General features: G+C 35.0%; 1 protein-coding gene across 1 annotated transcript; it reads right to left on the bottom strand.

The window, feature by feature from the left end:
* Positions 1-4,575: 4,575 nt before the first annotated feature.
* Positions 4,576-6,750, bottom strand: Slitrk1 (SLIT and NTRK like family member 1). Its single transcript, XM_048340799.1, has one exon. The coding sequence runs from the start codon at positions 6,684-6,686 to the stop codon at positions 4,602-4,604; it is 2,085 nt and encodes a 694-aa protein (XP_048196756.1). The 5' UTR covers positions 6,687-6,750; the 3' UTR covers positions 4,576-4,601.
* Between the last annotated feature and the right edge of the window lie 137,429 nt (positions 6,751-144,179).

The following is a 144,179-nucleotide window of genomic DNA, read 5'->3' as shown; positions in this document are numbered from 1 at the left end:
GATAGTTATTAACATGGCAGTGACATTGTATTAGGCATTAAATGCAATCTAGAGATTGATATATATGAGGATTCCCCCCAGGCTATGTTCAAATTCTGCCTCAATTTACAGAAAAGACTTGAGCACCAGTATATGTTGATATCTGTAATGATTTTGGATCTTACCTCCTATGACATCATGGAACTGCTGTATTTTTCAAGTGACAATTTTATCTTTAATGTTGACAAAAGAATAATTTGGTATACTACATTCAAAATTATTTAGACTATTAAATAGTTTTCCAGTAAGCACTGTGGTAATTTCAGGTATAAAATAGATTTTAAGAGTACAATAGTGTAAAATATACTGAAAAACTAAATGGAAGAAGAGTAATTATTTAGACAATAAGTCTAAGCTAATAATCTGTAATTGCCAGTCAGTTGAGGTGAGATGGTTATATTTGGCATTAACAATTGAAAGAAATTTTAAGATGACTTCTTCAGTGGTCCATTCATTTGAAAATTGCTGCGATTATACTATTAATTTGCCATTATATGCAGTCTTCTTAGTTTTCTGTAATCTTATCAAATTGAAAGAAATCACAACAGAGTCAAACCAGTTTATGTTTCCAGACTACTCTGTAAAGCAGCTTCTATGAGATCATTTAACAATATGTCTTCAAGTTTCCACATTAAACACAAATTCCTTTATGCCTTGTTTTTTCACTTTTGGAAAAACATCATGGTAATATTATAAATGAAATAAAATGCCTGGAAGTTATATATGAATTATTTAATTTAGTCCTCTTCCTTTAAATTCATAACTATTTTTAGAATAAATAACATAGATTTAAATTTTAATTATGCCTTTACCTTATCTCTGTTGAAATTATGCATAGATTATCTAATTAGCACTGGTCACACAGCTATTTTACTGAAAGTAATATAATTAAACAAGATATTTGGTTTTTTTTCCCTCTCATTTCCATTGGCCACACCAAAATTTCTACATCCTTTTAATGAATTAATATATATATATATTTTTTTTTTACTGAGAACAAGCTATGTCACTAGGGCTCATGACAACTACAGTTACAGGGCATTTAATGTCATACCAAAACAAAAATAAGATGCTGAAAGACACATACTGAGAACAAGTACCCATATATTATGTGTCCTAGGCACTCAGAGATATATTATTCTAATGACTATAGCAAGTTGCTTTTTTGAGATGACATAGTGGACCATTAGTCATAGTTCTGTAGAAAGAATCTAGGTTGATTATATACAGTAGAATTTTAGAGCTCTATGTTTTTAAATGCTTTATTTAAAGTTAATATGTGATTGTCTATATAAAATGAGGTTTTTGAAGTGTGAAGGAAACTTATTCAATGCCACTTTATTATTTATGATGTATATCTGAGTCATTACACCAGCCTCAATGTTTCCATGTAAGCAATGGAAATAGCATTATTTTACTAAGCTACCCTGCATTTGTCAAAGTATGACATTATTATATAAACCATTTAGCATAAACCTGGCACATATTACATACTCAGGAATTATTGGCGGTGGTATTTAAAAAAAGTAATGTTACCTACTTTAACCTTTGCTTCTACATGATAATTTCCTTTTAGTTGAATGAAGTAACATTGTTGCTTTGGACAAATTCCTACGTCATTCTACTTTTCCAACCTTAACTATTTTGAATGTTTTACAAATTACCATTTATCTCATTTACCTCATTTATCTTCATTAAGTGCCACATTCCAACAGAGACTCTTTAATATGCCACACCCCCACCCCCTTTTAAGGTTATGATGCATTGATACCTCTTCACCTCTGCAATTTTTCCAACACAAATTTGGAAGTTGATGGCTTACCAAAGATCCGCTCACTCTTTCCATGAAAAGAGGCAGAGCTAGAGAAGCTGGGCTCCAGTGGCTCACACCCGCAATCCCTGTATTCCCAGCTACTCAGGAGGCTGAGATTTGAGAATGGCAGTTCCGAAGCCGACCAAGGCAGGATAGTCCATGAGACTCTTATCTCCCATTAACCACCAGAAAAACCGGAAGTGGTAATGTGGCTGTGGCTCAAAGTGGTAGAACTCTAGTCTTGAGTAACAAAGCTCAAGCCAGGCCATGAGTTTAAGCCCCAGGAATGACCAAAAAGAAAACAAAAACAAGAGCTTTCATAGACATATTGGACTGCAACTAGGAGGACGTTTTAGCTTATGAAATGTAATCCATAAACAAAAGAATCAAGTGTTGGGTGTGTGTGGGTATGAGGAATGACGTTAGGAATAGTCATGGTTCATAATAAATAATTATTTTTAAAGCGTTAAAATAAATAATATATACCCCAGAATAGCGCTGTTCTGAGTAATTATTTCCTTTAGGTATAGGGGATGGGAAATTTAGTTACAGGGAGTGTTTATTGGCTGATTCACAATCGTGTGTGTGTGTTTGTGAAATAGAGATTTTATGTGTGTTTCTGTGTGTGTGTGAAGGAGAGAGTTTCTGTGTGTTTGTTCATGTTTGTGTGTGTGTGTGTGTGTTATGCAGTCTTTTGACATATTCTTAAAGGTGGAATACAAACCCTCATCAATATGTGAGGTCTTCTAACTGCTGATAAAACGGACTTAAAATCCCAGAGGAATATGAGTTGAGGCCCAAATTACACTGAGTTATAAATTTCAACTAGCTCAATGCTTTTCTTCTTTTAATTATTGGGCCAGTACCAGAAATCCAGATGATGAGAGAGAAGCACTTCTTTAGGATAATGATTGATTTCCATAAAGATGAGTACTTCAACAAATTTCAATATGCAGTTGCTGGGGCGGGGAGGGTGAGTGGGCACTAATTAGTTTTGCTGTTTTCAGCAGATGTTGGATTCAAAATGCCAGCACTATCTCAAATTCTGGTCATTAGGCCTGTCTTTCAAGGAGGAGTGCTGACCAATGAAATCTCCACTCTGCTTAATGAGACCGATCAAGGCAGAGTCAATTAAATCAAATCTCTCCTAACATCTTTAATACATCTGCAGTGTGGGCAGCACCAACCAAAGCAGTAGTGAAGGATTTCCAGTATTACTAAAGGACTCACTGCCGCATTAGGAAAGGGAGGAAGGGGAAGAGTGTGTTGGTGGGAGATCTTACTTTATGCATAGGCAAAGGCCAGGAAGGTCTCAGCAAGGGGGAGAGCTGGGAGAAGAGGAGCTAGAGAAGGGCAAAGGGCTAAGGAGATTACTAAAACACTCTTAATAGAGCCCAACTAGGGTTCATTCCCCCCCCCAATCAGCCCCCTCCCCCCATTCTTCCACCAGAAATCCAATTTACCAGTTGCAAATATGAAGCTGGAAAAATGTAAGGACCCAGATTTGAAAACATTTTCACTTTAATACTGAAAAAATATGCCATTATAAAATCCTTGAATAGAATTAGTAAGTTTCACGTGCTTTCTCGGTTCTTTGTTCCTACTTTATAAGTAAGATTTATACCAGCACAGAATTGCTACCATAAGATCGCAGCCTAAGCACTAGAGTGACATTAATTGGTCATGCTTAACTGCCTCAAAATCTTTTTTTTTTCTTAAATAATTACACTGATACTATAATAGAAATCATGGGTACTTATTTTACATTCAGATGGAAGGCATTATTGGATATGTATAGAAAAATATTCCCCTTCAAAAAAAATAAAAGAAAATAAACATCACCATCAAAATAAAAGAGCCCCCAAACAACCCCTAAAAACTTTCCTCAACAAAATACATTGTTAACTCATAAAATGGACAGATGACTCTAGCCATGCAAATGTCTTAAATAAAACCTTTACATTTTCTTTTCTTTTTTTTTTGATTTTTCACAGTAAACATACGTTCTGAACTGCCTACCAATCACAAATAATGGCGAAATGGCACTTTCTGATTATACTGTATTTTGTATAGAAAGTTTGATACGATGGGACTTATCAGGTAAGAGGGTAGGTGCTGTGACGCCATCTCCAGTTGCGAAGGGAGGATCCGGAGTGTCCCTGGAGCGTGAGTGGATTTCATGCGAGCCATGCAGCACTTGTTTTTTTTTGTGTGTTTTTGTTTCTGATTTGTCAGAAGTCAGAGTTATTTATGTACAATACATTCATGCCTTCGTGCAACTGCCCAACCCTGCGAAGTCAACAGGGAGCCATCGGAGGGGCTGTCCACAGGGGAAAAATAGCGATCTCTCTCTAAGATGTGAATATATGGATATAAGTATAGGACTACAGCAGTCACCCCATAGGTCCTTATGCGGGGGGGCGGGGGGGGGCGGCACCCCATTCTTCTTGCAGCGCCCAGCAGCTGGGCTTTCATTCAAAAAGGAGCTCAGCGCGAAAAGAGCAAGCTAGTTGCATTCTCCCAGCTCTCCACAGTCGTCATTATTTCTATTTATTTATGTATTTGTCTGGACAAAGGAGCGATAGGGTCAGGCCGCTCAGCTGAGTGAGTTCCCAGTTATTCACTTATGCTCATCCCAGCTTGGGGCACGCTAGATTTGGGTCAGTGCTCTACTCCCTCCTGGGGTGCTGGCAGCGGCGGAGGAGGGGAGATCTCTTTTCTTGCTCCCCTCCCAGGTGGGGCAGGGGATTTAGTCTGAGAGTGAATGCGAACCACAGTCATACACTCTGTGACCTCCATCGGCATTGTAAGGCCCGTTGTGCCAGTAGGAAGAGTCACACACGGTCTGGAGGGAATTGATTTCGGACGCTGAGGAGTTGGCGTCCCTTCTCTTGGACCGCTTCCGGTTCCTCAGGATAAACACGAGCATGCCCACCACGGTGAAGGCGGAGGTGACAAACACCAGCAGCAGTCCCGGGACCAACACGGAGATGGACACCCTGCTGGTGTCTAGGTAGGAGTTGGAATGCGTCCCGGTCTCCGCCAACCCAGTGCTGTTTTTGCTGTGCGAAGTTAACGTGGGCGAGATCCTGGCGTACAGCTGGGGGCAGATCTCGTCATTGGAAAGGAGCATGAAATCCTTTCTGAAGAAGTTCACGGGCGTCTCACACTTGAGGTCGCTCATCAGCACTTCGGAGCCCAGGCGTTCTGCCCATTGTTTGAAAGGCACAATGGTGCAGGAGCACTCCCAGGGGTTTCCGTGCAGGTCGATCTGGATGATGGAGGTTAACTGGTCCAGCACCCCGGCCACCGGGAGGTACATGAAGTAATTATTGTGCAGGCTGAGCTTGGAAAGCGAGACCCCCGCGAACACATCCACCGGGAGGGACCTCAGCAAGTTGTTGTTGAGAATGAGGATCCTCAGTTTGGGCATGGCGTGGAAAGTGCCCGGGAGGATGAGCTGGATCGCGTTGTATTCCACGTTCAAATATTCGAGATTCTGCAGTCCAGCGAATTTCTCCCGGGACAGCGTGTCTAGGTAGTTACTATCCATGTAGAGCCATCTGAGATCCAGAAGACTCTTGAAAGTGTTGTTCTCCACGCTGGCGATATTGTTGTTGCCCAGATCCAACAGAATGAGGTTCTTGTAATCCACAAAGTGGGATTTGCGAATGCTGTGGATCTTATTATCGCGCAGGAAGAGCTCCTGCACGTTGGAGAGTTTAGGCTTCAAATCAGCCAAACTGCTCACGTTCCGGTTGTTGCAGTTCATCTTTAAGCCCGCCCCCGGGATGTGGTCGCAGCTGCAGCCCCCAGGACAGGGCAAGGCATTCACTGGGGGTTTGTTTCTGGCGCTACCGGTGGCGATCGGGGCAGTGGGCTTGATCTGCCAGTTGCCAGGAATCTTTGTACCTCCATTTGGAGCAGCCCCCGGGGTGGCGTGGTCCTCGGGTCCATTTGTCTTGAACGGAGTTGGCAGGGGGCCAGGAGCGAAGGTCTCTTCTTGGGCAGGGGGCGCCGGCAAACTAGAATCCACTCGGTTTTTCAAAGGACACAAGTCCTGCTCAGTAGTTTCATTGAGGTCTTTCCCCTGCAGTCTGGTGGGGGCTTCGCAGACCACTCGGCCGATCAGGGCGTTTTTGGGAATGTTCTCCAGCCATTCTTTCAGGGACAGCAGATCACAGGTGCAGTCCCAGGGGTTATCCTCCAGCAGGATCTCCGCGATGCCAGGGATTTGCTCCAAGACCTCCTCATAGGGCAGCGTTTTCAGCCGGTTTCCCCGGAGGTCGAGGTGGGTGATGGGCACGTATTGGAACACATTGGCAGGCAGGGTACTGATGAGGTTGTCATTTAAAATGAGTACCTCCAGCTTGTTCAAGTCCTGGAAAGCCCCCGGGTCTATATCCCTTAATAAATTAAAATCCGCCTGGAGGTATTCCAGATCGTCCAGCCCCAAAAAAGTCTGCTTTCGAAAAGACTTGATCTTGTTATTATTGATATGCAGCCTTTTCACCAGCTGCAGCCCCAGGAAAGCCCCCGGCACGATTTCATGCAAGCCATTGTTTTCCATATGCAAACTAACCGCATTATAAAAGTTAGCGAACTCATTGGGGAAAAGTCGAGTGAGGGAATTGCCGTGCAGAAATAAATGGTAAAACTGGGAGGTCGGGGCGGTGAAACGCTGCAGACTTGTAAAGCCTTTCTTTTCACAGTCTACATGTAGGTCCCCTTCTATCTCATTGCAAGAACAGATCTTCTCTTTGCAAACGTCCCCTGTCACGTTTCCAGCGGCAAAACAAAGAGACGTCTCCAGCAACAAAATCCAAAGCAGCATTTTTAAAGCGAGCAATTCATCCCCGATCGCATCACAGAGTAACGGCAACCATCCTGCTCGCCACAGACACGATTCAAGTTCATTTAGTGCTCCAACGTCCGATCTCAGGGAAGAAGAAAAGGGGTTGGGGGGGTGGGGTGGATTCTTTCCTCCCTAACCCCCCCTCACTGCAATAGCCCAGAGGCCAGTCAATAATTATATTAACAAACTACCCAGGCACGTAGTGCAAAGCAAGCAAAAAAAAAAAAAAAAAAAAGTAGGAAACACACAACAACCCCAAAGCCTTACACCCCTCAGCCCTTAAAAATGTATCTACAGAAGTGAAATAGAGACATAGAAAATTAGCAACAAAAAATACAGCCTTACGGAATCGCGTCTACTGGTCCTCACTAACCAGAAAGGGAACAATGCTAGTCATTAGAAGCGAGCGTACATTAGAGAAAGGAGCAGGTTTGCAGCCTAGTACAGGCGCACTGCCTTGGGCATGGCTGTGCGTCGGACTGACCTTGCCTCTGATACAAAGCGGGGGGTTTCCTCGGCTTCTGGCTTCTGCTGTGGCGCTGGCTGGAGAGGAGTTCCTGCTAGGGTTGCGGGTGGCCCCGAAGTCCACCCGGAGGTGCTGCTGTCCAGTCCCCCCGGTGCTGAAATCACGCCTGACCAAAGGACTCACGCTGCCCAACCAATGGCGCTGGAAATTTTCCGCAACCGCTGCGTTTTGTGATGGTCCATCCTTCTCCTTTGCCTCCGCTTTGGTCCTCTCTTTGGCCTTTTTTTTTTTTTTTCCTCTTTTATTCTATTTCCTGTCTTTCTTTCTGGAAATTCTGTGCTGGAGCTCTAGCTTACTAGCTCTTCTTTTCTTGTTCTCCTTCTCTTTCTTCTGCTCTTTCGGAATTACGTGCGGGGGGGTGGGGGGGAAGAGGGGAACGAGTTGTCTGAGGGAGGAAGAGAGCGCGAGAATGGGGAGAGGGGAGGGAGAGAGGAGGAGGGAGGGGGAGAAGAGAGTTGCTAAGAAGCCCGGCTCGTTCCAGCCTGGTGCACTCGGAAAGATCTGACACCCTCTGCTGATCTGCAGTAGCAAAAATCCATCTGGTGAGGGAATGCAGGGGGGGTGGGGAGGTGGGGGGATCAGTCCTGGTACAGGGCAAGCGTTAAAAATGTGGGCATTAAAAGCTGTCAATCTGCATAGACGCTTATGTGAAATGGATTATTTAATTCTTTCTGTGTGCTGGAAACTTTACCCTTTCCTTTCCTTACCGACCTCTCGCCCCCCCACCTCCCTGCACCTCCCCATCCCAGCTCTAACATTCAGAAAAGCAGTGCTTTTAAAACATTTATTTCCCAATGGCTTGAATAAAATTAGTGTCAGGGTGTCAAGCGAACAGCAATTTGAGGTAATTATACTGCACGCCATTTTCATTGGTGCTTTAAATGCATCTCCCTTCTCTGCGGTAAGGCTGTTTTATGCCATTTGATGTGTTGGAAACCTTTTAAAAAATGGGGGAGGGAGGAATGTAGAAAGTGGCTGTTCAGAACATATGTATTACATAAGATCCTAGTCGGCCATGGGATATTTGTTGCAAGGTGTATAATTTAGGCATATATAGATAGATAGATATCTTTTTTTTTTACAAACTTGTTATAGAATTTTAGTCAATTTTGTCAGTAGAGAGTTCAGTTACTCTCCTAATATTTCCTGAACGTTATTTAAGTCTGCAGGCTAAAAACACCATACATGCTTACATCTTGGAGACCTAAAAGCTTTCTCTGATATCTGGAAAAGAAGGGAGGGGGGCAGTGAAAATCCCAATCTCTAAATGTGTGTCTGGTGTGCACACACACACACACACACACATCTCACTCACAAAGTTTCCACAGATAGGGAGACTTAAACATGCAGACAAGTAAATAACCAGTTGCATTTTGAGAGAAGAGAAGAGCAGTCTCCCTTTTCTGAAGCCTGGAGTGGAGGTTATCTGCAAGGAGCAGGCAGCAACTCTTAGCTCAGGTCACTGACACAAGTGGGGCACAAAATTCAGTTTTCTCCCAGGGAGAGGGTGTCCAGTTTCTTCCATGAGTGGAGATTATTTAGCCCAAGTTCTACAGGCTGCTGTGATGAAAGTGAGACACTGTTTCTTCTATATGATTATTTTGCTCACTCTAATCAGAGTGGAGACCTTGTCTTTCAAAAAAAGTGAGATTTTTTGGCATTATTTTGTGGTTTGGAATTTTCAGTCAATTAAAAGAATGGGGTGACTGCGTTTGGTGCTTTCTTCAGAGGTAGCTGAAATGTTGTGCTTACCACACTTCCCTTTTGATTATGTCTTAGGCAAGTCAGACAGCTGCTATCAGCCTGCTAACAATTTGCATAAAAAAACACAAATATTTAAGCATGTGTACATTTGCAGATCATGGGGGCAGGGGACTGCAAGAAGAACTTGGGGAGGGAACATTCTCAAGGCTAGTGTGGAGGAGTTAAAAATACCTTTTCTTTTCTTCTCTTTCTTTCTTTCTGTCTGTCTTTCCTTATTTCCTTCTTTTTTCTTTTTTTCCTTCCTTCCTTCCTTCCTTCCTTCCTTCCTTCCTTCCTTCCTTCCTTCCTTTCTTTCATTCTTTCTTTCTTAATTTCAGTGTGTCTGTCAGTCTTACCTTTGAGTCTGAAATCTAATATTTAATAGGTGGGAAAAATTAACCCATGAAGTGTTCATATACAGAAATGTGATGCAATCCTCTGTTGAAAGTCAATACAGAGGGGTTACAGATGTTTATCTTAGAGGTGTGTGTGTGAATGCACATGTGTGTGCATGTGAACATGCCAATGTATGTATCTGTGCATGTGTACATGAAAGTTATGGAGAGTATATTTTTGTCTGTAAGTGGGTATATGTGTATGAACCAGATCTTTTCCAAACATTCCATTATGAACCAATCCTGTGATTGTTTCTTACTTAATTTGACCCATTACCACATATAGAGAAAAGGAAAATAATTTAAACAATTTGAAGCCCTTTTACTAAAGGAAAACTGTGCATTTGGAAACTGTCCAGAGTGGGAGATACAATGAGAGACATTTCTGTTTCTTTGTAAATAAGAGGAATTAAGGCCTAATATCTTGGTTCTAGAATCTGCCCTGAGTAAGAGACACAGACCCACCTCTCTCTGTGAAAACACTGAAAAAGAGAGAAATGTTGACTATTTAAAATGAATAATATAGATGATAGCTAAGATAAACACTTGTAGCCTTAACTGTATATTTAGTTTTTTCTAATTTTCTAGATAGTATCTTTATGTGAAGAGATCATCTCTTATTAACACACACACACACACACACACACACACACACACACTGATTTAAATAAAGAGGTAATCTGCAATTCTTATTCAGATTTCCACCTCTTTTTTTTTTTTTTTGCCAGTCTTGGGCCTTGGACTCAGGGCCCAAGCACTGTCCCTGGCTTGTTTTGGCTCAAGGCTAGCTAGCACTCTGCCAACTTGAGCCACAGTGCCACTTCTGGCTGTTTTCTGTATACATGGTGCTGGGGAATCGAACCCAGGACTTCATATATGGGAGGCAAGCACTCTAGCCAGTAGGCCATATCCCCAGCCCCCACCTCTCTTACTCATTACAACAAACTCCCTATCTCTTTCCCTCTTTCCATACCTTTCTTCCCCTCTGTGACCCCCTCTTTCATTCTCACACACAAACACACAGACACACTGAAACACACCTTGATGATATTTTTTTCTCCTGAATACTTCTTATTATTTCTTCTTCAGTTTAGTTTCCTTGTGCTCTGAAGAAAGAAATGGGATACTGCCCAGATGAACAGCTAAACGTGAGTAGAAAAATACAAAGATTATCTCACCTGTACCAAGATATCCAACTCAAAATTCCAGGCAAATCAAACATACACATACAGTTTTGTTGCAAGAGCACCTACTATAATGAGCTGCTCAGTTCAGAAATTAATTAGATTTGTGATAAGAATATCATTGCCAAATAAAACCTGGTAAAAATATGATGTAAAATATAACCATTGGTATCTTATTTTGGATTCAAAAATAGATGAGTAGAATGCTAGATATGATGTAAACGTTTCTAATCCCATTGGGGAACCTCAAAGAGTGGCTATTCTGTGCTCATGTGAACTTCTTAGATTCCTCCCATAACAAGGGATCTCAGGACCCCTGATAAAGGACTGTGGATGTCATGAAGTGAACTGAGACTATTCGTTCAGGCCTGTAGTTTCCAGGCTATGACTGGAAATTATCTATAGCATCATGTAGTATTTCTTCTCAAATATGTTTCCCTGTCAAAAGAGAAAAGGTAGATGCAACACACAATTCTTTAGATTAAAGTGGTGTGTGTGTGAGTGTGTGTGTATGTAAATTTCGTACACTATTTTCTCCAAATAAAACTTCTAGATATTTTCCACACAACATTTTATTTTCAAAATGGAGACATAGAACTTAAGCATTTAGCAACCAATCTAATACCTTTCTATTACACAAAGACAAAATCATATATCAGAATTCACCCCTGTTTATTGTTTCTCATCTACAGTCATTTATATCCTATATGTAACAGCAAGTTGGGGGGGGGGAGTGTATTTTGAATGGGGCATTTGTATCTCATTTTAGAGGCATGGAAGCTAAGGTTGAGAACATTGTATAACTTATCAAGGTTAAGTAGTGTCAGTTGACCTTGCTAAAGGGAACAAACTAATAGGTGGTTAGTTAAAATTTTACTGTTTTTTTTATGTTGTTTTTTAAACAATACTATTTACTAATTTATTTCAGTTCTCTGGAGCATTTCCCTTATCAGCAAATTGATGCATTGCAGTTTGTGATTTTTGTAACTCCTTTCAATCTCCCTTCTCTTTCTATGTGTGTGTGTGTGTGTGTGAGAGAGAGAGAGAGAGATAGTGTGTGTCTGTCTCTTTCAATCGCTCTTTTTCTGTTTGTCTCTCTTTCTGTCCTTCTTTATCTGCTTGTATTTCTCTCATCTGTCTGTCTGTGTGTCTATCTATCTCTCTGTCTTGCTCTGTCTGTCTCTCTCTCTCTCTCTCTCTCTCTCTCAAAACTCAGTATCCACACCTGCAATTCCAGCAGTCAGGAGGCTGAGGCTGGAGTATCCATTGCTGACGCCTCCCTTATGCCCCTTGACTATCAAGGAGAGGAATTCAGTCTCATCGTGTCTGATTTATTTAACAAAAGAAAAATCATTCACAATGTTGGGCTCATTGAAAAGCGCATTGGTCAAAATATGATTTTGTTTTGTATCTGAACAGTCTAATTCTCAAACAAAACAAAGTGGAAGAACAATACAAACAAACAAAAAATACTTTCAAAAAGCATTTTAGGAAAGACCCACTACCTCTGTGATCCTTAGACTTTTCAGGTTTGTCTCCGACTGTTTATTATCATTGGATATTCTGTAGGATTTGAAATAAAATACAATAACCATTATAGAAGAGAATTTGTAGGTCTGAGTTGATTCTTTACAATTTTCCTATGTTTCAGTAGACAAAATCAATCATTGGAATTTTTCCTTCTTGTGAAAACAATTTTCAACTAACAGAGAGAGATAAATCAGTTATACCTCTAAACAATAGGCAGAGAGTGTACAATTTCTTTTCATGCTTTTCTTCCTGTCTTTTTGAATATTGTGAATATTACTGTAGAAAATGGGGGTCAGATAATGATTGTATTATATAACTTCTGAAGGCAAAGCAAATAAGTAATCTTATTTTTTCTTATAGGTAGCAATTCTAACTTAAAAATTGGCTAATTTTACTTGTTACAAATGTAAGAATGTCAGAAGCACACATACAAATTATTTTAGATTTTTAGTTTTTGTGGCTCAAAACATCATTTCTTAACTTTATATCATTTAAAATTTTAAATGATGCTAGGACATAAGTTTGGCTGTAAAAGAGTTACTATCCATCTCATAACGTTTTATTAAGCTAGAAAATCAAATAAATAATTACGTTGGGCTTATTAAAAAGACTATGGCTCACAACATGATTTTCTGTATTTGGACCTCTAAATGAACCTTTTTTTTTTTATGAAAATAAGTCCATCAGTCTTGAATCCTAGCTACTCAGGAGGCTGATATCTGAAGATTCTGGTTCAAAGCCAGTTAGAGCAGTTTGTGACACTCTTATCTCCAATAAACTACCTGCACCCACTCCCTCCCCCGCAAAAAAAGACAAAATTGGAGCTGTGGCTTAAATGGTAGAGCATACACCTAGAGTAAACAACTCAGGTTTAGTCCCCAGATCCTCCCTGTGTTCAAACCTCAGGACCAGCAGAAGAGGAAGAGGAGGAGGAGGAGACTGGGGGAGAAGGGAGGGGGAGGGAGAGGAAGAAAAGGAGAGGGAGGAAGGGGAGGAAGGGGAAGAGGAGAGGAAGGAAGAGGAGGAGGTGGAGGAGGAGGAGGAGGAAAAGAAAAGTCAAGCTTGCTTTCCAGAAGTGTTACTCTCTGATGCATACTACACTACATTTATGTAGATAAGAATAATATTTATTTTCACAACAATTGATAATTATATTAAGTAATAATTAAGCAATGTTTTCAGTATTCTAAATACACACTTGTTGAGTATTCCACTGTGTGTATATGATTTTCTGTGTGTTTGTGTGTTTATATGTGTGTTTGACACTGGCGATCTAACTCAAGACTTACTTATGAGTAACATCATCTTCTTCAACATCACCATCCTAATCAAATGATCTCCTACTGAACAACATTGCTGACTTTTACTCTTTTCATTACAGGGCTATGCTTTTGATTCCAGTGAAGTATGTATTAAATTTTTTTAAGAAGAAAATATCGGGGCTGGGGATATAGCCTAGTGGCAAGAGTGCCTGCCTCGGATACACAAGGCCCTAGGTTCGATTCCCCAGCACCACATATACAGAAAACTGCCAGAAGCGGCGCTGTGGCTCAAGTGGCAGAGTTCTAGCCTTGAGCAGGAAGAAGCCAGGGACAGTGCTCAGGCCCTGAGTCCAAGGCCCAGGACTGGCCAAAAAAAAAAAAAAAAAAAAAAAAAAAAGAAAATATCGTTTCTCTTGTAGGTCTTAGAAATACTGAAAGTAACAAAGAAAGTCCTTTCAGATCAAAGTTTTGAAGGTATGTGTATGCATAGTAATACTCTCACACTTAACACGCTTGTGAAAATATATATAAATACTAGCTGTTCTATTAGGGTAGAAGCTGAATCTCTTCATTTTACATCAAAAAATTCATTGGGTTAATTTTATTTTGGGTAGTTACTACAATTTTTAATATCACAAATAATGAAACAAAAACAACTGTTTATAAATTATTGTGAAAATCATTATGCATGGTCTCACATTTTCTTAGAATTGTCAGGCAAAATAAATTTTAGCTTTTATATAAATTACAAAAACTATTGACCATTTTTATTTATAGTTTATAAGAAGTACAAAAGAAATGAAAATATGATTCAAGTAATAGAGCAATAATCTTGAGCAAAAAAACCCCTGAAAGACAGAACTCACACATTGTGTTCAAGACCCAGTACTAGCACACACATACACACACACACACACACACACACACACACACAAATGAATGTTAGTACACCTTGGGACTTGAGATGTAGTCTAATGGTAGGAGGCTTTGCTTATCACATAAATAGGCCCTGGGTTCAATTCACAACACTAGAACAAAATTTTTTAAAAAAAGACATATTTTTTAACTTTCCTAAATTCTTGACTATCCTACTTAACTTGACTTCAAATTTATTCCTATTGATTAACATGCTTGCCATGAAGCTACTGCGGACACATATTAAACTATGCATATTTTGTTCAATTTCTGGTTACTTTTCTTTTTCAGTTTGTGCCTGTACCAGAGCTTGAATTCTGGGCTTCTCACTCTTACACTCATTCAGCTCCCAGTTATCACTCGACCATTTGAACCTAACCTCCAGTGGGGCTCTTTGAATTTTTATATTAGATGAAACATATTTTAATTGAATTTCATTGTCAAAGTGATGTGCAGAGAGGTAACATTTACACATGTGAGGTAATGATTATATTTCTTTTCAAACTTGTTACCTCCTTCCTCATTTTTCCTCCACCTTCCTTCCTTCCAAATTCCCCCACCCCCAAGTTGTACAGTTATTTTACCACATATTGTCTTGTAAGTAGAAGGAATGTTTTCATTTAACCTCATTCAAAACATTTCCCACAGTCATTAAAGAATATCAATCCATTTTACCTTAATGTGTTCAGAAGAATAAGTTCAGAATTTTGCATTCAAAATTTAATGGCATATATTAAATTGCACATAATTCCATATAAGCATGTAATGTACATTGATTATATATATGCCTTCTTACTCTTCCTAACCTTTGTTCCTTTCTCTACATGTTCTTTTTTGGGGTTTTTTTTTTTTTTTTTGCTTTTGTAGAGATAAAATTATATTTAAAAACTACGGAGTTTTTTCTTTTCTTTTTTTTTCTGATTTATTGTCAAAGTGATGTACAGAGAGGTTAAAGTTCCATATGTTAGGCCATGGGTGCATTTCTTGTACTGTTTGTTACCTCCTCCCTCATTCCTCCCTCCCCCGTCCGTCCCTCTACATGTTTTTTTACATAGCCAGAATGGTTAGTTTTCCTTTGCATGTAACATTTTTGAATGCAGGATCAAATCTTTTATATGGGAGTGTCTCTCACCTGCAGAATAATGAGCACAAATTATGTTGATGCCTCTCCCTACTGTTTTATATCACTATCATAAGAGTAGGAATCCATTGACATCTTAAATGTTATTTGTAATGTAGCATATATATGTAATGTAAGATCTATTTTTATCAAATATCATTGTTTTCTATCTAGATTGAATTGAAAATTCTGTTGTAAAAATTATCACACATGAGTAATAGACTGGAGCAATAATGATACTATGATCTTCAGTGACATATGCAGAAACAATGATTGATTTATACTTTATTATAAGGTACTCTCACTTGAATTCTAATACTTCTCAATGACATAACTTCTAAGGCTTGTTTGGAGGTAGCCTGCTTATAAACTATGATAAAAACTAACTATGGAGGCTATAAGCCTTTTCCTACATCAGAGAATGTCCAAGGTTCATCTAATTTTGTCCAATTGAACTTGGTAGCCTGTGTTTTGAAATTAGAGCTAATGAGCTCAGGAGAGAGGAATAGAAGCATGAGTGGTAACAGCAACTGGTACAACATATGGTTCTGGGACAGCAGGGACAAGGTATATATGTCCTGAATTATGGACAGAGTAATCCCATCTGGTTTTATTGTTGTATAGAGTGTAGTCAGCACTGTTGCCATTACATGATTCCCGCAACATTGATATTAGGACCACTTTTTCTTGCCATATGTCAAGTCTTGCTCTTTATTCATGCCATAGTTTTTGTTATATCTAATAAATCTAATTGTGTAAAATGTGAATAGAACAATTGGGTATTCTTACTTTGCCAAGAAAGTGATGGCTTATGCTGGGTTCTGTAGAAGTAGATGTTAATAGCAAAAAATCGCACTGTCCAATGTTTTCAAATTCATAGAAGAAATTAAATTGTCACTATAGCAAAGAAGACTTCTCTTTGTATCCTGAAAATGAACATGACATGAAGAGGGAAATAACAAGAACATTGTTAGTAGACTCAAAGAGTAGGTAAAAATTCTGAATTTTGACCTCACATATCTGATCATGCTTATTTCTATCACACATTAAGTTTATACATGATTCATTTATCTCCTGAGGTATTCAACTAAAACAGTTCTTATTCCAGTGTGGGTATTACTTCATTAGCATTTTTTTAAAAAAACTGAAGATCCTTGTGTTTACTTTTAAAGTGTCTATATGAAATATAGACAAAAAGAGCAGAAGTTTTCAAAAATAAAATGAAATAAATTCCTATATTAGCAGCTCTAGAATCTAAGAAATACAAATAAATAAATGGGACACAATGATCAGATTTGTGTACATATTCAACTAAGGATTATTTTTACATAAAGTTGTAAAATAAGAGCCCATGGTGGCAGAATTGAGTGCAACCATCACAATATTCAGTGACTTCTTGGTTTCACCACACATACCTCATATTCCTAACATCTTCATTGAGAATGTATTTTCTATCTTCCTCATCAAAATGTTAAATTACCCAAGTAACTGCTACACTGGAAATGTCCTAAAGCAACTGTTAGAGTAGACTTAATTTTTAGTAATATAACATTTAGTAGTTAATTGTACATGCATCTTTCCCACCAGACATTTTGTCTTGTAAGTTGAACTCACAATGGTGTGGTTCAATGTTTTTGTTGAAATAAATACATACACAATAAATTCATAACGATAAATGTACATAATAAATAAACACACAATAAACCAAACATAACAAAGACATTACAACATATAGCATATTATTTTTATAATTTTGTTCATATTTATAATTATTTATGTCTTCTAAATTCATCTTACAATTGGAGAACCGATGTTTCTTCTAAATTCACCTTACAATTGGAGAACTGATGTTTCTTCTAAATTAACCTTACAATTGGAGAACGGTTATTATTTTATGACTTGCTAGTTCAGCAAATTGGGTAAGCATTGACTTTTGCTGGACAAATTAATAAATAAATGAGTGGAATAATATTTTATTAGTTAAAAAAATTTTTTTTTCACTTTTGACCTGATAGCCTTTTTGGTTATGTTTTTTTCTTAGCCCAGCCACCGATTAAACATTCTGAATAGAGATATCATCTGCGTGTTCATGTACTAAGGCAGTTTGGAGTACAAAAAACTTCATAATATATAAGATTGTGCTATTCTCAACACATCTTCCCTCCTATGAGTAATATTAACCTCTGAAAAATCCATGGCTTATTTTCCACCTGATTAATTGTAAATTTTGTAAATCTTGCTATTCCTGAAGGAAATTTTGGTGAAATACATGCTACTCACTCAAAGTGTCAAAAGAATTAGGAAATAACATATGACACTGTCTCAAAGGTGGTTTGGAAAGTGAAAATCGGATGTGGTATTTCAATGGGATGCTTCAAAGGGAAATCAATCAAATGCAAAATCTTGTTCCTATAAATTATAGTTCAGCTAAGAAGATTTGAGCATCTGCAAATGTGTCAATCAAAACTGTCAAAATTGTTCTCCTACTCTATGTTGAAGGAGACATCCTTTGCTTTTTCTTTTCTCATTAGGTGTATTATAAGTAACACAGCTTTCCTATTTCTGACAAAGGGAGTGCCATGCCACAATACCCCTGCCCCTCTTTACAGCTCATGTTAACAAACAGCTTCAATAAAGTCTCCTTACAAGAAGGTGAAGTACTACTGCCTAAATGTCAGATGCTATAAAAGTTTGCTAGCTCCGAGTGAAAGACCCCAGCAACAGAAAGTTATAAGACAGCTTAATTAAATCACTTTCAAGAAACCAATCAACATTCTAATTTAATATATATTTGTTTATGTTTATCATTAACGAGATAATTTTGTATGCATCCATCTGATCTCCAGTCACAATAACACTTAATTCAGGCGCTGGTCGTTCACACCTACAAACCTAGCTACTGAAGAAGCTGAGATCTGAGGATTACGGTTTCAAGTCAGCCCAGGCAGAAAATCAAGATTCTTATCCCCAATAAATCTACTTCGAAAAAGTCAGAGGAACTTTTGCGAAGATTATCCTAGACTGTTCCTGGCACTGTGTGGTTCCATGGCATGTGAGTCAGAGTTGGGTGCCATCTGTAACTGAGGGTCTCTAGAGACCGCCCTGCCCCCCAGCGCACCCTGCCCCAGACACAAGATTATCCTAAGGAAAATGAATTGGACTGAGGTTAAGGAAACAAGTAGTTTATCATTGTCATTGTTATTTTCAACATACCATGTGAAATCATGCCTTTTTGTCTTTCTCCCCCATATTTTTATCCCTGCTATCACTGTAACTGACTTTGGTACCATGAATATTGTTTATATGTGTATTGGAACAAGGGAAGGGAAAGGGAATATCAAAATGAAGAAACAAAGAATAAAAGACAAACCAATGCAACAGCAATGCTTACTAAACTGTATGCTGTAAACCAACTGTACAACTCGTGGAGGCAGAGGCGGAGAGAAATGGGGAGAGGAGGCTGGGGAAAATGAGGGAGGAAGTAAGAATAAGATAAGTTGGATAAGAAATGTATACATTGCCTTACTAATGAAACTGTAGCCCCTGTGTACATCACTTTGACAATAAGGAATAAATCTATTTTAATAAATAAATAAATCTTCTTCATGAAAAAAAAAAAAAGCCAGAGGAAGGCGCTGTGCCTCAAGTGATAGAAAACTAGCCTTGAGCAAATAAAAGCTCAGGGACAGAGCCCATCCCAGGAATTCAAGCCCCAGGATTAACAAAACAACAACAACAACAACAAAAACACCGACTTAGAAATCTGAATTGGAATAGACAATCCAGCATTTTAAAGAAAATTCATTCTTTTAGAAATATCAAAATTATATCTTTAAATTAATATGTTACAGTGAAGAGTTGTTTTCACCTAATATAGGAATTATCTTGCATGAACAACATTATGCTTCTGAACAGAAAAATACATAGATAAATTTAAGCCTACTTTTAATTTGTTTAATTATAGTTCCTCTAAGTTTACTGAAAATAATTTAACTAAAATAGAAATATTGATTCAATGTCAATAAACAGGAATACATAAAATGAGACAAAATTTACACAAAAGACTCATTCAAAATATTTCCTAAGAGGCTGGGGATATAGCCTAGTGGCAAGAGTGCTCGCCTCCTATACGTGAGGCCCTGGGTTCAGTTCCCCAGCACCACATATCCAGAAAATGGCCAGAAGTGGCGCTGTGACTCAAGAGGTAGAGTGCTAGTCTTGAGTAAAAAGAAGCCAGGGACAGGGCTCAGGCCCTGAGTCCAAGCCCCAGGACTGGCCAAAAAAAAAATTTCCTAATATAAAATAAATCATGTCATTGAAATCAGAAATCATTTGCTACATTTAATGCAAATAATGTTTTTTTATAAATTATTAGAATCAACAAATTAACAGAAAAGTGTGATATATTAAACAATTCCAATCAACTTTCATAAAAATTATAGAACTAAAAGAATAAATAAAATTCGTCATAATTCTATTCATAATCAATAATTTGTGTGTAAAAGTTATTTGACTTGGAATATGTAATTATCTGTTAGACTTTGTCCAAATAATTAGTATGCATATAAAACTTTGCATTCTAATTTCCCAGAAATATATAAACTTGAGATTGTTAGACATTTTAGTGTAAACACTGGCAGATTGTATATCACTTTACATTTCTTCTGGAGGCATCTCTTATTTTTGTTCTGAAATATACACTAAGAATTTTAATTAATGCTCATGTTTTCAATGTCTATTTTTAGTATGGATTTTAGAAGGAGCCTATAATGAATACACATAATTAATTTAATATTGACTATTGATATAGGAGGAACACATTTAGGCAAGAACCCACTCACTATTCATTGTGCCTACAGGGTTCCCCTTGTGTACACTCCTGTATTAAACTCATGTTTACTGTGGACAGAGGAGCAGGAATAATTTCCAGAAGTTGCTTTAACAGTTGGTATCACTCACAAATAATTATTTATAATGAATTTTTTCCAATACATGTCAAATATCATAGATACAATGAAGGTTTCAAATTTCTTGTGCTGCCTTCATATTTGTTAACTTTGTAGGTTCAAAGATCTAGCTGGGTTTTCTAGCTCTTTCTAGAAAATACCTCCATTTACAACAGAGGGCTTTCCATCCTTTATCCTCTTTAAAGTAGATCAGCTACACCGTATATTATCCTCAAGCTAATATTTTTACTTTCTTAAAACACCAGGAAATAATTCAAATAAGTGAACCCCATCACTATATACTGCAGCTTGGTAGAATTGAGTGATTAATTAATAGAACGTTGGTTTGAAAGAAAGAATTTGAGTTATCATAATAGATACAATGAAATAACAAATATCAGAGAGGTTCAGTTACATCTAGAGAAGAAATGAAAATGAAAAATGTCATTAGGACTCAACTGGCAAATTATAAGATCCTCCAAACCCACTTCCTTACACTTTTACCCTTGGGCATTACAGCATTGGGAACAAACAACCCCTTTTCTTGTTTATAGGGCATTCTTATGTAAGGGAATTTCTGCATTTGCAAAACTGCTCGAGAGGTCAAGTTTCTAGAATCACTATGATGCATCTGTTTCTGTATTCTGTAGGTAAGGATAGCACAATCGAGAATCTGTGCTTATAAGTTATTAATCATCACAATTCATGCCCTAGCCTTTAATCAGATATGTTTTACCTTTTAAAATAGTGTATCTTCATTTATAAGTATGCTGGGTTTAGAATATGATGACTGCACATCGGTAGGTTGGCAAATCTGGATGGAGGTACTGTATTGAGAATCACTTTATAATAGTTGGACTTTTTCAATATTTGGATTTTCTTTGGAAACTACTTCCCCCCCAAATAATTGAATTTAAATATATGTATGATGTTGCATAATACACTGATATATATCAGTATTGTTTATTACATAACTACTGAGAGAAAATAGAGAAATGGGTTTAAAAGCTGTTTTATAGTATTTTTTGTGTGAGGTAATACTACTATGTGGAGACCGGCAAAATATTGAGGCCAAAAAACAAAAATGTCAGGCCTTATCCAGGTTTAATTGTTAATTGTGGAATAACATAAATGGACTCCATATGCTTCACAAACTCATTTCATGTGATAATTTATATAGTGGTACATTTTTACATACCAGTTCTTTTAACATAAAAGATTAAAGAATTTAAAATGCAAAGAACTATACAAGTACTAAATTTCAACTATTTCATATGTAGAATAAATTTAAACTCACATGCAAATGCCTTCAAAACCAGCTCATGACCAAAAACATGTTCTGCCTTTTACATACAGGAGACAGTGATTTTATATAGACTTCTATTATTTCTATGATTCCTGAAATCCCTGTGTGTATATTTTAAGTATGCAGTAATGCAAAGGCATGCTCTATGATCCTAGCTATTGATGAGGCTGAGATTTGAGATTTGAGCCAAATCAGCAGGAAAAGCTGTGAGACATATCTTCAATTAAACACCAAAAAGGCTGGAAGTAGGGCCATGGCTAAAGTGGTAGAGTGCTAGCCTTGAACTAAAAGCTCAGGGACAGTGCCCAAGCCCTGAATTCAAGCTCCAGGATCAGTATTCATGGTATAAAACATACACTTTGTAAAAGATGATCTATGAAACTTGTGGCAGGAATGGGAGGGAGTAACTTGGGAAGACAGTAAAAGTGGTGATACTGTCAAAGGAATACTATACTCATGATCTGATTTACATTTATTGTAATGCCTCTATACAACTTCTTAATTAAAACAATGCAAGCATATTTAAAAAAGAACTACATGTATTCTGAAAGTATTGTGTTGATACTCATCTACAGTATGCTCACAGTAATATTTTTTTCACTTATTCACGCAAGTAAAAATAACAGCAACTTCCAATTTGTTTAAATAAGCTAACATCAATTTTAAAACTTTTCTTCATTTCTTTGGAAGATGGAACTGATTTGTAATTTTTGAGCTTCAACCTTTAGAAATATTTGTTTTAATTCAAAGTCATTGTACTATTTGTATATTCATAAAATTCTGTTGTGAAAACACGACAGATGTCGTGGGAAGATACATGCTGTATCTAAATGATAGGCAGTGGATATGTTGTTTTTGGATAGGTTGTCTTCACTATACATGCATCTCATGAAATAAGAAAACCAACTAAAAGTTTATGGACCTCAACTCAGTATTCTGGAGCCATTTCTATTTTAGAGTCATTGCTTGAACTCCAATATGTAGTTTAAAACTACATTGCTTCATGACTTCATCTTGACAGTGCTTGCCCTTTTCTACTATTACTTATTCTTTCCTGCTGAGTTGCTTTTGAATTAAATTGTACAACTTAAAAAAAATTCATTGCCAAACACAGTGAATTCCTAAACAACCTTTGAGTCAATAAAATAGTATGTCTCCAAGATTTCTAATTAATCACTATATAGTGTTTTCCTTTACCAGCACATGAGACAGTATTAAGTAAATATTTGCTAAAGCGATGCAGCATCTGCTCAATAAATGTTCCTGATTCAGGTACTAACAGATTTACAGTCTAGCCACGATATGAATTCTGTTTATCTTTGGAGAACTGAAAATTGTAAAACTTTTCAATTATTTTATTGACTGTTTCAAATTAATTATCGGAACATGCTACTGTGTTCATCTATTGACTTCACTACATTTTAAAAATTATTCAATCTTTCTGGAACTCAAAATCATAAAAAAGAATGTATGTTTTATGTGAACAATTGAACTATTGTCATAGTTAAAATTTCTATAGATTTTCCTGTATTTCAAGTACTAATATATGTTAATTTGTTGATAAAAATTATTGAATAAATTTGAAAATACACCTGCTGTAATTTAGAGAGAAGTGATGAAATAATTATTGCAATGAAGAAAACTCTAGTTATTTGAATGGGGGATTTCTTTGGAATTAAAGTGCTGTCCTTCATGTTTACTTAGAAGTGTATGAAGCAATTGAGCCCTTATGATCCTTTCCTAAGAATACCCTCCATTGATCTAACTGTGTGAATGTTTTGAGTCCTGTTTAATTTCTCATGCCAAAGTGTGATTTTTTTTTGTCTTTTACTTTCCCTTGGGTTTACTTGTAGATATATAGGTACATTCTAATTACTACAAATGAGGGAAAACATGCAACCTATGTTTCTTTGCGTCTGGTTTACTTCACTTAAATAATTATATTGGATAAACAGATTTTTATTTCACTTTTTAAAAATTTTTCTTCTTTTGTCACTTTTTTCGTTGTCTGTATGTTTTGTCTTTTTTTTTTTTTTTTTGGCAGGGGGCAGGTAATGGGGCTTGAACTCTGGGCCTGGGCACTCTCCTTGAGCTATCCAACTCAAGGCTATTACTCCACCACTTGAGCCACATCACCATTTCCAGGATTCTGGTAGTTATTTGGAGATAAGAGTCTCATGGTCTTTCCCTTTAGGCTGGCTTGGATCCCTGATCCTCAGATTTCAGCCTCCTGAGTAGTTAGGATTACAGGTGTGAGCCACAGCACCTGACTTGTATATTTTGTTTGTATGTAAGTATATCTGATCTGAGGACTGGAAGAGGAAGTAGAGAAATGGTGGTCAAATCGTGAAGTAATACATCAGTGATACCCACTAGATGCTATGTTGAAAATAAACTATGCAATTTGTTGGGGTGGAGTGTCAGGTGGAATAAATCTGGGAGAAAATGAGAGAAGAGGTGACATTGTTAAAAAAAATATAATCATTACCTGACTTATATCACATTACAATATTTTTTAAAACTCTCAAAAATGAAGCAAATGTACTTCCTGAATTAAAAGTATAAGCAAGTATTCAACATAACAAAAAAGACTAATCAAGCAAAGTATCTTTGAATATAAAAAAGAAATTATATGCACTTAATTTTGCAGTTTTATTCATAAATTAAATATGGTAAACCTCAGCATCTCCATGGATTAGCAGATAAACAAAATGAAATTTATCTTTAAAGAAATTATATTTAGTTTTAAAAAATAAAGATAATCTATCATTTCTGAAAATATAAATAAATTTGAAGGACATTTTGTAATGTCTTAAATAGTTCAAGTACAAGAAGCCATGATCTCAGATGTTGACTTCAGGTAGCTTATAGCATGGTAGTCCAGACTTGATAAGGGTTTGGTGGGTTGATAATGGAAAGATACTAGCAGAAGAAATAAGTTATTGAGATATGTTGCACAACGTAGTGGATGTTTCTTAGTAGAAACACATTGTGTTTTATAAACCTATAAAAGTAACTTTGAGATATTCTCAATACAAAAAAAAATGTGTAGGATGATAGAAATGTTAAATTTCCTTCAATTAATCTTGCCACAACATGCAAATATGGCAATATACCACTTCATGCCCCATAAATATAGATGATTGTCACTTGTCAATTAAAAAAAAAATTAAAACTTAAAACAATTCAAGCTGAGTCTTTTGCTGCCCTCACCAGGACACTCTAACACATGCAACTCAAATTTAATGAAAAAAATTATTAATTTAAAATATTTATACTGTATAACTCATATGAATAAATGTTTCTACTGAATGTTTTAATTAATATTTAACATCTATTCATTCATTTACTCACTCATATGTTAAAGTTTAAATCAGACACCAGAAACAAAAAAGAAAACCCAGATAATTGCCAAAAACACATATATGAGAAAATTTTGAGGGTAATCAAAGTGATTATTCATTAAAGAATAAACTTTTTGTGGAAACATAATAAATCATGAATAGTATAAGCCAATGATTATTTCAGCCACAGATGTACAGTTGATACAAAAGAATTTTTGTTTCAATAGGCTATAAATCACTCCATTTCTCCAGTCAAGGAAGAGAACTGGATAAAAGTGGCTTTCTGAAAGTGTAGGGTCCCTCATTCCTTTGTAGACATTCCAAATGCAAAAACGAAAAATCCTTACCTATTCATTCTTTATTAAAGGTACAATTGCCTAATTTTCTCTGGTTATTTTGGCCTTTCAAATGAATGTTCAAAGATAATTGCTTACCTAGTTTGCAGTACATCCTTTTTCTTGTGGAAACTCATGTGCATGTGGAGTCACTTAATTAGAATGGTAGCATTATTGTTGAAAAGTCCTCCATTTTGTATGATTGGTTATGGAACTATATTGCAGTAAACTGCATGATGATAAGTATAGTTACTGCATGAAGATAAGGGTGGTTCAATAGCTCGTATGCCTTCCCTTTCATGTAAGTCCTAGGTAAGAACAGATCAAAGGAGTCATAAGTATTTTTTCCCCTGATTTTCCTGGTGGAATTTCAGATGACATGTATTTCTCTACAGACCAACAATAGAGGGGTGGATAATATAATTATTTCTTAACTATGAATATATTTTCTTTAATAAACTTAGCCTTTCAGTTTTAAAAATTTATATACATACTTAGTCATCCATATAAATAGACTATAGCAATATGTAGTAAATTACTTAAAGTACTTAATTCACAAGTAAAGATTCTGAATTAGATCACCAATAAAGCAAAATGTTATATATTCAAAAATGTTATATATTCATTTATATTCTGAAAGGCCCTCATTAAATTTTTAGAAAATTTATTTCAGTTTGTTGCTTGCTACAAATATTTTAGGATGAAAATGAAAATACAAAAACATCAGAGCATGTAATTTTACACTTTGTTTTCTAGAAATATCTCAAGCGAGTATCTCTAAAATATCAGATATTCTTGGAGAAGAAACCATGGGCTTGATGTAAACTATGTATATGCTGGACATCTGTGGCCTGCATGTAGAATCTATAATGTCTCACATACTATAGCCTTTCTCCATTCATGAAATTATGTTCCCAATATAAGTATATTCTGAGAAATTTTTAGTTTGTCAGTTATTAAATTCATCACCTTAGTGTCTGTGGTGAAAGTAAATTTCATGTACCTTTCCATATATAATTCTCAGGAATAACAATTTAAAGAAGACATTACATACCAGAGCATTAGACTGAAATATGACTACTTCAGAAACATGATTTATAAAGTATATTTTTCTCTGGGTTGTTTATCTCAAACACTACATATTTTAGGTGTTATATATTGTATGTATTATATGCACACACACACACAAGCACACACAAACATCACAGTGCTCAGTTTTGCACTTTAATAGTATATCTTTCTTAGCATCCGATTATGATGCAATCATTGTTGGCCCAATTCACTGGACAACCTCTGGATTTTCTTATAATAAAGCAAACTAAATGAGATGCAGTAAATGACACTAATTAAGTCAACCACTCAAGCAAGGCGCTCAGAGTATTGTCAAACTCTGTTCAATCAATGTTATATTAAGTTGCCATATGTGCTTATTTCTATAGCTAATGTAGCGATTGTTAAATACATGTATCACTTATGTTTAGAAATTTTATCTTAGATGTTAGATCTATATAAATATAAGGGATTGCCATTATTATTATAATTTAAGTAGGAGCAATAAATGTTGCCTATACTATACCGTGCAACAAATTATCATGGTACTCTTGGCATTGTTAACACTCCATTAAGGTTCCAATGAGGAGAAGATAGCTAATTTAATTTTGGTGCTTAACACTGTATTATGGGAATATGGTGAAAGTGTTCATTATAAAAAGAGCTAACTTTTCATAATTCTTTCTATAGCTCTACATGTCTTCAAACTTCACTTTCATCTTTATAAATAAGATTGATTCTGATTAAGAAAAGACAAAAGTAGTTTCCTTGTAAGTCTAATTATTTTATTACACTTATGTTCTAAAAATTATCAAGGATCTGCTAAATGGTTTACACAGGTTTTCAGGCTCGTTCTTCTGGAGCTCAACTTATTTATCTATATTAAAATAATGAAATAGAAATGCTGTAACAAAAATCTAAATTTGTAATAGGGGAAGCTTTCTGTCTCTTGAATAGCTGAATAGTTTTCATCAGCGATACTAATTTACCATTGAAGACTACACTGAGCTTATATTTGTATGACTCTTCTCATAATGGTAAATATTTGCAACACTTAAACAGAAGGCAGAAGATTAAACCAAATATTATCATATATACATATACATTTTATTTAAAAAGTCATTCAGGCTGCCATTCATAGATTATGTAGGTTTGAAACACGTTGGAAGTTGCAAATCAGTAGTGTTTATGTGTGTATTTATGAATGTGGTCAAAGTTGCAAGATGCATTAAAGGATTGTTAGGGACAGAGTAAGCTACAATAATTCGATAATATAGATAGGGCAAAGAGGAACATGACTCATGTTCAAAGACTGGGACAAAATGAAATGAGAGTGATAATTGGATGTGTGGTGATAGAAGACTTTGAAGACTCTTTCTTGTAAGCATCAAAAGGAGCTACTGGCTGTTCAAACTCAGGAGTAACATGATGTGACTTAGACATTAAAAGGAAGATTTAGGCCCCTCACAAAATAGACTACATTAGAGGTTAACAGACAAGTAAAGCAGGTCTAAAGTAAGCAGTTGGATATATGATGTTTATATAGGTGTATGATTGGTAATAGTAAAAGTAGGAGACAAATAAAGATTCTGACCACCTGAATACCTATCCAACTCATAGTAGTAATGAAAAGCTCAAATCACAAAATCAAACTCAAATTTTATTCAGTATGTTCTATTTTGTGGAAAAGAACAACATGTCAGATAAGTTTTAGAACTGCTGATGTTAAAATGATGTTAAAATGGAGCTCATTTCGATAAGCATCATTTTATATGATCTATCCACAAAATGATGCTTATCGAAATGAACTCCAAGAAATGGAATCAAGAGGTGTTTTCTTGTTGTTTTTGTTGTAGGGTTTGTAGTTGTTTCCTTTTTTCTCACCTGCCCCCTTGGTTTATCCGTTGTTCCTGTTTTTTATTTGTCTACCCCTTTTCATGTATATAAGTTTATCTGATTTGGGAAAGAGAAGGGGAATCACAGAATTTGTGGGATTAAGCGTGAGTCAATGCAACAACAATGCTCACTAGACCCTATGTTGGAAATGAACTTGAAGGACAGAGGATTCAAGAGGGGAGAAAATGAGGGAGAGTTTCAAAAAGAAATATACTGTTAAAAAAGAAATACACTCATTACCTTACTTACATAACTGTAATGCCTCTGAATATCAATGTGACAATATTTCAGATGGGAAGCAGAAAACAAAGATTAATTATCTACACATATTTCTGTACTATTTATGTGTGTGTGTGTGTGTGTGTGTGTGTTATAGTTCAATAAAAAGTTCTACATGTGGAAATAAAGTCAAGGCTACTAAGAGAAAGGTAAAATAAAATGTCAAAAACCAAGCACATTAACTGATATATATATTTGGCCAGTACTGGGGCTTGGACTCAGGGCCTTAGCACTGTCCCTGGCTTCTTTTTGCTCAAGCCTACCACTCTGCCACTTGAGTCACAGCGCCACTTCTGGCCATTTTCTATGTGGTGCTGGGGAATTGAACCCAGGGCCTCATGTATACGGGGCAAGCACTCTTTCCACTAGGCCATATCCCCAGCCCCTTAACTGATAATTTTTAACAGATCATTTTCTATTTTGGGAAACATTCCTTCCAATGGTTAGGAAGAGAATCTCCAAAGCAATAAAGTTATACACCTAATAATATACTCTTAAAGCATAGTCACTTTCCCTATGTCAGGGTTCATTTTTAAGTTTACTCTACAGAACTTGAACTAATGTGAAAAAATGCTGAAGAAGAAAGAAGCAAGTAATAAAACATCAACCCGAAGTTAGTGTATAAATCGTAGGTCAAAGAGGTACTCATTGATTATAGAGTAAAAAATGTGAGCTGAAATCAGGTTGATGAAGGTAAGTCTTGGTTTAAACCTAATATAGCAATCTACATGAGAGAATAATAAGGACATATAATTTCCTATGGATTACTACTATTGGTGATAGTCAAGTGTTTTTTCTTTTTTGGGGTTTTTTTTTTGGCTACAGAGTCTAATGGTTCTCTTTTAGAAACCTAGGTTAAAGCACATTTTCTATGAGAACAATAAAAGATAGTGCAAATTGATTTGCTACATGTATTTTAAAAACTGTGTGATAATTTTATATTCTTCATATTCAAAAGTTCTTAAAATTTATGAGGAAATCATGCATATGGAATTTTGTATGGTAATTTTCCAGATACTAAAATGGATAAATCACTCAAACAAAATTCATAGCAAATTATTATTCTGTGGGATGTACTATGTTCAGTCATATAAGTGAATACAAAACTTCAAAGACTTGTTTCAGCATACAGATCTCAGAAACATGCATATAAAAGAAGTAAAATACTTATACACCAATCCTATGATATGCTAAGATAATAAAGGTAATAACTGATAGAAAGATTCTAGGAAATAATTTCTCTGATTTCAAAGATGCACTTGGGGCCAAATTTACCAAATAGATGCTACTCTATCACTTTCTGAATTTTAGTTGCAACTCAAATTCCTATCATGAATAACACTGCTATACAAAAATTCCAATATCTTAAAATGTATTAATTCATTTTTCTCTGAAATATCCTTTTTCTGTTTTTCTTCAATTGCTAATTGAATTTTTACTTTATTATCTCTTAGGTCCAAAATACTAAAACTAAGTTATTTATGATATATTATTCATACAGACCCATTTCCCTCTTCTAGTTATCGACTATCTGTTATCTGTGCTGCCGTAGATCTGCAGGTTTGTAGAATCTAATCTTTTAAATTTCTTCTTCATATCACTGTCCGAGGTATCTTCAGCAAAGTAAGTAAAATTCTGTCATTTTCCTTAACTGAAACATTCCATAATGTTTCATTATCTGCAAAATACTATTCAAGTCCTTAAATAGCTCTCAATTACTCCATCTAAATTACTTTTTCCAACTTGATCACTTGACACTAAATTATCTTCATCATCACTTGTAACACTGTTCTCTGAAATCCATGTCAATCACAATATTCTACTGATTTTCTCCCTATTGAATCCTCATTTTCCCATCCACTGGGACCCTTCTTCCATGATGATCATGGGAAGAATACTCAAGGACTTTCTTCTGTTAACTAAAACGTGAAAGAAAATTGGTCTATGATTGACTCATGTTTTGAAAAGAGAAACAATGGATTTTTGTGGGTTTGAAACAAGATCTTACAGTGTAGTTCAGTGGATAACAAGCTCTTGATCTTTGTCTCAAATTCTATATCCTTTTACTTCAGCTTCTCAAGAGGGAAAAACATCTGAGTTAAGATAATCATTAACTTTTTTTTTGTATGTAGTACTGTGGAACACACCTAAGGCATACACAAGTTAGACAACCACTCCATTTTGTTACATTCTTAGCAAACTTAGGACTTTTAAAAGAAGCTTATATGATAGCAATATTGGAGATACATATGCCCAATACGTACTTTTAAAACTTATTTTTAATTCAATTAAAAATGAAATGCAATGGATAAATGAATCAAGATAATGTGGTATATATAATGGAATTTTCCCCGTCCATCAGAAAGAATGATATGGTACCATTCTAATAAAATGGAAAGACTTGTAAAATGTTATATTAGTCGAAGTAAGCCAGACCCAGAGAAGTGTAGGTCACATGCTTTTCCTCATTTGTGGTTCTAGGATGCGCCCACACAGCTACAAGAAAACACACTGATTACAAATGAATTTAGTGAAGTGAAATAAGACTCAATGAAGAGTACAAATTGTATAATTATTTAGAAAGACTAAGTTACAGCTCAACAAAATGAATACCAGAAAATGGGTAAATACAAGTGGGTGAGGCTAAAGGGAAAGGGGCAGTACTATGAAGGGGGAAGAGGAGAGAATGCAGGCAAGAAAACATTGTATATACCACAGAATTGAGAAATATAAGGAAGTGGTGGGATGAAGGGGGTTGAAAATGTTGAATTGGTGTCACTGATCAAGATGCATTGTACATGTAAATTGTATTGTTAAATGGCAAAAAAAGAGTTGATATAGAACCTAAAATTAAGATAAGTAAGGGAACGGATAAGTTGGGAGTGGTGGGTGAGAACAATGGAAGGGGTGACAATGATCAAGATGCACTGCATTCTTAAAATGCTGGGGTGAATAGAATTCATTTGTACAACTGCTTCAAGATAATAAAAATATTTAAACAATAAAAATATGCATGCAGAAAAATGTACAAGATATGATTATAGAGTATGAGGAACAGAAATTTGTGCCTGTGAATCTATCAACATCATGGTGCAGAATATTGCCAGAAATTTACCCCCAGTGCCATCTCACGGATAATAACCATTAGCCCAAGATCTATAACCATTCACTCTTATATACTAATAGTTTGATAGATGAATGACTGATACATGGACATGTAGGTGATATAGATATAGATGGAACAGACAAATAAAGATATAGATATGAGAGATAGATGAAGGTAGAGATAGAGAGTTGTCACAGTGTCCAAAGTAATTGTAATGAATTTATTTTCCTGGATGCATAATTTATTCTTTTATTGAATCACTATGACAGTATAGCCACTCCAACTGCACATTCAAATACTTAGAAATATTTATGAGAATTATAATTCTTAGATAATGTTCATAAAAATAGTATATACCATGTACAATGCAATACACCCCAAGTAGCCTTGCAAAGAGAAACACTATGTCAAAATTGCTTGGTGATAGATTTTGTATAGTTGGCATCTGTCCAGTTTGCCTAGTGCATATGCAAATCAATTTCCCACATTCCCATGAACAGCACAGCAGAGTCTGGGTTGTTCCACATTTCTACCCACACTTGATATTCCTGACAATGTTATTCTGTGCATTTTGTTGAGTGCTCAGTGGTGTCTATTTTAGGCTTTCCCTTGCTTTTCCTAGCTGACTAATGAAGGGGGACTTTGTTTTAAATACGTGATGGTCTCCAAAGACAATTACGGGTCTTTCTCATTTCCCTACTATTTTGCTTGCATTTTGTTATTTATTTAAACCTTTTTGTTACATATTCTAAGATAGTTCTAAGATTTTTGGCAACAGATGTCTTCTTTCATGGTATGGATAGTCTTTTCAATCTCTTACTACAGATCTGGGTAGAAAATATATTTTTCTTCTCATTAACTTAATAAAATTTGTTATTTTTATTGTAATGATTTTTGGAAAAGATTCTGAACTCTTCAACTTGCACATAATTATTAGGATATTCTTACCTGCTGTCTTGTAGAAACTCACCTTTTACTGCTTATATGTAAATCTGTAATCCATCTAAATTCCTTTTTGTTAATGTGGTTAAACCTAAATTCTCACTAAAAGAAAAATTCATAGCCAGCTGGCTCAGCCTTGTCAATCGAAGATAAATATTTTTCCTAACTGCACCTTTGCATTTTGTTTTCCTTTCCTAAGCCATCACATTAAAAATAGTTGTAAACACTGCATTTTATTCAAGTAGTTTTGGAGATTTTTTTCCTTTAAATCAAGTTTGGATAATACATGTCAAATACTACAAGAGCCTTGGTCTAAATCAACAGAATTAAATGGTCAATATTTATTATGAAACCAATTATTTCTACTTTATACAGAAACATGATCCTTCTACCTATATTCTCCATACCTGGGTGATAGGTGGACAACAGTATTACTGGCTTATTTTTTCAAATGGGGCTCTCACTAACAAGTAGGGCTGGCTAGGTGTTGCTTGATCTTTTATTTCCCATCCTTGTGAAATAATATGGTTGTTAAGTAATCTTTTTCTTAATTTGTGTGTATATGTGTGTGTTACAACAGATACTCTGAATCAAGCATACCAAATTTTGTTTATTGTATTTTTTTGACACAAAATGTAACTGCATGTTTGCCCAGCCTGCTCTTGAATCTGTGATCATCCTACTTCTGCTTTCCAAATAGCCATGAGTAAAATTATACAACAATTCCATATATATATCTGAATCAAAGATCTACCAACAGTATCAAAAGTGACAATAATTTTTTTCATTTTTATGGAAATTCAGTTCCTAAATTTAGGACATATGGTTAATGATACATGACAAATTCATCTTATCAAGAAACAGAGTATGGTTAAGCCATGCAAGTATAAAGGGGACACACATGACAAAAATCAAAAGGAAGAGGGGGAGAACAAAAGGCAAAAGGAAATAAATGTGGAGGAAGAAGATGGGTATAGTAACAATAAGTGTGAAAGTGGCTCACATGAATCTATGAAGTATTGTGAAACCTTTTGAAAATTTACCATGAAGTAAGAAAAAAATAAATGAGAGAAATTATACAACGGGTTGTCTCAATGATGTAGGTGGCTCAAGAAGGTGGGTGGTGCAACAAAGAAGGTGATCACTGGTGAATACTGTGTGGTCAAAATATGTACATGTGAGAAAATGAGACATGAGCTATTTGAGTTGTAAGGGAATGTGCCCGATCAAGGACTATCAAATGCATAAGGAGACAAGCCAAACGTGACTTCTTGATACAAAGAGGGTGAAGCAAGAATGACTAGTGCTTTGGGCTCACCAGGGGCCAGCCAGTGAAGGAAAGAATGGGGGAGTGTGTCACTTCATCCATGGCAAGAAAATTGAAACAGAGGAAATGATATATATATATATATATGCGAAGAACATCCAAGAATGAAGGAGTGACTTCAAAAAGCACAAAATATCCATAATCAGAACACTAAAGAAAGAATAGGCACTAAAGAGAACTTACTTGAAGTAACCATGATAAAGAAATATCTAAAAGATAATAATATATAGAAAATCACAATTTCAAAAATCTCAGAGAACATAAAGTGTTGTAAATACATTAAAATAAAAATTATAATATATCTATAATATATGGACTGAAGTAAACCAATAACAAATGTTAAATCTTAAAATAAGTTATAAGATTAAGATATATTTTTACTTGATATATTTTTATAAACTAAAAGAATATAGAAGACATCTAAAACATTGAAATTAATGCTATTAATTTTAACACTTTTGTGTCTACCAAATATTTGAACAAGAATGCCAAAATATATTTCTAGAGTATTGTCATAGACTTTTTCTTTAAATTGTGATGGGCTTTGTTGAATGATTGAACTGCAAAGTCAGAAGGTCTTCACAGCTTGTGTTCATGGTCAGGTTTCCAAATTATACCATTCTCAACATTCATAGGGTCCAGACCACCAAAAAGATCCATCATAGGAGAAAGGTGTTCAGCCCAGCCACAGCAGAAAGCTGTGGAAAAAAAGCATTCATGGGGAATGGGGATCATTTTTCTCTGACCAGCTATAGTCAAAGGAATTCATCCTTTCCAAGAGTTATAAAGAGAAGGTAATAGGATTAAAAGCTTGTCACATAAGAGGACATTTCAAAAGGAAAATCAATACAAGGTTTCCATATACCCAATCCTAGACAAGCCTTTCATTTATACTGTTAGGATAAGCTTCACCCAGGCCAATTTCAAGCTCTGACAATGAAAAGTATAAACAAATTAATCATATATTTAATCAAAACTATCACTTTATTATGATTAAATTTTAAATTAAATCTAAGTCTTGGCATTAGTTAAATTTAGTTACATTCAAGGGTTGGACATCACAGTTTAATAATTCATTGTGAAAGTGCATAAAAAAATCCTTAGCAACCAAGGATCTTCCATACTGTAGTGATTGTTTCATTTTGTTTTTTATTAGTGAGGAGAAACATCACAAAGCACAGCTGAGTTCATTTGCTGCAGTCAAAGATAAAGGTTTTCTTTAAAAGGCTTCATGTCTGAAGATTTCTCAGAGAAATGGAAAGAAAGGGCTTCAGATCTTAGTTTCAAGGATTTTTAATATGTTAATTACAGTCATTAACGATGATGGTGGAATAACAGAATCTCACACTTTGGCAAAGCTGAAAGGAGTGAATCAAAGGTCTATCATTTACTGATTTATACTTAGACTATGTTGCATGCTATCAACGGCTATAAAAACATCATTATTATTGATAGTTAAAAATGCATGCTTTTTATCTAGTGTGTTTTATCTACATTGTTTTAGGAAAGAACAATATTTCAAAAAATACATTCTTTAGTATTTAGCGATGGGTTTTACAATTGGCTGAATTTCAATTTGAGGAGTCTCAAAGCTTTATCTTGGGGCAAGGGGAAGGTTTCCTGCAGATTCTTGCCTCTTCCTCATTAGACTGTATTTCTCCTCAACCATTCATTTTGCTTCAGGCTCATGGGATAAAAGTAGAAATGGCAGATGACCCTCCAGATGTGGTCAGCAAATGCTTTGTGTAGATGACTACTTCCACCTACTTTCTTCACCTACCCTGCCAATTTCATTGGAAGATTTTTGGAAGGGATGCTAGCAATTGGGATAGTTATTTATTTTTGTCCCTCTTCAAAATGTGGGTAATTCTTTATAGAATTTTTGTATAGTAAACTATATGATATGGCCTATGGGCCGTATCAAAGGAAATAGCATACAAAGGGTGTATAATGAGAAGACTCTCAGAATTTCATTTCTGAAGCTGTTGTTGTCTATGGTAGTCATGGAGCCTCTGCCCGAAGAAAGTCATGAAGAAAGGTATCTAAAGGTATTTGGCTCATGGTATCCTCTCAGTCATATGGATGTTGAATTTACTTAGGATGCTTGATTTACTTAATGATAGGGAGGAGAACCCTGAAGGGAGTAGTCACAGTTTCCATGATTACAAGAGTTTGAAGTGAAAGTTATCAGAAGTCTATAAATAGAGGGTGATAAAGTTTTCTCTTACCATTACACTCCACAAACTTCCTTCTGTTCTCCAAATACCACTCTTCCAATGATGCAATTATGTCTGTGAAAAAAACAGTGTGAACTAAGAACCCTTCCCCCCATCCCCCCGGGAATTGAATTGTTCTCTTTCATTTTAAACCTAGAAAAGAACTGTGCAGTGTGGCTATACTGGTATAGTATTCAAAAAGTGGCTTATAAATTAATCGGTATTTGTGCATTAATAAAGTGGCACAATGTAAGTTTTTTTTATATAATTTTATAAAGTCATCTGCCTATTCCAAATTTATTCTATTACTGGTTATGTAGGTACTTATAATTGTCTTTTATATCATAATTAATAATGAGATGAGATCTTCTGTACATTTGCATTTTTCATTATTATCACAGAATGTATGTACAGAAAGGTTACCATTTCATAAGTCAGATAATGAGTACATTTCTTTTTGGGCAATGTCACTTCTTTCCCTGCCTTGTGTTTTTTTTTCCTCTCATCCTTGCCCACAAATTTTATAGTTCATATTCAACTTAGTGTCTTCTAAGTACCACTGTTCCATTTGCTCAACCTTCAGAAACAACTTGTAAATCTAGGAAGACAAATTTTGCTAAATGCTAATTAAGCAAATTTTCTAATTTTTCTTCAAATTTTAAAATATCTTGAAGTCATGCTCACATGGGTTTCTAGTATCATTCTGACTCTGGCATCATTTTTGTCCTCCTGTGTCTATCCATTCTCTGAAGTACAATATATTTTCTTTAAGGAAACCTCCTCACCAGTTTGTATTTGCTGTGACAATGATGTCAATTCTATTTTCCCTCTCTGAAAATTGGCCTCTTCCCCAATACATATGGTAAACTCATACTTACATTAAAAAATCAGCTCAAAATTATATGCTTCCCTGAAGCTTTTTGTGAAGATCCTCCTCATTTTGCTTTCATAGTTCTTGGTTTATACCTCAACTCACCATATTTTATTTACAACAATTTGTTCACACCTGCCTCTCATTTTATTGTGGGCTCTCTGAGGGAGGGTGTCATATTTTATTCAGCTTTTTTTCTTCAACATCAAGCATAGAACCTGGCACATGCTACACCTCAATAAATACTGACTATTGTACAAGAATGGAAATTGCACTGTTTCTTTCTAAAATGAAGGTTTAGCACCAGAGCTCAGCTTAATCAAGGAGAAATTTCTAAAAATAGAGCTGTTTCACATGTATATTATTTTGTTCTATGTCCTTTTGACTTTCAAACATAAGTTTTTCTTGTTTTTATTAGTCATTTTAGTTCTCTTTAATAATAAGATATTGTATCTTATATGAGAAACACCTTTGTAGGAAATGTATGTTTTATATAGACACAGAAACCTGCACAGATGCACATTTGTAGGCTGGTATTCATTTAGTTCTTTAATCTTGATGATTTTCAGAACTTTTCAATAACAGGCTGTGAAACTTATATTCCTACGAAATAGGTAAGGCAGGATAAACATTCTCATAAATTATAAATATTCTTATTATAAATATCCTTATTCTTAATTCATAATGTAATCTTTTACATTCATAAAATAACTAGCATGGTTTTTGATAAGTTACTTTTCTATGATGCATTATTCCCACATTTTTGTTATTTATATAATCTTCTACGGAATGTAAACATCTGGTCAAATTGTTATGTATGTAATTATTAACATTCATTTCACTTTAAAAGAAATAGTTGCATATCAAAAGAGGATTCTTGAATAATCAAATCTAAATTTAAAACACTTTTGTTAGGCTTATCTTGAGGCACAAAAACATACTTTTCATGAATAAAATATTACAAGGAAATACATTGTTAAGGAATATAGTTTCCTCTTTTGCCTTCATTCAAAAATTTTCTTGTACTTTTAGTGGGAACTATAATATCCACTGACAGAAAAGTTTTGCCTTTATTTTAATGCCAAGAAAAGTTTACCAAGATAGCTTTCTTAAATTTTACTTTCAAAATTAAGATAGGTTGGGAAACAGTAATAAACATGGCTTCAATCATAGTCCTGATATTCAGTTACAGAAGTTCTGGTCTTGAATAATTCTCCTAACTTCTGAAAATATCTTATTCCGTACTAAAAACTGAGTTCATGCATATGAGCGTCATTTAAAGTTGATTGCATAGTGACTTAACAGCAGAGCCTGCTGTGTCTGCAAGAAAATAAAAAGGATAAAATGTGACAGGAAATTTCTAGTTTAAGGAGTTGATAAATTTATTTAGATGCTAATACTACATATAAAATAATAATGATTATAATATTTTTAATTGTCATTTTCTTTATTCCTTGATCAGCCACCCAGAACTACTCTTTTGCCTTTTGGTGGTTAATTTGCAATTAGAATCTTAAGGCTTTCCTCCCTAGTCTGGCTTTGAACCATGATCCTCAGCTCTCAGCCTAATGCATAGTTAGGATTATGAATATGAGCAACCCATGTTCACTGAAAGTGTTTTTCTTTTTTTTTAATTAAATTTTATTGATAAGGTGATGTACAGAGAGGGTATAGTTACATAAAAGCTATGGTCTCCCTTATTGGGAATAATTAGTACAGGTTTAGGCAAGTCATATCAGAGCATCACAAGGCCCAATAGCTATACCCTTATGAACACATAAGATGATGCTAAGTGAAATGAACTCCATGTTATGGAGACAATTGTTATATCACAGTTGTAACTACTTTCAACGTCCCATGTGTATCTGTAGCTTCTATTATTGATGATGTTCTTGTATCACCTTCCTGTGGTTGTACCTACACTATCTCTGTAATCTTATCTGAGTATATTGGAAACCGTGTATCCTGGTATTGGAAGTAGGAAATTGAAAGGGAATACCAAATTTCACAGACACAGGGTAAAAAAAGACAAACAACTACAAAAGCAATACTTGCAAAACTGTTTGGTGTAAGTGAACTGAACACCTCCGGGGGGCGGGTGAAGGGAAAGGGGGAGGAGGGAGGGGGGTATGAGGGACAAGGTAACAAACAGTACAAGAAATGTATCCAATGCCTAACGTATGAAACTGTAACCTCTCTGTACATCAGTTTGATAAAAAAAATTTGAAAAAAAAAAGCTAGTGAGTACATTTCTTGTCATATTTGTTACACCCTCCTTCATTTTTCTTTCCCTTCCCCAGTTCAGATAAGCATATATACAATATCCAATGTACCAGAATCATATACAGTGACCACAGGGGGTATGTCAAAGTAAATTCACCTAGTACATTGAACATAATGACACAGTAAAATCCTTCTGTTTCCATCTCTTGGAGTTCATTTGGAGTTCATATAAGATGAGGCTAAGCAAAATGAAAGTGTTTTACTTCACTTTTTACTGCACATATTCAGATAAGCAAATAACAGATTATGATATGATTATATACTAGAATTTGGTTGAATAGTTGTTATTCCTTTATTTTTTATTGTCAAAGTAATTTACAGAGGGGTTACATTTGCATATGTAAGGTGGTAAGTACATTTCTGATCAACCTTTTTACTTCCCTCTTCATTTTTCTCTCACCTTTCTTCCTCCCCAGTTCCGTCCCCACATTCTCCTGAGATGTGCAGTTGGTTTACAGCATATTGTCCTGTAAGTATTGCTGTTGCATTGGTTCACCTTTTACCCTTCATCTTTCCATTTTGGTGCTCCCCATCCCTCGCTCCAATAAATATACATACAATGCCTGGTGTATTAAAGTCACAGTGTTACAGTGACATCAGGAGTAAAAACATGGGGATGAAAGACAAAAGAAAAAGGCATGCTTTCATAAGGTATATTGGAAATAACAACATCAAAGATAAACTACTTTTTTCCAAATCATGTTGTTCATTTTGCTTAGCATTATCTTATGTGACCATATATACATTGCTATTGAGCTATTGTGCTCCTCTGCTAGGACTGTCCTAGACAAGTATTAATTGTTTCCAGTGAGTGAAACCATAAACTTTATGTTACTTTGGGTCTGTCTCACTTCACTTAGTATGCATTTTTTCCAACTCTTTCCATTTCCTCATGAATAGGGTTAAGTCATTCCTTCTAACAGATGCATAGGATTCCAATATTTATACATACAACATTCTTTTGATTCATTTATTTGCAGAATGGCATCTGGGTTGTTTCCATATTTTAGCAATGGTAAATTTCTCTGTGATAAACAAAGTTGTGCTGGTAGCTTTAATATGATCTTGCTTGTAATCCTTTGTGTAAATGCCCCAAAGAGGGTTGTTGAGTCATAGGTGAGTTCCATGTTTAGCCTTTTGAGGAACACTGCCTTCCAGAGTGGTTGAACAAGGTTACACTCCAACCAACAGTGTAGTAGGGATTCCTTTTGGCCACGCCTACACCAGTATCTGTTGTTGCTAGTTTTCTTCATAATGGAAAATCTTACTGGGGTGAGGTGGAATCTCATTGTTGCTTTGATTTGCATTAACTGAAGATATGAACGACCACTATGATGAGAACTTTAAAAACCCAAAAAAGAAAATTAAAGCAGAACTCAGAAAATGAAGCCAAAGGCTATCTACAAATTCAATGCATTACCCATCAGTATCCCAACACCATTTTTAAAGAAATAGAAGAAGCAATCCAAAAATTCATATCAAAGAACAAAAGCTCCCAGATAGCAAAACCCATTGGAAGCAGGAAAAACAGTGCTGGAGGGATATCAATACCAAACTTCAAACTCTATTAAAATGCTATAGTAATAGAATCAGCTTGGTACTGGCACAAGAACAATCCTGAGGAGTGATGGAATAGACCTGATGATTCAGAAATGGGCCAGCAGAACTATGGCCACCTAATCTTTGATAAGGGAGCCAAATATAGGATGCCTCTTCAACAAAGTGTGCTGGCTAATTTGTTAATGACCTGTAAAAAACTAAAGCTAGATTCTTATATATCATCTTGCACCAGAATCAATTCCAAATGGATCAAAGACCTCGATGTAAAAGCAGATACCCTAAAAAACATTGTAGGAAGGAATAGGAGAAATATGTGGGCTCCTTGGCACAGGTCGAAATGTTCTTAATAAAGTCCCAGAAGCACAGCAAATCAAAGAATGATTGGACAATTGGGATTACATCAAACTGCAGAGCTTTTGCACTGCAAATGATATAGCTAACAAGATAAATAGAGAGCCCTCAGACTGGGAGAAGCTCTTTAATGGCCATACAACAGACAAGGGCCTCATATCTAAAATATAGTTCGAATTTAAAAAGTTAGTTTCCCCAAGACAAATTTTGAAAGAAACAACTGCCCCCACAATAAATGGGCTAAAGACTTAAAGAGGGAACTCTTTGAAGAGGAAATGAGAATGGTCAAAAGGCACAAGTAGTGATCTGCATCAGTGGGTAGTCCAAATCCAAGGCCCAGGACTGGCAAAAAAAAAAAAAAAAAAAAAAGGAGAATGGTTTTTAAATTAGATACAAAAGCATTTTTTCCAAGAAACATTTTGTAAGTTGAAAATAGACATATATTTAAATGATCTGCACAATGGATATATAAAGAGGAAAAATATGAATAAATCTATGGTAATTCTTAGAGTCCCTTAAATAAATCATTAGTAGTAGTGTGCAACCATGTATATCCAATGGAATTGACACCTGTCTCTCAATCAAATGTCCTGAGAGTCACGGAAGAATCCATGTAGAAGTGGTTGATGTCTGCTTCAGGTATATGTTGATAATCTTTCCATAACACCCAAAGAGGTATTTCCCCTTTAAAAACATTGTCAAGGGCTCATAAACATAGATATTCCTTAGGGAACCATTGCTTCTTTAAAAGACTGTTGAGCCAGAAGAAAACTGCAGTTTTTGGACTCAAATTTATAATATTGTCATTTTGTTCATGAAACAGTGCTTATTTCTGGGGGTTCATGCAGAACTAGCCTTTCATATAAAGTACGAAACTAATAGAATTGGATAGGAGCTATGATTCCTAATTCATAACCACCTATCTCTTTTATTTTGTTAAAGGAGTAATTTGGAACCCTGTTGTTCAAATTTTAAGGAGAGACATAAAAGTTGTGGGAGTTCTTTGGGGATAAATGATAGGATTCAACAGTCTGTTGGCAGATTTTCAGTGAGTGAAAACCTCACACAAAAATATAGGTCAAAGAAAGCCACCTTTTTCATTAGTGGATTTATTTTAATCTTTTTATTTGCTCTGGCTAATAATAGCCACTTAAACTTATCTGTGAAATTACAAAGAAAATAATCTATGTTAATCCACACAAATGCATTATATACCAGTCATGGAAAAATACCTTAACAAACACCAGAATTCACAGATGACATAGAAGTTGTTATTGGTAATTTATACTGATAAATCACACTGAGAATAATCTTCATGTAAACTTCTTAAAACATATAAAGTAAATGTAAATTTTAAGAAAAATGATTCTATAAAAATAAGATTTTCACCATTATATATATGTTTAATATACATGTTTAACATTATATAATTTAGCAAACGGACCTGGGTGCAGGTGGCTCATGCCTGTTGTCCTAGATACTCGGTAGTCTGAGAACTGTGGATCAAGGTTTGAAGCCAACCCGTGCTGGAAACTCCTTCAGATTTACATAAAATGATCCACCAGAAAACCAAAAGTGGCACTGTGGCTCAGAGTGGTACCGTGCTAGCCTTGAGCACAAAGAGGCTCAGGGATATCATCAAGGTCCAAATTTCAAACCTCATGACTAAAAAAATTATATATATATATATATATATATATATATACACACACACACAAACACACACAATAGTGTGAATCGTTTTGATAATTGTATATGATTACAGTGCTCAGTTTGTGAAGTAGGTACTGAGACACAAAAGATTTTAGATATTATTACAGGCTGGCAAATATGAATCAATAAATATTGTCAAGATATTTTATGTTTATGTGTAGCTTGAAACAATGAGGCTTGTTAAGATCGACTTTGGAAGACTGAATGATATAAGGGAGAGGGAGAGTGGGTATAAATCTGATCAAGGTACATTATATATACAATATAATATAATAATATATAATATAACATAATTTAATAATATAATATATAATGCACACATATATGCCAAAATAAAATGAAGCCTCATGCAATTAGCTTATATTATCAAAAACAGGGAAAAAGGGGCTGGGGATATAGCCTAGTGGCAAGAGTGCCTGCCTCGGATACACAAGGCCCTAGGTTCGATTCCCCAGCACCACATATACAGAAAACGGCCAGAAGCGGCGCTGTGGCTCAAGTGGCAGAGTGCTAGCCTTGAGCGGGAAGAAGCCAGGGACAGTGCTTAGGCCCTGAGTCCAAGGCCCAGGACTGGCCAAAAAAAAAAAAAAAAAAAAAAAAAAAAAACAGGGAAAAAGATGAAAATGCTTTTATGCAGTTGTTCTTCAATGGCAATTGAAAGAGAAAAATGAAGGGAAAAAGCAAATTATTTAGAGCTGATTAAAAAGATGGAAAAAGTGTACCATTTTTTGGATTATAGATTGCGTCAGATATATATTATATATCATATATTATGTACATACATGTATATATTCTTTCAAAGTTATGGAAGCCTTGGTTAGTCACTAAGCAAAGATGATAAACTGTTTCCATGCAAAAGAGCACTTACCAAGCTGAGTCATGATGAATAGTTTGTAAACTGTGTAAAAGGAAGATATCATACATTAAGCAAACAAAATATGCACATATTGGATGTCAAAGAAGATGAGAGGGTGAAAAGAATACTCTAAAGAGAAATGACTAGAGAAATAGGTGTAAAAGAGAGGAAAGCAGAGATCAGACAACATGAATATTTTATTTAATGATAATAATTTGAATTTTTAAAAAATATTCTGAAAATGACAACTAGAAATGGCTGAGTAGTTTTGAATAGTCATTCCATTTAGAAATAGAACATGAAAGGCAAGAAATCCAAGAGCAGAAACCTTTGTAGGTATAATACTATCTCAATATATTCAATATTATTCCTTCCCATATGTTCAGTAAAATGAAAAATCAAATAAATAATCATTAAAAGCTATTGGAATAGGAAAGTAAAGAAATATGATGGGAGCATGCTGTTTATCTAAGGAATTTATTCACCTATCTGAACAAATATGTATACAGTAACTATCATGTCACAAGGTAACTAAATTAAAACAGATGGAGCACATACATATACTAAATGCCAATAGGAAAATCAGCATATCAAATAAGATGGATAAATTAAATAAACAAAAACGTTTAGTACATTGATTTGAGAGACAGAAAACAATCAGTGAGCTATTATCTGGACAATGTACCTGGTATATCAAACCAAAGATATTAATCATGCTGTTTATTTTTTTAATGCAACTGAAACAAATGCAAAAATATATATTTTAAAATTAATTTCACATTCAGGTTTAGTGGGAACATGGAAATTCTGTTTCTATATAGTATATATCAGACAGGATTCTTATACTCTTATACAATATAAAATCCTTAAATTAGTAAGAAAAAGACAAACATTCCAGTTTTCTAAGAAATAGCAAAAAAATGGTTTTCATAAAGGTAGTATATTCATATAGGCAATTACAGGAAGTAAAGGTGCTTAATCTCATTATTTACCAAAGAAATGCAAATTAAAACCATGCAGATATAAGACATAGTCATCAACACAAATGTAGGTGGAAAAACCTCAAAGATAACATGAGTTGATGATGATGCTACTTTGCCAGTTTTATATTGTGAAGGAGGGAATCTCATCAGATGATTATAAAACTCGTTATGTGGATAAATATATGGAATAGGCAGAAAGATGATAGCAGCTTCTTAATCAGCTGTTAATATGAACCGTTGCTCTTGCACAGTGGACTGTAGAGGACTAAATTTAACTACATTGTTTAACTACACTGTATAATTAAGTTTTAATTACTTTGAGGGAAACTGAGAGGTAGACTGACAGTGATGGAGGGAAATGTGATTGAAATACTTTGTAAGAAAATATCATAATGAAACTTCAAATTTTACAAAACAGAACAGTTTTAAATATTAAAACATATCTCTTACAAAGGAGATCATGAACACTTTGCTGATATTTGTTGATCAAATTTCATGCAAAGAAAAGCATTTAGAGTATATGCAATTTGTTTTATTGTTTTCTCTTTTTCATTTTGAAATACCTTCTTTAGTGAATCACCTTCCTTTATTGTATGTTTGTGTGATCCTTGAGAAGTTAATATATGTGGAAGTAATCACATGAGTGTTTGAAAAATGTTCCTGATGGCTGGGTATATAACTCAGGGCCCAGGTTTGTACCAGCTGCACCAAAAACAATACTATTGAAGTGATTCCATCTGTATTCTGTTGCAATACTTGGAAAATGGCCTTCTTATTTATATAATATAGTATTTTGTTTCATCTGTACAATGATAAATCCATAAAATGTTTCATTTTTTACAAAACAATTTTTATTTGTAAAGTGTTTGTAATCATGTAAAGGCAAATCTTATCAATAAAAATCCTATCTTAAAAAAATAAAGATTGAAACAGCCAATCATGGATTCATTACCAGCTATTTGTATGATTGTCTCTTCTCTCTATCTCTAGCTTGATTTCTTACTTTCATGTTCACCTATTCCCTCCCTCCTTCCCCCCTCCCTTCATTCCTTCTGTCCTTCCTTTTGTCATTTCTTCCTTTCTTCCTTGCTTGCAATTTTTTCTTCTTTCTTCCTTTACATACTTTCTTTCTTGCTCTCTCCCCTTCTTTCACATTTATTTTTATACCAAGACACCAATATTTCAAATAATCCTTTCATTTGGAGCCTAGGAAGATTTAAAATCCTAAGAAGGATATTAATAGCAAGTTTTTACTCCATATATTAGCAATTTACAGGAAATAAGTAACCACAAGTACTTACTATAAGCCCAACTTTAGGGAGGTTGCTTTTAGGAAATTTTTCACTTAGAAACTGAAGCCCTATCACTGTGATTCCCTATACACGTAGAAATCTATCATGATAGGTATTCACTACTCTATTCCTAGATTTAATTTTGTGTAGCTTGCGTATTGAAAAACAAATTACTCTGAATACATTCTCCAGATGCTTCCCCCACATTTATATAACACAACTATTTCTTATTTAATTTTAAAGTTTACTTTAAATCATTAAAAGTGTTGCCAGATTGTGCCTTTTATGTCATATATATTTTAGTCCCAATGTATACCACATAAACATTGATTAGTATGAGATTTTTTTTTTTTAGAAAGAGGATACTTCAGTATAGGTGTAGCTGTTTTCTTACTCTCCTACATAATGGTAAAATATAAACAAAAGTTTAGCAGGTCCGCCATTGATTATTTTGCGGTACTGTTTATGGATGTTAAGAAAGTACTTACAACAATGCCAGGAATATAGTCAGCATTTGCTAAATGGCTATTAACCTGATTATTCTTAATAAATATTGTATGATTTTTCTTTCAAACAAGAGTTTTAAATCTAATGACAGCAACATTCTTACCTAGTTTTGGAAATCTAATCATGTTACTTTCTTAAGTTCAACACAGGTAAGAACTACAGCTTCTGGACTTTCTGCATTTTGATGGCTATATAATTTCCTACCCAGGTATTGTAGTAACAGATGAGATCTTAGGACTGACAAAAAGTTTAAATTAGTCAAACTCTTGTACACAATTTCTAGAAGTACAAGGTATGAGTAGAACTTTGTACAATTTTTGTAATCTATGTAAATAACTAAATTAACAAATAATCCTTCCATTGAAATTTGTATTTTGAGATGATTTGTACTGTGAGATCCTTTTTAGGAAGGGTTTGCAGCAAATATAGAAGATACTAAGTTCAGTATAAGCAAGTGTTGCAAACACTGACTTTTTTCCCCTGAATTTTCAAATTATGAATTTTGCCAAGAAATTAAATCAGAGTATTGCATTTTACATAAGTTAACCTGGTAGGCAATGCATTATACATTTTGTAGGGATGTATACACAGTTAAGTCACTCAGTGTTTCCAAAGAAAACACTTTAATATAGAATTCAAGCAAAATGTGGTGTGAATAAGAGTTAATATTGACAGAAGTCAGTTGGATCAATCATAGGAAAAAAAGTTTTCATCAAATACACTGCTAGAATACACAGTCTGAATATCATTTATTTCTCTATCTTTGAAAAAAATGTTCAATTTTCATATTTCTATTACCTTTCATTTATACACAGTGTACAGAAAAACAAAATAAGGAACTCTCATCTATAAAATACATTTCAAAGTATTTAACATGATTCACAGATTCACATTTTGTGAAAAGCAGAAATAGCAAGCTAAGCCTAGCAGTTTACAGAACATAAATCATTGTGATAGGAATAACAGGTGTAGCTTATAGAGATTGTTTCATATAGAAAATCCTGGTGCAATTCAGAATGGCAGGGAGAAAGTTTGAATGTATTAATCACATCACTTTTACATTTATTAGATGATACATTATATAAAATATATTGTCCAGGTCATTTCCCATTACATAATTCTTTTGCTTCTGTGGTGTTATAAAATTAATTATATAAAATACCAGAGGTATACATGTTCGATAAATGATGGCCACGATGATTCTTAATTTTTTTCTAAGAATATAATAGTTTGTTCTAACTTCCTTAGAAATACAGTCTGAAATCCCATAGCTTCTGAGTCCTTGACAATCATTGTTTTCTGCCTCCAAGGCACCATAGCAAAAGTAATTCACATTGAATCTTTGGTGGAAACAAAGAGACATCACCCTTATACTCAAATCCTCCAAAACCCATTCAGTTTATATTTCTCTCTAATTCCTCCTAGAAATATAGCTCATAAAACAGAAAGCAATCGCTGGAAGTTTTGAGTAGTTCAATTTTCTTACTAAAACTGCTGTACAGGAGTTTTTCAAACACATGTGCACATGTGCATGCACACATTCCTTATGCTTTCCTTAAAATGTCAAAATAAGTGAAGTATTGATCCTACTTAATCAAGAGACTGAGATCTAAGGATCATACTTAGCACACAGTCAATTGCAAGAAGTTTGTGATAATCTCATCTCCAACTAGCCAATCAAAAACTGTGAGTCGAGATAGAGCTTAAGTGCTAGAGTGTCAAGCTTGAGGTAAAAAGCTAAGGGATCTTACTGAGGCTCTGAGTTCAAGTCCCAGAACCATCCTACATACAACAAAAAGTCACAAAAAATTGACTGTGTATTACCTTTACTTATTTTGAATGTATAATCATCTCCACCATCCGGTTATCAACTCTTCACAGGTGTGCATATTAAAATATAAAGTATATAAAATATAAAAATAATCCACCAATACTTATAAATTACCTATCTAAGCATACAGTGTGTTCTAGAATCTTTGAAACATTTTAGAACAGGCAGACACACATTTGTCTTCCTCTTCATACCTAATGTCACCTATCTAACGACAAGATTATATAATAACTCACATAAGAATATTATTCGCACTTCAGGAAAACAATTGAAGTCCCTTATATCTCTTCTACTAATCCTGTTTGTTCTCTGTCAGTTGTAAAAAGTGCTGCTAGAGCTTTCATTCCAAAATAAAAATCTGTTGTGTTGTTTTTTGGGTTTTTTTTTTTTGCTTAAAGATATGGTAAACTTTCTCTCCACTTGTCCTTCCCAAATAGATAAAATGCAATGAATCATTTTTATGAGAGTAGTGCATGGTTATTTAGTTCTTTCCAACTCCAGTTTATGATCTAATATTAATATTAGAGGCCATGTTGTCTGCAGCTTTAATAAAGTGACAAAGAAAATAAATTGGCCAGAAAAGAACAGCACACATACTTCAATTATGGTAGACAGAGAACTTTTAAGCTCAATGATGGACCACAAGGAGGCACATGCAGGTCAGATGAACAATATTCTGTATCATCTCCAAATCACAGACTTTTAGCTAGAGACACCAGGTTAATGGATAGGAAATTCTTTTTCAGTACGTAGAGCAATTTTTTTGATGGGTGAAAGATGGTGAAATCCATTTATATAATTGCTGAAAGTTTAGTTTATTATTGCTGTAAAAAATTATCTAATTTGGTGGCTAAAATCTTGTGTATTAGAATTCCATAGGTCAAAAATTATGTTCTTTTTTCCACCCAGGTTCAGCTGGCAGCTCAAATTTGATGGCATTTAGGTAACTTCTAATCTTCAGAGGCCTAGTGTAGCTACACGTGTTGCCTTCTTCATGGCATCCTGTGTTTTCAGGGGTCTCTATGTGGCTTCTCTCTCCAAAGGAATAAGCTGTACATTTTTATCCTTACCTTTAATTAAAGTCTACACAGTACAAATTTTAATTTCATCATATTCTATGAGTCCATGCATTGGTGGAAAAACTCAGTAGTGAAGCACAAGCCTCTCATGTTTGACATCCTGGGTTTAAGTACCTTAAAAAATGACACAGAAACACATAAAGGAAATTATTCCAAGATGTTAGTCAAAGCAAAACTCAAGGCATATCCAGATGCAAGGAAAAGGTAAAGAGGAAAACAACTCATAGCCATCTACAATCCATACAAGTTAGCAATGGGAGATACTTATTAGAGTAAACATAGGAGTCCCACAAACAGCTCTCATCCCAACTATATTGATGTTGCAGGAAGGAGAGTCTTGGGCCATTACTTCCCATGCATCCCCTCGTGCAGGGGAAAATATCCTATATACATATACATATATATATATATATGCACACACAACATATATTAAGTATTCTTTTATGAAACGTTTGTGGCATTGAATGAATGCAATGTTCCTGTAGTACAAAATGGAACACATTTTATCTCTAGACAAGTAAGAAGATAAGTATTTACTTTAAAAGGCTCTTGAACAAATCAAATGATTTAACACATGTGTAGAAGTTAAACTGGTAGGAAAAACCAACAAAGAAAGAAACAAAATCAAGACCTAATCCAAGTAGAACAACAATATCCTTCATGGTAAGATATTAATCACAAAGGTAGTATACCTGTTAATCGGAAAACAAGGCATTAGGTGTTCCAGAGTTTAATACAGTGGGGACAATAATGGCTTTTTAGTGTTCAGCCATAAAATGTGGTTGTGTTGAGTCAGAGCTGATGTTGAAGAACATGGGCTGAGGAGCTTCCAGTCAGGAACTTGGAAGCAGCATTCTTGCCCTACTAGGTCAGAAACAGATGGAAAGATTCTGACTTTGTTCAACTTCTTGCCCTTCATTTGCCAACTTAGAACTTCCCATTGTCTGAACATCACTTGAAAGAATATGGCAATAGAACCTGCCAGCTTTAACTTTCAGAAAACTACAATAATTTAAAAAAGAGTAAGAAATGACAGGGAGCCCATTTTAGAACAAACCATATTCAAAATATAGCATAAAAAGTAAAAAAAAATTGACATCTATTATATTAGTATAACAAGTTTTATGTTAGTATTTTAGTTGTATAACAAATTTAGTTTTCAGGGGCTGGGGATATGGCCTAGTGGCAAGAGTGCTTGCCTCGTGTACATGAGGCCCTGGTTTGATTCTTCAGCACCACATATACAGAAAATGGCCAGAAGTGGTGCTGTGGCTCAAGTGGCAGAGTGCTAGCCTTGAGCAAAAAAAAGAAGCCAGGGACAGTGCTCAGGCCCTGAGTTCACGGCCTAGGACTGGCCAAAAAACAAAACAAAACAAAACAAAAAACAAATTTAATTTTCATATTTATGACTTGTATTTTGGTTAAAATTTCCCCATTTATGATACTCTTTCTTAATTAAACTCCTATCTTCCTCTTAGATTTAACAGTATATACACACATATACATAACATACTTCCACAATATTTACATCCATCATCATATTTTTTCTATCACATTCAATGTTTCCCTACACAATGCAACCTTTCTCTCCATAGATTGAATTATGATGATGATGATGAAGATGATGATGATGATGATGATGATGATGATGATGATGAATTTTCAGGTTGAGATTTCTCATGTGAAATTTTTTCGTTCTGAGCTTGGCTTTTCGTATTTAACATGATGGTCCCCAATTTTATATTTTCTCCTGCAAATGACATAATTTCTCACCTTGTTCTGACTGAATAATATGGCATTGTATGTATGTAGCTCTTTCTTCATCCAGTCATCAGTTCCTGGGCATCCAGGCTATCCTATAACTTGTCCTAATAAATCAAATGATATAGGAATGAGTGGATTTCTTCCTTGTATTCAATTTACATTTCTATAAATATGTGCCCAGATTTATATAGTAATATTGTACAGTAAGTCTCCTTCTAACTTCTTGAGGAATATCCATGTTTTTTCAATAATGTCTAGACCAAATGCCATTCTCATACACAGTATGTAAGGCTTCCTTAACCACAATTTTTTGCTAGCTTTTGTTGTTGTTATTATTATTTTTTTACTGGTAGCCATTCTGACTGTGTTGAGAAGGAATGTCACTATTGTTTTGAGTTACATTAAATTAAAGGATTTGAAATTTCTGCAAATACTAGTCATTCATATTTTTGAAGTGTCTATTCATTTACTTTGTCTATTTATTACTAGAAACATTTATTTATTTGGATACTGTTTTGTGCTATTATTTACTTATTTGTAGTTATTTATTTCTAATGTAAAGATGATGTACAGAGGGGTTACATTAACATAAGTCAGGTAACGAGTACATTGACTTTTGAACAATGTCACCTCTTCTCTTGTTTGCTTGGTGTTTTTCCTCACAATCTCCCCAACCCCCTACCACAAGTTGTATAGTTAATTTTCAACATAATGTATACTGAATATCATTGCTGAATTAGTTCATCCTTTGTCAGGCTCCACTTCCATTTGTGGTACTCTTTAGAGATTACTCCTTTTTCCAAGAAATAGGTAGTAGAGTTTTTATTCCCATTCTTGTGTGCATTGACTCCTTGATTTTGGAAATTGTTTAATTTTATATTCAGAAACTTTTTTAAATTTCATGTGATGCCATTTTCAATTCTTGCTCTTATATACTGAGCAAATGAAATCATATTCAGAGAGCAATTGCCTATGCCTATACGTTCAAATCTTTCCCTATGTTTTTCTGTACCCCTTTAAAGTTCATGTTTTAGTTATAACTATGTTTACTTTTAAACACCTTTTTGTAAAGGGTAAGAGATAACAGTCAAGTTAATCTTCTACATGTAAATATCTAGTTTTCCCACTGCCATGATCCTATTTTTAAAAAGCCCTTGATGATTTCCTTCAAAAATTGGAAGTCTGATAAGTACATTTAAAAATCTACCAGGATGAACAAAATCAATATGAATAACATTTTTTTATACCGACAATTAGCAGACTGAGAAGTCAGGAGAATTACCCCATTCATAATAAGCACAAAATCCTTAACAATAAACTGAACTGAGGATGTGAATGTTTTCTACAATATAAACTACAAAACATTGAAGGAAATTGAGAAAGACTTCACAAGATGGAACAACCTCTGTTCATGAAGTGGGTGAATTAATGTTGTGAAAATGGCTCTGCTACCAAAAGCAATCTGCAGATTCAATGTAGTTCTCAGCACAAACTCAATGAAATTCTTCACAGAAATAGAAAACAAAAACAATCCAAATATGTATATGGATGAATAAAAGACCCTGAAAACCAAAACAAAGATTTGAAAAAGACTAATGCTAGAAGTGTTACAATAACTGGCTTCAATAGTGACAAAATCAACTCCTGCCATAAATATATACACATAGTGTAATTCAATTTAGTCAAATACAATAAAAATCCACCAATAAATCCACACAGCTACTGCCACCTGAGTTTTGAGAAAGGTGCACAAAGCATATATTGAATATACGTTTTAACACAGTTTTCTTTATACAGCACTCAACTATTCTAACACAATTTTTACATTCAAACTTCTATAAATTATGCTGCATGTTATGAACTACTTTATCCCCCATAACTAACCCACATCTCTTCCAAATATCACATTCCAACCAATATTTTGTTGATCTCTGAAATGCCTGCAGTGCTGACTATATTCAAACTGATAGTGTCAACATTTAGCGCAGTGAATTTTTCTTGCTCCATAATCTTCTGATTCTACATTGTTTAAGTGTTTTTTCACCTCTTATATACACTTCTATGACAAGTTCTTCCTTTATGTGTGCGCCTAACTTCTTTTATTGTCAAGGTGATGTACAGAGGGTTTACATGTACATACATAAGGTAGTGAGAACATTTCTTGTCAACCTTGTTACCATTTCTTTTTTCAACCTAAATTTGCAGCTACATGCACTGTATTCAAGTGAATTCAGTCTGTTCAAGTATCAAGCACACTTACCCAGCATACTTGTGTGTGTGTGTGTGTGTTTCCTTTTTCAGTACTAGAAATTAAGCTCATGATCATACTTTTTTAGACACTCTACCACTTGAGCTAGGTCCCCTTTTGTTCTTGTTTCATTTAGTTAGTTTTTGCAGAGAAATTCATACACTAAATTTTCCCTGACTTTCTTTTGGTCCTTGATGTTGTGCTTCTGTTGCCCTATGTAAATAATGTTTCAGGCATGAACTATCATGGCCAGGTGTAACCGTGTTCTTTATGGATATACTGTCCTCTCTCATGGACTGTCATTTTGTACTTGTTTTCACTTCTTTGGTGACAATTTTTTTTTTTTTTTTTTTTTTGCCAGTCCTGGGCCTTGGACTCAGGGCCTGAGTACTGTCCCTGGCTTCCTTTTGCTCAAGGCTAGCACTCTGCCACTTGAGCTACAGCGCCACTTCTGGCCACTTTCTATATATGTGGTGCTGGGGAATCGAACCCAGGGTTTCATGTATATGAGGCAAGCACTTTTTGCCACTAGGCCATATTCCCAGCCCCGACAATTTTTTATATAAGAAGAAATTCCAGTATTTCTCAGTGTTTAGTCGTTCATATCAAAACCTTGTTTTGATTATATTCCTTCATTTTCTATGATCTCAATCTTATGTTAATTTAAAAATCACCAAGTAATTAAGGAAAAGCAGAGTAAATATTCCTGTTTCTATTAAATAAGAAAAATTAATAATTTGTATTCTAAAACAGAAAATATTAGGCCCATTTTCTACTATTGAATTCTACTAGATAATTGGAGACAAGAATTGTATCAGTTTTCTATATTCATCTTCAAGATACAGAGGCAGAGAGAATATATTCTAACTCACTCTAGGAAGCGACTATTACCAATGAGTAATAAAGAAAAACCAAAGTCATCATAAGAAAAGAAAACTTCCTGATCAGAATGTGCCAGTATACAAATCAATTGAAAGCTGTAGTGAAGTGAGATTTATCCAAATTCTTTGATCTCATTTAATATTTGAAAAATCACAAAATACAAATGATAGCATCAAAAAACTAAAGAAGAAAATAAACCACAATATTATATTAAGAAATATGGATCATCCTTTGATAAAGTGAACACACATTAAAGTGAACACACATTAGTGATATAAATTCTCCATACTACAAAAACACGTGGTACTTCCTTAACTTAAGAAAAAAAAAAACACGTTACACAAATGAATATGCAGCTGTGTTGTAGAGTGGTGGCACATTTATGAGAAGACCCTGGGTTCAAGCCCTGACCTGAACTCCTCTTCCTAAAACTTACACATAAAAGTACAACTAAGACACATAGCACTTAGGGATTAAAACAAACATGATTTTCTGTTGTTGTTGTTGTTTTGTTGTTTCATTTTCCACTAAGATCACTATGAACATAATCATCATGCACTCTTTTCCAGATCCCAGTAAGATCATAGTAGAAATGCTAACTAATGTAATGACAAGAAAATGGATGCCTAAATCAATACACACTTAAGGAAGAATTACAACTTACTCTGTTCACAAAATAACATGCTTGCAGGTTTACCAATTAACAAAGCATAGGTTTAAGTGTTTTGTAGACAAACAATTGAAGGAAGTTTCCTGAAGACTGATATATAAAACAATATATAAAAATATATATAAACAATAAGGAGATGGATATCAAAACTACAATTTATACCACCACATACCTCTTACAATACTGACATCTAGAATACCAACACTACTGAATGCCAGAGAGCCTCATTTATCATTGATAAAAATGTAAAATGCTGTAGGCCACATTGTGATGTTTGGCAGGTTTCTTTATATAGAGCTAAAAATTTTCTTACCATATGGTTCAGTAATTGCATCCCTTGTTATTTATCTGTAGATAATGGAAATTTATACTGACAGAATAAACAGTGTATGGATGGTTATAACAATGTTATTCATAATTTAAAATGTTTGGAAGGAAGATGTTCTTCAATAGGTAAGTGTACACAAACAGTACAGAACATCTAGACAATTAGTGTTTATAGTTAAAAAAGGATAATTTTTGAATGAAATACACAAGGAAACATGTATACATAGTTATAAATGGAGAAAGCATGTCTAAAATGATAAATGCAGTATGATTAAGATTATATTTTATATCTAGAAAATGCAAATCATGGTGCATTATTATAAACAGTGATATTGATGCTACATGGTGTAAATAGATGGAATGCATAGACATTTGGGATAGTCAATGATACTAATGATGAACATAGGCCAGATATGTCTCCAAATCTATGGAATTCATAGAATCAAGGGTAAATTCTAATATATATGAGACGTTGGCTGATGTGTCAATGCATAAGCACAGCAACTGCAACAAATGTAACACTTTATATAGGATATTGACAGCATTAATAATAAGTATATCAATTGTTTCAAAACTAAGATAAAGCCAAGGCATCAATAATGAAAGCTAGGAACCCAAGAATAATCACTGTGAATATTTTCCAAGTAGTATCAATATCTAGCTTGAAAATCATTATACCAATGAATTCTTTAAAAATCATGGGACCAATTCAATCACATTATTTTTCAGTGCAGCAGCTCCAATATTTATAACCACTCTTAAAAATCAGTAGAGCCTCAACAATGTTATGTAAATAAATTTCAGAATGTACGTATCTACTCAATATAGAATTTATAGCCTCATTTTAGAATAAAATTAAAAAGAAGGGAGCACACCAACATCATTAATTTGAACCCTTTTCAATTCTCTTTTAGAAGCAGATAAATGTGGATGTTTTAAAAATTATAATCAACCATCCGGGCTAGCAACTGATTGCATTCACTGATTAAGCTTAGCAAAATTCTCAAACACTCTTCTAGGAAAATAAATCTAAGGAAGCTGTTGAACTTTTACTAATATCATATAGTAAGAAGTTCAAATGACTTATAAATTATTTGTTGCCCAGAGGTGACTGGTTTTATATAATTTCTGATGGCATATGATGCCCATATATTTTATATTTGTTGTGATCTGTATTAAATTTGACCACATTCAATTTTTCCAGAAAATTGACAAAAGTAATCCTCATGGGTGTTTCATGATATACTTTCTTTGTCACCTGAGTATCTCAATAAACACTATAGGGGAAAAATGTAGTCAGTTTTCTCTTTGTTTCACATGAAAATTATCTGAGGTATATCTAGGCTACTAATGTTCATTCAATAAAATATACAAGGGAAAGAAAGCAAATAAGAAAAACAATGAGAAGTTATTTTATTCATGATAGCTAGAAAAATGCACTCTGAGTGGGGACTGGGACAATATTGGAAATGTAAGTAAAGGAAAACCAATCATATTGCTTTCTCTAATTAGGTAACTTTCAGTTCTTTTGCCATCATGGGAATTCTCTTCTATCCTTCCTTCCTAATGAGCCAACAACTAAAGGAGATATTGAACAGAAAATACACCAATATTATTCCACAAAAAGTGATAATAAGGGTCAACCACATTACCATTTAAAGAGAAAGACATTTTATCTTCAATGAAGAATTTAAAAAAAAACACCTTAAATTGAATTATTAAGTAGCATCATTATGACATTTGGAAAACAAATATTTTAGAGTCCTTGATAAAAACGACTTGTAGGGATGAGAATTCATGTTAAAATTAAAGCTATACAAAATGATGTATAGTATTTTTATATTAAAATCTGAACTGAGTGAATGAAAAAAAAAGTACCATTTATTATGTAGGTATGTATAGAGAAAAATCTTCCAGAAAATTTAGTAATTTATTGTTTTAGTCATTTCGCAGACACATGTAACATAATTTCCTTGGACAGGAATGTGATTAACAAGATTTTTAATTGAGGGTAAGAGATTTTTTTTCAAATTTTGGTTATGGAAAATCTAGGAAGTAGAATAAATTTAGCAGTAACCCACATTCAATGATTAATTTCCTACTAAGGGTAATGAAAGGATTAGTACTGCTTTTTAATTGTTTTTTATTATTTCTGATAAGATGATGGTCTTCTTTTCTGGATTTTTAAATTATGTATTGAAAATGCTATCATGTCACTAAATTTTTATCTCAATCATCTTAAATTTTCTTCTTGAATCTTACATAAGGAATATCTTTCGTCCTGTCCTTCCTTGACTTAAATTAGAAAGTTTTGATGAAAAGGTCATAGATGCTCAGTTTCCAAATTATTCATTTTATGTGCCATGAACTCATTTCTTCATTTTTTTTTCATTAAACATGTTCACATTTCAGTCCTGTCTGAGTGCCATGCATTTTTAATTGTCCTTTTGTCTAATTGTCCTGTTTGTCTTCTTTAAACATTTATGGCACTGTGCACTGGACCTTCTTCTGTCTTTCCTGAAAAAAAATTAAGAGTTTTATCTTTCATTTTGAGGTGAGCTTAATTCTTAGAATTTTAATATATGTGTCAGATTTAGCCTTCACAAAAAGACTATGACACAGTGATCTGCTTCCTTGAGTTATTCTAGCTTATGGCAGATGAAGTAATCATAGAAGTCTTCTGTTGATGAGTCCAGGACTGACAGTTTTAAGTAACAGCTCCATTTAAACAAATGCACATATATGTATATATATTCATATATGGATATATATATATGCATACATACACATATCTTCAAGTTATATCAGAAGAAAGATACTCCCCACCTAAAATTATCTGGACCTGCTCTTTCTATTGCCCTTTTCCTTGACACAAAAGGTCTCGCATGTCCTATAGCAAAGTCCTACCAGTTTTTTTGAAAAATAAAATGGTCTAATTAACCTTCTTGTTGGCATTCTATATCCACTGTTTTACATACTTGGGAGGTGCTCCAGATCACATTTAATTTTTTTTCCTGTGTGTCTTGCCTCTCAGAAACAGTCACAGAACTGATGTGTTCATGAAACAAATGACATGGAATAATTTAATAATACGATAAAGTGTTTAAAATATGTTAAATGCCCCCAATGCATAAAGATAATCAATGTCAACATCCAATATTCTAAAATAAAGATTTATATTAATATGATTATTTAATTAAAATCTTAACCTTAATTGTGTTTTCATTGCATTGTAAATTATCAGTAAAATATATGTTCTTCAGTATTAATAGTAGTATCTGTTACTGTTAACATAAATCTATCATGTTAAGGGAAATAAGTCAGCCTCACTAAGAAAAAGTTCTTACATTTGATTTCACATGTAAAAGTTAGAGCCAAGCTATAAATGTATATAAAATATATAGAGGAATATATATATGTATATGTATATACATATGTATATATGTATATGTACATAATATTATATATATATATATATATATAATTTGACCAAACAAACTTATGTTGGATCCAGGAGTGACTTACACAAGGTTATAAATAATGTGAAGCATTAGCTGACAGTCCATAAAATTAATATCAGGAAGTTTAAACGTATGTTGTTTGAGAGCATGGGACTTAGGAGGATAAGAGGGAAGAGAAATAGAAGAATGAATGGTGGTTGAATATAGTCATAATACTCAGGTATATGCATGAAAATGGAACCAGGAAACCTAAAGGGAGGCTAAAGGCCTGGATAGGTTGGTAGAAATTGGAAAGAGAAAAATGGATGAGTAATGTGGATTAAGATGTATTGCACTCATAGATTGACATATTGGATTAAAAACACTTTTTACAACTACTTAAAAATAAATGTACATTGGCTGGGAATATGGCCTAGTGGCAAGAGTGCTTTCCTCACACACATGAAGCCAGGGGTTCAATTCCCTCGCACCACATATATAGAAAACTCCCAGAAGTGGCGCTGTGGCTCAAGTGACACAGTGCTAGCCTTGAGCAAAAAGAAGCCAGGGACAGTGCTCAGACCCTAAGTCCAAGGCCCAGGACTGGCAAAAATAAAAATAAAAATTATTTTTTTTTAAAAAGTACGTGTATATATGTGTGTATACATAATATATATGTGAATATAATTATTGTTTGCTCAATCATTTAAATATACTTTTGCAGAAAACAGATTTTTTTCCTGAATATTGTAAACAATTAATTAGATATTATCATATTTTCCATGCAATCAAATGAAAATTAAAATACTTATTTTCTGAAGACCACGCAGTGTCTTATCGTTTAGCATGTAAGCGTTCTACTTTTAAAAAGTGAGTTCTGCAGATAGGCATGTGACATTTTATTTCTTAAAGGCTACTTTCTAATGTTAATGCATGTTGGCAAGGAATATCAAAACCAGAAATAGCACACCTAGCTGCCAAAATCATTCTGGGAACCCATCAGTAGGACATTCTGCAGGCACATTAATCTGCCCTGAGGAACAGAGCTAAGGTTCATAGATGCCGATACTGAGAACCAGAAATGTCAAGATTTCCCATTGGCCTGGCCTCATTGCAAGCTGAGAAAGTAACAGTGGCTATTTTAGTTTCTGTAAAATTAAATGTTCCTTAGTTACTTTTATTTAATGCATTAACAAAATATTAAAATAAAAAATATTTAATCTTACTTTGCTTTTAAAATGTTAAGTAGCCTTTGAAACAGAATAACATCACCTGCACAGTATACACACCCAAACATAATACACATGGCTAAAACAATATAATTCTTTAAGATAACGTGAAGCTTATTCTTTTCTATCATCCTCTGTAAAAGTGGTCTTTGTAATTTTTTTCTCCAAAGTCTTCCAGTATATTTTCCCCAAATTCTCATATTGCTTTTTAATTAAACCAGGCTGTCCGTTCTTTGGGTCAGAAGTCAAATGCTGTATTGTGAACCTAAGGAATGTTCAATTATACATGTGGATTGTGCGGGATGGTTGTCCTGGAGAAAAACTCTGTGAAGCAATCTGAATGTCTCTTCATAGCAAGGATGATTAGGAAATGCGTCCTCTCTCAGGAAAGGAACACAATGGAACACTGCCTATATCCCTGTGATCATAACAAACAATATGTATTAACATGAACTCCAGGGAATGGAAAGAAGAAGCTTTTTGTTGATATTTTGTTTAGTTTTCTTATTGTCTTGTTTATTCTTTTATCTGTCTTTGTGAGAATGGGGGGGGGGAGGGTGAGGAGTCACAGAAATCAAAGGACAAAAGTGATACTCACTAGCCACTATGTTGAAAAGGATCTATAAAATTTGTGTGGGGGAATGGGAGAGGAAAAACTGGGAGAGAAAGAGATACATTAGACATTGTCCAGAAAGGAGTGTCCTCGTCATCTGACTTATATAACTATAACCCCTCCATGCATCAACTTTATAATGACAATAAAAATTAAAGAAATGTGTCCTTAACAAACACGCAATGTTGAACATATACATATTAAGCATAAGGTTGGGAAAACAGCTTTATAGATTAGAAATTCAAATAACTCTCAACGAACTGAAAAAATTCTCATGATTGTGGATTTTGTTTGAAGGTGTTTCCTATAATTCATAAATTTTCTTCTGCTTAGAAAGAACAAAAATAGCATTTTTGCAAATCTATAAAATATTATACACATATTTTCTGACAATCATTTCTCTATTTATAATTCTCATTATGTTCATACTGATGACACAGAAAAAGCAAGTATTTATTTTTAGGGACATTTAAGACCTATTTAGATCACCAGTGCTACAAAACTACAAGTCTTGTATTATAAAGAGAATCAAAAAGGAAACTTTCTTGTCATAATATTTAATTGGAAGGGCATTATTTTCATCAACTTATTCTTCTAAAGGAAAGTAAATTGAGTATCTAGAAGTGTATAGAATTATTAGATATAGTACTTGAGAAATTTGGGCTAACTTTGAAAATGGAATAATTACCTAGTTTCACATAGTGTTAATTTTCTCCCATTTCAGAGCCTTCTTGAGGTTAATACAATCTTACAGAACTTATGTAACTTGTACTAAAATGTTTATGTCTTTTTAAGCCTTTTTATGTCTTTTCTTTATGCATAAGTTTTGAAATACTAGTGAACTGTGAAATTAAATAAATTGATTTTATTATTAAAAATAATTCTCATTATGTAAAATATTACAGAAATATAAAATCAGGTTAAATTTCAGTGGAAGTAAAACCACATCTTAATTTATAACAGTTTTAAAAAAAACTTTTATGATAATGGGAGCATGTGACTCTTGCGAAAAAAGAGACAGATGAGGAAACAAAATTATACTTTATTAGTAAAATATCAAGTGTACTAGATTATTTAAAAGGGGGGGAAGAGAAAGCAATAGCGAGACTTCTTCTGATTAAAATGTAATGTATCCATAACTGAAACACTGTGGTGAAATCCTTTAGTACAATTATACACACTAAAACAAACAAAACAAAAAGGCAATAAAGCAAATAAGTTCCACAGAGGGATGTCAGCAGGATAGGGAAAACCAAAAGAGACAGTTTATTTGCATATATGGACAGAGAACAATGAAACCTACTGAAATTGTACTAACAGCAGAACTGAGATAGGGACAAAGATAGAGCAGGTGAGTTTGTTCAGGATCTGTGTTCTAGTATTATACATGTATGGAAAATTCACAATGAGCATTCCTTGTACAACAAATATATACTAACAAAAATACAAAAATACATACTAATAAAAATATAAAGTATACATCAGCATTCGACTTTTATAAATGGGACCAAAGAATAGCAATAAAATTCAAATTCAAATTTTGTACCTTTAAACATCTATGCAAATTTATGTTTATGTTATGAAATGGTGAACAAGATCTAAGAATCAGGAAGAAAGTAGGTTAAAGTTTACTGAGGCCTAGGGAAAGATTAAGTCTCTTTTGATCAACTACTATAGATTTCTAGCTAGATTTCATTAACTTCTCTCTTACATTAGGTCAGTGGTAAATGATTAAGGAGACCATTTGGTAGCACATGCTACAGACTAAAACATCATTCCTAATTCATCTTATTTGCTACACTGTGCACAGCCATTTTGTTTCCACCACTCAAAGAGTCAAGTTCACCAAACTTAGTGTTCCCTTTAAAATGTGACTTGTCTTCTGTGGTTTTCACTATTGTTTATCTTCAATAGATGAATGTCCTTGAAATAAGCTAGACTATGCAGAGGATATTATGAGCTGGCAAGCTTTGTTGCTATAAGGTAGACTTAGTAAATTATAATGAGGTATGTTCAATATCAATCAGGACCTCAAAGATTTCAAATTACTAAACAAATATGCCTTTGGAAATAGTTAATGACATTAAATTTCAAATATTTAGTGGAATGCAAAGACAAATGCCTTTGAACAATTTAAATTAATCAAAGATTCAATTAGCACAAGAAGTTAATTTCTGTAAAGCAATGCACTGCTTAGGTATGTCAAGTAGTCAGTATAATTAAAAGCTTTAGGTTTGGGATAGCTTTCTCTCAAGGAACTTCTACCCCTGGCTATTTCGAGTAAATCTCAGACACAAATGTGTGACACAGAGTCATTGACAAATGTTTACCTTCCAGAGTGGTATTGACTTTCATTATTCTCAGTGGCTTTACAATGAAATTACATAACATACATGGCTATAGATATATATAAATTTGTATTATCTCAAAAGAAGAAAAAAGAACTTTGTAAGGTTATCACATATTAGTAGAACTATTAATTAACTGGAGTTTGAAGTGACCTGCATTTTAATTAGAACACGCCCAGAATGATTACCGCACACCACATTAAACTGAAAAGTAATCCAAAATATGGAGTTGAAATCCATCTATGCCACCTTTGACTTTAAAGAGATTTTCTTTTTAGTTATACACACACACACACACACACACACACACACACACACACTGATTATATGTGCACATTTTCATTATACAACACCATTGTTTTTCATTATATTTTCATACATTTTTAGTCTAAGATACACTCAATCATATTCACCAACACCACAACTGCCCTCCCCCCACCCCCCGCCCATCCTACTGGCCTCACCTTCCTCCCCCCCCCCCCAGCCCTGCTGGTCTCTCCCAATGATCCCCTTCTTTTTTAGCAAAACTGTTCCAGTTTTACTCTCATGTCTATTTTTAGGGGTTATTATGGCACTTTATCATATAAATACTTTTGTCAAAAATGATGTGTGTGTCTTTCCACTTTTTACGAATGGGGCAATGTAATTCTTTCTGATTGAGGCAAGGATTCCAGTGTGTATATGTACCACAATTTCTTGATCCATTTGTCCACTGAGGGTCTTCTGGCTTGGAAAAAAATCAAACGAAGTGAAGTGAGCCAAACCCAAAGAAACATGGTCTCTATGGTTTCCCTTACTGGTACTAATTAGTACATGTCTAGGATAGTCCCAGCAGAAGATCAAAACAGCTCAATAACAGCCTATACATGCCACCTGAAATGAACTCTAAGTTATGGAATTAAGTGGTTTATTATTGTTGTCAGGTTCAATGTATCATGTGAAATCAGGCCATTTTCTCTTGTCTTTCTTCCCCATGATTTTACTCTTGATGTCACTCTAATGATTTTGATACCCTGGGTATTGTACATATGTTTATTGGAAGTAGGGATGAGAAGGGGAACATCAAAGTGGAGAGACAAAGGGTAAAAAAGCAAGCCAATGCAACTTCAGTACTTCACAAAACTATATGCTTTAAACTAATTGTACAACAGGTGCTGGGGGGAGGGCGGGTAGGAAGGGGGAAAGTGGGAGAAAAATAAGAGAAGAGGTAAAAAGTTTGATAAGAAATGCACTTACTGCCTTATGTATGAAACTATAATCCCTCTGTCTATGACTGTGAAAATAAATAAATCAATTTAAAATATATAAGTATATATTCTTTGGTTAATGTTTTTACTAGTATACACATCCACAAACAATGAAAACTGCAACTAGGAACAGAAAAAAAGAGTTTGTGATTATTGAATTGCTTCCCTAGGAAAATCACTCAGACACTTCTTGGTCACATATGAAGGAAAAAGAGTTTTAATGTCAGGAACCTGACAGGCTACCTTTTAGCCACAGAGTAACAGCTGGGCTGGGCACCAGTACAATTTTATAGGGCTGGATTCATGTGGACCACGAGAGCAGGAACTTGCATTGTGGAATAGGTTAGCATTTACAATTTCAGCTGCACAAACAAATAAGAAGGAAAATGCAGCCAGCCGTGGTGGCACACACCGGTAATCAAGGAGGTGGATGAGCCAGCAGGATCACGAGTTTGAGACCAGCCTGGACTACACCTTTTAGAACTATTTCCCTGATGAACATTGATGCCAAAATTCTCAACAAATTCTGGCCAATTGACTTCAATAGGTAAAAATATATATATATACACCATGATCAAACTGGATTCATCCCAGGGATGCAAAGTCGGTTCAATATAAGCAAGTCAATTATTGTAATCCACCACAACCAGAGCAAGGTAAAGAATCACGTAGTTAGATCCCTAGATGCAGAAAGGGTGTTCAGAAAAATCCAGCACCCATTTATGATAAAATCCCTGAAAAAACTAGGATTCCAGGGAACAAGCAAGTCTATGACAAACCAACAGCAAACATGATCCTAAACGGTGAAAAACTAAAGCCATTCCCTTTAAAATCAGGAGCAAGACAGGGATGTCTGCTCTCTCCTCTCCTCTTCAACATAGTACTAGAATTCCTAGCCAGAGCAATTAGGCAAGAAGAAATATAAAGGAGATCCAAATAGGAAAACATGAAGTTAAACTTTCTCTCTTCACAGATGACATGATCCTATACCTAAAGAACCCCATAGACTCTACTCCCAAGTTACTAGATCTGATCCAAAATGTTGGCAAAGTAGCAGGATATAAAATAAACCCTCAGAAATCAATGGCCTTTCTATATGCCAATGACCCGAAGACTAAGGCCAAAGTAAGGAAAGCAACTCCTTTTGCAATAGCCTCAAAACACATAAAATACCTAGGAATAACCTTAACCAAAGAAGTGAAAGACCTCTATGACGAGAACTTTAAAAACATGAAATTAAGGCAGAACTAAGGAAATGGAAAAACTTCCCATGCTGCTGAAATGGGAGGATTAATATTGTCAAAATGACAATATTACCAAAGGTGATCTACAAATTCAATGCAACCCATTAATATGCCAACATCATTTTTTAATGAAATAGAGGAAGCAATCCAGAAATTCATATGGAACAATACAAGACCCCAAACAGCAAAAACAATCCTAAGCAGAAAGAACAGTGCATGAGGAATTACAATACCCAACTTCAAGCTGTATTATAAAGCTATAGTAACAAAAACAGCTTGGTATTGGCACAGGAACAGGCCTGCAGACGAATGGAATAGAACTGAAGACCCAGAAATAAATCCACAGAAATATGCCTACTTATTGTTTTAAGAAGTAAAAAAATTTGGATGGAAGAAAGATAGCCTCTTTAACAAATGGTGCTGGCAAAACGGGTTCAACATCTGTAACAAACTAAAACTATATCCTTATGTATCACCCTGCACCAAAATCAATTCCAAATCAAAGTAGGATCAACGACCTCAAAATAAAAATACATACCCTAAAAACACTAAAAGAACGAGTAGGAGAAACACTTGGGCTCCTTGGCCCAAGAATTGCAACAAATCAAAGGTTGGACAAATGGTACTGCATCAAACTGCAGAGCTCCTGCAGGGCATAGGACACAGCTTGCAAGATAAACAGAAAGCCCACATATTGGGAAAAGAGCTTTACCAGGCACATAACGGATAAAGGCCTCATATCTAAAATATTTGCAGAACCAAAAAAATTAAATTCCTCTAAAACAAACCACAAAGAACCAACAGCCCCTTCAACAAGTGGGCTAAAGACATAAAAAAAGAGACTTCTCTGATGAGGAAATGAGAATGGCCAAGAGACATATGAAAAAGTGGTCTATGTCATTGGCCATAAAAGAAATGCAAATCAAAACAGAATTGAGATTCCACCTCACACCAGTAAGAATGTCAGTTATCAAGAAAATGAACAATAATAAATGTTGGAGGGGATGTGGCCAAAAGGGAACCCTACTTCATTGTTGGTGGGAATGTAAACTGGTTCAGCCACTCTGGCAAGCGGTATGGAGATTCCTCAGAAGGCTAAATATAGAAGTCCCCTATGACCCAGCAACCCCCACTTTTGTGTATCTATCCAAAAGACTACAAACAAGAACACACTAAAGCCACCAGCACAACAATGTTCATCACAGCCCAATTTTTCATGCCTAAAATATGGAACCAACCCAGATGCCTTCAGTAGATGAATGGATAAGGAAAATGTGGTACATGTACACAATGGAATGTTATCATCAGAAAGAATGACATTGTCCCATTCTTAAGTAAATGGAAGAATTTGGTAAAAAATGTGCAAAATGAAGTGAGGCAGACTGAAAGAAACATGGACTCTATGGTTTCCCCCATAGGGAATAATTAGCAAAGGTTTAGGCTAGTCACAGCAGAGGATCACAAGAGCCTAATAGCCATGCTCCTATGAATGCATAAGATGACGCTAAGTGAAATAACTCCATGTTATGGAAACGAGTGTTATATCACTGTTGTAATTACTTTCAACATGTCATGTGAAAACCTAGCTTTTTTTTTTGTTGATGATCCTCTTTTATCCCCTTCTTGAGGTTGTTCCAGAGCTATCACTGTATCTCATCTGAATATACTGGATACTGTATATACTGGTATTAGAACTAGGGAAGTGAAAGGGAATATCAAACTCGAGAGACAAAGGATAAAAAGACAAAGACTACAAAAGCAATACTTACTTAATGGGGTCCCTTTTTAGCTGTCACTAATAATGGAACTAATGGAAAAACTTTAAAAGGAAGCTGTACCATGACATACAATAGTAGAGGTTCCCCCAATGTATTATAAAATTGACACACACTAACACCAGATTATCAGGATTTATCTACATGTCCCAAGAGGGCTAAAATCTTAACTGTAAATTACTTAACTTTCACTTTCAAAATGGACAAATCTTGTTTATATGATATATAAAAATTTTTTTTGATCAGGTTTTGGGGAGGTTATATTAAAGGAATTAAGACTACACTATTAAAAAAAAGCAATACTTGCAAAACTGTTTGGTGTAAACTAACTGCACAACTCATGGGTGGAGAGGGAAAGGGGGAGGGGGAGGAGGGAATGAGAGAGGAGGTTACAAGTAGTACAAGAAATGTACCCATCACCTAACGTAGGAAACTGTAACCCCTCTGTACATCACTTTGACAATAAATAGGTAATGGTTATTTTTTTAAAAAGAGAGAAAATGCATGTGTGGGAGGGGCTGCCTTTTAAAGGGCTGCCATTGCAACTACCACTAGTGACCTGTCTTCATGTTAAAGCCTGTGTCACTTGTTTCCAGGGAAGAGCTGTGTCACCTGATTTCAAGGAAAGGTAGACTGGGTAAGGAGATGGAGGAGGAAAGGCTAACAATACTAGATAAAACGTGTCTGGTTGCCATGAAAATGGCTATCACATGATACTAGAACCTAATATCCAAAATCTGTGTAATACAGGAACTCTTTAGATATAATTAAGCTTAATAATTTCAAAATTAGAAAAATACTCTGAATTATCCAGGACAATCCCCAACAAACATGGCCATAAAACCAAATTACCCTAGCTGAAAGATGGAGAGGCTAGTTGGACTTTGTTTCTTCTAAATATCAGTGTGCCAGGAAGTGTGCTGTTCTACCAAACCTCCATAAGTAAACACAGTCATTTTCACAAAGGGGTTTTGAGCTTCTTTGATCTTACATTGAACTTCTAACCATCAAAACTTTAAGAAAAAAATGGAGTAAAAGGATAAGCTTCCCAAGGGAATGTAAATTTTATTTTGGCAATACTGGGGTTTTGAACACAGGTCCTCATGTTTGCCAGGCAATTGCTCTACTGCATAGTCCAAGTCCTCATCCATTTTGTTTTAGTTATTCGTTGAATAAGGTCTTAGGTTTTGTTTTTGTTATTTTGGTTTGGTTTGGATTGAGTTTTAGCCAGGTTAACTAGTCTAAAAGACTTCCCTTCCTGTACATGCCTCTTGCATAGCTTCTCATTTTGCCTCTACACATTCATGCAGCTTTAATTCTCCCAGTGGATAAAAGGCTATTTTCTCTTCTTCCCTCAAATAGATAATATATGGGGGAGAGAATGATAACTCTAGTTAATAACTCTGGAACAAAATCTTTACACTATTGGTTTTTTTCTGAGTCAGTTATGGTAGATTTGCAGTGACACATTTCCTTTTAATGTGGCTTCTGGTAATTGGAATGCCATATATCTGAAAACAGGAGTGTCACTTGAGCTTTGGAAGTCAGAAATGAGGCAGAATCAACGTTCTTGTTACACTGAAAACTTTCTCCTGCGAAGTCATTTGAAAGTGTCTGAGGCTGCGAGTTTTCATGACTAAGCTGTGCATTTTATGATGCCATTGCTTCCTATAATAGACCAAAATCAATAAATGCATAGTGCTCATAACAACCTTGTACAGAGACACACTTGTGGTCATGGTTTCATTGGATTGAAAAAATAGAAGGAAAGTAAGCTTTGGAATGCAAAAAAATCCTTAATAATCTGTCTTTTTATAGAGCTTTCTCCTTGTGGAAAGGCAGCTATGTTGAATACCCTTCTAAAAGCCTATTTATATGTCTTTCCTATAGTTTCATAAACATATTACTCCTCTTACTAAAATGCTTTCTATTAGATATATGAATGACAACAACTTTTATTTCCTTATTGAACTTAAAACCTGCAACATTGATGTAAATTAAGACTTAGATAATAATTCCTTGACTAAACTATTAACACATGAAAATTCAGTTGGTGATGGATAATGAAGGCGAAGAAAATACAATGAAAGAGATTCTACTATTCGTGAAATTGGCTAAACCCTTGGATCTGATAATTTGTTTATAAAAGCAGACCATTTTTTATTTAATCTATTCATCTTTTCTTATTTTTGTCATATCTTACGGAAGGATTATGATAGACTTGGCATGTTTCACTGAAAAGAATTACCTCCATTTCAGAATTAACATGTGATATGACACATGAAATCTCAAATTTCCAGAACATAAAATGAGGAAATAATTTTAATTTATCTGTAACACTCTATGCAACCTACTTTATAGTGAATAGAAAATACTGAAATAGTACATTGGGCTTAAATCAAGAGAAAGTTGTCACCATTTTGCTCAATAGCATTTGGTGAATTAGGTCCATGTTCCTGTTGTTGGTAACAAAGATGACATTATTGTATTTTTCGGGCATCTTCCAGTATAAGTATATAGGGAATTTAAATATAATACTCGAAAGGAAGAAAGTATGCTAATATATTCCTTGAAGGAATATGTGGTTGTGACAAAGGATAATGGATACAATTTATGCAGATCTCTCAGAGAAAATTAAACTGCACCATGAAGCATGTAGCATCACTAATAAGGTAGAAAGTAGCCTGATCCAAATGAATAATGTCAGATGCCCTGTAGGCACCAAAATAAAACAAATTCTTTGTAGTAAAGCATCCCACCCTAGCTAGCTTCATACAGATAAAATTTTCTAGCCTTAGCATAGGAATGATATCCAAGAAAAGGAACAACAGCCAGTGATAGCTTTTAAGCAGAAACAAAGGTGTAATCACAAGATATTATTTTACTCAATAAAAGAAGGAAGCATCTGTGAAAACCTGATATTTGAAAATGTGAAACTCAAAAAAGAAATAAAGTACTAGCCTCTTATACATGCTCTTGTCCACATAGTTAGGGATATTATTATTTTAATGAGGTCCCAAATTGCCCTGTACATTCAGTCCCTGGACAAATATATGTTCTGTATGTAATGAACTGTAAAATGTAATGGAGGTGGAGACAAAACAGGTAAGAAATAGAGTCCCCGAAAGTGAAATATCTATGACAATAGTGCCTGGAATCAGAGAGAAAACATTAAATAGAAACAAAAAAAAAACATAAAGGTAGGTGTTTACAATTTACTCAGCAAAGATACACAGCATACAAAGAAAAAATCTGGGAGAGGCCCTGAGAAATTTCAGTATTTTCAATTTGTAAAATAAGAGAGAAAAGATTCCAAAGAAAAGAAATTGAGTCTCTATGCACAGACGTGAGTTAATTATTATACCTTTTGTCTTCTATGTACATTTATTTGATTTGAGGAAGGGAGAAGGAAGCACAGTAATGGTATTGCAAAGGTTGAACTAATGTAGCAGTAATACTCACCACACACTATGCTAGAAATGAACTATTCAATGTGATGGGCTAGGAGGGGAAAACAGGGAGAAAATGAGGGAGTGACATTTTGCATAAAAACGTGTACTCATTACCTGGTATGTAATAGTAACTACTCTGTACAATCACCTTAACAATAAAAAAAAGTCTTCAGAAAATCTATGAATATTGATAAAAGGTATGAACAATGTTTGCAGTGGTGAAGAAGAGGACATAAAAATGTTTAAACTTTTAAAATTGGTACCTTCAGATGAAGGATATATTATAGCAACCCGTTTCCTCTATGAATATTATCAGTAGAATGTATTAAACAATAAATCAAGAATAAACAAATGAATTATTTTCAAGAGTAACAACTCCATAGAACTGGATTCTATACTTGAATATAGGTCAAATAGTGTAGGAAACATAGACAACACTGTGTTTGGCAACATTTGGGTCACTGCTGACCTTCCCTTGATTGATTTTGGTAGGTGAGGAATCACATTTCTGCCATTCAGTGACTTACTGTTTTAAGTCATGTATGTGGTAGGCATACTTGGTGAGATGGCAGATTGAGAGTAAGATCTTTGGAGAATGAGCATATGGTATTTATTCAGGAATGAGTAACTGAGCCTACCATCAGAAAAGTAGGATGAACAGAAAGTGTCAGAATTCTGTTTGGACAGTGAGATACTGAACATTAATTAAGACTAGTGCATCCGTTAGCATGTGTAACTCTGCTACTTGATCAAAGGCCCAGATGAGTCAGTCATTAGCTCATTCATAGTTAGAATGCTTGAATACATAATAAAGAGATTGACTTATATTAGCAAGGGTGCAATGGATTCAAGAATACATAGAGAGGGCTGGGGATATAGCCTAGTGGCAAGAGTGCCTGCCTCGGTATACCCGAGGCCCTAGGTTCGATTCCCCAGCACCACATATACAGAAAACGGCCAGAAGCGGCGCTGTGGCTCAAGTGGCAGAGTGCTAGCCTTGAGCGGGAAGGAGCCAGGGACAGTGTTCAGGCCCTGAGTCCAAGGCCCAGGACTGGCCAAAAAAAAAAAAAAAAGAATACATAGAGAGGGCTAGGAATATGGCCTAGTGGCAAGAGTGCTTGTCTCATATACATGAAGCCTTGGGTTCGATTCCCTAGCACCACATATATAGAAAATGGCCAGAAGTGGCTCTGTGGCTCAAGTGGCAGAATGCTAGCCTTGAGCAAGAAAAAGCCAGGGACAGTACTCAGGCCCTGAGTCCAAGGCCCAGGACTGGCAAAAAAAAAAAAAAAAAAAAAAAAAAAAGAATACATAGAGAGGAAATATTATATTAATTCATATTAAACTCTATAATTCCACACCCAGAGCAAATTGGAGTATGAAATGAATTAAACAGATGAATAAATGGCAAATAAAACAGAATTAATGTATGAGTGAATAGAACAAGGCAGACACTGTGAATTGCGCTTGAAAAAGTGAACTTAAGAATATCATTTGTGAAGCCTTCACTTCTTGTATTTTAGTGTTTGAAGTTAAAGACGACCTTGGTGATCAAAATTGTGATTATACAAGAGGATATATATTGGAAATAAGAAACAAATGTGTATCAGAACCAGATATCTATATAGGTGTTGCCAGTTCTGAAAATTGTGTACCGAAAATTATGACCGTATCTAGTAAGGTGGCCCTTTTTTTTAACCAAATAAAGCGAATTCATTATGAGGTTGTTGGATAATGGAAATAAAGTGGCTCCTCTGAGCTTTAGGACCTAAATTAGAGAGAGAGAGAGAGAGAGAGAGAGAGAGAGAGAGAGAGAGAGAGAGAGAGAGATTTCTTTGGAAAACAGAAGGGATATCATCATTTGAAGTTTATAAAATGATAAAAAAAAAAAAGGCAGTGGCTATGTTTATAGTACTGTGCTATGAAAAAAGAAACATAAACACTGGTCAGAATAGTCGAGAGTTTAGTGCCCTTACAGAAGTTTGCTGAGAGTAGAGCAAGAGCTCAAGCATTATGGTAAGAGTTTTCAAAATTGAGGAAACAGGCAAATACAGAAGATCTAGTGGAACAAAAACTGTAAGCAGACATTTCCCCAGTAACCAGTGCCACCGTAAAAAGCCTGAACTGTGTTGAATTGCCTGACCTAATAGTGCACAGGCAGGAAAGTCAGAAATTGCAGGTGACACAGTCTCTGATGTTTGTGTGGGAAGAGGTGACCTTTCTGTGAAACCAGAGCAACAGGCTTCTACTTCTTCCTCTACCTATGCTTTGTTATCTCAGGGTCAAATATTTGTACCTATTCTTTGCATCACATTTCTCATGTTTGGATATCAAAAGATGTGCAGTAAGCATAGATGAAGGTGAAATTTATTTTGGAGAGAAGAATAGGTATTAGAATCATGTCATGGAGTCAGAACCCAACCACAATCAGTATGGTGTAGGGCCTAGCATGTAAACCAAACTGTGCAAAAAGTGAGGGGTGACATGAGCAGAATAACAGAAATTACAACATAATTTTTAAAAAAGAAATCATCACAGAAAAAGGCACTCTAACAGAAATGAAGAAAAGTTTTGATGGGCTTATTAGTTCACTCTACACAAACAAGCATGGAGTCTCTGAGATTTATGGTATAAAAGAAAATGTCTGAAATTGAAGTGTAAGGAGCAAAAAGGAAGTAAAAATAGTTATCAGACTATCAAAAACCTATAGAATGAAGTGGTTTTTTTTTAGAATAGTAAAAATAATGCAGGAAAAGAAGGAAGAATACAATAAATATTTGTAGCAATTATAACAGAATTTTCTTAAAAAACTGTCAATACCAAATCACAGAAAGAGAATAAATGAGTATAATAAAATGAATGAAGGAAGGAATATAACCTGCAGCTGGGTCTAATGAGTTCTAATAGCCAGAAAACTAAACAAATCCAAACTGAAGGAAGGATGTATTCTAACAGGATTTATCAATTATTGCTGGCAGGAATGCAAAATGACACACTATTTCAAAGAAAAAGTTAAGATTTCTTAAGAAATAAAACATATGCACTGTAGAATCCAAGTAGACCAAGCAGGTTGAAAATGTATGTTCACACAAAGTCCCCCATACAGATATTAATATTTGCCTAAATGTGAGAGAAACCAAGATATCCTTAGTAAGCAAAAAGTAATAAATAAGCAAAATAAGAAAGTATTTTCTGGTGATTGATCATACATTACTCTGTTAGAGATAAAAACAAAATAAACAAGCAAACAATAACAACAAAAATTGCTAATTTACCTAGGGTAAGTTCTTAAGTTTTCTTAAATTACGTTGAGTGTGCTCTTTTCCACTTAACAGAACAGTTAAGTAATATCATTGTCTCTTTAACAATTAAAACAATATACTTCCCAAGTTGGAGAGAAGTTGGATAAACAACTTTCCATATGCTTTTTACTAAGATGGAAGTTTGATTTTCATTAAGACTGTGAAAACAATTGGATATTATCCAAAACTTCCAATATTACCATGAGAAAAAATTATTCCTTTATTTACAAATTCTTGTGATTGATGTTTGTGTGTGTCTTTTAAGTATTTTCTCACTCTAAACATTATGCCAAGAATTAATTACAAACTGCATAAAGAACAGCACATTTTTTTGGAAAATATATCCTGATGACATGTGTTCTAATAAACATAGTTAACTCTCATAGCACTATGTTCTTGTTTTCAACTCTAAACTGGAATCTGTGTGAAAATTATTTTTGCAATGGATACATATATAGCGTACACACACACAACTTATTCAAGTACGATTCTGTTTATTTCCCTCACTCACTTCAAATGTGATTACAATTTCTCATGGAGTTTATGTGTGGTTTGGTATATTTGTGAATGTTCCTTTGACTTAAATATTTTGATGACAGTATAAATTATGTTAATTATTCTAGCTTCCAATCTTTTAATATACCTTGAGTGCATTTTGCCTCATTACTCTTTCTTTAATAATTTTCCTGATTAGTTTATCATATTAAATTTTCTGATAAATGTGAGCTTTGCTTTATTAAGGAAACCCCCTTTGGTCCTGCTGTTATTTTAAGTGAGTTTCACTTGAATTTATAGAAACTTGAATTTAAAAGAAACTTTTATGTTTGAAATTTGAGTTTTCTTATCCAGAAACATAAAATATTTCTCTATTTAACTGAATATATGTTTTGCTATTTACCCTTTCTCCTTATCTTCCATTTATTTATAGATACAGATATTGGGAGAGGGTATAAAAAAAGACACTATATATTTCCTATAAGATTTGTATGCAATTATTTGGTTGTTAATAAAAACAAATTTGTATCATATACTTTGAACATATTACTGTAAAAGACCTGATTTTGTTCACTGATTTTATAGAATTCCATTTTATTTATTTTGATTTTTATAGATAATTAGTTTTCCTTCCATGAATCAAATGATCTTTAATTTTACTTCATAAAATAGTTTCCTTTGTCTAGTCAGTTTAGCTACAAACAAAAAGGCAAATAATATTTATCACAATGAACAACATTAATTTGTTTAATTACAAATTTGGATAGTAAACTTTCTTATATTTGTCTTTGAGAATATACCATTTATCTGATGTGTGGCAATTAATAATAATTAAATTAACAGAGAGATGTATCATATATTTTAAATTTATATATTTGTTTCTGTCTAGTGTCTAATTGATTTTAAAAATTAAGGAGAGAGTAAGGTAAAGGGATATATTACCCAAAAAGAAATGTATTCATTTTCTGACTTATGTAATGTAAATCACCTTCATAATAATGAAAAATTAAAAAGAAAAATATAAAACAGATGAATTGTTAAAAATAATACAAATTTTGAATTACACAATTGAGTTTGTTGTTCCTCAAATTCATTTTTCATTATAATATGTCTGTATATGTATATACATATATATGATCAAATTCTATGTCCTATAGAAAAAGCTTGCTTAATATGTGCTGTCTTTGTATTTTGATGATAAAAATATTTGACCATAGCATATTAACTGCTTAATATACAATTAAATCTTATTGGTTAATATTCTTATATATGTAAATTTATGTTCATATATATGTTGGCTTAGGATCTAATCTTCTTATACTTTTTTGATATATTTATTGTATTTTATATTTTTCTGTAGGGATAATAAATTGGAAGGCATAATTGAAGACTGAGATATTTTGAATTGAATTATACTTTTTTATACTTTTATTGCTTAGAATTCTCATTTTTCTATAAATACATTTGTTGCTATTTTAAATATTCTGTTGTGTATTGTACAATAATTTTCTTCTAGTCTGTTAGAAACTTTACAATTTTTCTTTCAAAAGAAACTAATAGTGCAATATATACTTAAAATAGTATATAAATGGGTCTGGAATTTAGCTCAGTGGAAGAGAACTTGCTAAGGAAGTATGGGATCCTGTGTTCAGTCCTCATCTTTTCAATAAGTTGAACAAAAAAGTTTATAAAATGAAATTATAGCGTGTATATATACAATAAACTTAACAAAACAGCAGTGTAAAATTATGCATTTATTTTATTACTGTATTTTAATGTATGTATATAAGTACAAGACATACTTATCTGATCTTTGCATTTGTACATGATGTTTGCATATAAGTTCACATATTATACTTGATTACTCTATCTGGGAATATAGAACCTTAGCAAAAATATCCCTTTATTTCCTGAAGTATATTTTCCATTATTAATCTACCAGCAGCAGATGTGCCATTTACATCAAAGTTGGTATTCTTTGACTTTTCAGTATTTATCAATTGTAGATTTGAAACTGTATCTCCAGCTTATTTTAAGTTTAAATATCTTACTCTTCCTTCCACATATGTGCATAACATTTCTTGAGGGAACATAAAACCACACTGATAATCACACCGAATCTTTACTCAACTTTATATATGTTATTTAATCTTAGTTTATAAAAGTGTTCTTCAGTATCCAACTTTGTAGGCAATCTCAGGGGATAAACTATGTGTGTGTGTGGGTAAATTCACATATGCATATATATACTCATATATATATATTTATGTATCCTTCAAATCACCTAGAACAATACATTACACAAAGTGAATTCTTTTTTAATTATTGGTTAATTCTTCATTTTTCCAATGAAATGAAAAATAAAATTGGAAAATATTTCTAAAAATCATTATATTTGTTAATGAAATATTCTAATTTATTATCAAAATTTTTGTTTTCTTCTCTTTTTAAATTTGAATTCAGTAAAACATGTAATTTAAGGAAAATACTACAGATCGTGAAAGCTAATGATGAAAGTCTCTCTTAAGTGATAATCCTGGGAAATAGTTTTTAAAGTAAAAAGATGACCCAGAGATTCTTCTCAATCAATAATTTTACACAGTCTTTTTCAGTACTAAGCATCATCGTATTCTGACTTCAATGCATTGATAGATGTGTTTCCATTTCATATATGTCCAAAGCCAAATAATGTTTTATTTTACTTTTATATCCAAGGCATCATTTCTGTACATCTGAACACCACCTTTAGAGGTTCCATACCAGTTTTGTACAACTACTGTCTAATAAGCTGTAAACAAATGTCCACAGCAAATTGTTTTATATATATGTAACAATATTATATATTATATATATTATATATATATATTATATATATATTATATATATTGTCTTGGGTACATGTACACTTTTTTTTTTTTTTTTTGGCCAGTCCTGGGCCTTGGACTCAGGGCCTGAGCACTGTCCCTGGCTTCTTCCTGCTCAAGGCTAGCACTCTGCCACTTGAGCCACAGCGCCGCTTCTGGCCGTTTTTTTTTTTTCTGTACATGTGATGCTGGGGAATCGAACCTAGGGCCTCGTGTATCCGAGGCAGGCACTCTTGCCACTAGGCTATATCCCCAGCCCTGGGTACATGTACACTTTAAAACTCAGTTGGAGATTTTACTAGGAATGGGAATTGCATTTTGTTGACTTTTAACATAATATCCTCATAACATGTATACTCCAGCTTGCTTTTCTTTGTTCTTTAGGACAGAAACCCATCATTATGCTTTGTGGAGTGGATTATCAAAATTAACCTTACACTTGGGAATATCACAGTGGTAGGCTTTATTTTGATACTGATTCTTTTCTCTACCATGAAGAAGATAATTCTTTCTTATCTCATGGAGAACCAAATTGTTCGCGTCACTTGTATATTCTTGCTAGAGAAAAAAGAGAAGTACACATTGTCTTCTTGACTTAAAGTCTCCTCATGGGCTGGGGATATGGCCTAGTGGCAAGAGTGCTTGCCTTGTATACATGAAGCCCTGGGTTCAATTCCCCAGCACCACATATGTAGAAAACGGCCAGAAGGGGCGCTGTGGCTCAAGTGGCAGAGTGCTAGCCTGAGCAAAAAAGAAGCCAGGGACAGTGTTCAGGCCCTGAGTCCAAGGCCCAAGACTGGCCAACCCCCCCCCCCCCCCAGCCCCAAAACAAACAAACAAAAAAAAAACCCAACTTAAAGTTTCCTCATAATTGGATATTGCCAAATAAATGTGAGCATAAAAGTATGTGATATTTCTAAGAGCACCTTGAAAAGCCACATAGAGTTAGCAATAGTTATTTTCTTTCCTCTATATAAGTAGCAGTAATGCAGACAGAATGTCCTCTGTGAAGCTGAGCATATATATATATATATTCTCTGAACAAATTGGAAAACCATTAGAAATTGGTCACAGAAAGAAATACACAAAATCTCAGTAACATATCCTATATAATTTATGATTTAAAATTCTCACAAATTTGAAAACAGTTTAGATAAATAAGAACCTAGAATATTCAAAGGGGTATGCGCAGTTCCACTCAACCTCTCTTTCCCTGAAATGTCTTGAATCTCTGTATTTTTTTCCTTTTCGGTCTCTGTCTCTTTGTTGGAGTAGGTCTTTAACTGTCAGTATCACTGAAGACAATTAGGTTTGATGAAGAGCATTCAGAGTTAAGGAAATAACAGGAATGACAAATTAAACAGGAAACATTTACAATCAATATTTAGTGGCGAACTAAGTACATAATATATAATAGACAGGAACAGAGTGGGATGATGGTAATGAAGAGGGAAAAAGACAACACTGAATTTCACAGTACCAATAACATTTTACGTGTTTAAGTTCTTCAGATAGTATAATTACTGTAGCATAAAGTTTAAAAATTCTGAATTGTAGGAGTTTCTTTTATCACAAAAATCCTACTTCCAAAAAAATATGGTCTCAATTAACATTTTAAGTTTGCCAGTTTGAATTACTTAATCTTTATATATGAACATGTATTATATTTGTTGTAAACAAATGTTACCTGCCACTTGAAAATACATAAATAAAACTCAGTTTCCAGTAATGAAAATACCAATACCAATGTGCTAGCCAAACATACATCTCAATATACCAAGTCATATAATTTAGAAATATTCTCCATCAAATCATCATCCAGTTATTCCAAACATCTTATTATGGCAACATTATTATATTTTTTTATAGCTGGCAGTTTAAATGTTGTCATTTTTTATAGTAAATTTGAGAAGACATATACTTGATGGCATCAGAAATTTCATGTTTGATCAGTATCTGTGTCTCTCTCTGTCTGTCTCCCTACCCATTGCCCTATCTATCTATAGGCAACATAAAACCTGTTACTCAATTCCAGCCTTCTTCCTCAACAGTCTCAATTGGGGAGAACATTTTTGTTATGTTAAACCATACACAGGTGTGAATCTGTAGTGAGAGATTAGCCTCAAGATTTAAAAGCATATGTCATGGGAGGCCTTTTCACCTTTCTTAAATTTACATGTCAGGGAAAGGGCTCAAGTTTCAAGGGGCAGGAAAATTTTAACTTTGGATGCAGAGTGATTACAAAACTGAGTAGAACTCTACTAAATATATATATATATATACATATACATATATTCACACACATATATATGCATATATGTGTGTATATCATATTATCAAGGCAAATATATGCTTAAAAATTGAATTGCTATTCAAAATCTCTTGGTGTGCCTTCTCAATATATTTTTGAATTGAGTGTGTGACTAGAATTCAGTAGAGAAATTCCATATCTCTAGGATTGCATTACCATCATCATCATAATTATTATTACTTAGGACTCATATACACACACATTGACACATTTGGGAAATAATTACACAGAGGAAAATCATTATCTACATTTGTAGCCTATGGTATCCCAAGGCATGATTCAACCTAAATGTCTCTCTTATCACTCTGAGTCAGAATAATCTAAGTGCAGAATCTTTATAGTGACTACAATTATGTATTGTGAATCATATCTATTCAATACTATATTTATTTATTATTTACCCATTTTGTGCTAGTACTGGGCATCAACTCAGGGCCTATTCTATCACTTGGTATCTCTCTGTCAATCTCTCTGTCTCTGTCTCTGTCTCTCTTCCCTCCCTCTCTTTGTCTTTCTCTGTCTCTCTGTCTCTCTCTGTCTCTGTCTCTCTCTGTCTCTGTCTCTCTCTCTCTCTTTCTCTCTGTCTCTCTCTCTCTGTCTCTCTCTCTCTCTGTTGATTGTCATTGTGGTACTTAAATGACAGCCTCTACCTCCAGCCTTTAACTAGTTCATTGAAGATGGAATCTCCTGAATTTGTCTTCCATGGCTGGTCTAAACTGCAAACCTCCCAAACAGCATCTGGTTTTGTTTTGACTTTATTTCACTGAATTCCACATATGTTTTAATCATGCAAATAATCTGAAAGTATTGAAAGTGGAAGGGAGAATAAGATGGATAATTGAAGGTGAATAAAATAACAGATAAAAAAATAGAATATCAAAAGTTTGTACATTTGAGCTGAAGTATATGGATTACTAGGAGTTTAAAATTCAGAAAGAGGTGAACAAATATTAGATTAATTAAAACAGTGATGCATTTAAAAAACATGAAGTAGATAAAACACAGAAAAATATGTAGCATGAGTAAATTTAAAATGTTGTAAGTTGTCTGCATACATATATTTTCTCATTTTGAAATTTAATAATGCTAAAGGGACATTGCTTACCATTGACATTTCCAGTTTTAGTAAGTACTACTAATAGTGAAAGTAGCTCATACTCATTCAATGTAGGCCTAGAAAATAGCAACCTATTGGCTACACTGTCACCTGTATTTTATAGGAATTTGAAATAACTCTTAAACTTCATTATAATCTTCTTTTTCAAAAAGTCAGTACTACAGATAAACATTTTAAAAAATAGCCCATGGAAGGGAACATGACCTTTCAAAAATTTAAAAAGTCAATAGTTACCCTAAGGTTCATATATATGTTACATAGTACTTGTCATTTTTATACTTAAAATGCATTTATTCAACAAATATTAAGTATTTGATGAAAACATGATACACTATTGTAATCTATGAGGAATGCAGAAATTCATGAAAAATAGTGTTTAGCCTCAGTAAAATTTGCAACTAGGTTTGAAAGGAAAAATTGAAGTCAAATAAATATCATGAACGACAATATATCATTTAAAAGTAATGGCAATACAGTAGTTCTCTAGGCTTTCTTTAAAAAAAAGTGAAAATGATATACAGTAAGAACAACTTTTCTTGGCTATGATAGACAGGTAGGATCTTACCATGACAGTACAAGATTTTACAAGCCATTGATAGTTTAAAATTTTTTAACAACGTCAGAGTTTCATGTCTAATATTCAAGAATATTCCAGCAGTTGTGTGAAGTGGAGTTGCAATAAAAAGAACATAAAACTATTACATGGATGTTTCAATTACTGCTATTATTTTATCACATTGTACGTTGGTATTAAATTTACAATGTTCTCAACCTGTGGGAGAAGAAACAAAAGCCCCCCTCAGATACATTCAAAACCCAAATGCATGTATAATTGTTTTATATACAAGCCAATGTGATTTTTTTTGCTATTATTATTAGTAGTATACTTCTACATCAGGATGAAGAGGATTTTACATTACAATGTCTTATTTTAGCGTTGAGTGAGAAGTCAAACTTTTTTCTCTCTAGAAAAGTATAGCTTTTTTAAAAAATTTGCATTCTAGAAAATGGATTTGTGACTCTACCACTTCAATCATGCTACTAATTGTTTTGTTTTATAAGATAAAGGTCTACAAGATAAGGTCTCCCATTTTTACCTCAAACCACCATTGTCCACATCCACTTCCTGGGTATCTGAGATGGAAGACCATGAACTACCATGCCTGGCTTGAATCATGAGAGAGACTCGGCAACTCTTGCTCCTATCTAGTTTGATCATTTGTTCTCCTACCTCTGTCTTCTGAATAGCTAAGGTTAAAGGTGTGAGCTTGGATACACAACCTCACTTAACATTCTTTTGAAATGGTTCACAAATTAAGTTTTAATTGTGCTAGTAGATGGAATAATAATGTTAAAGAAGAGTACACAGCAGATATAGGTTCCAACAGGCAGGAGATGAATATTGATTCATTAGTTGGAAAAGTCCAGAAGTCTGAAAGATCTGTGGGTAGCCTATTGATTCATGATTAATTAATGCTCTCCTGTGTGATGCATGACTGGGTGTATCCAACCACCTTTTCCTCACTTTAATTTCTATTGAACTCACTTCTCTGTAAATCTATTCACGCAGAAATTCAAGTAACATTTTTAGTCTATTTTCAAAGCTGCTCTTACTTTTGCTAATTTTACTTTATCTTTTTGTATATTCCTGAGCTTCATAGAATACAGCACTTCATTTTACTTTAAACCAAACACTAACCCATCATTGCTTTGTAATTCTTAGTTTGAAGTTTTAGTTTTGATTTATCTGTTATTGATGTTTTACACATACACAATACTTATTATCATTACAAAGGATGCTATTTTTTTTAAGTGTGATAGTCCTATTTACAAAAAGAAAGTTCAATTTCTCCTGATTTCATCTAAGTGTCCGACCATGTCAAATCTCAATAAGCCAGGTTAATTATATGTTTTGTTTTTTTTTTTGTTTTGTTTTTTGCCAGTCCTGGGCCTTGGACTCAGGGCCTGAGCACTGTCCCTGGCTTCTTCCTGCTCAAGGCTAGCACTCTGCCACTTGAGCCACAGCGCCGCTTCTGGCCGTTTTCTGTATATGTGGTGCTGGGGAATCGAACCTAGGGCCTCATGTATCCGAGGCAGGCACTCTTGCCACTAGGCTATATCCCCAGCCCCCAGGTTAATTATATGAAGAAGTACTATGTAATATGCAAGCTGGCAAAAAATTCAACCTGAATTCCAGGTATAAGCTAATAATTTTCAAGTATAATAGCAACTTCTTTTAAGAACATAGAAAGCATATTTCAGAAATTGTTCATCTGTGTAGCTGTTGGTTCTACATTAGGTTGTACTAGTTGATATTTACAATTCAGTACATGGAGTTGTCTATGTATAACTAAATATAAAAGCTTGCTGTTGGAACATTTATCCACCCTGTAAATAAACAAAGACTATTAAAAAACAAAAACAAAAAACAACTGGCTGCCAGTGGCTCCAATCTGTAATCATCAATACTTAGGTGGCTGAGATCTTAAGATCATCTTTCAAAGACAGCCACACCAAGGAAATCCTAGGAGACTCTTATCCCAAATTAACCACTGAAAAGCTAGAAGTGGAGTTGTGGCTCAAGTTTTAGCCTTGAGCAAAAAACAGATCAAGGACATCTCCCATGCCCTGAGTTAAGTCCTGAGTTAAGCAAAAAAAATAAAAATAGAATAGAATTAATTTCAAGTGACTTGAAATTAAAGGAAGATAATAAAATGTGTTCTTTTTGGAGCTTTTTTCTTTGAACATGTCATCAACATGAAATCATACCAGTCATGTTAAGATAATCAGCATGCTAGCAAATATCTTCTTAGTAATGTTTTCATCAGACTCATTTAGACTGACCCAAGTAATAAAATAAATGTCAAGGAAAGGATATAGAAAGATGAAGGAAATAATAAATCAGTAATATTCATCATCCTTGAATGTAACCTTTTCGAACTGGCTCTGTTAACTTATAAAACTTTCAGTTGTATTGACATTTTTTTACTGAGGCCAGAATATATATCCTTTTACACATACACTATATAAATAAGACATAGATTTCCCAGATCTATGAATCTGAATATTTTATCTATTGCCACAAACAAAAGAGGGAGATCACATTATTATTTTAATTAAATAATTACTCTTGATATTTATAAAGGATTACCCTCTGAGAGTAAAAACTGACAGTTTATGCAATACCGATGCACATAAAAATATATATGCAAATGTGTAATTAATAGAGGCAAAGATGCTGCCAATCCTCCATGTAATTTTAATTATTACTGCTTTTTTGAAATTTTGTTCATTCTGAAGTAACAGGAAAAAATACTTAATGGAAAAACTGAAAATGAGGATCACTGGTAAATTTCAATCCCATTTATTGGAATCATTTTAGTTAATACAAATTTCAAGAATGTAGTGAATTACACAGGATTTCTTCAGGCAGAAATAAAATAATTTCTAAAGTCTGGGACCAGAGTCCTCCTAGTAGCAACAGTCTTTAGTTTTAACTCTACATTGTTGTGAAAGTCACTAAATAAATTAAGTTTGATGAAGGTATTAATTCACATCCTACTTAATGTATAACTGTTAAGGTGAATATCATGTGCATTTACTTTTTTGTAACTACCATCTAAATAAACAGTTCATCCTGCTCAAGTGAAATCACCTCTAGTGCTTCTTTTGTTTTCTCTTACATAAACAATATGTTGAAGAATGACATTGCCCCGTTAGTAAGGAAATGGAAGGAATTGGAAAAAATTATACTAAGTGAAGTGAGCCAGACCCAAAGAAACATGGACTCTATGGTCTCCCTCATAGGGAATAATTAGCACAGGTTTAGGCTGGTCAAAGAGAGGATCACAAGAGCCTAATAGCTATGACCGTATGAATGCATAAGATAATGCTAAGTGAAATGAACTCCATGTTATGGAAACGAGTGTTATGTCACTGTTGTAATTACTTTCAACATGCCATGTGAAACTGTAACTTCTATTGTTGATGATCCTCTTGTATCCCCTTCCTGTAGTTGTACCTGCACTATCACTGTATCTTATCTGAGTACATTGGAAACTGTATATACTGGTATTAGAACTAGGAAATTGAAAGGGAATACCAAAATTGAGAGACACGGGATAAAAAGACAAATGACCACAAAAGCAATATTTGCAAAACTGTTTGGTATAAACCAACTGAACAACTAACTCATGGGGGGATAGGGAAAGGGGGAAGGGAGGGGGGGGGAATGAGGGAGGAGGTAACAAACAGTACAAGAAATGTATCCAATGCCTAACGTATGAAACTGTAACCTCTCTGTACATCACTTTGACAATAAATAAAAAAAATTTTAAAGCAACAATATGTTGAATCCCATTTTAGCTTCATCAGTGCGAAAGTATGTATGAATAGCAACATTTGAAAAATACCCTTTTGTATCTCTCTACTTCTGAATAAAATAACATCTCTGAGAGTTATGAGCATTTCAATTGTTTCATGTATGAGCATTGTATTTCTGGCTGGCATTCTATTGAAGATGATTCATCATAATTTTTTCTATTTTTATATTCATAGACACTTTGATATTATTTAGTGGTTGAAACATGAGACAAGCCTTTAAATAAGACTTCTCTAATGTGTAATTATTTTTCTTGCTTTATACCAAAAATGCATTGTAAATGTGCATAATTGTAACCAAAGTAATTATGACAGCAATCTGTTCAAATGAGACAATGATTTTCAATCATGAACCATACACTGGGAAGTTAAGAGACACTTGAGCCTAAATCTTAAGGAACTAACTATATTAATATCAACCATAATAAAGTTGGAACACTGATAATGCCTGTAAGTCAGTCGTCACAGACAGAATGAAGTTACTACTTGTTGAAAAGCTTACGTTCTTTTGAAAGGGATGTAAATATCACACACAGAAAGGTGACCAGAGCTTGTGTTGTTGATATGGGGTGAATCAGAGTTCAAGTCTGTAGTAATAGGCAAATAAATATTCTCCTTATGTAAATAACTATTTAGGCTCCAAAGTGATTATTTTCAGGTAATTGGGAAATGCACAACCTAGAAAGTGATGGATAAAATTGGCCAGAAATAATTAAATCAATTTTTTAAGCAGAAAGGTCTTATCACTTTGAAAGAAGAATAGGAAGAAATGGGCAGGAGTACAAAGATTTGATAAATCAAAAAAGTCAGATATACTTAATCAATAGGATAAATCTCCTCAGCTGTGGCTGATGTTTTATTGGCAATTAATTTAATTAGGAATTAATGACAATCCATACAAATTATATACATGAACATATATGTATATATTAAATGAAAAATGGTGGGTTCAAGGGAGACCTCTAATAGTGTAGTTCCTTAATAGTGTAATTCTTTAGAAAATCAAAAATCAAAGGCAGCAAAATAACACACCAGGAAGTGACTTCTTGAATGGAGAAGAAGAGGAGAGAGAATGCAATAAGGAATCTAATGCATCTCCTACAAAAGTAAGAAGAGAGAAGGAAAGGATCAAGGACTACTGAGGGAGGGATGGATAAGAACGTTGAAAGTGATAACATTGATAAAGATACATAATATTCATAAACTGGTTTGATAAAAAGCAACTTTTGTTGAACTACTTAAAATAAAACTAATGATTATAATAGGAAAGGAGAAAGTCCAGACATCTGTCATATACGTAAGTATAAAATACATTGGGTACCAACCCAGTAGTTTATAATACAATGCTATCTTAAAGTCAGATAAAACAATAGTGTAGGTGAACTGTACTTCAAATTCATGTTCAAGTATACTGGTTACATTTCCAGGAATGGGGAAATAAAAGACAGGGTGCTGAGTGGCTCTTTCCCGCTGCAGAGGTAGCTAACACTATCATCTTGAAGCAATATCCAGGCATGTGGATGCAAAGCCCAGTGTTGCCACTAAAAATGCAAAATTTTTAAAAAAAGCCAACTGCCTTGAAAAAATAAGCAAATAGAAACTTATTTAGTGCCCAAGGCCTTTGTCTCTGGCTTGGGAAAAACTTAAAATTTTGAATAATTGACACTTTTAGTTGCTGCAAAGAATCCAACACTGTGTAGAGAAAATCTAGGGAGATAGATAGATAGATAGATAGATAGATAGATAGATAGATAGATAGATACATTCATACAAAGGTAGGTAGGTAGACAGATAGATATAGATGCTCATTATTTAATAAATTGCACTTTGAGAATCATGCTTGAAAATCATTATTCATAAGCCAATGGGCCACTACCATTAATAAACACTGACAGGACATTTCTAGTTTCCCAAATTCTACTGAAAGATGAAATTAGTGTTCTAATGTTAGAGCACTCAGCCCTTCCCATGACAGTTAATTTTTTAACTAATTTTATTGTAGTAAGGGGATGAAAACCAAAATATGCATAACCATGATTCCTTTGGCTTGTTAACCAACATTCTTTTTAAGAAATAATTTTAGATATATTAATTTTAAAGTCATTAATTTTAGAGATCTCAGACCTGCTTTCTCTGGAGGCACCAAAAATCACTCAAACTCTAAAAGGTTAAAAGTATTGATGTATAGACTGAGGCTCTGTCTTTTAGCTTCACAGACTTTTTTCTTGTCATTATTCAAATAACTAGAATTTAAATACCACACAATGGAACAGAATTTTCCTAAGGGAGAGAAATCTCTTGGCTCATAAACACATCTCCAGCTGCTTAATGGGAACCTAGTTGAGTTGCAGGAAGCAAATGGCTTATAGAGTTTAAAGTTATTGCTTTCAGAGCAGTTTAGGGATTACCTCTGCCACTTTGATAAGTCACTAAATGTAGACTTCCATGGGTTTCTCCAACATTGGATTAATATACCTTTCTTTGTTGTTGGAGGAAGTGTTTCAGTATAAGGCATTGATTTCAAGACAATAACTAGCATTACTATTTGAATAGCATTCATATTTGAATTTTGAGGCAAATTGCTAGTGAGATGGTACTCATTGGTACTCAGGGAAGGTTATATTGATTAGGAGCAGAGAGCAGGTTAAGATAGATAAAAGTAAGCAGATATGTGTGTGTGTGTGTGTGTGTGTGTGTGTGTGTGTGTGTGTGTGTCATGAATTCAGGCTTCACTGTGTTTTTGCCTAAGGCAGGTGATCGAACAGCCACACCTCCACCAAGGTTTTTTGTTGGTTAATTGGACATAACAATCTCTGGTATTTACCCACCTGGCAGACTCATCTCACAATCCAGTTCCCACACTTGAAGAGAGGAAGGGAGGGAGAATGTTGTCATCATGTTCAAGAAAACTGGGAACACTGAGATGATGGCTGAGGTTGAAATGGATACAGAGAACAATGAAAGGATTGATATTAATTAAGATGCACTGCCCTCATAAATTGACATGTTGACGTGCATTTGCTTTGTACAACTAAAGACAATATGAATATAATTTTTAAAAAGAAAAATATGAGTGACCCTCACATCTCAGCCTCCAGATTAGTTAGAACTATAGCTGTGCATTGCAGAAGCACAGCTAGCAGATAAGGTCCACCCCTCAAAGGGCTCCATGCAGATGCCCCGACCTGTTTAAGTCTGAGCCCAGTATCTGTGTTACTTAGGTGACTGGCATGCCTGGAGGCAGTTACCTCCTCCTTCTCTGAGGTCACATCCAAGTCACATCCAATCCACCCAGCCATATCGTCTATCTTTTCCTGTAAAATCCCGGTTGACACAGTCGCCATACTCTTTCCTTTTCTCTTACTCTCTCTTGCTCTTTTTCTATCCTTTTCCCTTTTTCCAACCACTCTGGCTCCCTACCTTACATCTGGTACTGGGACTCGGAGGGGACAGAGTCAGGAGTGGCAGTATCTCCTACTCCCTCTTCTCTTGTGAAGGGCAATCCACTTCCTTGACTGCTCCTCCTCAGATCAGACTGCCAAAAGCCAGAGGAAACTCATCTTCGACTTGAAGCCTTTACCATTGCTGGCTATCGACCACCCCATCTCCTCTCTTCCTCTGGTGAGTGACTCCCAATTACAGATTCTCTGTTTGTCTGACCATGCCAGAGGGACCCTCCCTTATGCCTTATTGACCATTCTGTTCTCATTTCAGGGATGCTTGAATTGAGAATTTGACTCTATGTCCTTGCAGACCCCCTGTCTATATCCTTGTGGACCCCCATGTACATCTTTATGGGCTTCTATGTCCTCACAATACTACTCCATAAAGTCTAAATGCCTCCTAAGCTAGAAAATCAGACTCAATGGCTCAAACTTTTGGCTTGTGCCTTGGAGAGTGTGATGCAGTCTGGGTTCCTGGGACCCGCCTTTTGTATCCTCTGAAAGGCTAACCATTCTAGTTTGATCTACTCCACAAGCCAAAGGAAAAAGCGGGAAGTTTTAGAGAAATAACTCTGACAAGTATTTGTGGTCAATTCCTAATATGTTACAGCCCCTGCCTCATGAGACTTCTTCCAAGCTTCATTCAAAGACTGGCATCTACCACTAAGGGACAGCTGCTGCCTGTCTGCCTTCTTCCAGAGGGTCCACATCTCTGCCTTCTATCCCTAATGTTGATGCCTCTTGCCAGCAGGAAGTAGCCATAGAGATTCAGCACCCCTTTTCAAAATTATTAAAAGGCAGCAATGTAATGTCCACCCCTGGGAGGGCTCCATGCAGATGGCCCCCATCTGTTGAAATCTGCGAACAGTACCCAAGTTACTTAGACAGCTGGCACACCTGGAGGTAATTGCCTCCAATTACATCCAATCTACCTGGCCACATCTCCCACCTTTTCCTATATAATCCAGCTCGACAGAGTCCCCTTCTCTTCGGTTTACTCTTTTACTCTCTCTCTCTTTTACTCTTTTTCTCTTCTTCCTTCCACTCTACCTCCCCAAGCCTCCATCTTGTGTGGGCTGGCAGTTTGCTTCCCCCTTCCCCACCCCCCCTAAACTCCTTTTTCCTGAACCATGTTGTGAGTTTCCTTTAAGGCAAACCTTACAATATCAATTGTGATACATAGTAGCAACCACCATGGGGAAAGCAAACAAATTGTCTCTCAGTCATTTTTGTAAAAGCTTCAACGTGGCTAACATAGTGTACACATTCTAATCTGAAGGAACAGTCAGTGGTCTCTCTTGCTCTGCATGGCCCATCACATGAAATTCCTGAGCCTAGTATCTACCATTCTCTGAACGTTCGTGAGTTCATAGTACTTCCATTTTTTTTCTAAGAAAAAAATTTTATTCTAAACAAAACAAGGCTCACTTGTGAATGAAAAGATGAACCAAGACACTTAAAAGAATTCATCACTATAAGAAATAAAACTGAAACATTTTGCATTGTTTTCCCTGCTCTTGACTTAAAATCTGTCTGAGACAGGAAGCTGAGGAGATTGGTTTGTTGTTGCATAGTTCATCCTCATAGCCTTACTCAACAACGAAACTCAAAAGGACTCTCCAGTATGAAGATTTTCTTAGACTTTATTTCTCTCTTAGAGTATAAAAACCCAACATTAACTTACAAGTGTGCTTTTATTTTCCTTTCCTGCTAACTATACAGCAACACCTTTTTCAATTAGAATGGTGTTTTTATCTTCTTTTTCAGTTCTACTTACTCTTATCTAAAACATTACCTTACTTAAACTGCAGTGCTCTTGCTTGATTAAATTTTCACTTAGAAGTGAAGTGCCACACGGAAGCACAGCAGTAACAAAACCATGCTCCAAGTATACAATTAATTAGGTCATTGAAGGCACACTTTATCTCTTTTAAACAACCTGAAACCAGGCTTTTTTTTTTTTTGCTGAGTTCATGAAAACACTGGCTTTTTACTAAAATATAAAAGTTTACAGAGGAGCAAGTTTTACAGATGTGTCATCTATGTTGAAAAGCAATTTATTCCATTGTGAGATTTGAACATAATTTGCATCTGATTCATATGTGCAAAAGCTTGGTTTTAAAAATGGACTCAAAGGAAACATCATTGTAGTAAATGCGCTTAAAATGATTAAAATTGCAACAGTAAAATTTGAAATAGGCAAATGATTAGGTTGACTTGTTTTAGAAAGTTAGATAAATAATCAGGCAGATCAGTAAAACTAAAATGTGAATTACTCCCTGAGCACTGATGAGAACCTGAGGGTATTTGCTTGATTACCACACAGAGAAAACATTTTAGAGTCTTGCTTGTTGTTGTTGCTGTTGTCATTGTTGTTGTTGTTATTGTTCAGAAGGGGGTGTGGTAATAAGTGAAATGGCACAAAAAAACTTAAAGACAATGTTAGTCCTATCACTAAATGCAAAGACATATACAACTATTTTTATCTTAGAGAGTGTGACTGGGAGATTTGATTAAACTAGAAAAATTCTTCAATTTCATCTGGATATATGAATTTTCTATATTAAAATGATGCAATTGTAAACATCTCTATGAAATCTCTATGTTGGAAGATTCATTTTCAACTCATTTGGAAAAATAACAAAGAGCATAATTGCTATTTTATCTGGCAAGAGAGTAGGTTTAATTTTGTAAAAAGTTGCAGAACTCCCTTCCAACGTGGCTGCTCCATTTTGTGTTTCTATCACTGCTGAATACAATTTTCTGTCCAGCATGTACCTGGCAGCATTTAATATTTAAATCAGTATTCTGATTTTTGGTAATTATGATAGCTTTACAGTACATAATGGGACCTTATGTTTGCAATTTCTATTTCCTTGATGACATGGTATCTGGAGCATATTCATCATTCTTGTTAATGTGTTGAATAAAATCTCAGAACTTTCTTTCAATTTTGTTGCTTATCTTCCCATGGTGGTAAGATTTTACTATGTTTTATAAGTGTTTATTTTAGTAAGTATTTTCAATTATTTTTTGAATATATGCTTTATATTATCTTAATGGTGTCATTTATGTAAAATAACATTTAATTTTAATAAAGATTAAATATGGAACATTATTGAATAGTTTGTGCCTTTGGTGTTGCATGGAAGTCATTGTCATAACTATTGCCATCTAGATTTTATATTTTATTCTAGTACGTTTTATTTTGAGGAGATACTGGGTTTTGAACTCAGTTGCTTGTGATTGCTCAGCTGATGCTCTACTACTTAAATAACACATCTAGCCTTGCTTTTTGCAGAGTAATTGAAAATAAAGTTTAGTGAACTTTTCTAGCTCAATTAGCTTTAAAGTGGATGCCTTCTGATCTCAGCCTCCTGAGTATCTAGGATTCTGGCTGGAGTCAATGACTTTTCATTTTTCCTTGGAATTTTATAGTTTTCCCTTTTATATTTAGCTATGCAATTAGTGATTTTAGGCAAGCCTGGGGAATAAGGTCATGATATGATGTCTCTACCAATAAGAGGCTGGACTATTTCCGGTCACAACTACTACTCAGGAGGACCATGGATAGGAACACCTAAGCCCAACTGGCCTGGGCAAAAGCAAGAGAGCATTTTTTTTTTTTTTTACTTTAGGGATTTTTTTTTATTAAAAGTTTTTTTTTTCTTATTTATTGTTAAAGAGATGTACAGAGAGGATACAGTTTCATATGTTAGGCCTTGGGTATATTTCTTGTACTCTTTGTTAACTCCTCCCTCATTCCCCTCTACCCCCTCCCCTTTCCCTTCTCCCCCCATGAGATGTTCAGTTGGTTTACACCAAATGGTTTTGCAAGTATTGCTTTTGTGGTTGTTTGTCGTTTCATCCTGTGTCTCTCAATTTTGGTATTTCCTTTTGGTATTTCCCTAGTTCTAATACCAGGATATACAGTATCCAGGGTACTCAAATGTGATACAGTGATACTGCAGGTACAACCACAGGAAGGGAATACAAAAGGAACATCAACAATAGAAGCTACGGTTTCACATGGCATGTTGAAAGTAATTACAACAGTGATATAACACTCATTTCCATAACATGAAATTCATTTCATTTAGCATCATCTTATGCGTTCTGTCACTCATTCTGATAGAGGCATAAAATTACATTGTGTATATGTACCACATTTTCCTGATCCATTCACCTACCCAGGGGAATCTGGGTTGGTTCCATATTTTAACTGTGGCAAATTGTGCTGTGATGAACATTGTTGTGCTGGTGATTTTAGTGTGTTCTTGTTTGTAGTCTTTTGGGTAGATGCCCCAAAGGGGGGCTGCTGGGTCAAAGGGGACCTCTATGTTTAGCCTTCTGAAGAATCTCCATACCACTTTCCAGAGTGGCTTACATTCCCACCAACAATGAAGTAGCATTCCCTTTTGGCCACATCCCCTCCAACATTGATTATTTTTACTTTTCTTGATAAAGGACATACTTACTGGGGTGAGGTGGAATCTCAATGTGGTTTTGATTTGCATTTCTTTTATGGCCAGTGACATAGAGCACTTTTTCATATGTCTCTTGGCCATTCTCATTTCCTCATCAGAGAAGTCTCTTTTTAAGTCTTTAGTCCACTTGTTGAGAGGGCTATTGGTGCTTTGCGGTTTTGTTTTGGAGGAATTTAATTTTTTTGGTTCTGCATATGTTTTAGATATGAGGCCTTTGTCCACTGTATGGCCGGTAAAGATCTTTTCCCAATCTGTGGGCTTTCTGTTTATCTTGCAAGCTATGTCCTTTGCTCTGCAGAAGCTCTGCAGTCCCATTTGTCCAACCTTTCCTTGATTTGTAGCATTTCTGGGTCTTTGTTAAGGAATTTTTGTCCTGTGCCATGGAGCCCAAGTGTTTCTCCAACTCCTTCTTATAGTGTTTTCAGGATATTTGTTTTTATTTCCAGGTCTTTGATTCATTTGGAATTGATTTTGGTGCAGGGTTTTAGGTATTTGCAGGTGTTAACCCAGTTTTGTCAGCACCAGTTGTTAAAGAGGGTATCTTTCTTCCATCCTTTTTTTTTTTAGGTTCTTTATCATAGTTCTGTGGGTTCATTTCTGGGCCTTCAGTTCTGTTCCATTGATTTTTCAGGCCAGTTCCAGTGCCAATACCAAGTTGTTTTTATTACTATAGCTTTATAATACAGCTTTAAGTTTGGTATTGTAATTCTTCCAGCACTGTTCTTTCTGCTTAGGATTGTTTTTTGCTCTTTGGGGTCTTTTATTGTTCCATATGAATTTCGGGATTGCTTCCTCTATTTCATTAAAATATGGTGTTGGGATATTAATGGGTATTGCATTGAATTTGTAGATTGCCTTTGTCAATATAGCCATTTTGACTGTATTAATCCTCTCAGTCCAGGAGCATGGGAGGTTTTTCCATTTTCTTAGTTCCACCTTAATTTAGTTTTTCATGTTATTTAAGTTCTCATTATAGAGGTCTTTCACTTCTTTGGTTAAGGTTATTTCTAGGTAGTTTATGTTTTTTGAGGCTATTGCAATAGTTGTTACTTTCCTGATATGGGCCTCCATCTTCAGGTCATTAGCATATAGAAAGGCCATTGATTTCTGAGGGTTTATTTTATATCCTGCTACTTTGCCAAAGTTTTAGATCAGCTCTAGTAGCTTAGGAGTAGGGTCTTTGAGGTTCTTTAGGTATAGGATCATGTCATCTGTGAAGAGAGAAAGTTTAACTTCAACTTTTCCTATTTGGATCCCCTTTATGTTTTCTTCTTGCCTAATTGCTCTGGCTAGGAATTCTAGTACTATGTTGAAGAGGAAAGGAGAGAGCGGATATCCTTGTCTTTCTCCTGATTTTAAAGGGAATGGCTTTAGTTTTTCACCATTTAGAATTATGCTTGCTGTTGTTTTGTCATAGACTGCCTTTTTTATATTCAGGAGAATTCTCTGGAATCCCAATTTTTTGGGGGCTTTTTATCATAAATGGGTGCTGGATTTTATTGAATGCCTTTTCCTCATCTAGAGAAATAACCATGTGATTCCTTACCTTGCTCCGGTTGATGTGGTGGATTACATGAATTGACTTGCGTATATTGAACCAACTTTGCATCCCTGGAATGAATCCAGTTTGATCATGTTGTATGATTTTTTTTGATGACCTGTTGAAGTCGATTGGCAGAATTTTGTTGAGAATTTTTGCATCAATGTTTATTAGGGAAATTGGTCTATAGTTCTCTTTCCATGATGAATCCCTGGCTCATTTTTGGATGAGGGTTATACTGGCTTCATAGAATATATTTCGTAGTGAACTTTCTCTTTCAATTTCATTCAAGAGTTTGAGAAATGTTGGTTTGAGTTCTGTTTTGAAGTCCTTGTAGAATTCTGCTGTGAATCGGTCGGGACCTGGGCTTTTCTTGCATGGGAGATCTCTTATCGCCGTTTCTATTTCAATGTTGGATATGGGTCTGTTTACAAGGTTTTACTCTTCATGATTGAGTTTGGGGATATCAATTTTTTCTAGGAAATCACCCATTTCTTCCAGCTTCTTGAATTTGTTGTCATAAAGGTTTGCAAAATAGTCCCTTATTGTCTTCTGAATTTTGGTTGTTTCTGTGGTGATGTTACCTGTTTCATCTCTGATCTTGTTTATTTGGGTGTGCTGCCTTAATTTTTTTTCTAGGTTTTCTAGGGGTCGTCTATCTTGTTAATTTTTTGAAGAACCAACCCTTCATTTCGTTGATTCTTTTGATTTTTTTTGTCTCTAAGTCATTTAATTCTGATTTGATTTTAATTATTTGCTTCCTTCTATTGACTCTGGGTTTGGCTTGTTGTTCTCTTTGGATGACCTTAAGTTGCTTCCTTAAGTTGTTGAGTTGCTATTTCTCCAGTTTGTTGGTGTAGGCACTCAGAGATATAAATTTGAAAAAAATTAAACAAAAATGTTTGATGGCATGGTTCATATACTAGAGCATTTGATTAGCAAATGTTTAGTTCCTGATTTTGTACCCAATGCTGCACAATGAGTGAGCAACGGGGTGAGGAGAGAGAGAGAGAGAGAGAGACAGAGAGAGAGAGAGAACGTAAAGAAGGAAGGAAGGAAGGATAGGAGAGAGGGAGGGAGGGAGGGAAGAAAGAAAGGAGAGAGAGGGATGGAGGAGGAGGGAAGGAAGGGAAAGAAGGAGGGAATGAAGAAGGGAGACAAGGAAGGGATGGAGATGTGGGAGGGAGACAGGGACTGGGACAGGGAGGGAGATGGGGAGGGAGAAGTGGAGAAAGAAGTGGAGAGAGAAGGGGAGAGAGAAGGGGAGAAAAGGAAAGAATCACATTATCAATTTTGACTGGACATGATCAACTACGAATGGACATGCTGGAAATGTAATACAATTCGCTATGGGGAAAAAGTCAATGTATACAGGCTCATATTTTGTAATTTGAGTTATAAGACAGATTTCAAACAACAAAGGTTTAAAGAGAGTAAAATGTAGTCAGTCAGTTGTTACAGTGCTAAACATAAAGCAATAGCTCCAGAGTTTAAGTTCATGCCTAGTAAAAATGAACTCATGAGTAAAAAAGTAAAAGAGGAGTATGGAGTGTTGATTTAGGGGGAGCCCAGAAGATTTTAGGACATTCACACTACTGTCTGAAAAGTTGTATAATTTTAGTTTCATGTCCTTATACATTTTTAGAGACACATAAATATAGATCTGTGGTAATGGGTAATTAGATTGACTCAATTTAAGTTCATCTGTGGTAACGTATCAGGGGGGCACTCAAATGGGGAGAGGTTGGGAACATAGAGCAATAAGAACATGAGAAAGCTATACTTTCAGTTGTGATATAAAATAAAAAATTACTCTCAAATACAAAATCTACTTTTTTAAATTTTGGTTTGCTTTTGTTTTTAAAATGTTTAGATGGGAAATATAATGGATCTATAACACATAATAAAAGGCCATAAAGGGCTATTTCAAGGTTCAGATTTAAGTTGGCCAATCTTTGAAGATTCAAGTGAACAAATAAACACAACCCTATAAGTGTAGAATGGAACACTGAAAGCTCTTTACTTACTAGTAATAGCTGTGTGGGTTCAAACTCATTTTCAGATTTAATGCTCAGACATATATATTTTCTAAGGTATTACATTCCATAGTTCAGAAACTGGTGTTTCAGGCACTTTCTTCAAAAATGGCTCTGTTGAGCTACATTTTGCACCAAGAAACACATATCTTTCTCTCGTCCTTTTAAGAGCAACAGGACTGAAAAACTTATTCACATGGTTTCTTAAATCTGTCTGCAATAAGATGCTTTAAAATAAACTGTTAAGAAAAGTTGTTGTGGGGAAGAGGGTAGGCAAATGAAGATAAAATGCAGAAAGGAATCCAATGTATATCCTCCAAAATTAAGAAGACACAGCATGGGAAAGGGAGGAATAGGTGAGTGTTGAATGGATGAAAATGATCAAGATATATTGAATTCATAAACTGCATTGTTAAATGGAAATAACTTTGGTTATTAAAGATAATTATACATACACACATATCAGTTAATTATTAAAATAATTGTGTATGGGAAAGGAGACATCTCTTCCTCACAAATATTTTGTCCTGTCCAATATTTAAAAGTATCTTTTGAGTGATTTATATAAATCATATGCCCAATATATCCATTTTTCTTCTAATTAACTGATAGTAAATTATTTGTGACTACTGATAGCCCTTAATTACCTCTGCTAATATAAATATAAAAATACTGGTGTAGTGTGTCTATTCTTTAATGTTTAACAATTTCAATCTCTTTTCTTTGGGGCAGACAAACCCTTGCCACAGAGCTTCTAAGCAACAGTAGCCTCAGAAGCAAATTGGGTTGTGAGATTAAACACCAGGAGAAAGTTTGGGTTTTTCAAATTTGCATGGCTCATGTAAATAGCCCTAAGTTTTCATCAGTGAAATTTAGAGGAGAGAAGGGAGCTTTCTTCAGCTTACTCTGAAAAAGAAATGGTAAGCCCATCTGTAAATTACACAAAATAAAACAAACAAAAAAAGTTGAGTTGTAAACACAAATCCTTCACAAAAATGATACTTATCAAAACCAGTTTATTTATGAATGTTGAAATAAATATTAAACAAAATTTACTTCTCTTGTAATCAGCTTTGAAATGATAACTAAGAATTTTTCACATCTCAAAAATGTAAGAAAATGCTGCTGTTACTTCACTTAAAGGTTATAGTTATATTTAAATAGTTGTGCTTCCAGAAGCTACTCATCTTTTTCTAGAAATACACTTTTTTGTTGGTAGAGATAAGATGATCAACTTAGTTTCTATTCTCTGACATTAAAACGGGGAAAAGTTGTTGCAATCTTCTTTTTTTTTCTTCTAGAGTTTACTTCCACTCTTTCTAATTTTGCATTTCCCATGTGCAAATTTGGATATGTAATCATACATTTGTGAGGTTTTTAGCTGTAAAGAGGGGGCTGGGTACATGGCCTAGTGCTTGACTTGTATACATGAAGCCCTAGGTTCGATTCCTTAGCACCACATATATAGAAAATGGCCAGAAGTGGCCCTGTGGCTCAAGTGGCAGAGTGCTAGCATTAAGCAAAAAAAGACAGGGACAGTGCTCAGGCCCTGAGTTCATGGCCTAGGACTGGCAAAAAACAAAAACAAAAACAAAAACAAAAAAAGTCAATAGCTGTAAAGATATGTTCCTTGCCTTTGGATTACTCTAAACCACTTCATTCTGAACGCTTTTATAACATAAATATTTCAAATCAGGAAATCTGGGGCTGGTGTCATTGTACTGTACCCAAAGCAATTCATTGTCTAAATGATATATTTAAACTGCTAATACAATGATCTCTCTCTCTTTCTCTCTCTCCCTCCCTCCTTCCATCCATACGTTGTGGTAAGGAGTTAATTCCCATACCTGTTACATGCTAAGCAAGTGTTCTTTTTATGAACTACCTTCTCATTATTATTTTGAATAGATGTTAGATGTTACTACCTCAACAATGTTATATTGAGAAGAATCCAAAATGATACTTGATTCTTATCACATTAAAATTTTGTCTATTGGAATAAAAGTTCTAGGAAATTTACATTTTTATACATCTATTTATATAATCTTGGACATATAGTCACAAGATAATCTATCCACTTCCACCATGTATCACATATTATACAACATCCTGTCATAAACATTAGTAGTATAATTCATATTTCATGATGTTCAATTATGAATAACACGAATGAATTTGGCAAGAATAAAGGCAAGGTAAAAAGTGAAAAGTTACAAGTGTGATTTCTTGACAGAAGATTGTGCTAGAAATCCTATTTTTCCTATGCATTTGGGGCTAGAAACTTGGAAATGCATCATTCAGCATCCGTTTTTTTTATAAGTTATGAAGGTGATTCTGACACACACTAAATTTGACAAATTTTCACACTAAATTGAAAATATAAAATGTGGCTTTAGCTTATTTGCTGACACAGGTTAAATTTTGAACTTTCACTGCCAGGTCCAGGAAGATTGAAAAAAGGTGACACCTTCTCAGATCTCATCAGGAAATTTTCATAACCAAGTAATAAGATTCATTTCTAATCCTTCCTTCTTTAACTTTCTCTGACCAGCATTCTAGCAGCATTGGATAGTAGAAAAACTCAAACAACAATGAAAGCGCACATGTGCACATACACGAGTGCGTGAACACACACACACACACACAACTGATTTACAATAGAGCAGGTTCTTTGTGAAGCAGCTATTTCAAATAACTTTCTTTTCCCAATCTATATACAGAGTAAATAGAATATACACAAGCAAAAGCATAGGGCAACTTATGTGATGAGTTCCATTTTGCTTGCTTTTAATTAAACATTATTTAATTTTATTTTTGTTTACTTTTGGCAAGAGTGTTTTAAATACATATAAAACATTTCCAGAAAGATATGACTATGAGTAGATCATAAAGCAGATTTAGAAACATTCATATTATATATTAGGTCACTAAGGGAATTGTGACATGCCTCAATTATCTGCATCCATTCCATATTAATTTACAATGTTATTCATTGATTTCCTCTCCAGTTTGCTCTAACTACAACATTTGCACAAGCTCTGGGAGAACTGTTCTCATACTATGTGGTGGAAGAAAACCATGTCTTTAGAATTTCCTGATTCAAAACATGTTTTTCAAGTAACACAGATATCACCTCATCATTGAAAGAAAAGTGATAATGGCTATTGAATCAGAAAAGACTGGAAAAGTAACCAACATTTGCAGGTGTTAAAATGTTTCACATGTATCTCATATACTAAGAGACAAGGCCACAGCAGGGAAGAAAGATGCTAAACCCATCCAGGTAATTATAACGGAACTCTTGCTGAAATGCTTCACACTTACCTACCACCACCTTGAATTTTATTCCTTTGTTGACATTTCAAACTTTGATTATCTTTTGTTTTCATTTACCCAGGTAAAAACTCACTGAAGTTTTGATACTGTACTACTTATCTGACATCAAAATTTATTAATTAATAAAATGAGAACTCAATTGAACACAGTTCTAAGAACTGAAGTGTTCATAATGGGAAGAAAAACAGAGCAACTCATTTAATAACATTTATGCATCCTTAAGATATTAGGACCATCAGTAATAGATTTTAGGTTATGGGTAATAGCCAGACTAAAACTAATGACATACTAACATTCATATTCAAATTCTGTACATAATTCTGAAATTGGCAAATTTAATTTACAATTAAATGCAAAATTACTTACTTAGAATATACTGTTTTATTTTGGTATGTAATTTTAAAATGTCACATATGAATTTATAATATTTTGTACAGAAGGTATTAAAATATACCTTGAAGCAATGGCTAGGTTACAAATTATTAAACCTGAATGCTAAAACCTACACATAGGAAAACACACAGATAGAGTTTTCAGAGTATAGTTTTCACAGAGCAATATTTAAAAAATATTTTATTTGATTTTTTATTTTAGTTAGAAATAATGCATATTAAATCACAGTCACAATTATTTTTTTCTGAAAAATGTCATTACTTACAGTTTCTCATTTTGCTTCTGTTCTGTAACAAAAATCACTTCAGTTCAACATTGAATACTGTAGTAGCCTGGCCACTTGGACCTGGGACTCAGATCCACGAGTCACTTTGCACTCAGTCAATTCGTTTTAGGAGTCTTTATTTACCTGTGCACAGCATCTGCTTGCCACCATTGGAATGATGAAGTACAGCCCTGAGCCTCAGTAGGGTTGGGTTTTTCAAGGCAAAAATTGCATGTATCAAATGCAGGTGGTAAGAGCAAGTTAAAAACAGATTAAGTAAGCAGAAGCAGAATCTTGGGATTAGGCTGACAGAAAATTAACTCAATTTTTAGCATTTTTACTCTGCTTCCCAGATCAGCATAATTACTCTCTGGAAATTTTGCAGTTTTCCTTTGCGTCACAATGATCATTACATCAAAGCTGATATTCCCCATTCAAACAAGCATGTGGTTACAGAAGCAGAGTTAGCAGGTTAATAGAAATAAATAATTTTCACATTTTCCCATTGCTCAGTTTTTGATTATGGTTTGGGTGACATTTACCAGAACGTGTCCCTGCTAACCAGCCTAAGTTTGCCCTACCCCAGGCCCACTTCTCTGGCTAAGCCTTTGGTTTTAGGGACTCAAAAATGAGGCTTTTTTTGTTGTTATAATGCAAATATTTTGTTCTACAAAAGAATTAGAGAGTGATATATTTTTATAAATAGTCAGGAAAAACATAAAGTAGCATCATATTTATCTATTCTATCAATTGCCTTTACTTCATTTTGCTGCAGCGATTCATTTTCTTTTTCTTTTTTTAAAAATTTTTTATTGTCAAACTGATGTACAGAGAGGTTACAGTTTCATACGTTAGGCATTGGATACATTTCTTGTACTGTTACAATTTTCAGTTCGTTCGCACACATATGTTTAATACTACACTGAAGAAGAAAATATTAATGAATAAAAATAAGATTAATGAATCATTATGGCTTTATCTAGAGCATAAGTGGGCAAATTCATTGTCATTAATATTTATGAGGGTAAGAAAATTGAAAAGAGTGATACAATAGTATTTCAGTGTTACAGCACATAATTTTGCAGTGTTTTCATATTAATATAAAGATAATCCTGTAAGATTTTGACTGCAATTTTTACAATTTTTTTGTATTTGCTTTGATTCTTTAATGTTTTAAACAAGATAGTATTTTAGTACAGAAACCATTACATTTGGAAAATAGACATTTTCAAAAATACCATTGCTCTATTTGTTTCTCATTATGGATACACATTCTTGTACTTATATTATAAATTAAATATATCCTGAACTTAATAACACTAGACATTTTAAGTGTACAAATCTATTAGATCATTCCCATCAAGGAACTGAGAAATTAACCTGAGGCAGGAAGTATGCATTTTTCTCTTCTCCAGCATTCCTGAATGTGAGATTAATAATACAAGTTACAATTTGCTGAGAATCTGATTTAAACATTTACCTCTATGCTTTAGAAATTGGGAAGTTGCTTTAATTGGTTTTGATTTTTCAGTAAAAGACCACTAATAGAATTCATAGACTTGCAGAAGATTTTAAGCAAAAGTCACAGCTAAAGACTACAGCGATAATAAAATATCTCTTTGGCTCTTTAGTGATATAATAATAAAACCTACAAGGGAGAATAAAGTGAGAAATATACATCTAAATTCATCTTTTGTTATTAAAGTATAGTTAGGGCATGCTGACAAATGTGCTTATGTTTTTGTTCTGAAGTGAGAAACTTCAAGTTTGTGAAAATCTGTCCATTAATGTTTATATTTTAAGCCCTGCCTCATTGTATCAGTCTTTAAAATGAACTATTAGTTGTGTGATAGCAAAAGACTTTTAATACCATTCTAGTAATGTCTCTATATCAACTTTAATTTTTATCTAATCAATGTGATGCAGGTGAATAATCTGTCATTTAAGGAGTTTTAAGAGTTTTGGTTAATGACACCTCTTGAGAGCAAAGGTGAAAACAATGATTTTTTTCTTATCTTCTTTCAAGAAGAAAGCTTAAAAGAACTGAGGTCAATAGATCTTTTTAGAATGGATAAAATATCTTTAAGTAAAATTAGAGAATGATTTCTCTCTTCCTAGTGAGAAAAGCACTCCTTCTGAGATCACATACATGCAGGTAGCTTTTACTGTTACCAAATAATAATGTACAGGAAAAAAAATTAAAACAAACATCAACTGAATTTTCATAATGACGATACAGGAGACCCAGACAGAGAATTGAATCCCATAGAGAAAGTGGATGTCAGGTAGTAGAAACATTTTTTCCATTAAGGGTGTGATCACTGAGATATACTATGAAGAAAAAATTAATATAGAAAATGCAGAAGAATTTAGGCATAAATTGAGTGGAGGACAAAATCTCAATGTTACTAATTTTTCCCAGGAGGTTGACACACTGGTCTAGATAAAATTGCAATACATTTTTGTCAACACGATTGAAGTTCAGCTCTCAAAAAGAACATTTCTTTCTTTTTCTACTCCCTGATTATCACATCAGAGTAACTAGGAGCTGATATAGGACTGGTTATCCATTTGAAGAGTTTGCCCCCACCTGTGTTCCTTGCAACTTAATTAGAAAGGTAGGAAAGCAATTAGAGAATAGTTGTTCCAACACCAGAGAAATATCCCAGAACCAGCTGTGCTATACAGAAAAAACCACCACCACCACCACCAACAAAAAAAAAAAAATCCCCATGCATGGCAATTAAAAAACTATTGGGAGCCTGTTTCTGCTAAGCCAGTGAAGAGACACTTTGAAGCATGAGTCAAGGTGTAGTATTTTACTGTGTCACAGGATAGTACAGCTGCAGGACTTGGAAGCAAAAAAGGGAGGTAGGGGCAGGGAATCTACATCAGAATCAAATTCAAAGTCTGAGGAAGTTCTAACAAATACTTGCATCATTAGCAAGTGATGTTCCTCATAATTTACTTGAATTTTCATGGTTTCACTGTGGGTATTTGCTTTTACACACTGTTTATGACTGTTGAAACTTTTAATTAATTGCAAAGTTGTAGATGATCCTGAACACAGTGTGATAGAATGATTTATGTGGAAATAAAAGTGATCCTGGTGTCTGAAATGTTATTGTGAATCTCTTCCTAATGCACATATGCATATGTGCATATGTGTGTACTTACATATATGTGTGATTACATTATACATATGTAATTACATTATATATGTGTGTACATACATGGTATATGTATGTAAGTATGTATATATGTGTCACTTATGTAATACTAGTCATAGCAATTAGGTAGAGTAATAGTTCTAAAATAGTGAAAAGTCTGCACAAGAAACATTTTAAAGGAGAATAATATTAAATTCAAATAATTACTCTATGGAAACTCTTTTCTTATTTGTTAATTTTTTTGCCATTTAAAAAGAACCTCAAAATTTAACTGGTAAAATACTGTAAGAAGACTGGGTTGACATCTGTAATCTAGGTGCTTTGGGCATTTGAGTTAGGAAGACCATTCTCAGAGAGAAAAAATGAAATTACCAAGACCCTATGTTGAACAACAGGCTGAACTGAGGTTTTATGATTGTAATCATAGCTTTGTGGGTAGGAGAGAGAGCAGGTTCATACCCTAAGTCCAGACAGGAACACAAATATGAGATGCCACCCGAAAAACAAAATAGCTAAAGTAAGTAGGGCTGGAGGTATGAATTAAGTGAGAGAGAATTCGTGTAGCAATCAAACAGTCCTTAGTTCAAAACCGCAGCAATGCCCACGACAGTGTCCACTCAGGACAGCACCCTCAGGAGTCAATCTGGCTGCTTGTGACATTGCTTTGGGCTTGAGCCATGCAGGCCTCGCCAAAGTCTTGTTGGAGTCTAGCCTGGTGCCTGCAGTACAAAACACTCTAGAAAGCACTTCAGTGAAACTTTTTTTTTTTTTAACAGCATTTGGGGTATTTCATTTTAAGCCGGTGTTACTTTGGATCAATAAAGGCTCTGTTCCCTTGCTCCCTTAAAAAAAAAAAAAAAAGAAAAGCACCAATGCAAAAAAAAAAAAAAGGAAAGAAAGAAAAGAAAAATTTTCTGCATATAATAGTACTCTTAATTATCAGCTATCTTTTGTTTTGGATGGACTGGTATATGGTTATAGGTTTTTGCAAGTAGATCTGCTATAGTTCTAGGCTTGTAGGGGAAAGAAAAAAAAAGAGAGAAAAAGGTCTGCTCCAGCTTCATCAAAACACCATTGCTATTCACAAGCTTTGAGTGATTTATAATCATAGCTGGAGAAGATGTGTTGGAAAATATGCTCTCCTATATGTGTTATGTCTCTAGTATTCATACTTAAGTAGGCCTGATACATAGGATTCTTTTCATTTGGGAAACAGAATTAAAATTTGAACGGAGAGCCTTGCTCTTACTAGGGAAGTTCTCTACCGCTTGAGCTATGTGCTCCAGTCCTTGGAGAGTTATAGGTTGCATTTCACATGGTGATGTTCTCATCTCTACCTAATCCCCCAATGGTCCTTCCAGGAACTGTCAGTCCTCTTAGCCTCTGTCTCTTGTCTATTTTGTATTACAGACATACCATAAAATCTAGCTTGTTGAATTATGAGATCCACCCAATCTCCATCTCTGGAGGAGCTGAGATAACACACTATTTGATGATGCACTTGCATTTCAAAAAGTAATTTGTATACATGCAATTGATCTATGATGAAAGTTTAGAAACATACCAGTCTTACTCTGAAATAACACTTATCATGTAAGAAATCTTTAGAAGCAAAAACCATATGTTTTGCTGAAGTTACAAGAACACTGGCAATGAAACAATAATCCTCAGTAGTATAGAACCTAAATACATTTTATGCAGAAAAGATAAAAATAAGTTAAGGAGTGGAACATTACATGTTTAAAAGGTCAAAATGTGGCAGAAGTATATATAAGGTATGACTTTAAATGATTATTTGAGATTCCTACTAGAGTCACTGCAAGTGAGGATACTTTGTCTTCAATAAGAGGCTATAGCACCCAATGCTTATTCTCAGAGTTTGATACAGACCAAATTTGTTTTCCTACAAGTTATAGAAAAAAATGAGAGTACATGAAAGGTAATAGAATAAAACTGCATATGAATTTCAAATATGTAACTTTAGAAATAGTTTGCAAATAGTTTTCTTCCATACAACATGAAATTAATTCATTTACAACTTATTAAAAATAAGTTCAGGAAGAGTATAAAAAGATCAAGTCTTTATATTGCACTATTAAAAACAAGCCTCAGCTTTCAGTTATGAGAAAAATATTTGACATATCTGATAAGAAACAAAATAAAAATTGTTGTAAGCTGTGTGCTTTTCGCTCATGCCTGTAGGCCTAACTACTCAGTAGGCTGAGATCTGAGGATTGTGTTTCAAAGGCAACATGGGCAGGAAAGTCTGTAAGACTCTTACCAAGAAAACAAGTCTGTAAGACTCTTATCAAGAAAACAAGAAGTTGCACTTTTGCTTAAATAGTAGACCTCTACACTTAAGCTGAGGCGCTCAGGAATAGTACCCAGGCCCAGATTTCAACACCCATGACAGAACAAACAAACAAACAAACAAACAAAAAGAATGTATTGTTGGAAGCTCTATTTTCATCAGAAAAGAAGAAAGGATTTTGTTATTGATACTTTTTCTTTCAAATATACTGCAAGAACAGAAGTTACTCAGGAAACCGTGAGAGATTTTCTACCCAAAGAAATTTGGAATCATCCAGTGTCAGATCTCTTGGGAGAGGTGACGTATCCTGTTATGTGTTTACCGACTTGGAAACATCAGTGGGAAAATCCAGGTGATGATGCTGATCAAGTAATTGGAATAACGAATCTAAACCTCATTAGTCAGGTTTTAGATAAACATTTCAAAGTGATTTGCATAGTAGACAAGGAGTTTTCACACTGGCAAAGCCTATCAAAACAGAAACCTACCACAGGTGTCTACTAACCAAAAAATAGTGTATGTCAGTGTGTACTACAGTCAGTACAAATGAATAGCATCTGTAGACCACCATTCAGGAAGGCATGGCCTCATGGAAATGTCCAAGGGCATCCACTTTAACTCTGCTTGTCTTTGCTTTCATGTAGATAAGAGAGGACAATGATTGACTTTATGCTTTTAAAGAAATAAAATAAACAGAAATATCCAGTCAATCTAAATTGAGATAAAAATTATATTCATATCAATGTTAAATATTTGCACCAATAATTGTGAAAGGTTGAATGTGTAACTGAATAAGGTCCGTTCTTCCTGAGTTCAACTTATAACATTTCTTCTGGGGCTAGGTTTACAGCTGAATGATAAAATTTATTGCCTAGTCTTCCCAAAACCTGATTAAATTCCTACTAACACAAAAATGCATGTTCAAAAATCACACACACACACACACACACACACACACACACACACACCTTCAGTTGCTACCAATACTATACTGTAACTTCATTCAAAATTATTCTATTTTGAAAAAAAAGCAAGAAATTCTAATGCTACAGTTTTATGTAGACTTAATATCAATGAAGAGGTAGTTTTTCATTATTGTCTGCCTAATATATCTACAAAAACCCCAATTTTATTATTGAATATTATCTGTTACTTGTTAAGAACCTACTTTTAGCTATGACTCCTTTGCATGTCCTGACACATCTTACTGTGTACTGTGTTGTTTCTTCTCTACATCTTCTGAGCTACAAAATGAATTTGTTGTACACTGCATGGAAGCTTTACCTTTTTTCTTTGGTATGACACTAAAATGCTTCTTTGCAATATTATATTTTTAAACAGAACAGTAATTTTAGCATTGGTGTGTAAACTGATAGCAATAATGCAGTTAACATACATTCTGTTGTTATACTTATTCCTTGCTCCTTGTCAGAGCACTTTTTTTATTTACTCATTTAATAACCACTGGATTTTGGACTGACCCTTTTGTTAAAAACTAGAATCATGAATATTACTCAAATAGGAAACAACCAAAGAGAGTAGAAGTTCAACAAAAGAAAATAAAGGAAGATATTTTTAAATTCTGTGAATATATGAATGTATGAGAAGAAGGAATATTAAGCCTTAATATTAAAAGCTATTAGTGACCTCAACAAGAAGAATTAGAGAAGACAATGACAAAAAATAGGTTCCATAGGATAACGACAATACTGGTTACTAAGAGTGGGACATGCATTTGAGTCTGCAGATGGCTTCCAAATACATAGTTTTCATTATTTTATCACATTTGGAGTCATTGTAAAAAGTACTTTTACATAATGTTTAATGATATCAACATGAGGCAAATGGCATGAACATATACAGTTAATGTAAAAATAATGTCTTCCTAGACGCACAAAAGTTATCATTATTTGAGATATTTATGTAAGCAGTGTTAGAAATTGTTACTCAACCCTTACATAAGTCATGATACATCAACCAATTTGAAGTTAATAAATTTGTTGTTGTTGTTCACTTATTCAGATTATCTCCATTTTTGAGTACCTACTAGTCATTGTTGATCTTTCAGGATCAGGTTGGATTCTCTTCTTTCTCCAGATATTGAAAGATTAGTGTCTCCAAATGAAGTAAACATTCATAATTATCTATGGCGAGGCTTCCAGAGTCTCCACACACCCAAGTATTTTATGGCTCGGATTATCTTCCATGAACAACATCTACCTTGTCTGTGTTTCTCACGTGTGTGATTCTCCAGTTCTACTGATCGGAAAAAAGAAACAGATGAATTCCATAAATGGGCCACCATTTCCCCTCATCTACTAGCCTTTGCATTATTAAGTGTGCAAATCTGAACATTCCATTACAGATTTGGTGAATTTCACACTATGTATATTCTGCACTATTTAGGGATGGAAAGGATCTCTTCTCAAGGCTTCTCTCTGTTCTTGATTCCTTGTGCATCAAATACCCTTTAATATTTTAACAGGATGTACAGTGGTAAGAGATGGAGAGTCCCACAACCTATAAAAGACACACACACACACACACACACACACACACACACACAGAGAGAGAGAGAGAGAGAGAGAGAGAGAGAACTGAGGAAAGTTTCAGAATGGATATTACATGTGTAACTAAAATAACATGAGATGAAAGAAATGTAGTAGAGGAAATACCTGGAGTTGTAATAGACAAGATATTTCCAAATTTAATGTAAGACAAAGAATGACAAACTCAAGAATCTCAAAGAACATCAAGCAGGAGAAATACCAAATAAAACACTCCTAGAGATAATTATGCTCAAACTGTCAAAAGGCAAAGAAAAAGAAAATATTGTGATGACTGGACCACTTTATTGTCTTCAAATAATCCAAATGAAATGGACAGAGTTTATGATAGGTAAATTATACTTCAGTAAAACTGCTTTAAAAAAAATAGGAGAAAAAAAAAAAAAAGAGATGGAGGGGTCCCTGCGGAAATCCTCTGCCTTTGTTTTCCCATGTGCTAACTTAACTTTAATCTTCCTATGTTTGCTGTTAGGTTCCTCAACATTTAAAAAGGTATTCAATGGTGGAGAACATAATTCCCATATGTTTATTTTAACATATTCCTTCTAGTAACAAGTGAAATCTACAGAGTATGTCCTGTGATGAAGGCAGAAAATTTGTCTTCTCTTACCAAGACAATGTGAAAGAAGTGATAATGAAGTTTGAATGTGAGGATATGTTAATGTAGGTCCTAGCTGGCTGATTCCCTCAGGTGAGATGCCATTGAAACACTGGAATCCCACCCAAGAAGTTTGATGCAGGGGTGTCAATACATTGGAGAGCACTGACCTACAAAATGTGATGTTTATGGCACAGGAACATCCAAGTTTCATAGCCTAGAATGAATTAAGGCTTGGCTCCCCTCCCTCCTCCCTCATCTCCCATTATGACTCCTACCCTCTCCACTTCTCTTTTCCCACCTCCTGCCCTTTCTTCCCTCTCCCATCTCTTCTCTCCTCTCTCCTGCTGTAACTCCTCCCCACTCCCCTCTCTCTTTTCCTTTCCTCACTCACCTGTTCCCTCCCCTGCTATAATATAAACTTGGCTTGCTTTTTTCCTGAGCCTATGATGTGGAAATAACATAAAGATGGTAAGTAAGTCATTAGCACCAACAACCGAAAATATGTTAAATATCTATATATTTGTACTTTTGAACATTCATTCCATTTCATCTCTTTCCCTTTCTGTAGTTACAGAGTAGTATATTTGAAAAAATATTGAGGTTTAACAGCAAGCATAACTCTAAATGGTGAAAAACTGAAGCCATTCCCTTTAAAATCAGGAACAAGGCAGGGATGTCCACTATCTCCCCTGCTCTTCAACATAGTACTAGAATTCCTAGCCAGAGCAAATAGGCAAGAAGAAAATATAAAGGGCATCCAAATAGGAAAAGATGAAGTTAAACTTTCTCTCTTCGCAGATGCCATGATCCTATACGTAAAGAATCCCATAGACTCTACCCCCAATCTACTAGAGCTGATCCAAAACTTTGGCAAAGTTGCAGGATATAAAATAAACCTTCAAAAATCAATGGCCTTTCTCTATGCTAACGACCCGAAGACCGAGGCTGATATCAGGAAAGCAACGCCCTTTTCAATAGCCCCCCCAAAACATAAAATACCTAGGAATAACCTTAACCAAAGAAGTGAAAGACCTCTTTGATGAGAACTTTAAAAGCTTGAAAAATGAAATTAAGTCAGAACTAAGGAAATGGAAAAACCTCCCATGCTCCTGGATTGGGAGGATTAATATAATCAAAATGGGAATATTGCCAAAGGCTATCTACAAATTCAATGCAATACCCATTAATATCCCAACACCATTTTTTGATGAAATAGAGGAAGCAATCCAGAAATTCATGTGGAACAATAAAAGACCTAGAATAGCAAAAACACTCCTAAGCAGAAAGAACAGTGCTGGAGGAATTACAATACCCAACTTCAAGCTGTATTATAAAGCTATAGTAATAAAAAAGGCTTGGTATTGGCACTGGAACAGGCCTGAAGACCAATGGAACAGAATTGAAGACCCAGAATTGAACCCACAGAACTACCCCTACTTAACCTTTGATAAAGGAGCTAAAACAATAGTATGGAAGAAAGATAGCCTCTTTAACAAGTGGTGCTGGCAAAACTGACTCAACACATGCAACAAACTAAAACTAGATCCTTATATATCACCCTGCACCAAAATCAATTCCAAATGGATTAAAGACCTTGAAATCAAAACAGGCACCCTGAAAACACTAAAGGAAAGAGTAGGAGAAACACTTGGGCTCCTTGGCACAGGACGGAACTTCCTTAACAAAGACCCTGAAAGGCTACAAATCAAACAAAGGTTGGACAAATGGGACTGCATCAAACTGCAGAGCTTCTGCAGGGCAAAGGATATAGCTCGCAAGATAAACAGAAAGCCCACAAACTGGGAGAAGATCTTTACCGGACATTCAACAGACAAAGGCCTCATCTCTAAAATATATGCAGAACTAAAAAAATTACCTTCTTCCAAAACAAAACCGCAAAGAACCAATAGCCCCCTCATCAAGTGGGCTAAAGACTTACAAAGAAACTTCTCTGATGAGGAAATGAGAATGGCCAATAGACATATGAAAAAATGCTCTACATCACTGGTCATAAAGGAAATGCAATCAAAACAACATTGAGATTCCATCTCACCCCGGTAAGAATGTCATATATCAAGAAAACTAATAATGACAATTGTTGGAGGGGATGTGGCCAAAAGGGAACCCTACTTCATTGTTGGTGGGAATGTAAACTGGTTCAGCCACTCTGGCAAGCAGTATGGAGATTCCTCAGAAGGCTCAATATAGAACTCCCCTATGACCCAGCAGCCCCACTTTTGGGTATCTATCCAAAAGACCACAAACAAAATCACAGTAATGCCACCAGCACAACAATGTTCATCACAGCACAATTTGTCATAGCAAGAATCTTGAACCAACCCAGATGCCCCTCAGTAGACGAATGGATCAGGAAAATGTGGTACATATACACAATGGAATTTTATGCCTCTATCAGAAAGAATGACAGTGTTCCATTTGTAAGGAAATGGAAGGACTTGGAAAAAGTTATACTAAGTGAAGTGAGCCAGACCCAAAGAAACATGGACTCTATGGCCTCCCTTATTGGGAATAATTAGTACAGGTTTAGGCAAGTCATAGCAGAGCATCACAAGGCCCAATAGCTATACCCTTATGAACACATAAGATGATGCTAAGTGAAATGAACTCCATGTTATGGAAACAATTGTTATATCACAGTTGTAACTACTTTCAACGTCCTATGTGCATGTGTAGCTTCTATTATTGATGATGTTCTTGTATCACCTTCCTGTGGTTGTACCTATACTATCTCTGTAATCTTATCTGTGTATATTGGAAACCGTGTTTACTGGTATTGGAAGTAGGAAATTCAAAGGGAATACCAAATTTGAGAGACACAGGGTAAAAAAAGAGAAACAACTACAAAAGCAATACTTGCAAAACTGTTTGGTGTAAGTGAACTGAACACCTGGGGGGGGGGAAGGGAAAGGGGGGAGGGAGGGGAGTATGAGGGACAAGGTAACAAACAGTACAAGAAATGTATCCAATGCCTAACGTATGAAACTGTAACCTCTCTGTACATCAGTTTGATAATAAAAATTTGAATTAAAAAAGCAAATAAATAAATAAATAAATAAATAATTGAGGTTTGCTATATATTTGCACATATTTATTAGATCCTTTATTCCTAACTGACTGTCTTTTATAAAATATATTTTATTACCATTTTCCTATACGTTTGTTATTCCACGTGACCTGATATCCTTCAGAACCAATTTCTGATAAGAAAAAATTTGCATTGAGATATTGATTGAATTTTCAATACCTCTATAGGCTAATCAGTATAGCACAAGGGACACTTTTAAAATGTCAAGTCTTCTCATCTAAGATCACAGGAGTTAATAGAAAAAAATACAATGAAATAAGAGTTGGCACCTTATTAACTATCTTGTCATCATTACTTCATATTATTGTCCATCAGTATTAAAAGAGTTAGTGCTCAAATAGATCAAAGATTTGGAGAAATATTATTATTATGATTAAAGGCTTTTCTGAATTTATTTGACTTATTCTTTCGTATCTGCCTCCCATAATAAAATAGTTTCATTTGTATGATCTTACTATGAAGCAAAATTTACGGATGTATAAAAACAACTACTAAAAGGCAATAATCATTAAATTATTTTGAATCAGAATGATAAACTTTATTATAATACTATAAAATTAGACAATTTGTTGGTAATTAATCAATAATGAAGGATAAATAAAGTGTGATATGATGTGTGGAGGATAAATAAAGGTTCAATAAATATTAAGACATTCCATCTGGTTCAACACACATATTTCGCTATAAGTGTTGACCTCATATTGCATGTTTACCAAAACAATGTGGATTGATTATCTGATCACATAGCTTACTTTATTTTGAATATGCTCTCCCAGTGTGTTCACTGTGCAAATATCCATCCTCTATGTTTCCAGGTACCTGGTGAATATTCACTTCTTGTTATGACCCTGGACAGAGGATTCACTTAATACATATTGATTACCTATTCTCTTAATACCTAAGCAATCTACCTAAGCAAATCTACTGGGCACTTGATTAGGTATTAAGTGGATTTGTCATCATGCTTAAGATTTCAAATACCGACAGCAGTCAGCTCTGAATTTACACTTGATTATCAATCTCTAACCTCTAACTGAAAAAGTTGCTTAGTTACACCAAGCTCAGTATTTTAATCTCAAACATCATTCTCATGTTAATTACTGCAAAAATATTGGTTGATATGATATATTCAAAATTATTTAGTAAATACTGTACTGAGTATATTTGTCATAGCTAATAATTAGTAGATATTATGTGGAATAATAATTTATTAAAATAATCATATATGATTATGAGTAAATCAAAGGTCTAGACTATTTGCAAGATGACTTCTAATTTAATATTTTGTAGAATGCCCATTACATGAAAAATAAAATGGAATTATAAAGTAAGTGATTGTGCCAGGCACCAGTGGCTCACACTTACAATCCTAGCTACTCAGGGGGCTGAGATCTCAGGACTGTGGTTCAAAGCCAGCCCAGGAAAGAAAGTCTGTGAGATTCTTATCTCCAATAAAGTACTCAGAAAAAAACTGGAAGTAGCACTGTGGCTCAAGTGGTAGAGTACTATCCTTGAACACAAAGAGGTTCAGGAACAGTGTTCAGGCCCTAAGTTCAAGCCCAAGGACTGTCAAAGAATAAATAAATAAAACAATAAAATGAAAAGTAAGTGATTGGGATAATGTGAAAATTTGTAAAACTATTTACACTAAAAGGGAAATAAATACTCAAACATTTGGACTCCTTGGGACAAATCTGTTTTCTCTAATTTATTTTTAGAAGAGTGCCAACATTTCTATCACTCAAGGAAACCATTTCCACCAAAGACTGTTTGCTAAGATTATTTCATACCAAATAAGCTATTTGTTCTGCCCCAAACAATTCTTGTAGTTTAATAACCAATACACACTAAGAACACTGTTTCTTGGCTACTCTAGTAGTTATTATTTAAAAGTAAGGTTGTCATTTCCAGACAGATTCTGTTATCAGGCCACACCAAATAACCTGGTATTCCTTAGCGTCAATGTTCTTTTAAATACCCACTATTGTCTTTGTGTAAGTACTCAATAAAAGTATACTCTAAAATGGACATAATCATGATAAATAAAAATATCATTTTCCCCTTTGTTATTTTTTTCCAAAATGAAACAAGTACAAGCAAACAAAAAAACTCATTTTAATTTATTCTTCTTGTGATCCTGGAGACTAAACTCCCTTGCTCTTGGCTCTTCCTGGGAAAGCAATCTGCCTCTTATGCCAAACTCCTAATCCCCCATTCTTGCTATATACTTTCTGGAGAAAGAATTCTAGTTTTAGTTTTTGGCATTATATACTTTAAGACCATTTAATTCTCACCATGTTTTTTACTTTAATTATTTTTGAGAAAATTACCATATGTCTGCATTTCTTTCTCTTTGAATATAAATTGCTTTTATTTTTTCTTCTTCCTGTAAAAAGTCCGCTTTTGCTTTCATTAGGACCCAGTGTTAATGTGTTTAGATTTTTGCCTATTGTCTAAAAAGAATCCACTATTGATTATGTTATGTTATAGTTTGATCTTCAAATCATCATTTGATCCTTAAAATAATTGTTTTTATACCATTCATTGGTAGCCTGTGTCTTTAATCATGACTACTCCAGTATCTGAGACCTGAAGGAGCATACATTGAATCCAATCCAAGTAGAAAAGTCCATAAAATTTCATATTTGATTATCCAAATAGAATGAAAGAATGGCTCAACAATTTGAGATCCTGGGTTCAAGTTCCAGTACTGGCATACAGATAAATAAAGGATAATTTAAACTTCATTGTCAATAATCTGATCATTTCTTTGCCATCTCTGTATGTTACTATCCAAAGTTTTGTAAAAATAATTGCTTAATAATTTTATGTTTAGTATTCCTTTGATGCTAGGAAAAAAATTTATCTTTTTCAAATTTGAATTTCTTGAACTCCATGTTATGGAAACAGTTGTAACTACTTTCAGCGTCCTATGTGTATCTGTAGCTTCTATTATTGATGATGTTCTTGTATCACCTTCCTGTGGTTGTACCTACACTATCTCTGTAATCTTATCTGAGTATATTGGAAACCGTATATACTGGTATTGGAAGTAGGAAATTGAAAGGGAATACCAAATTTGAGAGACACACGGTAAAAAAAAAAGACAAACAACTACAAAAGCAATACTTGCAAAACTGTTTGGTGTAAGTGAACTGCACACCTCCGTGGGGGGGGGGGGAGGGAAAAGGGGAGAAGGGAGGGGGGTATGAGGGACAAGGTAACAAACTGTACAAGAAATGTATCCAGTGCCTAACATATGAAACTGTAACTTTTCTGTACATCAGTTTGATAATAAAAATTTGAAAAAAAAAAACAAACAAATTTGAATTTCTTGTCTTTGTTTCATTATATTTAACTGAGAACCTGGAGTTATATGTGATATTTGACAATGTAAACAAAATTTGAAATGTAAGGAGAATTTTTATTAAAATATAATAGAGATGTGACAATTAGAAACCTTATTCATATCTGTACTTATTAAACTTTCAATGTTATAGCTAATGAAGTTATGTTCTCATTCCTTTCATGATAGTATCTACAATATAGCTCTTTTGGTTCTTAAGGAAATTCTCAACTACTTTCCATTGTAAGAGCCTGGACTTTGTTCTTTTTTATTTATTTATTTTTTGCCAGTCCTGGGCCTTGGACTCAGGGCCTGAGCACTGTCCCTGGCTTCTTTTTGCTCAAGGCTAGCACTTTGCCACCTGAGCCACAGCACCACTCCTGGCTGTTTTCTATATATGTGGTGCTGGGGAATCGAACCCAGGGCTTCATATATATGAGGCAAGCACTCTTGCCACTAGGCCATATTCCCAGCCCACAACTTTGTTCTTCTTGTTGTAAGTCATTGCTTAATTTGTTTATGTTTAGTTCATTATTTAGACTTTGGGGACCAACACTTAACATATCTTGTAAAATGTTGATGAGGAGCAAAAAATACAATACTTGAAAATATAATGCCATTGTTAGTTGGTATTGTACAGGGAGGCATCAAAACTAGGGCCTTGTGCTAGCTAAATAGGCACTGTAGCTCTTGAGCCATGTCCACTATCCTTTCTTTTTAAAATTATTACCTTTAATTTGTTGTGCAAATAACTTGGCAGTTTATGAATACATCTTGATCAATGTCAACTCTTTCAACATTCTTACCAATCCGTCCCATACCCACCACTTCCCTCACATTTTTTACTTTATAGAATAGAAATGAGATTTTTTACTTCATTTCCTCCCTCTTCTCTTTATTCAACTACCTTTTTTGCCTTGACTCTACCCATGGTTTTCATATGCCAATTTTCTGTTGTTTTTATTGTCTTCAAATTTGATTTTGGATTTCTAAGTTGTTACACTATATGTGAGCTCTCTTGAGTCTACTGTATTTCAATAAAGATATTGTATACCCTTGCATATCATCCAACACTACTTTTAATTGTATATTTATATGCTAAATCTAGCTTCTACATATTAGGAAAGGGTGTGTCTTTTTCTCTGGATCTGACATAGTTCACTTAACATATTTTGTTTACCAGATCTTTCCACTTCTTTACAAATGGTAAAATACCATTCTTTCTAAAGGATGAATAAATTTTATCAAGATCCATTCATCCACCGAGGAATATTTGGGATGATTCTCTACCATGGCTATGGTGAATAGTGTTTCAATAAATATGGTTATGATGGTAGCTTTTTAATACTATCTTTAGGTATGTTTGTGTAATTACTCATAAGTGGAATTACTGGATCATAGAGTAGTTTAGGTTTAATTTTGTGAGGAATCTCCATACAGCTTTCTACAGTGCTGGAACAACTTTACATTCCAACCAGCAGGGAAGAAAGAGTTAAAGAAGAGTCTCATATATCATCTTCAACCAGCTTCAATTCAAACTAGATAAGAAAACCTCAATGGAAGATCTGAAAACATGAAAATGTCACAGGAAGGAGTGGGGCTCCGGAGCACAGGGAACAACTTTCTAAGCAAAGATTCAGAAGCACAGTAAATCAAAGAAAGACTTCCTAAGTGGCCCTGCACCAAACTACCATTTCTGCATGACAAAGGGCCAAGAAGCTAAAAAGAGCCTCCAGGTGGACAAAGGTGTTTGTCAGCTACAAATCAAACAATGGCCAAATATCCAGAATATAAAGAGCATAAAAATTAAATCCTCAACAAGAACAATAACTCTTTGTTTTTATTTGGGTTTTCATACATGGTCTTACTCCTAATTTTACTTGAGCAGAACATGAATTCAAAATCTTCCTGGCTCCATTTCGAACAGTAGCTGATATCACAAATCTGTCCTAAGCAACATGGCAGACCAAGATTATTACTATATTACCCTTTATTTAGTTGTCATTATAGTTATAGGAATAGAATGCTTTGAATCAAAGGTAATTATAATTTTATAAATTAAATAATTGAATAAACATGTATTTTTTTAAAACAAAGCAAACTAGGAAAATATGCACAGTATATATTTCCTACTTGGAGTTGATGAATCAATCAAAAATTCAATGACATATACATGTATTGGAACTAGAGAAGGTAAAGGGAATACCAAAATAGAGAGACAAGGATAAAAAGACAAACCATTACAATAGCGATATTTACAAAACCAGTTGGTGTAAACAACTGTACAACACAAGGGGGAGGGGGCAAGTGGGGTGGGGAAAGGTGGGGAAAAATGAGGGAGGAGGTGTCAAGTTGGATAAGAAATATACTTGCCTTACATATGTAGCTATAGCCCCTCTGTACTTGACTTTGACAATAAAGAAGAAAAAACTCAATTGTAATTTAATTTAATCTATTCGTAAATGGAGTGTCCTTTAGCCTCCTTCCTTCCTTCAGTGACAATGATGATGAACATTTATACAAAGTTCTCAGGAGTGACCATGCTCAATACATAATCTAAGCTGTGTCTGTTGTCAAGATTGATTTCTTTTTACGTTTTCTTCACCATTTTTTTCTTGCACAGTTTTATTACTATTCATCATGCTGTATTTTCCTTCAAATCCTGAGAAAGAAATTAAAGAAAAGAGTCAGTGTGGAAATTACTTCGTGTTCACTTTTTAAGATGACAATTTATTAATAGATTCTAAGTTTAGAGAAATACTTTGATCCAAAATACAGTTATATCTAGCAATATACATCACTACAATATATTATATACTTATTATTAAGCAATAACATATCTAAGTGCTGGGTTCCAAATTGGGAAACAATAATTCACAAGAGTAATGACACCAGCACACTCAATAAATGATAAAAGAAAATTCTATTTAAAAGCAAAGCAGTCTGTAAGAATGTAGGCTCCTTTTAAAGAAATGATGTGTATTTTGTCTTGCTGATTATCTTAACAATTTCAGTCATAGAAAAATGAGCCTCAAGCTGAAATTATGTCCACTTTAAAGTCTGAAACCTTTACTCTCTGGGAAATGAACACATACACACACACACACACACACACACACACACACACAAACACACACAAGTAAGTAGCTAGCACATTTACTGTATTCTCTGCAAGCAGTTGACTCTTGAGTCGTTTACTAAGTGACATAGCTGTGAAACAGCTTTTCTTCTGTTCTGCTCACCTCAGCACACAACCTCCACACTGCTTCAGTGTAGCCAGGAATAAGAACAAAGGTTCTGTGATTGGGAGGTGCGCATCTCAATAATTAATTAGAGAACACTGCTCATTTTGATGATTAGGCACAGCTTCAGGTACAAGGCTACAGAATGACTCCAACCTTGAGTTAACTCAGAATAAAGCAAACGCAGAAATGCTTTAACCAAGACAGTGAATGGCCCCTGGCACTCCAGAAATTATTTTAAAGTCTTCTACAGGCATTACACACCATAGAGGTAATTAACTGTGAGAGTCAAACTCAATCATATCTTGTCTGAAAATGGATGGCTCAATTTCAGTGAATGTTTGAGTCATCAGCTATTTGCCAAAGGGAGTTATAAGGGAGAGGGTTGTGCATTCTTTAGTGATTATCAGAGAAACTGAGCCTCCCAATTTTAGGCATAGAGGAAATCATATCAATGGAGGCAAACACTTTTATGTGTTTAAGATAAGGAGTCCTTTACTAACCAGAAAAAAAAAAAGCCTGTGTAGGTGTGTGGTATGGTGTGTATGTGTATGTGCATGCACAGGAATTGTCATTTAAAGAAAAAATATAATACAATATTTGCACCATTTTGGAGTAAGGGGGACAGAATGGCACACAGAGAGCAAAGGGCTATTTCACTGGTTCTTAAAACTAGTAATAATATCTAATGATTATTAGTTCCTCAAATTAGTTCGTGAATATATTTTGTTCTTGTCAGAAAATGGTGTGTATCTGCTTTGTTTAATTTCTTGGTTTCCCACACCAAAAATATCTGAATGATGTTATTTCTCCTGACTGTATGTGAGATATACTGCAACTGTGAGGCAGAGAGGAAAGGCAACAATCATCAATCTAGAGTGAAGGAGACATCTTGAAAACTATATTTTACCAGATATATGAAAAGCTTTAAGTGAGGTGTTATTTCCTTGTAAAAAGCATTGATTCTAAAATGCATTCCTTCTTAAAGATAAGAAAAAACATTATATTTTTATGAAAAAAAACTTTTATTCTCTGCCAGATCTTGATGAGTTCCTTATGTAATTCATTTCCTTTGATATTCTCAGTAAACCTATGAGGTAGGTATTAATATTCTCATTTATAAAAAAATATAAGAGAGTCTGCAGAAATTTAAGCCACTTGAAAGTGAAATGTAATTCCAGGTAGGCTTAGGTTTAAATCATGCATTTTAAAGCATGCTCTATACAGCCCATCCTCCTGTTTCAAGGAGCACATTAGGTGATTGACTTACAATGAAAAGGCAGAAAAATTACCAGTATGCAAAATCATCATGAACCATGGAACAAGCCAGCCAATTTCTTAAAGTAAAATTTTGTAAATTAGAACATGCTAATATTAGCTATAGCTGATAGATTTATTTTAAACCAATTATTTAAACCAATTCTCAAGAATATAGTAATTTTTGTGGGATGCTTCTGCTAAGACAGTATTAATTTTTAAACTTTTGTCTAAATCCTACAAAGATAGTCTAAAATCCAAGATCATTAAATACTGAGTTTAATGGGTTTTAGAAATATGATATCAGAGATGGGATCATAGATACAGACTATTTCTCTGTATGTTTTAACAATGAAAGTCGGTCAGTATGGCTTTTGAAATAGTGAAAACAATCCTTACAGTTAAAGAGCTGATAAAATAAATTTAAACATATTAATTTCTAAATACAGCTTTGATGTATGGACTAAAATGATTCTATGGTTTTGATTCTTCTAACCCTGCTCTCTGCATTCGGATGTAATGAATTTAAGTATTGATCTCTTTCTAAAATTCTTTCTTTAACTTACCTTCCATTTTTTGACAATTATACAAAAATTATCCTAACAAACCTATGTGTATAGGAATATGAATATAGGAGCTTGTACATATATTTACATATAGTTTAAATATTAGATGAATTACCCACATATGGGGAAAAAAAGCATTTGAGCTCTGTCATTCTGAACCTGGCTTATCTTGCTTAAAATGGTAATCTCCATTTCCATCCATTTCCCTGAAAGTGATAGAATCCACTTTTTTTTGAATAACAATTCTGCATTGTGTTTGCATGTCACATGTAGCATCTATACTCTTTGCTGTGCAGAGGCATTTTAGTTTTTCTGCAATCTCACTTGTCAATTGGAATTCATTCAGGATTTTATCACCTATACTAATATGCCCCTGGATATTCTTTATTTTTGCCTGTAGAGTTTGCAAAGTTTCAGGTGTTACATTAGTTTCCCTGATCTGCTTGGAATTTAAGTATGTACAAATTAGGACACAATAAAATGTACTCCACCTTATTTTTGTGTAAATCAAGTTAGGTAACAAGCATTTTTTAACAGCTGAAAATACAAATAAAACACAAAACTTTTCAGGTAACATTTTCTATTCTGTAAAATGTAACTTTTTAAATGGATTTGGAGAGACATTTTCAATGGAAAGTTTTGAGTAAGTGTTAATTTAGGAGTTGGTTGCAAACATCTAATTCACTAAATAGTATTGTGATTTTACTAGATGTGAAGAGGAGTTAAACATCAGGAAAAATGAAAAAGCATTTCATTTTTCAAATTAATAGTGTTTAAAATTTTACTGCTTTTTGTATTCTCTTCTTTGACTTTTATGGCATTTTTTCTTAACAGATATATTGCATACTGTGTACTTTTTTCTGGTAAATAATTTAAATATATTTTATTTGGATGTATGATTAACTGATTTTCTGTCTGCCTGCATGGATGAAAGGAATAGAACACTTTTTTAACCCCAGAAGACTATGTAATCCAGTTTGAGACAGAATCTAAGGGAAATATTACAATAAATTATAGTAACTGGACAAATGGATATAATGCCCCTATATAGAAGGTGGTTGAAAATAATTCGGATGGAAGACCCAGAGGAGGATATACTGACCTCAGTAAAATCTAACTTCATCCTCTCTGCCATTATTACCACTTTTTATCAAAACATGATCTTAACTGCCAACGGTCACATTACACTGCTGCTTTTTTTTGAGTGTGTGTGACCTGACTTCAATAAGAGGATATACATACATACATACATACATATATATATATATATATAAATTCTAAGATAACTATATATTAAAAAATAGAAATAATTGGTTCTGGATAACATTAATACATGTGATCTTGTTGAATGCTTTAGGAAATAACTACGAGAACTCACTGAAAATATTATAGTGGGGGAAATTGTTTCTCTTATAAGAAAAAAAAAGTAATCAGTACTTTGTATCATTACACTTTTTTTTTTTTTCCTGAGAGGAAAGTGTTGCTAGGAAGTTAAAGTCATGCTTTACTCACTAAATGAAACTTCTGCCATCACACTCTATTTACTTTTACTATTGAAATGTCTTCATTGTCTTAAATTTACTTCCTATGAATTAGTAGTAATTTGTGATTATCTGGCCTATGGTTGATCAAAGAGTCAAAGGTGAGCTTTAGAGAAATTCTTTATCTGGTGTTCTCTTCTGAATTCTCCAAGCAAGCACCATGTGACCATGTGAACACAACACAATGTCTCGATTTGCAGGCCATGCGCATAAAAGCAAATTGACATTTTTTCTTACCTCACATCAGCTTTAATTTGCTCTAAGTTTATTATGAAATTGTCATAATACTCCATGAAACCTAGTATTCTTTTTGGACTACTATTCAAAGCAGAAGTTGGAAATGAAAAGAAAAGCATGTGGTAAGATAATATTAGATACCAAGGATGTTGCAATGGTATGAACATGACTGCATAATTTTACATAATGAATTTACTTTCAAACAAATGCAAAAATCTGTGAAACAGGAACTGGTTTGTATTTAGTTTGGCATGACTTTCTTTGTAATAGGAATGTAATGTAATTGTTCCTGAGATAAAATTTTTTTTTTTTTTAATCTCCTCTATCTTCCTTCTTTAGACTGGGAATTGTAGCTGAATTGAGTATACTTCTCTAGTACTTTTCATGGTGTTCTCCAAAGAATTATTTCTAAGGCCGTATGAAAACAAATAAAACAATTCTAGAAAAAAAAATTCTAGACTTAGAATTCCAGAATCTACATTTAATATGTAACCCTATGTGATTTTATTTCATTAATTTATGAATAATTCTAATGCATCAGTGAACGTAGCTTTGCTAGTACATATAGTAGAGCTGTAAATCCATTATTATTTATATTTTCACATAAGGAACTATTTTCTTATTAAATTTTCCTTAGCTTATCAATCACTACAGATCTCATATACCATTTTCAGAGAAATTCTAAATTTATTACTACAGAAAGAATGTAACACATGCTTATGAATACAGACATCTCCAATTAAATGGGATTGCTCCTATTTCACCTATCTGACATGTAGTCTTAATCCAATAAGAATCTACTTTTGTTCAACTTTTTTATTTAGGATAGTTCATACAATAGAACTCACTTGGTAATGCCATTATCATTGTTGTTTGAATTAAATAAAATAAAATATTATTAAAAGACTGGCAAAAGTTTTACTATCCCATTTTTAGCCTCATTATTTTATAGCAACTTACTGTGATTCTTTTTCTTCTTATGAATGTAATTGCTAAGGAATTTTAATGTTGAAATGATGGGTTAAAATTTTCTAATTTTGTATCTACATTTCAAATTAATAAAATTGTTTATAAAACAATCAAAAAGATAAGTTCTCTATGCATCATGATCTTTAGCTGGATATTGTTTACAAATTCTTTATTTGTTATGTTTGTGTACAAAATTCTTTTTTTCTACTTTTTTATTATTGTCAAGGTGATATACAGGTGATATACAGTTACATAAGGCAGTGAGTACATTTCTTTTTTTAAATTTATTTATTAATTAAATTTTTTTGACAAGGTGTTGTGCAAAAGGGGTACAGTTACATAATAGGGCAGTGTTTACATTTCTTGTGATATCATACACCTGTTTTTCTTTCCCTTCCCTAGATTAGGTAGACATATATACATTACACAGTGTACCAAAAACATATACAGTAGCCACATGGCCTACACCAAAGGAAATTCACGTAGGACTTTAAATGTAACATCAACAATAGAGTTTGCTTATCCTTGTCTTATATGAACATACATACATAGCTTTTGAGCTGTTGTGATCCACTGAGAGGTCGATTTTTGGCCTTCATATGTTGAGTAGTTGTTTGGTTTTAGTTACATAATGTAGGGTCACTGGCCCAAACCTGTGGGAAATCCCATTTGACAAGAAGTTTTTGGTTTCACAGACCTGGTCTCTACTGTCTCCCTCTCCCCCAACCTTAACAGTCATATATCAAGGAGATGATGCCCTTTGTTTTCTATGTTCTAGGCTTGTCTCGCTCAACATTATTTGTTCAACTTCTGACCATTTCCCTGTGAATACCAATATTTCACCATTTCTAATCGCTATACAGTATTCCATTGTGTATAAGTACCATATTTTTTGGATCCATTCATCTGTGGAGGAGCATACGTGTTGCCATATTTTGGCTATTGTGAATTGTGCAATGATAAACATGGAAGTGCAGATGTCTTTTTGATATCTTGGGACCTGCTGTTCAGGATAGATGCCTAGGAGTGGTATGGCTGGGTCATAGGGTAGGCCTATGTTGAGCTTTTTGAGGAACGTCCATACTGTTCTCCAAAGTGGTTGTACTAATTTGCACTCCCACCAACAGTGGAGAAGGATTCCTCTTTCCCCACACCCCCTCCAGCATTTGTTGTTGCCTGAGTTCAGAGTATAGGCCATTCTAACTGGAGTGATGTGGTATCTCAGGGTTGTTTTTATTTGCATTTCCTTTACTACCAGGGATGTTGAACATTTCCTCATTTGTTTCTTTGCCATTTTTATCTCTCCTCTTGTCAAGTCTCTCGTTAGCTCCTTTGCCCATTTCCTAATTGGTTTATTTGGCTTGGAGGGGCTTAGTTTTTTGAGTTCTCTGTAGATGAAGGATATTAGGACTTTGGCCTGTTGCTTGCTGGTAAAGATCTTTTCCCATATGTTTGGCTGTCTTTCTAGTTTGGTGGCTATGTCCTTAGCTGTGCAGAAACTTTTCATTTTGTGGTAGTCCCATTTGTCGAGTCTCTCCCCTATTTGTTGTGCCCCTGGGACTCTATTCAGGAAGTTCCTTCCTGTGCCTATAAGTTCTAGTGTCTTTCCTACTCTGTCCTTCAGTAGTTTCAAGGATTCAGGTCTGATGTTTAGGTCCTTGATCCATTTTGAGTTGATCTTGGTGCATGGTGATAGGCTAGGGTCTACTTTGAGTTTTCTGCATATGGCTGCCCAATCTTCCCAGCACCAGTATTTGAAGAGACAATGTTTTTTCCATTGTATGTCTTTAGCTCCTTTGTCGAATACAGCTGACTGTAAGAGTGCGGTTTTATTTCAGGGTCTTTAATTCTATTCCATTGGTCTTCAGGTCTGTTTTTATACCAATACAAGGCTGTTTTTGTTACGATGGCTCTATATTAGGGCTTGAAGTCTGGTATTGTGATACCTCCTGCACTGCTTTTTTTTGCCTAGAATTGCTTTAGTTATTCTAGGTCTTTTGCTGTTCCATATGAATTTATGGGTTGCTTTCTCTATTTCAGTGAAGAATGTAGCTGGGATCTTGATGGGGATTGCATTGAATTTGTATAAAAATTTGGGCAATATGGCCATTTTCACTATATTGATTCTGCCTACCCATGAGCATGGGAGGTCTTTCCATCTCTTTGTGTCTTCCTTGATTTCCATTTTTAGATTTTTATAGTTCTCATTAAATAGGTCCTTCACGTCTTTAGTTAGGTTGATCCCTAGGTAATTTATTCTTTTTTTTAGCTACTGTAAATGGTATTATTTCCATAATTTCCTTTTCTGCTTGTACATTGCTGGTGTACAGAAAAGCTGCTGACTTTTGTGGATTGATTTTGTATCCTACTACTTTGCCAAAATGGTTTATTAGGTGTAGGAGTTTGGGGACTGAGTTTTTTGGGTCTTTCAGATATAAGATAATGTCATCTGCGAATAGGGATAGCTTGATTTCTTCTTTGCTGATATGGATCGCTCTGATGTTCTCCTCTTGTTTTATTGCTATGGCTAGGGATTCCAGCACTATGTTGAAAAGAAGTTCGGAGAGTGGGCATCGTTCTCTTGTTCCTGAGTTTAGGGGGAATGATTTTAGTTTCTCCCCATTTAGTACGATATTAGCAGTTGGACTGTTGTATATGGCTTTTATTGTTTTAAGGAATGTTCCATCTATTCCTGTTCTCTCCAGAGCTTTTAATAAGTATGGATGTTGTATTTTGTCAAAAGTTTTTTTGGCATCAACTGAGAAAACAATGTGATTCTTGATTTTAGTTCTGTGGTGATGAATTGCATTGATTGATTTACGGATGTTGAACCATCGTTGTGTCTGTGGGATGAAGCCTACTTGGTCATGATGTGTAATTTTCTCGATCAGTTTCTGGATCCTGTTAGCTAATATTTTACTGAGGAGCTTTGCGTCTGTGTTCATTAATGATATTGGTCTGTAGTTCTCTTTTTTTGTTGGGTCTTTGTCTGGCTTGGGGATGAGTATAATATTAGCTCCATAGAATGAGTTTGGGATTTCTTCCTCTGTTTCTATTTCACAGAAGAGTTTGAGGAGTATTGGAATTCGCTCCGCACTAAAGGTTTTATAGAATTCATTGGTGAATCCATCTGGGCCTGGGCTTTTCTTTGTTGGGAGGCTCTTGATTACCCCCTATATCTCGCTGTAAGTTATTGGTTCATTTAGTTGATTCATTTCTTCTTGGTTCAGTTTGGGCATTTTATACTTCTAAGAATTAATCCATTTCTGTAAAATTATTGTTTTTTAGTGAGTAGAGATTCTGGAAATAGTTCCTTATGATTGTTTGAATATCATGTGTATTTGTTGTAATTTTTCCTGTGGAGTCCCAGATTTTACAGATATGAGTCTCTTCTCTTCTTTTTTTTGTAAGTCTTGTGAGGGGTCTGTCAATTTTATTTATTTTCTCAAAGAACCAGCTTTTAGTTTTATTTATTTATTGAATGGTCTTTCTACTTTCAATCAGATTTAACTCTTCTTTAATCTTTGTGACCTCTCTCCTCCTAGTCATTTTAGATTCGATCATTTCTTGTTTCTCCAAATGTTTTAGTTTCATCGTGTGGTTATTCACCTGCTCTGCTTCCATTCTTTTAATGTGAATCCTGAGGGCAATGATCTTGCCCCTCAGTACTGTCTTAGCTGTATCCCATAGGTTTCTTTGTAATGTATTTTCATTGTCATTGTGGCTTATGAATTCGCTAATTTCATCCTTAATTTGGTCTGTGGCCTAAGTGTTAGGTACAGTGAGGGGTTTAGCCTCCAAGTATTTGTATAGCCTCTGTGGTATCCTTTGTTATTGAGGGTTACCTTGATTCTACTGTGGTCAGATATAATACATGGGATGACGTCAATCCTTTTGTATTTGCTGAGGTTCTTTGTGCGGGTTATGACATGATCTATTTTAGAGTATGTTCCATGTGCTGCTGAGAAGAATGTGTATTGGGTCTCTGTAGGGTGAAAGACTCTGTACAGATCTATCAGACCCATTTGGGGTATGGTGTTACTTAGGTCTTCAGCTCCCTTGCTAATCCTCTGGGTGTTGGATCTGTCTCTTGGAGAGAGTGGAGTATTAAAGTCTCCCACTATGATTGTGTTTGTGTCTATCTTGTTCTGTAGTTCTGTGAGAATTTGCTTGACATATGTAGGGCCTCTTTTGTTAGGTGAGTATAAATTTATCACCTTGATGTCTTGATTCTGGATTTTTCCTTGTATTAAAATGTAGTGCATTTCTTTGTATTTTTGAGTTGATTTTAATGAGAAGTCCAGCTTATCTGAAATCAAGATGGCTACTCCTGCCATATTGGTAGGTGCGTTTGCTTGGAAGATCTTGCTCCATCCTTTCATTTGGAGCCTGTTTTTGTCCCTTGCTGTAAGATGGGTCTCTTCGAGACAACAGATGGCAACTTTTTGTTTACAGATCCACTCTGTGAGTCTCCTCCTCTTTATCGGAGAGTTTATATTCAAACAGATCATGGATGAGAGTGTTTTTTTTTTCCTTCCATTTTCCTGGTAGGCTGTTTTTCCTCTCTCTTTTTTTCCTTTCTTTATTGAGCTGCTCTTTCTGTTAGGCTCTGGCTATTGTAGTTTCTTTCTGTTTCTGTCTGGGGGTCCTGTAGGTTTTCTGTTTGGTGGGGTTCCCCTCTTAGAATTTGCTGTAAGGCTGGTTTTTTATTTACATACTCCTTTAGATCCTCTTTGCTTTGGAAAGATCTGGTTTTGCCCTCGAAGGTGGCTTCTAGTTTTGCTGGATATCTAATTTGGGGTTGGCAATTCTTGGCCTGGAGGACTTGGATTGTGTTATTCCATGCTTTTTGTGCATTGTAGGTTTGTGTGGAGAGGTCAGCTGTGATCCTGATTCTTTTTCCATTGTAATAAAGCTCTTCTTCGTTTTGGCTGCATTCAAAATTTGCTCTTTATTCTTGAGATCTGAAGTCTTGATTATTATGTGCCTGGGCAAGGATTTTCTAGGGTCTTGTCTGCCAGGCAACCTATAGGCTTCGGTTACTTGGGTGAGGTCCCTTGTGAGATTGGAGAAGTTTTCTGCAATCACTCAATTGAAAATATGTTGTAGCCCACTGCTCTGGTAATTGCCTTCTTCATCTATTCCAATTATGCGCAGATTATATCTCTTGTCTTTGTCCACTAGCTCCTGGATTAGTCTGCCCTTGAGTTTAACCGTTTCTTGGAGTGTGGTAATTTTCTGGTCCTTTTCAGCTGCATTGTCGTCCAAAAGAGAGATTCGGGATTCAATATGATCAATTCTTTGTGATGTGTCTTCAAGTGTGGAGTTTATGGATGTCAGCGAGCTATTTATGGTTGCCAGATCAGCTCTGATTGTGGAAATTTCTTCCTTTAAAGTGCTGTATTTCAAATCTATTTTTTCATGCATTTTGCTTCTCAGGATGTTAAGGTCTTCTTTAACGGAGGAGTGCACTATATCCATTTTTGCTTCCATTTCTTTCTAGACTTCCTGAAGGTACTTCGAGACTTCCATTCTAAACTCCTGGAATTGTTTTCTCAATTCATTCCTGAGGCTTTCCATCATTTCTGCTATCTTAGCCACAGTTGTTTTTTTATTCTCCATCTCTTCTTCAGTCATACTACTTTTTGGAGCTGGTGAGTTGGCTTGACCCTTCATGAAATTTGTAATATTTCTTTGTGATTTGCACATCTGGAGACCTGCACCTGTAGGTGGCGACCTTGGCTTGGCTTTGTGCTGGTTCCCACTGGTCTGTCAGTGGAGACTTGTTTGTGTCCTGGCTATGGGTTTGAGTTTGGCTGTTGAACCTTACTGCCCAATGGGTGAGCGTGACCGTCTTGGTTGTTGCCGGGGTGGTCACCCTCACTGCATTTGGAGGTGGGTAGGTTCTGTGTCTTTCTCTGCAGGACTGTGCCCTGCCACTGTTTTGTGCTGACCCTATTGTGCCCCTGATGGGGGTATGGGGGTCACTGATTCTGTGTGGCATGGAGACTTTTCTCTTCTTTGATTCTTTTCCCACTCAGTACTGTGGTCAGAGGAGCTCAACTCTCAGATTTAGAATTGCCGCTGAGAGGCGACTTGCCCACCTGTGTGGATTGCTCCTGTCAGAGCAGATGTTGTTGTTGAGGGGTGGCCCTCCCACCTGTGCGGAGTGCACTTATCAGAGCGGGCACTGCCACTGGGGGGCCCTGCCCACCTGTGTGAAGTGCGCCTATCAGAGCAGTGTTGTTGCTGAGGGGGCAGCTTGCCCACTTGTGCACTCCCACGTGGGGTTGAGCAGTAGATCTTCCTGCTGGAGGGCTAGCACGCTGGCCCACGCTGGCCCTCCAGTGTGCACTTGCATGTGCACTCTAGTGCTTTCTTTGGGGGCATGCTGCCCTGAGTTGTTGGAGGGTGCTTGTGCCCTATCGCGAGTCTGCTGTGGGGGCAGTATGCATGGACCCCAGCAGGTTCAAGTTTCTGGGCGTGGGTTCGTGCCCACAGACTCTCTGCACCTCCTCTGTAAGGGGGGTGTGTGTTCGGGCCCAGGTGTCCCTGCTGGGCTGGTATTGCACACCAGCAAGCCTGTGACTGTTGTTCAAAAAGTCTGCGCAGACCAGGGCACCTCAGGTTGTGTTCCAAGGCCTACCAGTTCCTGGGCTTCTGCTGGGGGGGCAGGAGCGGGGGCTGGTGTAGCCAGGTTCAGGTTCCTCAACTGGGGCTTTGGGGGATGATGGTATAAGGTGTTTTCTGGTCACTTTGTTGGCTGCTGCTCTGCCTCTGCTAGCTCCCGTGTCCTCCCAGAGGCTCTAGGGCCCTAGAGCTGCCAGATACGGGGCTCCTTTGTTCCCTCAGGATAGGATGGGAGAGAGAGGGAGCTCTAGCTTTTTGTGGGGTTTGGGACTCTGTTTGATTTGGTCTCCCATGGGGGGGTTCAATGGGGAACTTACTGGTCCTGGATTGTGTGTGTGTCCCGCACTGCTGTGGGCTTTTTGGGGCTGGAGTGCTGGGGTGTGGTGATTGGTCGTTTGGTGGTGGCAGCCCCGGCTCTCCCCATCCAGCTCTCCCTGTCTGCGCCGCCCGGTTCCCCTGCTGTTGTTGTCTGTTCCCGGTCGTTCGGTCCCGCGCCGCCGTCTGTCTCAGTCGGTCTGCGCTCCATCTGGGGTCTGTGGAGCTCCTGATGTCTGGACTCTACACTCCTGGCGTGACTTTTTGGCTGTTGCTTTTCTGGTCACTGATGGTCTGAGGTCCCATTTACTGGCGCCAGGTCCCCTTTCCTAGCCTGGTCCTGTTCAGGCCGGAGTCGGCCGGGGGAGGGGGATGCGGGGCACCCCAGATATATTTTCCGGCTCTGCAGGTTATAGGCTCTTTTTTTGTTCTTTTTCATTTTCTGTGTTTCTCTGTTGCTTCTGGTTGTTGGGTTTGCTGGACTCCTGATGGGTGTTGGGTGCTGGAGTTCCCAGCTCTCTATTCAGTTGGAGTGAATTGGGGTGCCTCCCAATTGTGACGGCACCATCTTCCTCTCTGAGAGTACATTTCTTGTCAAACTTTTTACCTCTTCCCTCATTTTTCTCACACTTCCTCTCCTCTTCAGCCTTCCCCTCCACCAAGTTGTAAAGAACATTTCCAACATATTGTCATGTCTGTATCTCTGATTCATTGGTTTCTTTGTCCTTTTATCTCACCAGTTTGTTGTTCCTCTTCCCTTCCCTAATTCAGATAAACATATATACAATACTCAGGGTAACAATATCAAATACAGACGAGATCGGGAACATTCAGGGTAGTAAGCAGCCTCTTTAGGGCAAAGGACATAGCTTGCAAGATAAACAGAAAGCCCACAGATTGGGAAAAGATCTTTACCGGCCATACAATGGCCAAAGGCCTCATATCTAAAATATATGCAGAACTAAAAAAATTACATTCCTCCAAAACAAAACCGCAAAGAACCAATAGCCCCCTCAAAAAGTGGGCTAAAGACTTAAAAAGAGACTTCTCTGATGAGGAAATGAGAATGGCCAAGAGACATACGCAAAAGTGCTCTACATCACTGGCCATAAAAGAAATACAAATGAAAACAACATTGAGATTCCATACCCCAGTAAGAAAGTCCTATATCAAGAAAACTAACAATGACAAATGTTGGAGGGGATGTGGCCAAATGGGAACACTACTTCATTGTTGGTGGGAATGTAAACTGGTTAAGCCACTCTGGAAAATGGTATGGAGATTCCTCAGAAGTCTAAATAAGCATAGAGCTCCTCCATGACCCATGCCTCAATTTTGGGTATCTAACCAAAAGACCACAAACAAGAACACACTAAAGCCACCAGCACAACAATGTTCATGTCAACACAGTTTGTCATAGCTAAAATTTGGAACCAACCCAGATGCCCCTCGATAGATGAATGGATCAGGAAAATGTGGTACATATACACAATGGAATTTTATGTCCCTATCAGAAAGAATGACATTGCCCCATTCATAAGGAAGTGGAAGGACTTGGAAAAAATTATACTAAATGAAGTGAGCCAGACTCAAAGAAACATGGACTCCATGGTCTCCCTCATAGGGAATAATTAGCACAGATTAGGCTAGTCACAGCATAGGATCACAAGAGCCCGATAGCTATGCCCCTATGAATGCATAAGATGATGCTAAGTTAAATGAACTCCATGTTATGGAAACAAGTGTTATATCACTGTTGTAATTACTTTCAACATGCCATGCGAAACCATAGCTTCTATCATTGATGATCCTCTTGTATCCCCTTCCTGTGGTTGTACCTGCACTATATCTGTATCTTATCTGAGTACACTGGAAACCATCTATACAGGTATTAGAACTAGGAAACTGAAATGGAATACCAAAATCAAGAGACACAGGGTTGTTGAGGTTTTTAGCCTCCCGGGCTCTCCTGTCCTGCAGGAGAGATGGGAAAACATGCCTCCCACCTGGGCGGGTCAGGAAGAGGAAAGGAGGGATGACAGACTGGCACCCAGCGCCCCTCTCCATGGAGGACACACAGACAGTCCGGGAGGCAGTCAGCGCTAAGACTCGTTTAATGGCGGCAATGAGCTGTTCTTTTAAAGGGGTCTGAGGGCGGTGGAAGTGGGGGGGGGGTACGTGTACCTACATAGGGGCTGTGAATGGATGCCTGACCTGTCTGTCAGGGTGGAGCTCCAAGGGACCTCCCAAAGGGGCGGCCTACATCTACATCACAGCACTCAGGACTGCCTCTGGGTTCATCACCCGCAGCCATCTTGGCGCACATGCGGTCTGAGGCTGGGAGGGGGGGATGGTTAGAGCCACCTTTCAGGAAGGCAGGAGGGGCTACCAGCCACGGGGCCCCAGGGCTGGGAAAAGAGGCGGGGCCAGCTAGAACCACCTCATAATGATGCAAGGCATCGAGTGGGTGTTCCCCACACAGGGTAAAAAAGATAAGTGATTACAAAAGCAATATTTGCAAAACTGTTTACTGTAAATCTACTGAACAACTCATGGGGGGGGGAGGAAAGGGGGAGGGGGGAGGGGGAATGAGGCAGGAGGTAACAAACAGTACAAGAAATGTATCCAATGTCTAATGTATGAAACTGTATCTGTTCTGTATATCAGTTTGACAATAAAAAATTTTAAAAATACAGTGACAATAGTATTAAACCATAGGTAAAAGTAATAAATTTAAAAGGAAAAACTTCACACAGTACATAAAAAACCATAGCAATAAAGAAAAAAAAACCTCTTGTTTCCTTATCTTGGAGTTAATTTTGCTTAGTATCATCTTAAATTGTCATATGTACATTCTTTTCAGTTATTGTAATCTTCTGCTGGGACTATCTTAGACATATACCAATTATTACAAGTGAAGAAAACCATGGAAATTCAAATCAAAACAGCACTGAGATTCCTCTCAGTCCAGTTAGAATGGCCATTATCAAGATATCTAATAACAATAGATGCTGGTGAGAATGTGGCCAAAGGAGAATGCAACTACACCATTGATGTGACTGCAAATTTGTTCAACCACTGTGGAAAGCAGTGTGGAGGTTCAAAAGACTAAACATAGTCTATGATCCAGCAATCCCAGTTCTGGTCAGTTACCCAAATGACCTCAGACAAGGCCAATTCTAAAGCTATCCCCAAAAACATGTTCATTGAAACATTATTTACCATTGCTTAGATATGGAACCAACCCCGATCCCAACCCCCCACCACCAGTGGATGAATGGCTCAAGAAGATACGGTATATATACACAATACAATTCTATGGTTCCATCAAAAAGAATGGCATCCACCCATGCGTAAGGAAATGGAAAGATCTTGAATAATATTAAGTGAAGTAAGCCAGAACCAAAGAAACATAGATTCCATGGTTTCCCTCTGTACAAAATTCTAACACAGAATGTATGTTTAGTGGTACTCTAACTATAGCTTATATATAGGTATGCTATATTAATATGATGCCTCAATTTTGATACATACATGTCCTCAAGGCTGCTCTAATCATATTCCTCCAATTCCTTGCCTAAGTATTTCCAAGCAAGATGATCATATGCAACTGGTTCTTAATCATTATTTAGATAGTGGATATAATTTCTGTTAACAAGTCACTCATGTTTGATGATATAGATATTAAAATTTTTTTTGGCCAGTTCTGGGGCTTGGACTCAGGACCTGTGCTCTGTCCTGGCTTCTTTTTTGCTCAAGGCTAGCACTCTGCCACTTGAGCCACAGAGCCACTTCTGGCTGTTTTCTGTATATGTGGTGCTGGGGAATTGAACCCAGGGCCTCATGTATGCGAAGCAAGCACTCTTGCCACTAGGCCATATCCCCAGCCCCCTAGATATTAAATTTTTATTAATACAAAACTTCAAATAACTGCAAATAAACACCTCAAAACTAATTAATAGATGATCTCAAAGAAATACCTCAAAATCTCCCAAACAAAATTTTCATTATGCAACATATGATTTTTCATGGGAATTATAAGTATGATTCAATAACAGGTCAGTAATATCTTATGTCAAGAAATTTTCACAGGACAAATAATCAAATAGTTCATTTGGAGCAGCTCTAGATGAAATTATTTCCTTATTAATAATAGCCTTGTAAATTGTCAAATATACTCTATAATTATTTTGATATATTTCCTTTACATTTTAAAGTAATTTTTCTCTTTTGTAATTTAAGACTAAATCTTTAGAAAATATAATATTAATTTTCAAAGACATTGAAGTATTTTCTTAAATTTCTCCAACTTTTTAAATTTTGAAAGTAAAAAAACATAAACCTTAAAATTTGATTTTCATATGGATATTATTAAGTAAGATTTAAACTAAAAATTATTGAAGAAAACTGAATTCTTTTAAATCTGCTATATTAAGAAAATGTATTGTATGTATTATATGAGATAAATATTACAGTTTCTAAGAGTAAAAATGACTTGTGTGCTATGTTTTAGGGAGCAACTCATTTCATATTTGTTGAGTACTACATAGAAGATTGCTCTAAAATTTCTCAAATGTAAGAGTGTAAGGAACGGTAGGTTTTTAGGATGTGCTTGAAGTTTACATTTACTAGAGTAATTGTACCAAAACATTATAGATTTGTGTATCTCCCAATCTGATTTTATTGAAAAATATTTTGAAAGGGTTCTGTAAATTTATTATCATCTCAGATGAATTGGAGAGATGTTAGCCAAAGCCACAAGACAGTACAGGAAACTCTTTTCCCACTCTGTTAAAGAGCAGCAGATGCAGGTCATCATAAAATACAAAAAACAAAACAACAACAACAATAAAGACCTTGAATCTCACTCTGAAAATGTACAAAATAATTTGAAGTGAGAATTTTCTATGATTTCATATACCTTTCTTTGTTTTATTTTGGTGGTCCTGGCACTTAAACTAGGTGACTGGACACTGTCCCTGCGCTTTGTGCTCAAGATGACTGCTGTATCTCTTCAGCCACAGTTTCACTTGTGGCTGTTTCTATAGTTTACTGGAGATAAGTGTTTCTCAGATTTTCCTGCTTGGGGCAGTTTCTAATTGTCATCCACAGATCTCAGCATGCTGAGTAGCTACAGGTTTGAACCACCAGTGCCTGGTTCACATGCCTATCTTAAAGCCTTTTCTTTTTCTGTGTGTGTGTGGGTATAATACAAGTATGCATAATGTGCATTCACATGTGTGCACATTGTAGGAGGAGATCTAAATAGACAGTCAACAAAATAAGACATTCCAATTACAAACAAGTCAATTGTTTCACCATTAACTACAAATGGAAAACATTCTTACCACATAATCTGAAGAAGCAATTTGTCAAAATGTTACAGATTAAAAATTAAATACTTGAAAAGGATCTTAAATGAAGCAATCAATACAAAAATTACAAAAAGGTAAAAAAAGAATCAACAACATGGACTGCACTCTCAGATATACCAAAAAATAATTAAATAAATACATGTATATATGATATGTACGTGTGTGTATGTGTGTGTGTGTGTGTGTGTGTGTGTGTGTGTGTGTTGCTGTTGTTCATGGGACTTGAACTCAGGGCCTGTACATTGTCACTGAACTTTTTTTTTTTTTTTTGGCCAGTCTTGGGCCTTGGACTCAGGGCCTGAGCTCTGTCCCTGGCTTCCTTTTGCTCAAGGCTAGCACTCTGCCACTTGAGCCACAGCGCCACTTCTGGCCGTTTTCTATATATGTGGTGCTGGGGAATCGAACCCAGGGCCTCATTTATACGAGGCAAGCTCTCTTGCCAATAGGCCATAACCCCAGCCCCTGTCACTGAACTTTTGAGCTCAAGGCTATTGCTCTACCACTTAGAGCCTCGGAACTATTTTCGGTTTACTGCTGGTTAAACGGAGCTAAGAGTGTCAAGGTCTTTCCTGCTGGGGCTGACTTTGAACTACAATCCTCAGATCTCAGCCTCCTGAATAGTGAGGATTACAAACCTGACCCACTCGCACCCAGCAAAAAATATTTTTAAAAGTATTTTAGAGAACAAATATACTTGGAAGTCAAAATATATATAATAATATGTAAGCACACTATAAAGTAGAAAAAGCTGAGGATTGTTCTATGAAGTAGAACAAAAAAATCTCAAGAGGAAGAGGTATAAATGGTATAAGTAATATACAGTCTTAGTATGGATTCATGACTCCAACTCTAGAAAGAAGACAGAAAAGTTAATTGTTTCATCATTATTATTATTACTATTATTATTATAAAGGTGGTATGCAAAGGGTTTACAGTTACATAAGTTAGGTAAGTAGTGCATTCTTTGTGGACAGTATTAGTCTGTCCCTCACTCTTTCCCAGTTTCCCCTACCATCCTCACCCACAAGTTGTGTGGTTCATTTTCAACATAACATGGTGTCTTGTGAGTATCACTGCTGCATTTGTTATTCCTCTGACTTTCCATTTGTGCCTCCCCTCTTCCTTTCCAGAAGACAAGTAAACAAAGTAAAAACAAGAAAATAAAACAGAAAGAGCAGCAAAGAAAAATATCTCCTGTTTCCATTTCCTGCAGTTCGTTTCAATTAATAGTATTTTATATGATCAGATACACATAAGGTAGTTAAATGTTACATGGTTCATACAGGGCCATTCCCACAGATAAAGAATACCCAATCTGTTTTTCATGACAAATAGTGAAAATTTACTCACTGGAAAGACAGAACTTTAAAAATTCACACCTCTGGGATCAAAAATCTAGCTATTGTTAAAATGTCTTCCCTCTCCAGTCCAGCACAGCCCAAAACAGCATGGAAAGAGACCTCAAACATACCATACCAGCATCTCTCCAATATCTCTAATGGGCTGTACAAATACAAGCATCCTAAAAGATCTGTTAATCACTGATTGATTAGCTCTTTCTGGAAAAGAAATCATAAATCATAGTCACGCTGTCTTTTCTTGTTGTGTTGCTATCCTCAGCAATTCCAGATCTCCAAGTCATCCCCTAGGATTCTAGTTCATTTGCCTATTGTTCAGCATTGATCAGAATATGCCTTCAGGATCCACTACTACCTAACTCTGAAGACACAAACTCTTCTTCATTAGCTCACACTTGAAGTAAAAAATCTATCCTCAGCAAAATCTCTTAAATGGTTACATTTTCAAATCTCTCCTAAGATTTATGCAACATGTAAATCTTAAATGTCAGCTGGAAATTCTTTTCTCTGCTTTTTCCCCATTTTCCACAATGAAATATAGTCAGACCTTCATTTAAACTTCATTTTCCTTAGTAAACACACAGCAACTTGAAATATGTGCTATCACACCACAAATTACTATCGTTTTTCATTTCCTACTCATTATCCTTGATTAGTGAAATATTTTAACAGGTTTTCCTTCCTTTCTGTCCTCTAATATTGTTCTTTTTCTTGATTTATATGTCTGTCTCCACATTTTCATTGCTCTTACATTGAAAGAACATTGAAATATTCGATCCTTGTCATTGGGGATAGACTCTACACCTATAAATGCTTGACCTCACCATGGGACACTCAGTGAAAACAAAACTGGAGGCTGATTCCAAACCAATCATCCATTATATGAAGAGTTATTTGCCAAAATATAATAACTCATCTTTTGAAATTGTCAATGGGCATAGTCATATTTTTCAATGATTCTTAGCAACTGGATAATTTTTAACAAAATTAGAATTTCATATCTGTACATTCTTGCCATAGTTTTTAGTTTAATATATGAGATTCTTTCTATTCCACTATTGCTGTTTTTGAAACGTAATGGCTCATTGTATATTGCTAGGATTAAGAGAAATAGAAGGATGAGGTGAAGAATGAATGACAGGAGTACAGGAGTATAAACTACTTTCTGCTAGAACAAAAACTATCCTGTAATATTTTCTTAAAGAATCCTATGAAATGTGGATATTTTAGATTATTAAAATGGAATATCTTCTTCAGTTCTAAATTCAAGAGAGATACAGTGACTATATGAATATCCTTTTGTTTTTGCAAGCCTGGCGGCTTGAACTCAGGGCCTGAATACTGTCCCTGGCATTTTTGTTCAAGGCTAGCACTCCATCTCTTGAGCCACAACACCACTTCTGGCTTTTTCTATATAAGTGGTGCTGAGGAATTGAACCCAGGGATTCATGTATGCAAGGCAAGCACTCTACCACTAGGCCATATTCCAAGCCCCTATATGCATATCTTGATGACATCATTTAAAATATAGTCCTTCACCTTAAGATACAACATATTCGGTATTTTTTACATGGTTAAGTCTTGATTTGTGTTAATTTAACATTTACTCGTTCACTTTAGAAGTAACTTACTATATTGGAGTAAATATTTAAAACATTATTCTTATAAGGAATGATGGTTTTGTTACAAGTCCATGAGCTGTAGCTCTAGTTCCTTGTATCTAAGAAACATACATATCATTTTAAAGGAAAATGAAGTGTAAAGTTTTCCCAACCATCAAAACAATTCTAACTAAAATACAGTTGTGTATTTTACATTTAAATTGTTAGCTTGCAGAGCTAAGATCTCAGATTTTTGTCATGGAAGAAATTGATCTAAATGATTCTATGACCAAAATGGTTCTTGAATCCAACATTGTTTCTTCATGGCACGCTATAGTATTATGTGCAGACCTTACTTACCAAGTAGTCCGTTTTATTGTGCAGAAGAAAAAAAAGACATTAGTGAAAAGCTTAGGTTTTTGTTGCCATCTGTGACATTGGTGTTTATGTCAGTGGAGCACAAAATAAACTTATTTTAATATATTAGTGCACTAAAATAGGTTTTTATGTAACTTTCCCTCTCAGGAAACAAGCATTTTAATTTGAAATACTAACTAAAAATCTGGAGTTGGAGGTGTGGCTGAGTTGGTAGAACACCAGCTAAGGAGTGAAAACAATAGGCCTCAGAAATTAATTTTAAAAAAGGAAGGAGGGGCTGGGAATATGGCCTAGTGGCAAGAGTGCTTGCCTCCTACACATGAATCTCTCCGTTCAATTCCCCAGCACCACATATATGGAAAACGGCCAGAAGGGGTGCTGTGGCTTAGGTGATAGAGTGCTAGCCTTGAGCGGGAAGAAGCCAGGGACGGTGCTCAGGCCCTGAATCCAAGGCCCAGGACTTGCCAAAAAAAAAAAAAAAACAAAAAAAAAAGGAAGGAAAATCTCATGATAAAATAATAATGAATTTTCATACTTAAGTTTGGAAATGTTAACTTTCTTAATCAAAAGGTACGAGATTGTACACATATGTTATACAAGATAGTTATATGAATCTTTGATATATATGATAGTTATATGAATAGAAGCAATACTTCTCTGAAACAATATTCATTGATAATTAATTTTGTAGTACAATTCCAGTACCATGGTAAATAACTCAATGTAAATATATTTGAGACTGGGGAGTCTGCCCAGTGGTGAGCCTTGCCTAACTATACATGATGTGAATTCAAACACTCAGCCCAGAGAAAACAAGAAAAGCATAAATATATTTGGAAAATTGTAGCGGAATTTTGAAAAGTAATTTCCCTTTTAAAAGTCACCTATTTTCCATAAATGGTAATAGACATTGATGAAAGTCATTTTTGGCACCCTTTATTATTATTTTTTTCTTATTTATTGTCAAATGATGTACAGAGAGGTTACAGTATCATATGTTCGGCCTTGGGTACTTTTCTGGTACTGTTTGTTACCTCCTCCCTCATTCCCCCTTCCCCCTCCCTTTTTCCCTCTCCCCCAATGAGTTGTTCATTTGGTTTATACCAAATGGTTTTGTAAGTATTGCTTTTGGAGTTGTTCATATTTTTATCCTTTGTCTCTCGATTTTGATATTCCCTTTCACTTCCCTAGTTCTATACAGTATATACAGTTTCCAATGTACTCAGATAAGATAGAGTGATAGTGCGGGTACAACCACAGCAAGGGGATACAAGAGGATCATCAACAATAGAAGCTATGGTTTCATATGGCATGTTGAAAGTAATTACAACAGTGATATAACACTTGTTTCCATAACATGGAGTTCATTTCACTTAGCATCATCTTACGTGTTCATAAGGGTATAGCTATTAGGCTCTTGTGATCCTGTGCTGTGACTAGCCTAAACCTGTGTTAATTATTCCCTATGATGTAGACCGTAGAGTCCATGTTTCTTTGGGTCTGGCTCACTTCACTTAGTATAATTTTTTCCAAATCCTTCAATTCCCTTATGAATGGAGCAATGCCATTCTTTCTGATAGAGGCATAAATCCCATTGTGTATATGTACCACATTTTCCTGATCCATTCATCTACTGAGGGGCATCTGGGTTAATTCCATATTTTAGCTATGACAAATTGTGTTGTGATCAACATTGTTGTGGTGGTGCCTTTAGTGTGTTCTTGTTTGTGGTCTTTTGGTTAGATGCCCAAAAGTGGGGCTGCTGGGTAATAGAGGAGCTGTATATTTACCCTTCTGAGGAATCTCCATACCACTTTCCAGAGTGGCTGAACCAGTTTACATTCCCACCAACCCTTTTTAAAAGACATTTTTTTATTAAATTTTTTCTTTATTGTCCACGTGTGGTACAGAGGAGTTACAGATTCATATGTAAGGTTGTCAGTACAAAGACATTTTGACTTAAAATTTGATAATGTTACACCAGTGACAAAATCAAGAGACATTTATGCATGCATGTTCATTATCAAGTACAAGCTCACGGTGGATGCATGTGCCATATGCATGTTTAAATGCTGCTTTCACCATTTGCATCCATTCATAATAATAATGATAGTTCTCCAACAATGACTTTCACCATTAAGATTATAATAATGCCAACTAAATAATCAACATTTTCAGTGTTTAATTTCCCATATTATGCCAGCAATGTGTATAAAACAACATTTGAGAGACAAAATAGTATCAAACCTGATTTACAAACAAATAAATTAAGTATACAACCTTTCTATGTTTTAATAGAAGCAATCTCTTTCATCCCACTTTTCTTTACATATCTTTTGCAATGTGTTTCCGTAATATTGAAGAATGTTAGGTAATTGATTTTAGTCTTTCAGAATCACAATATACATTAGTATATTAACACTATTTCCATTGTTTACTGTTGTGAAAGTGCATCACTAATTCTCATTTAAGAAGAAGCAAATGTCTGCTTTGTAAGTTTTGTCTGGAAATACTTAAAACAAAAAGATCTTGTTTTATGATATTCCTCCAATGTCAGAATACTGTGAGGGTCCATGATATTATTACTTTTTATTCATCACATGAACTTATTTATTTGACATCTGTCTTCAATATTCTTTTTTAAAAAAATGCTTTTAAACACTCTTGGAAAAGAAATGAAATCTCTGTATAGCAGAAATTAATTATTTTGATGACAATGAGATATCAGTAATGACATCACAAAACACTCAATGACCCAATGTCAATATTATTTTAGAAATCCATGTTCTGTATTGCTGAGGCAATGTTTCTTCTTTTAGAGTTTTTTTTTATCATATACTTCAGGAAACATATTGTTCTCTTTGAGGCAGTTTATTTTGTGTTCTTTTTTGACTTATTTATAAGTAGATTGGCAATATGTGAGGCGTTTCACTGTTAATTGAATATACAAACACATAGTATACTTTAAACCTTCTTGACCTCAGTCCCAACTTCTACCCCACTGCCACACTAAATTATTTACTAACAATTGAAACAATTGTTAACATACCCTTACCCCCCAAGGTGTCTGTTCTTGCAGGCTCCAATACCATAAGGTCCTGACAGTTTTATATCTTGTTGGCACGTTTGCTTACCAAACATTAAAAGTATACTGCTTAGTCTTTTAATAGTAGTAGTAGTGACAGTAGAATGGTCATTTTCATGAGAACAACAATACTCAAAAGTTGTATATTCACAATAATTGATATAAAAACAAAACCTATTAAAATAGTAGAAGTAACTTTTCTAATCTAATAATCACTGCAAAAACTTAACTTGTCTGGGTTAATCTGTACATAACAGAAACTTTATTAAAAAGTGAAAGAACTGAAAATCTCCCTAATGACAAAACATTCTCAACAATTCTTTCCATTTTGCAAGTATTAGCAATGGATATGTCAACTTTTATGCAACTAAACTCAGTGTCTAGTTATTACCAACAAAATTGCTGTGTTTGGACATAATGAAACATGAGTGACTGTTTTTGTAAAGGCACTTTGTCTTGAACTCAGGATCTGATCACTGTCCTTGAATTTGTTTGCTCAAGGCTAGCACTCTACTATTTGAGCCACATTTCTACTCACAGCTTTCTGTAGTTAATTAGCAATAAGAGTGTCATGAGTGATTCTGCCCAGGCTGGCTTTGAACTGAAATCCTCAGATGTCAACTTCCTGAGTAACTAGGATTCTAGGTGTTGGACACTAGCGCCAGCATAATGAAATACTTAATTATGATGATGATGATGATGATGATGATGATGATGACAATAAAGTACTTGAGCAGCATAAAAAGGTCCTAAAGTCTTAGTGTAGAAATTATTCCCTAACAGAGATTGCTCCTGTCTCCAGTATATACACATTTCTTTCTATATTTTGCATGTTATTTTATTCAGTCCTATCATTTTTAAGGTTAGCACTGAGCATCTTGTAGAGCAGTGTTTTTAATTTCAATATTGTGATATCTTATTTTGGAAGTATTTAAGAATATGAAGAGTCTGCATTTTGAAAACACTACTTTTCTCAATTGTTTCTTCTTCTATTAACCAACTTTGTGGTATAGATCTTCAATGTTTTTTTTTTTTTTTTTTTGCCAGTCCTGGGCCTTGGACTCAGGGCCTGAGCACTGTCCCTGGCTTCTTCCCGCTCAAGGCTAGCACTCTGCCACTTGAGCCACAGCGCCGCTTCTGGCCGTTTTCTGTATATGTGGTGCTGGGGAATCGAACCTAGGGCCTCGTGTATCCGAGGCAGGCACTCTTGCCACTAGGCTATATCCCCAGCCCGATTTTCAATGTTTTGAAGGTTGATTACATGGAGCAAGATCTTAAAGAATTACATATGTAAAAAACATAAAATCATGTAAATATAGCATGTATATTTAGTAAACATATTTTATATACACAGGTACACGTGTGTGTATGCATGTATCTCTGTGTATAACACTTTTGCCTGGTTGTAATTATGGGACAGTTTGAAGGGATTGGAAAATAGAGAAGTAAAAGAGTATGTTTGAGAATATGCAATACAGAAATTCATTGCCTGAGTGAATTAAGATTCCAAAACAAAACTCAATAAAAGCTGTTGAATAACAGTGTACATTGGAAATATGGAAAATGAGAGTGTAAATGTGGGTCAATCTGATTGAAGTAGTGTACATGAATCCATGCAAATGCCAGGATGAAATCCCTTTGCACAATTAGCATGCCCATAAGAAAATGAATGATAGGAATGAAACATCAAATCTGTAAGTACTATGGGAAGGAGACAGCAGAACAGAGAATAAAAGGTACAAATATGTTCACAGTACTTTACATAAAGTGATGTGCAATTAACAGCAAACCATGCTGAGATTTGAAATGAAAAGAAGGAAGAGGGGATAATTTTGATAAATGCATGTTTTGTGTATTTATT

The sequence above is a fragment of the Perognathus longimembris genome, chromosome 3 (assembly GCF_023159225.1).
Source record: "Perognathus longimembris pacificus isolate PPM17 chromosome 3, ASM2315922v1, whole genome shotgun sequence".
NCBI classification, from domain to species: Eukaryota; Metazoa; Chordata; class Mammalia; order Rodentia; family Heteromyidae; genus Perognathus; species Perognathus longimembris.
The sequence above is the reverse complement of the archived record's forward strand: the minus strand, read 5'-3'. Positions and strand labels throughout refer to the sequence as shown.

Bases quoted from the DNA above. Each gene is read 5' to 3' on its own strand.
- Slitrk1 (XM_048340799.1), bottom strand. From the start codon at position 6,686: ATGCTGCTTTGGATTTTGTTGCTGGAGACGTCTCTTTGTTTTGCCGCT.